Source organism: Sarcophilus harrisii, chromosome X, assembly GCF_902635505.1.
Source record: "Sarcophilus harrisii chromosome X, mSarHar1.11, whole genome shotgun sequence".
In the NCBI taxonomy this organism is placed as follows: domain Eukaryota; kingdom Metazoa; phylum Chordata; class Mammalia; order Dasyuromorphia; family Dasyuridae; genus Sarcophilus; species Sarcophilus harrisii.
The window spans coordinates 75,143,839-75,276,434 of record NC_045432.1 but is presented as its reverse complement, the minus strand read 5'-3'; the positions used below and the strand labels follow the sequence as shown (position 1 = coordinate 75,276,434).

The window sequence follows — 132,596 nt, the reverse complement described above, 5'->3', positions numbered from 1 at the left end:
CATCTAGGGCTCTTATCACAAGAATAAAAGCTAACTAATATAATGCAATACCTCATTTCATTCAGGCAATAAATATTTGTATGAGTGTGTATTTACGTATATACATATATGTATACAATATACACATATACAATTTCTAAATCTGCTTTAAAATTTACAATCACTTTGTGGACATTATCTCATTTGGTCCTTCTAACAACCTTGTGAGGTACTTTGGTTATTTCCATTTTACAAGATGAGGAAAATAAAAGTGAGAGAGGTTAAGTAACTTACTCAGAGTCATCAGCTAATAAATCTCTGTGAGAGGAGAAAAAAAGGATTCCCTGACAGAAGTTCATTAGGCATTATTGTCCCCAATTTACAAACCAGTTGAGTGATTAACCCATAAATACATGGATTAAATGGAAAAGGTCAGATTTGAACTGAGTCCAAAATTTAATTATACAAAACTATTAGCCTACACTAAATATTATTAGTGTGCTTATATGAAGATCCATCCCAATATGAGAGAAATAAGGTTAATAATATTACTGAGACAAAAGGCATAAATCCTTTTTATAATTAATAGCTATTTTCCATAATGGTTGGATAAACACACAGCTTTACCAGCAACATAGTGGTGTCCCAAACCCTTCCAATACTGATTATTTCTATATTTTAGAATTTTCACAGTAGGCTTGGAATTTGCATTTGTCATATTTATAAAACATATTTTCATTGTCTTTAAAAAAAAAACTACTACTACTTCCACTGCTATAATAGGATGAGGTACATGTCATGCATGTTGTCCTGTTAGCTACTGAAATTTTTGCTAAGGATGCTTTTAATGAACTTACAGTGGATGAGCTTATATTCCTATAATATTTTACTCAAATATAAAAAGCAGTTATTTTATCACATTTCTTCTCATGAAAATTATTTGTTCACTTACCTACTGACAAATTTAGTCTCATAGATATTTGGAAAATGACAACATTTTAACAAACAGGAAAGGATTGTAAAAATGTTGTTATCGTTTCCTAATCAGCTATTTGTAAATACTTAGACCATTAACTTTTTATAAAAAACTGATTATAAAAAAATCAAATGTAATAGCAAATAAGAGTAAATTTTAAAAATGATTTATAAGAAAAACAGCTCTAACTCAAACTATTTAAACAAATCCATTGACACTGAAAAATGATAAATGGATAAAAGAGCAGATATTGACAAACTATCACACTCAGTATTAATATCATACATCCTCAAAAATCCTCACCAGATGCATTTGGCACTATCATAGAGAATGGCTACTATTCAGTCCAAATGGAAGAGCTGCTCCCTTTTGATGTCAAGGTCACCCTGATCTCTTATCTATGTATGATATTGTAGTTATTATATCAGCCCAGAATAATTACAGAGCCTCATAAATAAGCAATAGACTCAGTCGAAAGAGTTTAGCTTGATTATTTACTATGCCTATTCCAAGAAAGGCTGCAAGGCATAGCACAAAGAATACTGATCTCTAAATTACAAAGACCTGGAATTCAAATATAGTCTGATACTTACTGGCCAGGTAATCATGGGCAAGTTCATAACCACTCTGGACTTAGGCAACTCTTTGGGTTTTGGGGGGATGTTTTATAATTCAATTTTATTTTATCTTCAGTTCTAAATGTTTTCCCTCCCCTACTCATTGAGAAGGCAAGGAAAATAAAACCCATTACAAATATGGATATGCAAAAGAAATTTCCATAAAGGTAAGACAATTTTCTAAATGCCTTTAGATATATGGGTTGCAATCTCTGTTGGTGGAAGGTGTTCTCTGTATCAGTGAAATCACAGATCCTTGTATATACTATTTTAAACCTCTCTAAGCTTCAATGTCCTCATTTATATCTGGGAAAGCAACCCTCCAATGGAATATAACATGATTCATTCATACTTATTTTGGGCAACTTATCAATTTCTTCCTATGTATATACTCTATAGCGAGTACAATGGGAGCCTTCCTTTATTTTTCCTTATGCATCTTCCTGTATTTGTAAGAAAAGTGCTTTGTAAATTTTAAAATTCTATTTAAGTGTAAGCTATTACACCACCAACCTGGTGGGACAGACAAGTCAGTTATCATCCCATTTTGTTTCATGAATCTTACGATCAGAGAGGCTGGGTGACTCACTCAAAATAACAATAGATCTCCATTCTACATGCTAATATTTCATTACTTATATCATCAGAAATCATTTCCTTATGTTTTCCCTGACTCCTTCCTCTTCTTTCTGAAAGAAAGCTATTTCATTATTACGAAATTCCTAGGCTTCTTACTAAGATTTGAAACTGGAAAAGAGCTTCAAGATCATCCAGTCCAACTTCATTCATGGTACAAATGAGGAAATGAAGGCCGATAGTGGAAAAGATCACATAGTTCTAAGTAGCAGAGCAAGGACTACTTACTACAAAACCAGTGCTCTCTTTTCTTATGTTACGATATAAAAATAGCAACCATTTCTCTAATACTTCAAGGCTTAGACCCTGACAATGACCCCAGGGTAGTTTCTATTATTATCCCAGTTTTGCACAAGAGGAAACTGAGGTTCAGAGTAGTTTAATGGTATGCCCAGAGTAATAAAACTAAAAAGTATTTGAGGTAAAATTTGAATCCAGGTTCTAATTCTAGCCCAGTCCTCTCACAATTCTTCTCAGTGCCAAATATGTATCAGAGGAGTTTTATTTCCATTGAGTTCCTTAGTATTTGGCATCATTTAAGATTCTGCGGTTTTTGGAGCAATAAAGTTTAGCCATCTTTTGACCATTACCGATAGGTGGCACAATATCCAGTTCCCTTTACCTTCCCTTAAAATTTATATTTTCTAACTATTTAGCTCTCTTTGTGACTTTTCATTGAAATTTCTTTACCTTTTTCTAGTCAACATGTACTATTTTGTCCAGTTCCCTCTTTCTAGCTAAGGAGCCCAGTACCAGCCACAGTAAGAGTGTACATGGAAAATGGGATAGTGACCACAGTTTTTTTTTTATCATGGATTCTGATTCAGCTTGTGTAAAAACTGAAATCTCAATGAAAATAAACTGTGGTAACCTTATTGGTTACTTCAGTAAAGACCGCTGACATTTATAGAATTTGGTTTTTGGCCAAAACTTGTTCTCTTGAAATAAAATTAAACAGTACTAAAATCATTTGGGATGAATGCCTCACCAGGATGCACAAAATAGAAGTATACAGCTTAAAGCCAAATCCTTGCTTCCAGAAATAAGGCCTCAGACTTGGACTATCTTGTGCAAGGCACAATCAGAAACTATTCCAATGGTATTTCTTAAGAATTAAATGTTTAGAGTGTGGGCAAGAACGCAGCCAGAATGGTGATGTGATTCTTGGCTGCCCCTTTCTTTTTATTTTTTGGCAGCACACAAAATGAGTGTCCTTACTTTGAGAATACTTCTTGCTTGGCCAGCAGAATTCAGTGGAGAAGTACACTACATTCCCGGGGATTCTGATCTATCAATATCTGGTGACATTATCTTCAATCAAAAAATGCCAGAATTGAGATTTTGCTTACTATTAGGCAATGACATGAGAACATGTTTTAAGGAGTTTACTTTTATTCTGAAGTTTTATACTGAGCCAAGTAAGGCACCAAATTCTGAATTTTATTCTAATTTAGCAAGCAAACATATTATTGGACTGCAGACCACTTATGTGATAGAGTTTCAGAAATGCTGATAAGTCATTGCATTAAGGTAATTCCACGGCATCAAGGTATAATCTCTAGAAATCCCCTGAAAAATGCCATTTTACTTGAGAAGGAAGGAACATAACCATTAAGGAGTACTAGCAGAGTAACTGGAGATAGGTCTCAAGATTGCAATATTCTGATAAGATTAAGGGAAGGGGTAAGAAAGGACTGGTGGTAAACGTTGCTACAAAGGTGGCCATATTTTAGGGCTCTCTTTGTCATTTTTGTAGGTTCGGGAAGGGTTAGGGATAACCTAGATGGAGCCCAGGAGCAACAACCTCAGAGCAGAGGTTGGCATGGCAATAAACCACTGGATACTAGGCTTTGAATTTTTCCAACTTTCCCCCTCAACCAGTGTGTTAGGGCAAGGGCTAAGAAAAATTAAACATAAGTGAGTGGGAGAGAGAATGATACTATGACTGAGAGATCAGGGAACTGGACAAAACAGACTAATAATATTAATTCTTAAGTGTCATATCAAATTCATTCACTTGCTCTCTCTGGGCACTCTGCCCTCACTATAGTACTCTATTAAGAGGATTGGATGAAATTACTTCTCAGGTGCTTTACCATCTCTGATGGTTGACTGATAATCCAATCAACCATATAGCCACACATCTTCCACAAAGTCACTATATATATTCTCTAAAAGAGAAGTGTCAAGTGTGGAGGAATCAGATTAAAATGTAACTAGGAAATGTTTATAAAAAGAAAATACGATATAATATTAATGTATTTTTTGAGTCAATATGAGGTGTGGAAGGATATATTTGAGTTTGATATCATTCCTCTAAAATGATATCATAGGGCTATAAAACTAGATATATCTTTTGATCCAGCAGCGCCACTACTGGGTCTGTATCCCAAAGAGATCATAAAAGAAAGAAATGGACCGACATATGCCAAAATGTGTGTAGCAGCTCTTTTTGTATCGTCAAGGAATTGGAAATTGAGTGGATGCCCATCAGTTGTGGAATGGCTGTTATGGTATGGAAAAATAATGGAATATTATTTTTCTCTGCAAAATGATGAGCAGGATGATTTCAGAAAAGCCTGGAAAGACCTGCATGAACTGATGCTAAGTGAAGTGAGCAGCAGAACCAAGAGAACATTGTGTAACAATAAGATTATGTGATAATCAACTGCAACCAACTCGGCTCTTCACAACAGTGTGGTGACTCAAGGTAATTCCAATAAACTTGGGATGGAAAATGCCAATCACATCCAAAGAGAGAACTATGCAGATTGAATGTGGATCAAAGAATAGTATTTTCATCTTTTTGTTTGTTTGTTTTTGTCTCTTGTGATTTTTTTCCCTTTTGATTTGATTTTTCTTGCACAGTACGACAAATATGGAAATATGTTTAAAAGGACTGCACATATTTAACCCGCATCAGATTGCTTGTTGTCTTGGGGAGGGATTAGATTAGGGTAGAGAGGTAGGGACAAAAAAAACTGGAACTCAAAATCTTACAAAACTGAATGTCAGAAATTATTTTTACATGAATTAAAAATAAAATACTATTAAGTGGGAAAAAATAAAGTAATATCAGAACTCAGCTCAGAAAAGTGATGATTGGCACATCTATTGACTAAAGGTAGAAAGAAGATAATATAAGATTTGGAAAAGAAAGGAAATTGGCAGGGGAGATAAAGCTAGATGAATAACAAAAGAGCAGCTTGCTCTAAAGTTGATTTGAAATTTGATCAATACAAAAATACTTACTTTACTCCCTCCTTGAGGTATACTACCTACTGGCCTGGAAATTATAAAATTTCCTTTATCTCTAGGTATACAGTAAGGGTCTCAGACCAAATTTCTTTATCATCCAGAGTCATCATATTTCTATCATATCCTTTTACTGATGGGAGTACATTCTCTACCGCTTTGTTCAAACAAGTAGACAAAACCAAGAAGAAAATTTTAGTCTAAAATCCAACATAATGCTACTATATAGTTAAGTCTTGAGATTAGGCAGAAGGAAAAGGAGTGTTCCAAAGCCCAAGAGAAAAAGGAGACAACTGGCTTCTCTTTAGTGATCCTCTCATCCTTACTGAGTTCTTTAAAAGAAATATAGAGAAAAATCTGGGAAGATTCATATGAATTGATACAAAGTGAAGGGAACAGAACTAGGAGAACACTGTATACAGTAATAGGAACATTGTAAAGCTAATCAACTGAAAGACTTAACTCTCATCAAGACAGTGACCAACAAGTCGAAAGGATTCATGATGAAACATGCTATCTACCTCACTCTCAGTGCAGAATGAAATGTATTTTCTTCTATTTCTTTTTCTTACTCGTTTCTCCCCTTGAAATATGGCTAACGTGGAAATTTATTTTGCATGTCTATATATATTTGCAATGGTTTTTATTTTTCTTGCCTTTTCAATGGGTGGAGAAAGTGGATATGAAGGAGAGAAGTGAAACTGAAAACAAAATAGAATAATTTTTCATTAAAATTTCTCATTTATTTAGGAATCTATCTGCCAAGAGAAAGTCAGGAACTATTTGAGGAAAACTACAAAACACTCTCCACACAAATAAGGTAAGATCTAAACAATTGGAAAAATATCAAATGCTCTTGGATAGGTTGAGCAAATATAATAAAGATGACAATACTCCCTAAACTAATCTATTTATTTAGTGCCATATCAATCAAACTCCCAAGAAACTATTTTACTGACCTAGAAAAAATAACAACAAAATCCATCTGGAAGAATAAAAGGTCAAGAATTTTAAGGGAACTAATGAAAAAAAATCAAATGAAGGTGGCTTAACTGTACCTTATCTAAAACTATATTATAAAGCAGCGGTTACCAAAACCATTTGGTATTGGCTAAGAAATAGACTAGTTGATCAGTGGAATAAGTTAGGTTCACAGAGAAAAAAATTGTCAATAACTATAGCAATCCAGTGTTTGACAAACCCAAAGACCCCAACTTTTGGGATAAGGATTCACTATTTGGTAATAACTGCTGGAAAAATTGGAAACTAGTATGGCAGAAAGTAGGCAATGACCCACACTTAACACCGTATACCAAGATAAGGTCAAAATGGGTTTGTGATCTAGGTATAAAGAATGAGATTATAAATAAATTAGAAAAACATAGTTTACCTCTCAGACCTGTGGAAGAGGAAGGAATTTGTGACCAAAGAAGAACTAGAGATCACTATTGATCACAAAATAGGTAATTTTGAGTTAATTAAGTTAAAAAGTTTTTGTACAAACAAAACTAATACAGACAAGAACAAAGGATGTGAACAGACAATTTTCAGATGAAGAACTGAAACTATTTCTAGTTATATGAAAATGTGCTCCAAATCACTGTTGATCAGAGAAATGCAAATTTAGACAACTCTGAGATACCATTATATACTTCTCAGATTGGCTAAGATGAGAGGAAAACATAACGACGAATGTTGGAGGGGATGTGAGAAAACTGGGACACTGAGACATCGTTGGTGGAATTGTGAATACATCCAGCCGTTTTGGAGAATGATTTGGAACAACGCTCAAAAAGTTATCAAACTGTGCATACTCTTTGATCCAGCAGTATTACTAGTGGGCTTATATCCCAAACAGATCCTAAAGGAGGGAAAGGGACCCACATGTGCAAAAATGTTTGTGGCAACCCAATTCATAGTGGCTAGAAACTGGAAACTGAAGTGGATGCCCACCTGTTGGGGAATAAGTTATGGTATATGAATGTTATGGAATATTATTGTTCAGTAATGAAGAGAGCCATCTATACCCAGGGAGAGGACTGTGGGAAGCGAGTGTGGACTACAACATAGCATTTTCACTTTTCTGATGTTGTTTGCTTCCATTTTTGTTTTCCTTCTCAGGTTTTTTTTTTTTTTTTTAGATTTTTCTTGTGCAGCAAGATAACTGTATGGATATGTATACATATATTGGATTTAACATACATTTTAACATGTATTGGAATACCTGCCATCTGGGGGGGGGGGGTAAGAAGGGGAAAAATTACCCATGTATATGTTCTGTAAATAAATATATATATATATATATACATATATATATATGTATATATGTATATAAAATTTCTCATTTACTGGTTTATATATACAACTAATGTAAACAATGTAGGTTCAAACTTCTTTTCTATGAAATTGTCAAGAAATTTGGTAAACAATATTTTTCCTAGGGAGGAGTTTAGGAAGATGGTAGAGTAGATTAGTAAAACCTCCTGTATTTCCTACACAAATAGAACAAATTTGTGCCTCACAGAGAACACAGACTGGTGAAAAATCAAGAAGATTTGGGGAAGAATAGGGGTCCTCCAGATACAAACAGAGAAGATCTGAAGAAAGAACCCTGGCTAGGATTAGCCTATCTGAAGTGCAAACACCTCCAGAGTAGCTCCTTAGATACATCAAGTGGTGACACCTCAGGCTAGCTGAGTGTAAATGGATTCTCAGCAGAAACCATAGACTTTCACCTCTGGACTCTTTGTCCAGGAAGACAGAATGAACCTCAGCTGACTGGGAATGATCCCTGAGCTGTGCTGCTGAGAAGCAGCCCTGGGAGAATAGGAACCAGAAGCCTGAGAGTACAGAGGCAGTGGGGCAGGGGCACTGCTGGCTGTGGGCACTTGCAGGAAGGTTTGGGGTTCCAGGTCATAGTGGAGAGCTTAAGGAAAACTTGAGGCACCATCTTCCCACCCCAAGAGTAGAAGTGCTTACACTAATAACTCTAATTCTAAAAAAAAATGAACCAGCAAAGAAAAAAGAATCCCACCATTGAAACATATTATGGGAACAGGAAAGACTGGGGTCATTTTCAGAGGAAGACACTTCAGTTAAAAAAAAAAAAAGCTCCTACCTCAAAGAGTAATGTAAAATGGCTCTCTGCCCAGAGAGAATTTATAAAAGAACTCAAAAAAGAATTCAAAAATCAAATGAGAGACAATGAGGAAAAACTAAAGAAAAAATTAAAACTATACAAGAAAAACAAGATTACAGGGGAAAAAGTTAGCCAGTTAGAAAAGGAGATATAGAGTCTCAAAGATGAAAATAACTCTTTGAAAATTAGAATTGGGCAAGGGGAAGCCAGTGAAACTACGAGAGATGAAGAAATAACAAAATAAACTATATAGAACAGAATGTGAAACATCTTATAAGAAAAATGACAGATCTGGAGAACAGATCAAGAAAAGAAAATGTAAGAATAATTGGACTGCCAGGAAGTTGTGACCAAAAAGTGATCCTTTAAAAAATGATGCAGGAAATAATCCTAGAAAATTTTCCTGAAGCAATAGAACATGAGGGGAAAGTAGAAATAGGAAAAATCCACCAATCACCACCTCAAAGAGATCCTTTGTGGAAAACACATAGGAATAATATTGTCAAATTTCAAAACCCCTACATCAAAGAGAAAATTTTGCAACAAGAAAAAAGCAATTCAAATACATTGGAGCTACAGTTAGAATTATATAAGATTTATCAGCAGCTACAGCAAAAGACTGCAGGTCTTGGAATCATATTTATAGACAAACAAAAGAACTAGCCCTGAGTCCAAAAATATCATATCCAGTAAAATTATGTATAATTTTGGATGAGAAAAAAAATGGACATTCAATGAACTTGCAGATTTTCAGGACTTTCTATCAATCAAACCTGAACTTAACAGAAAACTTAGCATATAAGAGCCAATATCAAAGATCAATTTTAAGGAACTCAACATGGACAAATTGTTTTTTTTTACATGGCAAAGATAAACTTTATGGTTAAGATTTACATCAACAACAGGGTAACTCAAAAAACAGATTGGCAGATTAAAGGTATGAATAATCATGTTATGCAAATGATGTGCAAAGGAAGAATAGACACACAGGCACTAGGAGGTGGGCTCGTAGTTCTGAAAAACTACTCATAGTGGGAGTGGGTTCAAAAGACAACAGTACATATATACTATGAAAGGTATAGCACCCTCCAAAATTTATAAAGAAATATGGAGGTAGGAATAGGTGGATGGGGAAGCAAAGGGTGAGGGAAGAAGACAAGGAGGGATGCCTGGGTAGCGGGAGGTTAAATAATAGTAAGCCAGGTTATGGAGCAGAATTTAATGAGAGTCAGCAGGGATAGGAAAGACATGTGTGTGTATCTGGGGTGGATATGCATGCAAGTGTGTATGTATATATATATCTACATATGTATATGGAAATATATCCTTTCTTAACTATAACCTGCTTGGAAGTGGTAGGGGGGATGAAAGGGGAAAAAAGAATAAAGTAAAAAAAGATGCGCAGCAGAGAATGAAAGAACAATTTACAAGGAAGTAAAGATGGAAAAAAAAAGTTTAAATTATGGATATATATGTGTATATATATACTTTCTTAAATTAATATTTGTTGTTATATATTTTGAATCCTCCCTGATGTTCCGCTCGCTGGGCACCTGACAATGATCTCTTTTGTTTTGTTTCTTATTGCTTTTATGTTTTTCTTTTTCTTATTCTATTTCTTCAAATAAAATAAATTTGGAAAAAAACGCGGTATTTTCCCATTTAAAAATATTTATCAAATGCTAATTTGTATACATTTGGTTGGATATCTAATGTATCTATTTTTTTCTATTGATTTTCCTCCATTTTTTTCCAGATTATTTTGATGAGGATTGCTTTATTAAAGATGCAAAATATGTCAGCTTTTCTTTTCATTTTGTCAGTATTTTTACCTAACTAGTTGTCCAAATAAATTTTATTAAAATGTTCCAAATTTTTAAAAAAATAAAAGTAGAATGAAGCAAGCTCTATAAGAATGAATTGAAGGGAAGGCGAACTGGTAATCACTTGACTAGCAAAGGAGTTTAGAAATTAGTTCTCCATTTCCAATTGCTTTTCTTTCTTTACAAAAGGCAAGGCTGTATCTGTTTTGACTTCATCATTCAGGTTTTCTCAATTATAAAATGAGGAAAGTAATTATAACTGTCTCATCATGCTCTTGTGAGAATCAAATGAGATAATGCAAATGCTATAAATATGTGAGCTATTAATATAATTGTTGTCCTAAGTAAATACACTGGCCCAAATAGCGTCTCCATTGAAAATTTTAACGTATGGTCAAAGGATTTGAACAGTTTTCACAGTAATCAAAGCTACTTATAGTCATTTGAAAAAAATGTTCTAAATCACTCTTGATTAGAAAAATGCAAATTAAAACATCTCTGTGCTATCATCCCGTGCTTATCAGATTGGCCATTATGACAGAAAAAAAAATATGACAAATGTTGAAGGGGAGTGGGAAAATTGAGACCCTAATGCACTGCTAGTAAAGCTATCTACTGATTCAAACATTCTGTGGAACTATTTGGAACTATGCCCGAAGAGCTATAAAACCATGCATACCTTTTGACCAACCAATATCACTAGTAGGTCTATAGACCAAAGAGATCAAACACAAACCCATATTTATAATTTAATACATAGAAACATTTATAGCAGCTTTTTATGTGGTAGCAAAGAACTAGAAATTGAGATGATGATCATTTGGGGAAAGGCTGAAAAAACTGTTGTAAGATTATGATAGAATATTTTTTGTCAGGCAAAACCATTTCATTTTCCTGAGCATGTGAAGATCACCAGTATTCCAAAAAGTAAAAATATTGATAGGTATCAGTTCTAATTATCAGGGAAATAGCTCACATTTTTATTTCCTTTAGTAAGCAATGTATCAGAGAGCTAAGAATCACATTATTATATAGGTCCAGAGATTTAAAGCAAGAAGAAAAATCATCCAGAACAACCCTCTTGTTTTAGACACGAGGAAACTGATTTACACAGAGGTTAAGTAACTTGTTAAGGATCACATAGATCATATTTGAGGCAGGATTCGAACACATCTTTCTAACTTCAAGTTCGGTATTCATCAATCAGCGTTCAATCAATCAGTAGGTATTTATTAAGTACTTCCTATGTGCTAGGTATTGGGGAATGAAACAATCCCTACTTTACTAAGCTTACGGTTTACTGGGGGAGGCAAGTACATTAAAATACATAAAGTATAAAGTTCATAATAAATATATACACATGCAAGGAATTAAATATAAACTAATCGCTCTGGAAAACAATTAAAAAGCTATTAAATGGTACATACTCACTGACCAAGAAATATTATGGGGAGAGAGGAGGGAGTATGGGAAGATTGAAGGATACATATGCACAAAAACATCTATAGCAGTTCTTTTTGTTGTAAACTGAGGAAAACCCATCATTTATGAAATGGCTGAATAAAATACAGTACATGAAGATGATAAAATACTGTTGTTCTGTAAGAAATGATGAAGGCGACGGTTTCAGAAAATCTGGGAAGACGTGTATGAACTGATGTAATGTGAAGTGAGAAGAACCAAAACAATTTATATAATCACAATAGTGTAACTCTGAAAGACTTGGGATTTCTGGTCAACACAAAGATCCACCACAATCCCAAAAGATTCACAATGAAGCTCCAGATAAAGAAATGATAGACTCAGCAAAATGAAGAATCTTTTCCTTTTTCCTTCCTTCTTTTTCTAAAATTACATGTAGTAATTTATTTCGATTATACATATTTGTAATGAGTTTTGACAGCTAAATGGCACCGTGGATAAAATTCTGGGCCCAGAGTCAGAAAAACCTGTTCAAATGCAGCTTCATATACTTGCTAGCTGTTATGACTGTGGCTAAGTCACTTAACCTTTGTTTACCTCAGTTTCCTCAACTGTAAAATGGGGGCAAAAATAAAGCCTACATTCCAGGGTTTTTCTGAGGATCAAGTGAGATCATATTTGTAAGGTGCTAAGCATAGTACCTGACACCTAATAGCCACTTAAGAAATGTTTGTTTCCTTCTTTTTTTCTTTCCCAATGGATATGGAGCAGGGGATTTTTTTTAAAAAAGAAATTAAATACAAGAATATTAAAGAGTTACTAGCAACAGGGAACAAATAAAGGTAATTGAGCTGCATGCATCTTAAAGGAAGAGACTCTATGAGGAAGAGGTAAGGAGGGGAAGGCATTCTAGGAGCGATGGCCAGGAGGAAATATTGTTGGAAGATAAAATGAATGTCGTTTGTGAGGAACAGAGAAAAGGCAGTTTGGCAGGACCACAGAGTGTGGAAGAGGGAATAATGTACAATGAAATAAGAAATTTGGAGTTAGGTTATATAGAAATTTAAAAGCTAAATAAAAGAGCTAATATCTTAACCAAAGAAGCTTTTATCTTAGGAGTCAGGAAATTTTTTTAAACTTAAAAACTCTATTTTAATTCTACTTTGCAATCATAAGTACTTTATTTTATGCATTTAAAAAAATTTTCTGAGAACAAGTCCAATTTGCCAATGGGTCCTAGGACTCGGTCCTATCACTGAGACTACAAGGTGGTAGGTAATATAGTGGATAGGACACTGAGCCTGGGGTTAAGATGTGAATTCAAATCCTGCCTCAAACATTTAGTAGCTTTGTGACTTTGGGGGCAAGTCATTTAAACTCTGTGTGCCTCAGTTTTCTACAAACTGATTTTTTTAACAGTTAAAACTGTTTTCTTAGAACTATTTCTCAGTAGTTAACACAGTATCTGGCACATAGTAGATGATATATGTTTGTTCCCTTCCTTTCTTCTTTTAAAGAAAATATGGCCCATCTTTATGAGCTGGCTATGAAATTTTGGGTTTAATGTAATGTTAAAAAAAAATGATGAGCGTATTCAGAGCCAGGGAAGTACACGTGTTATGAAAGATCTAACCTAACTGAGGAATTAAGACCAGCTTAAGGGGACAGAAGACATAGTCTCCACTTTCAAAGTGCTTGAAAGTCAGAACTAAGTGATCTCAGAGATCATTGGGTCTATCCACACACACAGCTGCACATTTTACAGAAAGGAAAAGAACCATGGGCCCAATAAAAAAATGACTTGCCAAAGATCAAGGCTAGGGATAAGGGCTGGATCACTGATTTTCTTGGTAAAAGAAACTCCCCTAACAATGTGAGTCAACACATTCTCTATAGATATGGTAACCGAAGCTCAAAGACGTAAATGTTTGTGGTAGTGTTCAAACTCCTGTCTTCCCAATCCCAAGTCCAGTGCTGTATCCACTACGCCATTTTGCTTTTCAAAATTAAGACAATCAAACAGAAATTCTAAGTTAAAACAACATCACTGAAATATATTCTTTAATAAATCAAATAAGATGTTTTCTTTTCATTTTAAACATAATGCTTATAGTAGGTTTTTTAGAGTTTATTGAATTTTTTATTACCCCAGATTTCAAACAGGATTGTAATTGCCCTTCTGTTTTCAAAATTGATAGTTTCCTTTTGTTTGGGGGAAATCTCATTTTGGTTTTTCCATATCACAAAGCTGGTACTACTATTTGTACTAATATAGTAAAAATCTTCATTATCTAGGATCTTAAATAAACAAATAAGAGTAGGGCTTTTAACTTGAGGGACAAGGCAAATAACAAGAAAGCTAACAATTCAATATTAAGTACCTTTTTTTGGAAAATAGTATGCTTTGATTTACATTCAGACTCCAAATCAGTTCTTTTTCTAGATGTAGATAGCATTGTTTTTCTTTTTTCTCAATAGTACTTTATTTTTCCAAATAGACATATAGTTTTCAAAATCCATTTTTGTAAGATTTTCTAATCCAAAGTTTTCCCTCCCCACCTACTTCCCTTTTCCCCAAGACAGCAAGCAATCTGATATTATATATCTTCTTTAAAAAAAATTAACAAAATCCATTTTACAAGATACTGGAGCACGTACAGATTCAGTCCAATATTCCATGTACAGTTTATTAGTATTTGTCTTCTGCAACTCTGAAGTTAAGTTGGCCATAAGAAATGAGTAATGTGGTAAAATATTATGACCTGAAGAACTATTGTGTAACATGCTAAGTTGGCTAAGCTTAAACTACTCTCCTGAACTCATTCATGAACTTACTTAATGAGTTCCAAATAAATGGAATTTGCCATGAATCACAATTTTTTTCAAGACTGCTTATCTACAACGTGACTCTTTTCAACACTTCCAAAGGTCTTGTAATGAAGAGAACCATCTGCACCCAGAGAAAGGGCTGTGGGGACTGAGTATGGATTAAAACATATTATTTTTACTCTTTTTGTTGTTGTTTGCTTGATTTTTGTTTTCTTTCCCATTTTTTCCCTTTTTGATCTGATTTTTCTTGTGCAACATGGCAACTTTGGAAATTTGTATATAAAAATTGCACATGTTTGACATATACTGACTGACATGTACTGACATATACGCCATCTGGGGAGGCGGGGAGGGGGAAAGAGGGAACAAATTTGGAACACAAGATTTTGCAAGGGTGAATATTGAAAATTACTTATGCATATATTTTGAAAATAAAAAGCTTTAATAAAAAAGACTGCTTACCTAAGCCATATATTTGAAAGTACATAGGTCTGGGCTTAACCATTTTTTTATAAAATAATTTTTGAATTACTAATATGTCCAAAAGCACTAACAACAGAGCAAGAGACTTGATGATGGGTAGTTTAAAAAGAATAGTCAATCAATACTTAAAATGGATCTGTGATCTCATTGACTCAGGGATATGACTGCAAACCATCCATGTCTGTTCATCTATAATGAATGAAATGAACATGTAAATGTTTACTGTGTGCTAAGCAGTGGAGATACAAACTGAAGAGCCAGGCAGTCACTGACCTCAAGAAATTCACATTGTAAAAGAGGGAGACAACATATACAGGTTTCATCCTTAAGAGTACAACAGCAAAGCATATGGTAATGACTTTTCTTTAGGGTCATTTCCATTAATAAAACCATATCCTTTTCTGTTATTGAGCCATGTGATAGTGGCAAGGACTTTGATGACAATTTTCTTTTCTGCATTGTCAGAAGCTGTGGCTGCTGAGGAAGCAGTTGCCAGGACATATATCTATGTGCTCTACTAAGGGCCTTTGGGCTTCCTTGCCCATCACTGGAAGTTGGTCAGCGATTGGTTTTGGCAGAGGAGAACAAATTCCTCCCCCTTGACGATGGCTCGTGGGACGCTTGTCCATATCCTTTTACATGTTCATCAGATAGGGTTCATCTGTTGGGGCCTTTCATCTCATTTTCCCAACATTGTAAAGTTACCAGCTGACCATTCTGGCTTATCAGCCATCCCTCAGTCTTGCCACGTGCTCAGTTCATCTTCTCTTTGTATCATTTAACTCCATGATGACATCTTTTACTTCTGTTCTTTGGAACTGGATATAATTATCCAGAAATGGGGAAAAGCATACCTTTAAAATACTTTGCAAAACCCTTGTGAATGGGCTGGCAATTGCTTCACTCACTCAACAAAACCTACTGAACAGCTACTATGTGCTTATCCTTGTGACTGACAATAAGGAAAATACAGAACTGATTGTGACTGTATCTCTCCCTCAGGGAGTTTCCAGTTAAGCTGGTAAATACATGAACAGAGCACAGTGTGTTTATATTGGCTAAATGCCAGTGAAATTCAGAGGAGATGAAGATCATTGTATACTGGAGTGGCTAGAAATAAATTTGCAGAAGAGGAGCGGCTTAGTGTGGATGAATGGAATCTGGATAGCCAGAGAAGGTGTTCACTCCCAATTTATATTGCCTTTGCCTAGTTTTAAAAGTTCCTCCATAATCTGGTCCAGCTTGATCTTCTTCCCCACTGATGGTCAACCATCTCTGTCTACTACAATTCCACAAACCTGCCTTGGTTATTCTTTGTTTATATAACTGTTCCCCTTTGGGGAGATCAAGTCAAAACCAAAGCACAAAGTACAATGGGAGAAGGGTATGGAACAAACATTTATCAAGTGTAGGCACTATGGAACACAGGATAGTTTACCTCTCAGACCTGTGGAAGGGGAAGGTCTTTATGACCAAAGAAGAACTAGAGATCATTACTGATCACAAAATAGAAAATTTCGATTATACCAAACTGAAAAGTTTTTTGCACAAACAAAACTAATGCAGACAAGATTAGAAGGGAAGCGATAAACTGGGAAAATATTTTTACAGTCAAAGGTTCTGATAAAGGCCTCATTTCCAAAATATATAGAGAATTAACTCTGATTTATAAAAAATCAAGCCATTCTCCAATTGAAAAATGGTCAAAGAATATGAACAGACAATTCTCAGATGAAGAAATTGAAACTATTTCTAGTCATATGAAAAGATGCTCCAAGTCATTATTAATGAGAGAAATGCAAATTAAGACAACTCTAAGATACCACTACCCCTGTCAGATTGGCTAAGATGACGCGAAAAAATAATGATGATTGTTGGAGGGGATGCGGGAAAACTGGGACATTGATGCATTGTTGGTGGAGTTGTGAACGAATCCAACCATTTTGGAGAGTAGTTTGGAACTATGCTCAAAAAGTTATCAAACTGTGCATACCCTTTGATCCAGCAGTGTTACTACTGGGATTATATCCCAAAGAGATTATAAAGAAGGGAAAGGGACCTGTATGTGCACGAATGTTTGTGGCAGCCCTTTTTGTAGTGGCTAAAAACTGGAAACTGAATGGATGTCCATCAGTTGGAGAATGGCTGAATAAATTGTGGTATATGAATATTATGGAATATTACTGTTCTGTAAGAAATGACCAACAGGATGATTTCAGAAAGGCCTGGAGAGACTTACACGAACTGATGCTGAGGGAAATGAGCAGGACCGGGAGGTCATTATATACTTCAACAACAATACTATATGATGACCAGTTCTGATGGACCAGGCCATCCTCAGCAATGAGATCAACCAAATCATTTCTAATGGAGCAGTAATGAACTGAACTAGCTATGCCCAGAAAAAGAACTCTGGGAGATGACTAAAAACCATTACATTGAATTCCCAATCCCTATATTTATGCACACCTGCATTTTTGATTTCCTTCACAAGCTAATTGTACAATATTTCAGAGTCTGATTCTTTTTGTACAGCAAAATAACGTTTTGGTCATGTATACTTATTGTGTATCTAATTTATATTTTAATATATTTAACATCTACTGGTCATCCTGCCATCTAGGGGAGGGGGTGGGGGGGGTAAGAGGTGAAAAATTGGAACAAGAGGTTTGGCAATTGTTAATGCTTTAAAGTTACCCATGCATATATCCTGTAAATAAAAGGCTATTAAATTTAAAAAAAATTGTAGGCACTATGCTAAGCACTTGACAAATAATCTAATTTTATCCTTGTATCAATCTGTGCTATTATCATCCCCATTTTACAGCTAAGGGTGCCTTGCCCAGGGTCACAAAACTGGTAACTAGCTGAAGCCAAATTTGAACTCAGATCTTTCTGATTTCAGGCCCAGTAGCCAAGTCACTGCACCACCTAGCTTCCCAAAACAACATATTCTAAAGGGTCCAGGAGGAAAATAGTAACCTTCTTGTACATGCTAGCCACAGGAAACCCAGAGCTCACAGCAAACGGTCCAGAAGAACACATATGCCCTCAATACAGTCGAAGAGGAGGAACAAGAGAAGAGGCAGAAGCCTAAAAAAGCTCTCAGAATCCAATCCAGACTCAAAGGCATGAACATTTGCATGAAGTCTGGAACAATTCAACAAAACATCCCGTGAAAAGTAATATCAGATGAAAATCTACGGGACACAAAGAATGTGTTGCTTACTTCTGGCATGAAAAGTTTTCTATGCATAATGAACTTCTAATTTATTATCTCATTTGGTTCTTAAAACTACATTTTTCTTCAGTTTAACTGGTTTTCCTCAAAACAATCTCAGAAGAAATACAAACCAAAGCAGATTGTTCCTCGTAGCATGGCACCAATGGACTTTTTTATTGGCAAGCCATATGTCAGACCCGGGGGGCCTTGCAAAAAGTTTCCATTAGGCCTGGAAACCTTTTTTGGCTTCTCCCACATATTTCAAAACCACCTGTGCCTCCTTTTATATCTCCCTAGAATGCTGAAATCGAAGCATCTGCCTTCTACAAACACATTAATCTCCTCCAAAGATGTTTGCTGGGAAGAAAAGCAAAAGGAATTAGAGAAAGGACAGCTATGGTAAATGTCTGATTAGGCGCAATGCCCACTTCTCCTCAGGCCAAAGCCAAGACTTATTTTCATGCCTGGATGACAGATGTGATACCATCATTTCTTGGAAAAGAGCCTAGGTCCCAGCTAGAAGCCATTTGTGAAGGCAATGAGACCTGCCATATTTTTATGTTCCCACATTTGTGCTAGGAGTAAACCATCCAGACTTGAATGGTTAACTTATCTGAGTAGGGCCACCATCACTCTCTCTCCCCTACTTCAATGAGACTACATTAACTCAGCTTATTAGAGGGTAGTGCACTATGGAGGGAAACTTCTAGACATACTAGAGAAAAGATCCTGATGTAAGAGTCAACCAACATGGAAGACATAGAATTAAGCAACAGAAGTTCATTCTTGTATCTCTACCTTTCCCTCTCAATTGCCTTTTGCTATCCCAGAACTTGACAGTTATTATCTTGGTCAAAAACACACTGAAAACTGATTTAAAAGGAAAAAAAGATGGTCAAGAGTTCACACTAAAAACTATCAAGGCTGCTCAGGATGAAAGATGTCACGACTCCCACAAGGAAAAGCAATACAGTATTTAGACGTGGTGGATCTTACACTAGTTCATTTGAAAAAACAAAAACCAAATCTGAACCTCTTCATCAGCTTTCTCCAGCAATCACCACTATCTTCTTATATATATTTTCAATATGTTCAATAGAAGTTTGTGGATTTTTAATCAAACTTTTATTCTCCAGTTCTAATAATATGAAAAATGGAAAATCGGGTCATTTTCAAAATGGATTACAAATCACAATTTGCAAGTAAATATGCTGATGAACCCTAAAAAAATAAAAATCCTATTCATTGGCACTAAAATGTATTTTCATTTGTAATCTGCTTTGGTTAAAGAATTGTTGGAAGGCACACACCATGATCATAATTTAAGAAAATTCTGAGGAACCCAAATTTTTCTTGGAAGTTGACTCTTAGCATACAGCCAGCTGTTCAGCCCCATTTTGTGGCTCATCTTCCCTTAGGGCTCATTTTAATTTTGCCTCTGGCACATAGAAGGTCTTATATAATGTCAACCACATGGAACTGGCCTCTAACCTGTGGGTGGTCAATGCTGAACAGAGCAGGCTAGAGACAGAAGAGTCAGTAATAAAACAAAAATCTAATTTCAAAGTGAGGGAAACAACTTGCAAGGACACATGTGTCAGGGAGCTGGGAGCACCGGAGGCAGTGGTGGAGATCTCATTATTTCTACCAATGGCTATACAGTGAACTGTAGCCCTGACAATGAAGGGTAACAGCAACAATGAGACAAGTCTGACTGATATTAGGCCTTCCTGACTGGAACTGGGGTACTTGTCCAGTCTCAGAGAATACCTGGTACTGGTCAACTACAAATAATTATATGATTTTGCCAGAGGGTAAGATTTTCCAGAGGGTGAATCAAACAATCGTTGTTACACCAAGCTCAAAGTACAACTTGCTAGTTGGGCCTTAGCTCTGGAAAACAAGTTATCTCCTAATATCTTGACATGAGATTACATTCAAATAAGACATTTCAGTAAAACTGTATATAACAAATAGCACATCTCTGACAGAAAACAGACATTCAAAAAAAAAAAAAAACATATGCCTCACAGATTCAGAACTGGAAGGTGGCCCTGAAGCCATCTACATCTAGTCCAATCATTATTTGAACAAAAATCACCTCAACTTGGAGCTGTGAATGGATCCAGGCATTCTGGAGAGCAATCTGGAATTATGTCCAAAAAGTTATCAAACTGTGCATACCCTTTGATCCAGCAGTGCTATTACTGGGCTTATATCCCAAAGAGATTTTAAAGAAGGGAAAGGGACCTGTATGTGCACAAATGTTTGTGGCAGCCCTGTTTGTAGTGGCAAGAAACTAAAATGAATGGATGCCCTTCAATTGGCGAATGGCTGGATAAATTGTGGCATATGAATGTTATGGAATATTATTGTTCTGTAAGAAATGACCAGCAGGATGATTTCAAAAAGGCCTGAAGAGACTTACATGAACTGATGCTGAGTGAAACGAGCAGAACCAGGAGATCATTATACACTTCAACAATAATACTATATGATGATCAATTCTGATGGACGTGGCTTTCTTCAATAATGAGATGAACCAAGTCTGTTCCATTTGTTCAAGAATGAATAGAACCAGCTACACTCAGGAGAAAGAACACTGGGAAATGAGTATGGATTATAATGTAACATTTCCACTCTTTCTGTTATTGTTTGCTTACATTTTTGTTTTTTCTTCTCAGGTTATTTTTATCTTCTTTCTAAATCTGATCTTTCTTGTGCAACAAGAGAACTATAAATATGTATATGTATGTATGTATATATATATATATATATATATATATATATATATATATATATAGTATTTAACATATACTTTAACATCTTCAACATGTATGGGACTACCTGCCATCTAGGGGAGGATGTGGAAGGGAGGGGAAAAGTTGAACCACAAGTTTTTTCAAGGGTCAATGTTGAAAAATTACCCATGTATATGTTTTGTATATAAAAAAATTAAGATACCTAAGTAACTATTTGCTTTCAAGGGTGGCTGTGAGAATCAAATATGATATTTATAAAAGGCACTTAGCAGAGGAGCTGGCATTATATGTTAAGGAGCATGCCAGGTGGCTCTTGTATAACAATTATATAAATACTTATTCCTTTCTCATCCATCTTCTGTTAGTCATGTCCTAAATCTGCTCCAATAATTGACTTTTCCTATGTCCACGTATATGTGCACGCGCACGTGTGTGTGTGTGTGTGTGTGTTTTACCAGTACAAAAATTCAAGTTGTTTAGTATCTTGGGCAATCAAGAAATTTGAATTATTTCAATTAGTGCCAACTTCTATATTCCTTGAAGTAATGTCAAAATATCTCCCTGAGACCAAGAAATTTCTACTCTTTCCCATCTACCTTTGTTCCTTTGGATTTATCAGTACCAAAGCTGACTACAAAAGCTAGAAAAATAAAAGAGGAAGCAAGAACTTAGAAGATCAGAGGAACTGATTGGAATCCTTCTGGTGTCTCTCTCTCTGTACATCAAGGTGTTAAATACCAAGCATCTTCAGCTTTTCATTATCTTTCTGTGAAACCAATGGATTGATGCCTTTAATTCTGAATTTAAATGAACAAATCTACTTATTTATTTTAATAAGTTTAATTTAATAAATGTTATTTTAATAACACACATTATTTAATAAATCTATTAAATCATTTTTCCTTTTTTCAATCAAACATTTTTTGGGGGAGGCTACGACCAACTTGGGGGGGTTGTCAATAAACAATATATGTCAAAAATAAGAATATGCCACATGGGATGGTACAGAGTAAAATGCAATTTTATCTTCTATGTTTGTGCATAGAAACTCACTTAGAAACTATTCTCCTTTTCAGAAAGGGAAAGGTCATCATCTGTAACCATGTGCACAGAGAAATGCTGGGATTCCTTCAAGAAAACGGAAAATCTCCCCCAGCCAATGTTCCTAACATGGACAAGATCTCAAAGCCTCATCGTTACCAACCTAGCTTTCTGATCATTGCTTCTCCATTTTTAAAATGAAGGAGGAGGCTAAAACAAAGAAAACATAATATAAATACCAATACTGTATAATATTTCAGGAACAGTGTTACATGTTATAATTCAGTGATAACTAGAGTATCTGGGGTCAGAGGAGGTTCAGTGTTTTGCACAGACTAGGCAGTTGATCAAATATACTGTATTTTAATTACGAAATTTCTTTGACTCTTATTTTTATGAACAGAAGTGATTATGGACACAACATAAGAATGCAGATTCAGGCTTGGACAACAAGCTGTCATTCAAACCAATGAAATTTCCATTACTTTGGCTAGATTACTGAGTGAGCAAGTTTCCCAAAATGTTCCAAATGGTTTGACAAGAAAACTTTTCTTCACCAGACAATAACAAATAGCTCATCTCATTTTATTCTATATACTTGAAGCAAAGAGAAAAAGGAGCTTTGATTTTAAATTCTAGTTTTAAACCATGTATTTCAAACTTAATGGCAAAAGGGAGCCCAACATGTATGGAATAATTCTTAGCAGCTTTTGGCTGACGAGTTCCCCCACTGACTTACAAGCCTAATTCTACTTCCCAGAGGTCCAGGAACATATCAAACTGTCATATCCTGACCAACTAATGACCAGGCAAATGCAATCACGGAGTAAAGTAACAGACTCAGATGATGTCACAGCTGGCGTCTTAGAGACCATTTGCAAAGCCCCTCCAAGTTTTACAGAGAAGGAAATGGAAGCCTGGAGAAATCTGCACTAAGGGCTTATTGTCAACAAATATCCCTGTACAAAGTATGGATTTCCTGCCTGAGATCCTGGGTCAGGAACATCAAAGTCTGAATCCATCCTGAGACATTTAATGAGCTCGACAATCACGGACAAATTTCTAATCTTTGCCTCAGTTTCCTCATCTGTAAAAGAGGAATAATAACAGCACCTACCTCACAGTGTTGTCGTGACAATAAATGAGTTAACACCTGTAAAGTTCTTTGCAAACTTTAAAATGCTATTTAAGCGCTAGCTATAATCATTATTAGGAATTATCCTATTCAAATCTAACAGCCATTTCATATATCTTTCGAATGTACCGATTTGCTAAGCAGTTTCTTGGTAATAACTTGCAGAAAAGAAAGCAGTACAATCTTTCTAAACGAACTTCACCACCTCCCTATCCCATTGTCCCCAGCAGCTCTTCCTAACTTCATCTCTCCTCAAACCTCCTTTGGCTCCCACTCTGTCCCAACTCCCTCTTCTGAGAACTGTGTCTCCTACTTTACTGAAAATACTGAGCTTTATTCGCCACAAACTCCTTCTCCTGCCCTCCCTTCCTCATCCCCTATCCCTCAGGTGCCATATGCCACTCTTCTTCTGCCACCCGTCTCAAATGATAAAGTGACTTTACTCCTGACCAAGGCCAAGTGCTCTACCTGCTCAAGAAATTCCATTCCAATCCATCTCCTCCAACACACTAGACTGCTCCCTCTGCCATCCCCACTCTTTTATTTATCTTTAAATGCTCCCTCTCTACAAGCTCATTTTCTACTGTCTGTAAGTACGTCCTCCTCCAGGGCAGCTAGGTGACTCAATGCATAGAGGCAGGGCCTAGAGACTCACCTTCCCGAGTTTAAATCTGACCTCAGATACTTCCTAGCTGTGTGACCCTGGAGAAAGCACTAAACCCTGTTTGCCTAGTTTCTCCATCTGCAAATGAGCTGGAAAAAGAAATGGGGAACCATGCCTGTATTTTTGCCAAGAAAACCCCAAAAAGGGCCGCAAAGAGCTGGATATGACTGAAAAATAACTGAACAACAATCATAAGAATGCCCAGATTTCCCCATCCTGAAAACAACTTTCATTTAATCCTTCTATTCATGGTATCTCCTTTAATTGGTCTGTCCTTTGTGGCTAAACTCCTGGAAAAGGCTGCTATCATTTTCTCTCCTCTCACTTCTTAACCTCAAAAGCTGGCTTCCAACTCCATCACTCCACCAAAACTGCTCTGTGTGATTATCAGTGATATCTTAGTTACCAAATCCAATGACCTATTCTCAAACCTCATTCTCCTTGAGTTTTCTGCAGCCTTTCATACTCTCCTCAATATTCTCTTCTCTCTTGGTTTCTTAGACACCACTCGCTTCTGGTTTTCATTCTGCCTCTCTGACTGTTCCTTCTGTCTCTATTACTGATTTTCCTCCAAATCACACTCCCTAACCCCTCTTAATTCCAAAGATTTTCCTCTGTTAACTATTTCCTATTTGTCCTATCTATATTTATTGGCATGGTGCATTGCTTTGCATTCAGTGTTCCCCCATTAAGGAGTGGCAATTTTTTTTGCCTCCTTCTGTATCCCTAGAGTTTAGCACAGGGCCTGCCATATGTAGTGGGAGTTTAATGAATGTTTAACTGATAGACTGACCAATTAATTCAGTTTTAGAATTTACTAGTTTTAAGACTCATTCTAAGGAAGGATTATCATTATTTCCTATTGATCTACCAAGTATTCATTCTAACTTACCTGAATACTTTAATGTAACTGATCCATACTCCATACTGGGAGTGCTCATCTCAACTTGTATTTACACAGGCAAGAAGGCTCCCCAGAGGGTAGCTAGCTGTATTCCCCCACCATGATTCTGGAGTTTTCTTTGCTTCCATCAGGTTCAGTCCCAATCCTGCTGTTTTCCCCTACTATCAGTCAACAGTACCAATTAATATGTTTCTCCTCATTATCATCAATACCAATAATTAGAGCCCTACTACTAATTTAACCAATTAATATCAATTTGTTTTTACAAAGGATATTTACCTGAAAACAGTACAAGGATCAAATATGTACCAAACTGCACCCCTTGAATGAGGTACACTTGCTCTGTACCCCTTCAGTCCCTAGAGATAAATAGCTTCCAATTTAATAGGGCTGTTACAAAGCAATCACCCAATGAAATTCACTTCCAAATGCATCACAGATGAACGAGGCTGTTCCTTTGCTGAAAGATAAAGTATCTCAGCTAACAGGCTGATCCATTAATGGGTTTGTAGATTGTTCCTTCTGGGCTACGCTTGCACTGCTCAGCGACCAATAAACTTTGGTAAGGACTCAAGTTCTTGGACTGCCCGGGCACTTTCTTCCAACACCTTGAAACTCACAAAGTCTTAGTTAAAGGCAATAATCCTTCACCTAAGAAAGAGAAAAAAAGACAGGAAAGAGAAAAAAGCCATACCATATGCTTGCTGTTGAGCTGGTACCCAAAATCCCAGGGGTCTTCTTTTTCCCAAAGCCCCCCCCCAGCAGCGTGCAACCTTTATTTGAAGGTAGCCACAGAGAAAGCTCTTTTTGGCTATTCGGAGCTTTTTGTATGCACGCTCAGTTCTGGCTCAGCAGCAAATCCAAAGGCTTCACGACTATGCACTAGCCCATACATGTAACACACTCCAAAGTGGAGAGCTGGGCCCCACCATCCCACAGCATCAGGAACCTCCAGGAGCAAGCTCACCAAAGGTGTATTCCAAGGATTGGATCCTCCTTGATCAGTTCTTGCTTATACTAATAATTTTCATGGTAATATATTCTATCTTGTTTAGAACTAGATTTAAACTTTATGAACTTTAAAATATATTTCATATGTGTATTAAAAATATATAACAACTCCCCAGAGCATTAAGCCATACCATTTGCAATTTTAGGAGAATATCAAAGTCCTTAAAAGTAGTAAGAAAACATTTTGAAATAGAAAAATTAGAGGGAAAAGTTGGCGAAATAGTTTATATGAAATTAATGCCCCAATTCCGAATGATATGACTTCAATTATCCATGTGGTGAAAGTGATCTGAAATTAGGCAATTATCATTTCAGGCAGCATTTGGAATTATGACATTTTTATTACAAATATCAGAGGGTTGTTTTTTAAAAGTCCAATATAAACATTTAAAAATCTAATTCCATGCACATGTTTTCATTTGCACACATACCCTACACACTTTTCATCCGGATGATGGACTTGATTAAAACACATTTATTCCCAACTAGAAATGACAAGGTTATCTCAATTATAAAAAGAGAAAGCAAGATTTTCATCAATACATTTTTTTTTGTATTACAAAACCAACAATGCACTCCATAAGAACCTTGGGCCTTTAGATTTTGATAAGAATGAAGAGTTCCCTCAAAGATTTCTCTCTTTGCACTGCACCAGCATAAATGACATACATTTTTGAACTCTTCTTTCCCACATGGGTGATCAGTATTAAACCGGCTATAGCAGATTTTACAAAGAAATGAAACACAGGTAGAAACTTTAAGATATAATAAGCCACAGTATTAACTTCAAATGTAGCTGTGAACAGATGATTAACTTGTAATTTCCTCAACTTAATTCATTTTGTAGCCCAAGACATTTCCAGAGGGTATTGGAAACGTTCGATGTTCTAGATGGAGAATAGGCCAAAGGCAACCCAGGCTCCAGGACTTTTCACCATGGGCCAGAGTTCCAGAACATCTTTTCCCCATTTGATACAAAAAGCTAGTTATTAAGCTACAAAAGCAAGGAATACAACTGGTGTACATTAAAATTCTGTCAACTTTTAGCATTCGTTTAATAAATATCAAATCTGTTCAGTAGCGCAGCTAGGTGGCATCATGGTGCACAGAGTACCAGGGCCGACATCAGGAAGACTCCTCTTCCTCAGTTCAAATATAGCCTCAGACACTTCCTAGTTGTATGACCCTGTCTAAGTCACTTCACTCTTTTTGTTTGTTATTCATCTGTAAAATGGACTGGAGAAGGAAATGGCAAGCCACTGTAGCATCTTTGCCAAGAAAATCCCAAATGGGATCACAAAGAATTAGACTAAACTGAACAAATTGAGCAACAACAATGACAAAAATTGTTCACCAGTTAAGCAATTTCCTAAATTTGAAACTGAAGATTAGGCTACTAAGTAACAGGATAAAGTGAAATAATTTCCCTGGACAACAATCCACTTTTTATCCAAAATTCGATTAAGATCATCTTAAAAGCTTGTGATCGATCCTGGAAATTAAATTCAAGTCAATAAACCTTTATTGGCCACACGGTATTCACAAAACACATTTGTAGGCAGTAGTGAAACAAGAATGAAACCAAGTCCTAGCTGTTGCCATCAAGGACCTTCCGGTCCAGGAAGGGAGGCAGTATGAGCAGAGATTTTTTGCTTTGAGTAGAATTATGTGAAAACAAAAAGGATGAAAGTTTTATTCCCTATCATGGGGTTAATCCAATCAAGTACCACGGACAAAAGTATTTAGGAAGCACTAAGGTTTAGGGACTGAACCTCTGACTACACCAGGCTGCTTCTTTTAATCAGCAAAGTCCATCAAAATTTATATCAGCTTTACTCTCCATGCATACGGAAGCCACTGTCAACCAATTGCATATTAGAATATATACAGTTAAATTCATTTTGTGTAAAAAGGTCTACTTATCATCAGGAATACAAAAGCAGTTTGAGCTGTTTTTTGAAATAACATACGAACATACACATATACAGACATTTGTCACTGAAATGCTTCTCGTGTGAATGCTTTCTGTGTGGTCAAAGTTATACATACACACCATGGGGGCACAGCTTTTAAACTTTCAACTACATGAAAAGAAATGGGGGTTCTGATATTAGAAAAAGAAAGATTAAAAAATGCTATCCCAGACTTTTATTCTTTCATTCCATTTTCTCCACCCACGATTGGCATAGGTAATTTACAATGAGCAGTTTAACAGATTCTCAATCCATATGAAAATGGATTATGGCAGAGCTAGGATCTAGTACACATTTCCGAAGCTTCCAAAAGACTCGAGTCGAAAAAAGGTCACTAACTTAACAGTATTTAAAGATAATGATTAACCAAATATTAATACATTTTTACTCTGTTTCCATTCTAACAAAGCTAACATTTACGCTTCCTTGTGCCACAAAGTCATCAAATCTTACAGAAGTAGCAATCTACTGTACTGTTATTTTAGGATGCATGAAAATATTTAAGCTCGATAATCTATCCCCCAGGTAACAGCAAATCCAATTTCTATAGTGTAAATAAATCATTCTTAATCCAGCAACTGCTGAAATAAATATATCGTAATAGAAAACATCACCAAAAACACCAACACCAAGTTTCAACAATGAAAATCTACTAAGAGAAATACATTGGAGCCTTGCTCTATTGCTATCCTAGGGAACTATGCCACAGGCCCATCTTCCAGGACAAAGTGCCTTGTGGTATATGCAGGTAATTACGTAAACCCCCATGGATTATGATGGGAAGCTCCCACCTCACAATGAATTCTGCCTTTCAACAAAGAATATTTTATCGAGGATCTAGCCTACTTTGTAAAGTAATAAATAATTACTCAGTCAATTATATGTAATAAGGTACTAGCCTAAATGTCTTCAGGGTGAATAACATTCCTGGGGTTCCACTGAAGTGTACTCATGTGGAACATAAAAATATTTGTCAAAATATTGTCATAACTGGATCACAAAGGGAATGATATGATAAAAGAGTTAAGACATTGCATTTTGGTGATACTAATACTGGAACACTGTCAAATTTCTGTTTTAAAAAAAACGGCTTCCTAGCCATTTCTTACACAAATTCATAGGTTGTCCAAGTACTTCACAAAGAAGGCAGTGATCGGTTACTTCACTGAGCTGTCTTCAAAGTAAACTTTGTTTAAAATTATTTCAAGATATTTTGAAAAATAAACTAAATAGAATTAATTCTTTAAATCTTACAGCCACCAGGAGACATACTTCCTGAAGAGCATCGATTTGCTACTGGAGAAATGTAAAGACTATCGTTTATCCTAAAGCCAAAATTCAATGATAAATGGCACGGCTACTCACCAAGTGGGGGAAAAAATCAGAACCGCTCCTGAATCAGCTCTTAGTACAACACTGTTTAGTTTCACAGGTTTTATCCATTTAGAGAATGAAACTTGGACGTCCTTTCCCCCCTTCACTTACCCCATCCTTTCTCCCACCAAACTTAGAACTCTTTGAAATACCCAGGCCAAAATTTTAAATCAAATTGCATATGTGTTAAGAGGTAACAAGTGCAAATAATAATAAGAAGGATAAGACAAAGTACTTGGCATGGTTACCTCAAAAGTAACCAGCCAGAGTTTTCTAGGGGGAAAAAGGCCAAACAAGGCAAATTTTTGAGCTCTCTCTGACTGCTGCCTCCTCAAAATCTACCACCTCTAAATCAAAGATTTTTTTACTCTAAACTCATGAGAGACTTCAAGCTGTGGATTTCCATATGGCCTACTGGCTGCAATGGCAACTATGGGACCCAGAAGCAGGCCATCTCTATAGCACAATGCGTGAACATGAATATGCCCAAAAGGTGGCTAAGCGAACTGCTGTCCTGTATTTTAAATTCTTTATGGAGATTGCTGCTGCTATGCAGATGTATCATGAAGCCAGGAAGGATGTGATTACAAGGGTGAAAGTGAAGATGTAAACCTGAGATTTTGGCAGCTGTATTAAAATATGCCTGATGATCAGTATTTCCTTAGTTCTCAAATACCTCAACTATTCTACATATCCTCGTTTCACTATAATATGAAATAAAATACAACTCAAGTAATCATACATTTTGAAAGATGATTAAGTTTCATAAAATTAAATAGTATAAATAAATCACACATATTATTTTTTGACAACATAAAAGAACTAAAAAAGAGTGTGCAATAAAACATCGTGAGGCACATTTCAATCCTCACCCATCACTGGCCTGACAGAAAACTAGGAAAATATCAGCAAAGTTCCAATGAACACATCCATACACAGAGAAATTCCAAAAAGGTTTTAAGACTCTAAGAGTCATCAATTACACAGGCACTTCCCATGTAAACAGTCTCCAGCACAACTGAAACTGTGTTGGCACCAACCTAGCAGACGAAAAGAATCGGATTTTTGCCGACTCTTTGTTCTGTGTAGGTATTTTACTCCCTAAAGACTGGAGAATTATATTTGAGTGTAATTAAGAACTCAAATATAAGACTATTTGGAATTAGTAGTAAAAATGGATTCATTTATCTGATATCTACCATTATGTTGAGCTTCAAAAATACGCAAGCCACGTTTTCGATTTACCAATAATCTAGTTTTTCCAAAAAAATAACCAAGCATTATTGACTGACTCAGTAAAAAGAATTTGAGTACATGAGAAACTTTGTAAATCTCATTTTGAAAGGAGCTTAATTACATAAGCTTTGATTTGACTTCAATGTTATCTACATAATAAAACAAAGACACTGTTCTAGACAAAAACTTTTTGATTGGCCATTCTCATTCAGAAAGCTGAGGTGCTTAAAATGAGTATAAATAAATAAAACTAGTATTTTTGCATAATTGCTTCCAGTCATGTCAAGCTGCTGACAGCTGAGATGCCTTAGTAGTGGGCAGCTCCAAGAGAGCCTGAACTGTGACACCAACTTTCACCAGGCCTCTTTCTTCCAAAATATGGTGCGGCAAGCAGAGTCTTTCCTGGAAAACAAAAAGGACAAGCCATGATTTCTAAGTGGTGGTTTTTGAGTAATACAGTAACTCGCCAAGAGAGCAGTACGAATTAATGAGTGATAGGTTGATTAAGAGAACATTTGTTAAAGATCCATTTACTTTTTCTGAAAAAAGTATACAAAAACAACAGACTCAGTGAAGAGTTTTGTCTATTATTAGGAAACTGGCTTTAATAAATGATGACAAGAAAGGATAAATGATGATCAACAAAACTTAACAAATGTGCATTGGGAAGTATTGGGCATGTTTACTCTTAAGTAACTTAAGTAATTCCTTTGCAAATCTTTGACTTTCATCAAAACCATTTGGTACTGGCTAAGAAATACAGAAGTGGATTGGTGGAATAGGTTAGGTTCCCTCTGACTATAGTCAATGACTACAGTAATCTAATTAGTTTGATAAACCCAAAGACCCCAGTTTCTGGGTAAGAATTCACTATTTGACAAAAATTGCTGGGAAAATTGGAAAACAGTATGGCAGAAACTAAGCACAGACCAACACCTAACATTCTATACCAAGATAAGGTCGAAATGGGTTCATGATTTAGACATGAAGGGTGATACTATAAGCAAATTAGGAGAACAAGAGCTAGGTAGTCTACCTCTCAGATCTATGGAAAAAGAAGGAATTTATGGTCAAAGAAGAACTAGAGAACATTATCAAATATAAAATGGATGACATTGTTTATATTAAATTTAAAAGGTTTTAAACAAAACCAATCCAGCCAAGATTAGGAGGGAAGAAGAAAACGGGGGAAACATTTTTATACCCAAGGTTTCTTTCTGATAAAGGCTTCATTTCTAAAACATATCAAGATTTGACTCAAATATATAAGAATACAAGCCATTTTCCAACTGATCGTGAAAAGATAAGAACAAAGAATTTTCAGATGAAGAAATTAAAGCCATTTCTAGGTGCATGAAAAAATACTCTAAATTACTATTGAAAAGAGAAATGAGAATTAAGACAACTCTGAGGTACCACTTTACAATTCTCAAATTAGCTAAAATGACAAAAAAGATGATAAATGTTGGAGGGGATGTGGGAAAACCGGGATACTAATACATTGTTGAGGGAGTTATGAAGTGATCCAACCATTCTGGAGAGCAATTTGGAACTATGCCCAATGAACTATAAAACTGTGTATGCCCTTTGATCTAGCAGTGTGTCTAGTAGGTCTGTATCCCAAAGAGGTCATAAAAAAGAGAAAAGGATCCACATGTGCAAAAATGTTTGTGGCAGCCCTTTTGTAGTGGCAAGGAACTGAAAACTGAGTAGATGCCCATCAAGTAGGGAATGGCTGAATAAGTCATGGCATATGAATGTAATGGAATGTTATCGTTCTATAAAAACCGATCAGCAGGATGATTTCAGAAAGGCCTGGAGAGATTTACATGAACTGATGCTAAGTGAAGTGAGTAGAATCAAAAGAACATTATACACAGCAACAACAAGATTATATGATGATCAACTCTGATGGACCTGGCCCTTTTCAACAACAAGGCAATTCAGATCAACCCCAAAAGACATGTGATGGAGAGGGCCATCTGCATCCAGAGAGAGGACTATGGCGACTGAATGCGGATCACAACACAGCATTTTCACCTTTTTTGTTTCATTGCTGTTTTCTTGCTTGTTTTTTTTTCCTCATTTTTTTCCTTTTTGAGCAGATTTTCTTGTGCAGCGTGATAAATGTGGAAATATGTTTAGAAGAATTGCACATATTTCACATATATTGGATTAAGTGTTATCAGATAGGGGAGGGAGAAGGAAGGGAGAAAAATATGGAAAATAAGGTTTTTCAAGGGTAAATGTTGAAAATTATCTTTGCATGAATTTTGAAAAATAAAAGGCTGTTATTTAAAAAAAAAAAACTTTGGCCTTGAAATATGAAACAAGAATTTACAAAAGGCATATTCCAGCCCAGCCCAACCCAGTTAAAAATATATCTTTGTCATTTAATATACTGAGAGTATTTTGTTAAATAAAATATACCATTTTCATGTTTTCTAATTAATTCTTTCAGTAAGAATCACTAAGGAAGAATCCAATGTTTTCAAAACAAACTGCATGGTCTTTGTTTTAAAATGAAAATGAAAGTATCAAAATAAAAATGGCAGAGAGGGCCAATGTAAAGAATAAAACAATGGGTTAGAAAAATGCTCTCAGTTTAGAAATTAGGAAATGCATCTTTAAAACAATATGAATCTTATACATAAACAGGGAGTAGGGTAATGAAGAGAAAAAACAAAAATTTCTTGCTAACACTGTTAGAATTTTAAGTTTATCATATATGGGACATATTAGAAAAAGATTTTAAAGTTAAAAAATTAAGAATAATTTAAAAACTGGGGAACAATACAGTTCTATGGAATATGTACTCAATCTGGGGCAAGAAGATCTGAGTACATAAATCCTTAACTTATGAAGTACTCTGTGATCTGGAGCAAGCAACTCTCTGGACCCGTGCTTCCCCATCTGTAAAATAAGGATATATCTCGAACCAGGCAGCCTCTGAAGTCCTCTCCAACTCTAGAACTATGATCCAATGATGCCATGATTCAATCTGTATTCAGACACAACAAGTTTCTTCTCTGGATATGGTTAGGATTTTTCATTATAAGTCCTTCAGAGTAGTCATAGATCATTGTACTGCTGAGAACAGCCAAGTCATTTATAGCTGGTCATTCCAGAATATCACTTTTATTTTGTATCTCAGTACATTTCACTTTGCTTGAGTTCATGGAAGACTTTTTTTTTCCAAGAGCATTCTGCTCATCACTTCCCACAGAACAATAATATTTCAGGACAATCATACACCACAATTTATTCAGTCATTACCCAAGTGATAAGCATCCCCTCAATTTCCAATCCTCTGCCCTGTGAAGAGAGCCATTATAAACATTTTTATACAAATAGACATGATGATAACTTAAATTTACATTTCTTTTCTTAGAAAAGGGGGATCTTTCCAATCCAATTTCATTGAAGACATAAAACTCAGAGCCAAGGCCCACATTTTCTATAACCTTCAATGGACAGACAGTTCGGCTTACTCACATCTACTAATAGCCTGCTGGTCCAGGCATACAGTCAGGCCTTTTCACACTCAGTCAATTACACCTGTGTTTACAAGATCAATTTGATATGGTCATATTTTAATTAAGTCTTAAATTCTTCATTTATGAGTAGTAAAGATACTGTGAAAAGTGAGCAGAATCACTGCTAATTGTAGAAAGTTAGACTGGTCCAGAAATAGTCACAAACTGCTACTAAAGTTTTCAAGAAATGAGGAAAATAAACTAGATAATATACTAGATAGGACTGTTCACACGGACTTGAATCTCCAGCCCAGACTTCATGGGCCTACAAAGGATTAGGAAACAAGGTCTCCCGATGAGAAAATGACAGGAGACCCAAGTGCTCATGGCTGTCCAGCTTATAAGAACAGTGGTCTATGTCACCAGGTATTTGGTCAAATCCACTGCAACTTAATAGCTTCTAAAATTGGTCAGAAAAAGCCTGATCACATTAACTTAAACAGCAGCCAAAATTCAACCTGGGAATCAAGAAAAGTTATCAAGACAAGGTACCTACACATAACCTTCAGGATTTCAAGAAGATGTGATTACCTTTCAATGACACAGACCACAAGCACTCTGAGCCTCAGCAGGACTGTCTTCAAAAGTTTTGTGGCCAAAATAAATAAATAAACGTGCTACCTTGTGGCCACTCTTTGATGAGGAATCTCTCCAGATTTAGCTGACTTACTCCTCAAATACAAAGTCCATTGCCAGGCCCTTCCAGTTTGATAGGATGCCCCATGCAAGGGATTACGATCTGCCTTTGAGTACCATGGGTACCTTTACACTGAGAAGAGGACTACAGTGAATGGGCATGAGAGGACTTTAGGGACAACATGTAAAACAACTTCTTATTACCTGTGAGACACCCAATTTTTTACAAGCATCAAGAAAGTTTTCTACATTTCTTCGACATTTTGCCATGCTTAGTTTAGGCTGTAAAGAGAAAAATTTCATGAGTCATCAAATTTTCCTTAGTTAGGGGGTCATTATCAACTTTATAACAGAAAAGAGTCTAACTAGAAACTTAATACATTAAAGCTTATTACTCCAGAGCAATGGACTTATAAATTTACAAGCTACTTGACAAAACTCATCTGTACATAAGGCACTTACCACTGCTGGTGATGGTACATGAATACTAGCTACAGAGCGTGGCCTTATATGATTGGCTAAATGGCAAAGAACTACTCCATCCATTAATGCTGCTCCAATATCATCAGGCAAAATTACTTTTAACCTCGATTCAAGATTCTAGTTTAAAAAAGAGACAGGATGTGAGTTGCAAATAGTTCATATCTTTAAAAGCAAGTGGTACTTATTCTACAATTCATTATACAATCAACGTATTGTGAGAGCACTCCTTTGAGAGACAAAATTAACCTCATTTTCCAATCAGCAATTGAAATCCAATTCCATTTCCGCACAGCAAATCAAAACTAGAAATTTAACTCACGTTACGAAGTTGTCGTATTTGCTCCCTCTCCTCCCTTAAATGCTCCATCTTTCTTCTCATTGTAAATCCAGGATCTGCTGTCCCATATTCCTGGCGAGATGAACGGCTGAAAGCTATGAAAACCAAATATTTGTTTACTTTTAACCTAGGTAGTGAAAATGGTGAAACAGAAGAACACCGACCAAACGCCAGTGAAAGAGGTATAATAAAGAGGAATCCGTGCAAAATTAAGTGACATGTGTGTTTCAGTTTCCTCACCACTACATCAAAACATGTTAAAACACACTCACACAACAGAGTAAAAACATACTCGTCTGCATAATTGAGAACAGAACTAGAGCAAGCATGCAAGTGTTTTTGGATCCCTGTGTATGTGAAAATAAGTTGTTAGAATTTTACTACCTAGCTTTAAAAAATGATGACTGAATATAATTCAGACTTTCATTCACTGTAGAGCAAAAGGAAATTATTATTCTTGAAGGTCAGTATACTTATTCAGGAACAAGGACTGTGATTTAATACCTTGCCAAGGCACCTGCATACATTTTCTTTTGGGCTTTCCAAATGCCAAAAAGATCTCTTTTTGAAAGCCGCCAAAATAGCATACTATCATTTTAGGCAGGTTTGGGTTTGCTGGCAGGAGTGGTCATGTTAAGAGCAGACCCAGTAAAATAGAAATAAGACTCCAGTACCATAAATACAAAAAACTGAAGTCTTTGGGAGCTTGATGGGGAAGAGTTGGAAGAAAGAAAAGGAGAATAGAAACTGGAAAGACAAATAATAATAACTAAAAAACTCTTTTGTAGGAAGGGAGAAAGAAACTACATATAGCTAACAGCTATGGACTGAGTGCCACTTCATTTGGAAACTCGAGTTTACATATAACCTCGGAGACATTAAATTTAGAGAACATATTTTACCTGATCTAGGCTTCAAGCCAAATGGACCGTGTGAATAACTGTCAGTTCTGTCATAATCCTATAAATGAGAACAAACCGATATAACCTATTGGCTTTCACAATCACCAAGCTAGTCGTTCACATCTGCACCCTTCTTTTGCCTTACTCATTCTCCCCCTAAGTAATTCCCTTCTATATGGGAGAGATTTGTGCTTCAAACAAAGTGGATAAATCATTTAACAATCACTATTTATTTTCTGACTTACTAGACACAAGTCTTTGTGTGTGTCTCATCACACTCAATTTGAAGAAAGGGCAGAAACGATAATCATAAAAGATAGGATTTGAGGAAATAATTAAAGACAAAAAAAATCAAGTGAGCTCTGCATTGAGACTCAACAACAACTCAACAGAAATATTAACTGGCCAGCAACATTTACTGATTACTAGGTGAAGAATTTATACTAGGGTGGCAGCTTATGCTCAGCAAATTTTCAAATTCTCACGAGTAGAGCCTGCAGGGCAAATCTGAATCCGTTCTCAGACCTATGGGTGAACTTCACATTTCAAAGCCCTTCTCTGCACATCTCATTTGATTATCGTAACAACTGCATCGGACAGGTAGAGCACATAAACGGTTCACGAAGCACTCAGAATTCTCCATTGACTCTCAAACGTTCAAGTCTCCTCCATTAGCTCAGATAATCAATGCTAAAGATGTTGATGCAGCAATAAATACAGAATCAATGAGTGGAATCCCAGACATGTTATGTCAGTGATCCAAATCTAAAAATTTTCTGAAAATTATGAGTATTACTTCTCCATATGTATTTACCAAATGATTTCCCCAATTGCATTGAAAATCTTTAGTAAAATATTAAGACATTAAATAATGAAGCAAATATAACAAAGAAAAAGGCTGCCTCTTTTAAGTTAAAAAAAACCCCACCCTCTCAGGCACACACATTTAAGTTAATATTCTCATTTACTGAAACAAGGCGAAGAAGGCATGAACCCTAATTCAGTGAATGATGGCTCATCTGGCCCATATGTGACTGCTCTAGAAAACTGAAGAATCAGAAATCTAGAACTTGATCTGGGAAAAAGCTCAGAGTCCAGCCAGTCCAAACTTCTCACTTAACAGAAGAATATACTGAAGCACAGAGAGAAAGGCCTTAGTCAAGCCACACAGAGATTAGCAGAGCTGGGACTTGAATCCAGTCCCTGACTTGAAGAGCAGCATTTTCCCCATGCTGTCCTACCTCCTGATCATCTCCTTACTCTATACATATGGTTGGGTACAGCTGTACAATGGTCATCCAAGTACAAGTGAGAAGTAACCATTAGGATATGAGTTTAAGGATGCTACTTTGTCCTTAAAATTCATTATTTATTTGCAAATAATGAAGAACTGGAAAAAGTCATTTAGGTGGTACGTTATTTTCTGTAGTAAATATGGATATAAGTTCTTTAATAATAACTCTCAATAATAATGCATGGATATAAAACTCAAAAACCGACCTCAGTAAAAGAGAATGTGCACAGAAAAGGTAGTGTCACTGACTTATAGTGTATAGTATCTATTACTTCCCATTGACCAATCCCCCCCCAAAAAAAATTAGTTTTAAGCAAGGAGAATATACAAAATATGATGATGGAGTGAAGATGTTAGGAACAGGAAGGGGAATGTGCACACACAAACACACACACACATACACACTTACACTCTCTCTCTCTCTCTCATACACTCACACACACAAAAACAGAACATGTACCTCAGATGATACTGGAGACTGTGGGGACACATTAGCATTATCACTGTCTTGCTAAAATAAGAGATAAAAAAATATGAAACAGAAGAAATTAAAACATGTGAACAATGATCTAGGGAGACATACAAGAAACTAAAAATTGCTTCAAACAAGTAAATATGACATTGACCTTTCTCTTCTAGTACAGGGCATGTGTGGGGGACCACTTATAAACACCACATATGAAAATGCTTTAAAATGTGTCTGTGGAAAAATAGTCATTGCTAGGATTACTTTCTGATGCCAGACAATGATGGAATATCACATTTGTCCTGGGATAGTTATGGCAGGCCAGCAGACATCCGAGCATATCCAATAACGGGCTTGTGCTGGCAGGATTACTCAGCAAGCAGTCGGCTAAAATGTTAACTTCCCTCTATTTTGGGCCAGTCTGACTTAGAACCAGTCAGTTCAGTATTGAAGTGAACCTCACTGCTAAGAACAGAAGGCCTGTCACACATGTAAAGCATGCATGTAAAACTCTGCAAAACATGGAGTTCTGCATCCCAGTGATGCTTTATTTCCCCACAGCCAGCTCAGGACCATTTTCCCAAAATCATGACAGGCTGCTTAGTGCGACATCATCCATTGTTTGTCCTGCTAAAAATTTTCCAGAGAGGTCGTGGGGAGTAATCGGGGGCCCAGGCTGGCAAAAGTAAAATCTGACTATTGGGCCAATTCCTGACTTCTCCCATCTGTGGTTCTACTTCCTAAACACAAGAGTTGGGGGCAGCAATTACAGCATTCCCAGTCACATGAACTATCTGTTTGTGTACCTCTCTCCTACTCCCAGTCACCACTTATGAATCCAAACCATTGATTATTCGAGTTTATTCTTAAGTCTGTCGCTTTGACTACATTGTGGTTCTAGCCAATGAGAACATGGGGAACAGTCCTACTTAAGTCTCAGGATTTATAAATCAGCTTCTTATCTTTTTGATTTATCAATGAGAATCTGAGATTTAAATTGTGGTTTAGAGGATAAAGGAATAGAAGGCTGAAATTCACAATTAACATATGAAGGAGACAAAAAACAAATGTTGCTCACACTATTGACAATATGATGGACTCTCCAGTTTGGGCTAATGTGTATTATGAAGTTACATGATAAAATAATCAGAGTGCCATCGATGTTAAAAATGTTTTTTTTTATGGATAAAAAGTCCACAGAGCCTGCCAATGCAGTGCAGTACCTAGAGACAGCTTTGTCAGTCTGACCCGGGTTCAAATGTTGCCAGAACATACTAGCTGTGTGACCATGGGAAAAATTCACTTCATCTTTCAGTGAAGGTGACTGCAGTTGAAGCCAAAGGTTCTTTACCTTTCTGATGCCATGTGCCTTTTAGGCAACCTGATGAAGCCTACAGACCTCAGCTCAGAATAATGGGTTTCCCACATAGTCAAAAGTGAAGGAAATGCTGAATTTCAGCAAAAAGTAAATGTAAATTCAAATGTAATTTTTTTTCCACCCAAGTATCAGGACCCCCTGAATCTATCTACAGACCAGGTTGAGATTCCCTATACTAAGTAATGGAAGAGGTGAAGGAAGTAATCATACCAGGAGTTTTCCACATCACAAATTTGCCCCCACAAGAAAAAAGGGGGTAGGGAAGAGGCCATAAGCATTAGAGAGATAAGAGACAGCAAGACTAAATAATTCCAATATTGGTAATTATCTTCTTACCTCCTCATGTTCATTTCCACTTGAATTCTTCCTTGAAGATTTATACTGCAAAACATTTAGAAAGCAAAAGTGATTTTTTCCTGTCTATCAGACCATTCAATTCAAATCAAATCCAATAAAATTTGAAGATTAAAGTACCGCAGAACTCATACTTCTTACCTTCTCCAGACTACTGAAATTTTATGACCAAGAGAATTATTTATATTTTGGTGCTTCCACAAAGTGCAAGCAGTCAAGTGTGGTGGGTTATAAAAATAGCTGTAACTCTGAAACTAATTTGTCAATGGCTACTTGTCTCCTAGGTTGTCTCCTAACCCTCCAACCCAATGCTTCCTTTGGCGACAATCATATCATCATTCTTCATTACCTAAGCTTGAGACCATGCACTCAATCACAACTCCTTTCTTTTCTTTATCTCTCAGGTCCAATTTCTGGTCTAAACCTGTCAATTCTTCTGGGAATTCTCTCTCAGATATGGATCTTCCCCTTCATTTACACTGCCATGATCCTATCTCAGAACCTCACTACAACAGGGCTGTAATATCCTTCTCTTAAGTGGTCTACCTAATTCCAGCTTTTCCCACGACCACTTCATTCTACAGTTCACTGGCAGGTTCTAGAGAGCTAGCATGGTGTAACAGAAGGCTAGACTCATAATAACGAAGACCTGGGGTCAAATCCTATTTGAGATGGTTACTGTGGTTGTAAACAAATCACTTAACTTCTCTGAGCCTTAGTTTCTTCCTCTGTAAAAATGTGGTTCATAATACCTGCAATATCAACCTCAATAAGTTGTTTTGAGGCTCAAATATAATATTGAAAATCTTAAAGCGCCACAGAATCTTCCACTTTTCTTTCTAGAAAATCAAATTCCTCCACAATTAATCATATTGTTCATTTTTCCCAGACTATGGACCTCTGCTCAAGCTGTGGCCTCCACCTTCCACGATCCATCAACTGTTCCAAACTAGGCTGCCTCTGCTCAGTGTTTCTCGTGTGCCCCTGCCAATGCTGCTCTCCCCTTTCCTTCTCTATGCGCTGTCCCCTACCTTGGGAGGAACTGAATACAGCCAATTTGGCAATATCATAGATAGGGCTTTGCATTGTTCTTTCTTTGTTTCAGGTTCTTTCCTTAAGAAGCCAAGGTCCTAAAAGGCAGCAAGAGTGACTCTACCAACAATTAGCAGAGTTCAGGACACAGGATGTGCTCCAAAAAACCCAATCTGAATGAATTGGCTAATATTAAAAATACAATAAAACCTTATTATCAAGACTTGAATAATCCAAAATATAGAATAATCTTCTACAAGATACAGGTTGAAGTTGACCTATGCCAAGCAGATCTCTTTTTCAGGAAAGGTACAAATTAAGCAGGACTGCAGGGAAAACATGGTCAAGATATTAAAAGCACAAACTATATGAAGAGAAGTAAGAGAACATCGTACATAGCAACAGCAAGATTTATGTGACAATCAGCTGTGATGGACATGGCTCTTTTCAACAATGAGGTGATTCAGGCCAATTCTAATGGACTTGTAAAGAAGAGAGCCACCTGCATCCAGAGAGACCATTATGGGAACTGAGTGTGTATCACAACAGAGTATCTTCACCTTTTTCTTGTTGTTGTTTGCTTGCTTGTTTTATTCTTTCTCATTTTTTCCCTTTTTGATCTGATTTTTCTCAAGCAGCATGATATTTGTGGAAATATGTATAGAAGTATATGCACGTGTTTAACTTTTATTAGGTTACCTGCCATCTAGGGGAGGGGGTGGGAGAAGGGAAAAAATATGGAATACAAAGTTTTGCAAGGGTAAATGTTGATAACTATCTTTGCATATATTTTGAAAATAAAGCTATTATAAAAAAAAAAAAAAAAACAACCTATCATCAGCTATCTTCTTAAGAAAGCACCAAAGAAGGACCCATTTACAATCCCAATTTGGCTACAAGCGCTGAAGTAATTGGACTCTTCCAAGAAACCAGATTTAATACATCTTTGTGGGTAAAATCATAGGTGAGAAATGCTAAAGGGACCAAAAAGATTCTCACACTGAAGTGTTCTCTCTAAAATAAAAAGGCTTCAGGGAGCTGGGAATGGCTTTCATATGCTAATCACTACCATCAAGGCTTGGAATTTCCTAACTGGTATGAAAATTCCTTTGAGGCACAGGTCTCAAATTCTAGCCTTTTGTTGTTGTGGTTGTTAATACAATTCTCTGGATATAAAAAAAAAAATAGGTAAACATGGGATGAATTTGCATTATAAAGTACTCTAGTGAAGAAAAGATGGTTCAGATCCTTTCTATTGAGTTCAAAATAAATGTTCAAAAGGAAAAAGATTTGGTTCCCTTATGAAAAGCTTTTTCAAAGGGACAGCTAGTAGCAAATAGGGGTTTATAAAATGTAAAGTTGTATTCAATAAGTGCTTTCTATGTCGGTTTTAAATGAGTTAGAAAGAAGGAACTGAGGAGAGGTAGATACATAATAACCCAGTTGGAAAGGTCCATATGATGAGCAGATTAACAATTTCCTAACTGGGAAAAAATCAGATGGTGATTAAGTACAGGGCTGTCATGTTCCTTTGAGGTTTGGGGTTCGGTTTTGGTCTATTGTAAGTAAGCCAGCTTCCCTGAGAAGCATCAAGGTAAGGTCAGTCACTTAACCAGAGGAAGAACAGGGAAAAATAAAAAAGTAAGTTTCTAATAAAGAAGTGGGGATTAGCAGAGGGAAGGAGGGAGGGAGAGAGAGAGGGGCAGTGGCCTTATTCATGAATCCCTACACATGCATGCAGACCTAGTGGTCCCCCAGATTTTGGATATATTTGTGAAAGTCTGGCCCAGGTGAGGTGGGGGTAGGGAAGTAAGATGAGAAGATCTGCTATTACTTTTCTTACTCTGTTATTTCATTAAAGTCTTTGCTTTGAAAACTGTCCTTTGTGTGGCTCTTTTCAAACAGGGAGATGATTCAGGCCAGTGACATTTTGTTTTCTTTCTCATTTTTTCCCCTTTTTGATCTGATTTTTCTTGTGCAGCATCATAATTGTAGAAATATGAACAGAAGAATTGCACAAGTTTAACCTATAGTGGATTACTTGCTGTCTGGTAGAGGGGAGTAAAGGAAGGAAAAAAATTTGGAAAACAAGGTTTCACAAGGATGAGTGCTGAAAATGATCTATGCTTATGTTTTGAAAATAAAAAACTTTATAAAAGAACACTGTCCTCTGATGACTAGGGGAGAAAACTGACTATCTGAGGAAGTGATGGTATTGACTGGAGGCATAGCCAGAGAGTACCATGAATTTGGAGCAGCTATTTTGAATGTCCCATAGATGAAGGGGCTATTATAACATTTTTATTTACAATTATAGGCATAAATGATTAATTCATCAGGTGACCAGAAAATTCAGTTAGAGAAAAGGAAAGGAATCAGTGCCTGGGTCTTCAAGGTTAGGTGTGTTTAATAGAGGAACTGATAAAAATTGGTCCCTGAGGCAGGCAGGGAGAAGGCTGCGATAGAGATCAGTACAGCTCCATGGTCCCACCCTCGAGGGAGGTAGCCCAGTCTGAAACCCAAGTCATGTGAAACTCCTGAGAGCTCCCTTGGGAGGCCTGGAGCAGTTTCACTTTGTCATGCTCTGTCAGAAATCCCATTCCCATTCCTGAGGTTACATTTTCCCTATATAAACTACTTATGTCTTTCTCTTCAGCCTCTCCCATGCCACATGGTATCTCCTCTAACTTCACTATGCTTCCCAACCCTTCTCCTTGTTACAGCTAACTAACTTTTTTAGTGGCTTTTAGGGTCCCTTTTGGGATTTAGCCTGCCAGTTGAGGGCATGGCCCAACCTCATGGGGGGGGGGGTTTCCTTTCCACTGGGTAATTGGAGGTTCCACTGAGGAACTTGTTTTTCGTATGCTCTCCCACTTCTACTTCATATTTACCATTCTCCCGGTGCTTATTGTATCCCTTCATTTTGTCTGTAACTTATGCCCCTAAATAAATCTACCTTTTGCCAAGGAGAATGGTCATTGTGAACTCTTCACATGACCAAACCCCAACTTTGGTGGCTGCCATCATTTGGGGCCAAACTCCATCACAGATCAATCACATCAGAAAACACTGGATTTTAGGTGTGAAACTGAGTTAGTTCACAATTTTTGCCAACCACCTTGATTTGCTCAAGCTCCCCTAATCTTCAGAAGAGGCCAGACTGTCTTGGAAATCAGAATCAGCCAAGCAGGAGACACACAGCATTTCCTCAAGCTGGACATGTCAGAAATTCCTTGCAGTGTTCGCTTGCTGACCTGGAATTCCCCTGCTGTGCTAGAAAGCCAACTCAGATGGACTTGTGTAGACGCCACCCCAAGGTACAAACTTGATATGGCCAGGATATGCCTCCTGACCAGAAACAATCTGATCGGACCACTAGATGATCACACCCCACCTCGTACTTTTTGTCTCTATAACCCCTGCCTCTCATGCGCACTCTGAGCTCAGTTCTAACTGTGCTGCCAAGGATCCATATGTACATGTCAGCTTTCTTCCAAAGAATAAACCCCCAGATACATCTTTTTTTTTTTCTCAGATCAAACTTTGGATAATACAGACATAAGTCAGAGGTCCTAAGTTCCCAAACCACCTCTGTCATTTATGAATTGAGTACCCTCAGGCACATCACTGAATCTCACAGACCTTCCAATTCCTCATCTTTAAATAGAGGGGAGGGTATTGAACTAGACCCCTAGTCTAGTTCAAGGTGCTTTCTGGCTCTTAATCTCTGATTAGGTCATTCTCCTAATAATGTCACCTCCATTCCAGCAATTATCATGCTAATTATGAATTATACATTCGAGCTAGTAAATATTTCATGCCTGAAAATCAATAAAAGGCTCTAAAATATTAAGATGAGATAGAAGTTAATGTTTTAAAATCTAAATCAGACATTTCAATAATTCTAGGTTCACACACTACCTAGTATAAAATGGTGAACTTTTGGTTTTGTGGACTCAGGGGTTACAAAAAAATGTAGGTTGTCAGATAGACAGTCAGCTTAAGCCTACATTAATGTATAAGAAAGGAACTAAATGGGACCTACATTAACTAGTTTGAAAACGTAAATTTTCTTCCAAAAGAGTGCAAGCACCTTGAGGAAAAGCACTAGAGTGCTTGTGGGAGTTGGGTGCCACTTGGGGTATTTTTGTAATCTCTTTTGAGATTCAGTTTTCATTTTGAATTTCAAATTCTCTTCCCCCTTTGTCCCTCCCCATCCACTGAGAAGGCAAGAAATATGATAGCCATTATACATGTGAAGTCATGCAAAATATACTTCCCCATTAGGCAGGTTGTACCAAAAAAGGCAAGAAGAAGAAAGTTTAATAAAAGGGATGTGGAGAAAGCGAAGGCAGAAAAGGCTTCACTTTAAGAGGCACCTGACGAAGTTGGCTTATTTGAACCGCAGTGCTGAAAAGCAGCATCATTCTGATAAAAATGAAATGCATTTTGGAGTTTTCATTACACCACAGTCTATTGGAATAGTGATAGGAACCAGAGCTTCCAGAACCATTTGCACAATCTGACCAATTCCTTACAAAGAAGTCACAAGATCAAAGAATTAGAGCTTCAAGGATTCTAACTTTCTCATTTGAGAGACGATGAACAGAAAGATGAGAAACTTGCCTGAAAACCCAGCATACCAAGTAGATGTATAAATTTGAACTCAGATCCTCTGAGTATAAGTCTACCATTCTTTCCACTGTAACACAGGAAGATTGCTCTCAAGTTCTATCACACACACACACACACACACACACAGTCATCGGAGTGATCAGCACCAAGTAGCAAATATTACCAGCAAAAAGGATCAGCAGATTCGGCTGACATCCTGACATTAAATAATTTCCTGGATTACATTTTAAAAGAAAATGAACCCCTTCATACTTGAAGTTGAATCCAATTGTTCTGATCACTACAGGATGCCACTAAATGCACTGAGGCACAATTAGGCTCGGTGGTCTTGAAAAACACTAAGAAGTCACCCCCAAACACATAAAGCAGTGCCAGGAGAGCCGATTTCCTCACCTAATGTAGCATTATTTGATGGCAACTTCATTGCTTCCGAACTCCTTTGAAAAAGTTTATCCATCGCTTGCCCACAAAACTGGCAGATTCAGTCACTTACTGAAAACTCCCTTAGAAGAATGACTTTATTAACACTTGCTTGCTTACAGATTGGAAAACCATAAAGCTCTCGTGGTCTATCAGTATTTAAGTTGATCAGACAAAAAGAAGCTTCCAGATACATTTCATAAAGTTACAGCAATAAAATAACTCCAACCGATGTGTTACTACTCAGCATGTTAAATGATGCTTCTCTTAGATCCAAATTTTCTCTTTAGAGAACCAAAACTCACTGTTTAAAGAAATTCAAGTTCAAATTAAGTTCAATAACAGATCCTGTGAAATCTTCTTAATTCTCAGGCAACTGAAGAAGAAAGAGAACGTCTATCTTTTTTCTTTTCTTTGACAGAAAAGCAATGAATAACTACAAAGCATTTCAACTATGAAAAAGTATCAGTTCTGAATAACAGTCCTGAATTAATTTAGAGTAAAAGCTGTGAATTCCAGGGCCGTCTGTGAAATGTGCTCACAGTGACATCTTGTGCCTAGGAAGAAACATTGCAAATTTCTCTGCTAACCAACTAAAACACAATCAAACCTCTCTACATTTGGTCTCCATTCACTGGGAATTTGTGATAATGTGAGTGTAATCCTATAAAGTAAAAAAGGGGAGGGGCTGTAAAAGAAAAACAGATTTTCCAACATTTTTGACGAAAAGACAAGAAAAGGATAGGAACTTTGAAATATCAACACAGGAATTAAGAGAAGGGTTAATTTACTTGAGTTATTAAAGGAGACTGCGTGATTTTGTAGTGTTAAGATTGGAGGAGGAAGGGAGGAGAAGAGAATAAGGGTCCTTACAGGACCTTAATGACCTCAAAGGGTACTAAGGGAGTTAAATAAGATAAATAGAAGTAACTGTGTCTCTTCTGAGGATTTTTAATGGGGAAAAGAAGGAAGAGCCAAATGAATACACTAACGTAGAAAGGAAGGAGGGAGTAGAACTTGCTACTTCTCAAATTAAGGCTGTTAAAAAGAACATACAAACATGAAGGAAAGGGACCAGAAAAGCTAGATGAACTTCAATCTTAACCAATCTTGACATACATATTCGTGTGTTTGTACTCCCAATTTTTCTTGTAGAAATAGGCCAAACTCAACAAGCAAGACTGGAGGGTGGTAGTACATTAAGAGAAAGGATAATAGCATGAAGGGAATAGCTATAAGCAAAACAAATTTCGTGATCCAGAAGAAATTAAAAAGAAAAGAATCAAAATCTCAAGGAGCTATCCACTAATTAGGAAACGATCAAACAGTAATATGTGAATATCACTAAATATTTTTGCATTTTAAGAAATGATAAAAGAGACTATTGCAGAGAATCCTGGATGTTCTGAACTGACTGAATCTTTAAAAAAATGTTCCAGCAGAACAATTTATACACGGTTAACACAAATATTAAAAAAAAAAACCTATCAAAAACCAGCTTTTAAAGAAATCCTTATGTGTTGTCTTCAACAAAATCACCAGCCACATTTACAATGAAATCTTTATCTGAGCAGAAAAGTGATGGGCTTAAGATACAAAAAAAAATATATTTTTTTAGATGTGACCACTGTGGGAATTGTGACAACGTTTCTGTGTACAAGTATTTCTCCTCACTCTCTCTGCTCACATTTGGCCTCCATTCACTGGGAATTTGTGATAATGTGAGTGTAATCCTATAAAGTAAAAAAGGGGAGGGGCTGTAAAAGAAAAACAGATTTTCCAACATTTTTGACAAAAAGACAAGAAAAGGATACTGGGTTTACAATCAAAAATCTATTGAAGGTAAATATCACTTAGTGAAGTTTTCAAGAGTTTGAAAGCACAGAGTACGAAAGGAGCCTTTAATCTTCCCCCTCCTAGCCTAAGTACTTCAATTTTAAATTAGTCTCCTTTCAATGTGAAATCATATGCATGCCCTCCTCCTATCATCTCACTGTATCTTTATGCTCTCTCTCCGTGACCATTTGGTAGCCATAAAACTGAACAAAGTTCCTTTACTCTGTTCCTGAAGCCTTTTTCTTCTTCCTATATTCCTATATGTCTCAGAGTACTTTGAAGCTTGAATATCTTTAAAATACCCTAAGACTTTTAGAAAGCCCTATATAATGGCAGGAAATTCTATCCAGAGCTCATGTACCTGATGATGGAAGGCTATTAATCAAGTGATCTCTCCACCTTAGCTTATAACAATAAAGACCCTCAATCTGAGCTGTTCCTAAAGTTTGCAAACTGTGGTTCTCTTAACATGACATGACTGATTTTCAAATTACTTTCTCTTATCAGACATTACTAGATCACCTATCAATACTACATGTTCTAACATTTAATTTGGTCAATATGTTCTATTGTAAAACAATGACATTTACAATAAAAGTAACAAAATGAACAAGAACATAGCACATTAAAAAAAAAACTAGATACCTTGAAATATTCTTTTCTAATTTGCTTGCTTCGCCTCCTTTCTTCATTCTGCCAGATTACAGGTTGAGTTTCAGGCCACTGCTGTTCATCAACTGGATCCTTTTGATTTCCTAAAGGCTGTAATAAAATAATGTCTTTTAACTATGCAAATTAGTGCACAGTGAGGAACGTAATAGCAATTTAATTTCATCTTTACCTGCCACATGAAGGGTGACAATGCGGAATTTACTTCATCTGCCAAGACACTAAAAAATTAAACATATCTTGATTTGTTAAAATCCTTGGAAAGATCTTTAAGTGTACATTTAGTTAAAAAGCATGTTTCATTATTAAGACACCATTTTTATAATAGGAATTCTCTTTTGTTAAATAAATTCTTTGATAAATTTACTAGGGCCTACCCTTTTATTTCACTTCCTAAAATCTGTATTACCATAAAACCTCAAGAGTTCGAAATAAATATGCTCTACAGAAACCAGCCCATTGTGTAGGAGCATTTACAAAGTAAGAGCTCTCTGAAGTGACAGACAGAGGCAAAGCAGAGAAAGAACCAGGCAGGAAGAACTGGATACAAATTCCTCCACCAATTAGCTTGAGCAGCACTAAATTAAGTAACCCTGGACAGATCCCAGACAGATGCTGGACTATGGGCTCAAGCTCTCAGTTCCTTGAGCAACTTTTGAAGTCGAAACTTACACAGAGACTGTAAACTTGCAGCAATGACATCACAGGACCATTCTGACCAGACCACTCAGAAAAAGCCCCATATGCCAAGCATTACTCTAGGCACCTGAGAGCTGGAGACAGAAGTTCAAATACTTCTAACCCCAGGAAAATATTCTTTTATGGAAAAAAAGTGGTAAAGACTCACAATGAAAGACAAGAGATCATTTCAGCTCTGTTTTCATGACACTGAAATAATTAAAAAGTCTTAAATCGATCAATCATTAAACTGCTCTACATATCAATTTAGCTGAATGACTGCTTTTCTATTGCATTTCTGAAGTGTTTTGGTTTTAGCCAAGGCCACATTTCCTAATATTTATATTGTGTCACAATGTCTACACAGGTTAAAACAAATTCTTCAAGGGGAAAAAACATTTGTGTGTTGAAGGGGAGGGCTTAAGAGGGATTTTTTTGGAGGGGGAGTTCCAGGAAAAGGAGAGTATCTTGTGCATTTGAGAAGAGGTGAAGTTTGGAAGAAAGGATAGACTTTGAAAAAATATGGAAAAGAGAGAAGGGAAGGGAAAAAATGTGGCTGCTGCTTATGCAGTATTTTGAAAGAAAGGGTGTAACTGACTGTGCTAAAGTCTAAATGCTACTAAAATAAAAAAATTAAAAAAAAATTAAAAACCCAACAAATTACATTCTGGGGCTTTAGGCCCTCAAGTGAAAATCTAGGAAAGGAGGGAATCTCTTCTCCCTTTTTAAAGAAAGAAAATTAAAATAGCTTCAATATCTTTGTAAGATAGTGTTTTAAGTGGAGTTTTATAGGTCTCTGATATAGTTAGATGACACTGGACAAGTCACTCCACCTGTTGACCTTATCTTTCTCATCTGTAAAATGAAAATTATAATAGTGCCCACCTACCTCTCCTGGCTGTGTGACAATCAAATGAGATAACATTTGTGCAGTGCTTATTTAGCATAGGATCTAGCACATAGTAGGTACTATATAAATGCTAGCTATTTTTATTACTACTTAAAATAGGAGGTTGCCTAACAAACAGGTCCAAGTTGTGTGAAAGTTTCTTGAAGCACACCTTGTGTGCAGTAACAACACACCCACCTCTTGCTCTTTGAATATCAATGTTTGTAACTCATAACTGGGCATGCACAGCTACTATGGTGGTACAAACTCTCAGGTACCAAAGGGGGGACAATGGAGAATCACTGAGTAAAGGGAGAAAAGTCTCACTGGACACTCATTTATTAATAAACTGGCTTCACCAAGGCATCTACTACTGTCTCACTGTAAACTCAATTTGGTAAACTTGAGCATCAAACCCAAAAGCACTCACAAGGGCTAAACTTTCATAGTGACCAAAGCCACATTAAAACAAATGGTGGCAAAGATCTTGGCCGGATATCATACTGATTTGCATTCTGAAAATTCAAGGTAAAATAAAATTAATTTTTATTACCTAATAAATTATAATAACTATGTAAATGTTTACTTCTCCTCACCTACAACAGGAGTTCTTTAACTAGGGTCCAGGAATTTTTTCTAAGTATTTTAATAACTGTATTTCAGTATAATTTCTTTCTTTTCATGTTCTTGATTTTATTCACATAAAAATATTCTGAAAAGAATTCCAAAGGCTTCATCAGACTAACAAAGAAGTCCAGGACACACACACACACACACACACACACACACACACACACAAGTGTTCTATATACAAACTATCAAAAATATCGAATAAAAAAAATTCTCATGTATTTTCATTGATGAACATAATTTTCAAAATTCTCAAAGAGCACAAATCTTGTTTTATTTACTTACTTTCACCAATATTCATAAAGAATTCTTTCCTTCCATTGTTACCATTAAGGAAAAGAGATCTGAAAGTTGCAAGTGCCCTTAAAAGTTACCATATTCAGCAGATAGAGTGGAAAGAGTGCAGGCTCTGGAGACAGAAAATTACTTCAATTACCTAAAGATTGGACTAGCTGCCTCTTAAGGACCTTTCAGCTTTGGATTCTGGGACCTATGAGCCTATGAAATCCTAGCCCTTTCTTTTACTGAGAAGGCAAAGATCAAGTGATTTTTGTCTTATAATAAACAAACCCCAAAAGTTTTGCATCCAGTATACAATGCTGTAATTATGGAGACATACTATACAAATTGAAAATTATTCTATGAGTGAAAATAAGAAAATGTAAATTAATTTTGTGGTGAGTCCAAAATAAGTCTGGGAGACTTCCAAAGATCGGTTTGTGTTCTTTGTGATGATTTTTGTGTGATGATTTTGGGGGGACATCTATCCTTTCTTTCTAAGTGACTCTTTTCTATGAGGCAGATTCTGGACTCAGAATGTTCTCCACCCTCACATTCATCTCCATGGCTTTTCATCTTCTCTCCCTTCAGTAGTTTTGACTCCCTAATTTCTACCAGTCAGGACAATAAATTACATACCCTGAGGCCAAACCCTCAGGGTCCCAGCTTTCATGCGTCTTCTAGGCTTCATCTGCATTGTGCCCATAGTCACTGAGACCACATGTGCGGACAAAGGGACTCAGCAAAACTATTTTAAAAGGACAGAGGTGCTGAGTGTTGAACTCCAAGTCGGGAAGACTGAAGTTCCAGAGACTATCTAGATACGTGACCCTGAGGAAATCATTTGGCCTCTCCCAATCTCAGTTTCCTCATCCGTAAAACAAGAAAAATAACACAGGATTTCTGAGAGTAACGTGAGATAAAATATATAAAATGCTTTGTGACTGCAAGAGATATCAAAATGCTAGCCATTCTTACTATCCAGATCTACATGCAACTATAAGAATGAACATAGCTTACAAGGAGGAAAACTGATACTGTCTACTTGAAATTATCATTTATCTAGTCAAAAGGCAAATATGAACCCAGCTGGAGAACAAATCAAGTGTCCTTTTGTTTGTTTTGCTCCACCACAAAGCATTTTTATCGACTACATGCCATGTTTGCTTTTTCTTCTTCATCTGCTGGACCAGTCTGCGAACCATTTATAGGGAAGCAAGCAAGTCACATAAGAGCCAACCAAGAGGTCACTACTCCCAGGATCTGCGAGTGTCCTGGAGGTGGCTCCCCCTACCGGTGCTTTGGAGCCAGGCTGTGACCAAAAAAGACTATCTCTTGGCAGAGGGTCTGCAAACAAACTTCCCTGCATTTAAGCTTGCCCTTGAGTGACAGGCAACCAGGAAAAAAAGTCACCATAAACAAAGAAGCACTGACATGGTTACATATCTTTGTATACCTTTTTTCAAATTCCACAGTTTGCTTAGGTCTGTTTCTTGGGTTTACTGAAGATGAATGATTAAGAAGCCTAGAAACAAAACAAATCGAAATCAACATTTATTTGTAATAACTAGAGTACAAACTCATCAATAATATCTTTAAGTTACAGTGAAGTCAAAAAGAAAATTGCTGGGAAACAAGTTGGGGAAAAACCATTTAGAACAGTGGCTTCTAATGAAAGTGGCAACTTTTAATAGGAATGGAGCTCACGGAGCCTTTCAACCCCCTCTGCAGAAACAAGGCTCTTCTTTTAAGCCTGAGGCATCTCCTAGTCATTATGCTCATGTATACCTACCAATTCCAGCTGAGAAAGCCAATTTTTCCAAGACAGAAAAAAAGAGAGGAAAACATGTTTTAGGTGCTAGCATGACTGATTTAGAATGTATTTTAATATAAAGGAAAGCACAGTATATGCATCTGACAACCAAAAGAGACCATAAACACAGTCAAAAACGCTGACAGCAAACTAATAAGCCCTTCCATCTATGGCAGCTTTACCACACTCAAGCTTAATTCTCAACACTAATTTATACACTTTAAATTTTTCAAAGAATATGATAGGATAGAGTTCAAAGAAGAAAATGATAATCCCACAATCTTTACTCTCACTTGGAAAATCCTTTTTGGATTCCCAGCAGTCTCTACCTGGAGCTTAGTGCTTGAATCCTTGACTCTAAAGCTGTTACCTTCAATTGTTCCAGTACCAATATGGTTAGTAAAACAGCAAGGATGTGCAGAAATTTGACGCTTAAATCTCTGAGAGTTCAGAAAAGTAAAATGAACAAAACCAACTGCAATTTGGGGGCTGTGTCCCATGATCTAAAAACGGGGAGGGCATGACGATGAGCCTTAGAGGGCACAAAGTCACATAAGACTCTGAATGTAGCTGCCAGTTGGGAGAGGAATGTCAGGGAAATTATTTCCCAGCAAGATCATTTTCAAGTGCAACCCCTTCACCAACATTCCCAAGTTTTTACTGGATGACATCAGAGTGATTTCATAGATGGCAAAATAACCGGATAAAGGTCATTTAGTTAAACATTAATTTTAAGGGCCCTTGAAATTCCTTAATTAGAATTTCTCTAAAATGGTACTCTATTTCTAGAACAAACTAGATTATAAGCAATCCAATAACTAATCCACATGGTGGACATCCCTTTGATATAACCCCACAGAGGAAAGCCCATTCAGGCAATTTAGAATAGCCAAATGCTAGTGCTATCAAATATCACTTAACCCCCTCGTTTTACACACTGCGAAACTGAGGCCCAGAATGAAGGCTAGTGGTAGAACCAGCTCAAGACTAAGCACACAATTTCTCCTAATTCTTAGTTCAGAGTTCTTTCTGTCATCAAGAAAATGGGGAAACAGCTGCCTCCCTTCTCCCCTTCATGAAGAAACATGGGTTCACTTTCTGCTTATGCTCCTTTTGTAATTTTGGAGGATAAGGATCAGGTCGTGAGCAAGTAGCTAAGGGTGAATGGGCAATATTGTCCCACTACTAAGTGACAACATGCAGAGAATCAAGGTTCTGTTACCCACTGCCATCTACCCAAATGAGACCCAACCATAGCTAGGAGAGGTTATGCTTGGGATATGGAAGCTAAACATCTGGCTGTCTAGGCATATCCACATAAGTCTGACTACATTCCCGAGATAAACAATAACATATGTGACATGTTTGTTGGCTATATATTAGGTCTTAGGCATACCTCTGTTCTCTTCTAGAAATGTATAATTTAAAGCTGACTGCTCATGCAATAGCAATGCAATCAGGCTGTGACATTTGGCGATGTCAATAAAGAAATGTAAAAATAGTGAACTCTCGAAATTTCTCAGGAAAACATAACTCACTCTGTTTAACATTCTAAGTGCCTTGATAATGTCATCTTTAGAAACCTGTGGCACCACACGCTGATAAACTGCTATGATCTTATGCCACTCACTAAAAATGTCACTAATCCAGACACAATTAATAGCAGTGTTCCAAGCTAAAGTGTACTTCCAAAAGTTTTTACAATCAGTTGTGTGAAAATGGCCCTTTAATACTTCACCAACTTGAGATACCTTGATGCACGTCCTGCTGCTCTGGTCCTCTGGAAGAGTTTTTCACTGAATGATGTTCTATAACTTAAAGGTCTCCGTCTGTATTCACATTTCCCGCACATCAACCAAACCCAAAGATGGAAGAAGTAAGGAGATATTGATGGGAGAGGACAGGGAAGTCATTAGTACAGCAAGGAAAGAAGAATGGAGAGATTTCAAGAGTAGAAAGAACTGAGCGATTCGTTATACAAGGCAGAAGTTAATCTGATGACCCTCGAATTGAAGTTTTCACAAGGGTTTTTCAAAGCCACATAAAATAGCTATGCACATCACCACTCTAACCCCAAATCAAAAACAATATTGCTTAGTCAATTTAAACAGTGAGTGAAGTTCAATCGGGGATTGATCTCTGTGACTCCCGATTGCTGTTATGAGTTATTTTACACAATACTTAGTACCACCTCCTTTTCTAAACAGGTCAAAACTTTCACGTTGTCTAAAAGCAAATAAAAAGATGGCAAAAAGAGACATATAAAAGAATTACTATGCTATTGAATAAATTGACATGACTGAAAATGCTCTGGAATAAGGCCGGCCAAGTGAAATGATGCAATGCACAGACCCAAATGTATGAGAAGCATTCCTTTAAAACAGGCAAATGAAATGCAACAAGTCTACATGCTAGGAGCATCAAATCAATTAAGGAGACTGGTGGCATGCTTTAAAAAAACACAAAAAGACAAGCAGCAACTATTACTATCATTTCCACTTTTGCTGATGATCCTCGGATAATACATCACTTGTCTTATAATGGTAAGTGGGAGTAAGGTGGGGGAATTTCTGATAGGTTGTTTAAAATATCTGCAAACTAAATAATTTTTTAATAAAGGCTGAAAATTTTCTTATAAAGGTTGCACTTTATCATCCCAATTATTCTCAAGGAAAAAATCAATATTTTTAAAATGATTGTTTCAAATACATGCAAGAACAAGGTTTAAATGGACAGCAATATGATCAAATGGAGATGTAATAATTTAGAATAGGCAGAGAATTTTTAAAAAGGGATTAGACAATGTATATTTTTAGAAGAAAAATGTGCCTAAGTAGGCAATAGAACATAAAATCAATCCATGAAGAAAATTCAGAAACTATTTTATGCTTCTTGGGTTTGCGATGGGCTGGGGTGGAAGGGAAGGGAAGGGAAATGTTCAGATTTTGATTACCTAAAATCTTTTCCTACTAATATTCAGTTACAAAACGACTACTCGATGGTTTATCTAATGAAAAAATGTTGATTGTTTGCCAGAATCTCCATGTCAGTCAAGACCCTTTTGGATGCCTTCAGGAATCAACTAGGTGGTGAATGCTCAGAGAATCAAAGAAAAATAATTTCCAAATATTTTGTTATTGTTCAGTCGTGTTTAATTCTTCATAAGCTCATCTGAGCTTTTCTAGGCAAAGAGATTGAAGTAATTTGCCATTTCCTTCTCCATCTCATTTTACAGAAAAGAAAACTGAGATACACAGGGCTAGGTTATTTACCCAGGGTTACAATGTACGATGCTGAATCTGAACTCATGAAGATGACTCTTCCTAACTCCAGGGCCAGGACTATGTCCACTGCACCACCTAACTGTCCAATTATTTTTCTTAGTCAATTGGGGTTAAGTGACTTGCCCAGGGTCATACAGATAGGACGTATCGTCTGAGGCCACATTTGACCTCAGGTCCTACTGACCTCAGGGCCAATACTCTATCCACTGTGCTGCTTCTGTCTAATTTTAAAATGCACTCTGAACAAAATGGTTTCTGGAAGAAAATTGTCTATGATATCTTCTTCAATACCAACATCTTTGGCATTCTGTGCTCTTTGGAATTAGCTTCATCAATATCCCCTTCACTAGTAAATTGACAGTATGTCTTGATTTTCCCTATTAACTAAGCAAGTGGTAAGTGAATAGTTAAGTAATTATTCAAGGCAACCAACATTAAAAGTAAAGACAGCTAATGCACTCTGGTAGTCAAGGATAACCTCTAGGAGGAAAGATTTTTTCTAATCAAATACAAAGATGACAAAAACAAATGGGACAAATACAATGAGATCTGAAAAGAAAAACAGCTTGGGAAGTCATTAAGATCATTTCTGCTGTAAAAAAAATAACTCTGCACCCATAGAGGGGAAAGCTGGAAGGTAAAAGAGAAATTCTAGAGGGTATGATGAGAGAGGGCGGAGACTATACCAATGTCTCTGCAGAACAATCTGTTCTTAATAATCATACTCAATTTAAGCTTCTGCAATTACATCCAACTGTCAAAAAGAAGCCAAGAATATGAGCATCCACCAGAAATTTTAAGCAGAGCTGAATACTGGAAGCAGAGGAAAGCAATCTGGTCAACAAAGCACCAGAATCCAAATATATGATCTCCTGAACTCTGCCTCAACATTGGCTAAGAACAAGTATCAGGACAATTTAACTTACTTTTTTTTGGAAGGAGAAGAGAGGGGCCTGTGATTTCACTGGTACAAAAAACTTCCTCAGCCACTGGGGATCCCTACATCTCTACAACTTATATCCACGCAGAGCTGTTGAGCAGCATGTCAGTGACTTACCAGGGTCATATGGCTAGTGAGTCAGACTAGGGCTTCCTAATTGATTAGAGAGGTCTCTGGCTACTCCACCTCACTGCCTCTCTTAAAAGTCTATTTAACCTTCTAAATACATTGTAAATGGTGGAAAATTAGCCAGCTTTCTCACTTATCTCACTAAGTTGTTGAGTTTTTTGCCTGTCAGTGCCTTTAAATATTTTGAATTTTGTTAGAAAATACTATAATTAACTTTCAACATTTAGTAAAAGACCCGAAAAGATCTTATAATTGAATGTTTTATAGGGGATAAGGAAATTTAATAAGAGAAATATCCAAGAAAAAAATCAACTTTTTCAGTCATCTTGCAAAGAGCCCAAGTCATTTCTTTTAAATAGCTATTTGCCAAATAAAGGTTACTTTCAGATAAGGAGGTCTATAAACTTTGATTTATTTTCCAATTAACTGAGCATATGCTGATTGTCTGCCCCATGTAAGGTCCCTTCCCAAGTGTTGGTTTTATATTAACTTTCAGACAAAAATTACTATAAAATTGCCATACAGTCCCTGTACAATACCTACAATATTAAAAACAGTTCATGTGAGGAGAAAGAGATAAATGATCAATTAACAGATACGGTGCTTAAAAAAGATTCACTATGGACATTTCTATTGTAAAACTCAAATACTTAATGGGGATGCCCAAAGTATCTCACAGCATATTGAGCTTTTTAGCGTTGCTTGGGAAATTGCTCCTCAAATGCATTCAGGCAACTGGACACAGCCCTTGCCACGGGGCCTCCTTAACCGGCTCCGATTCTCACCTTCCCCCATTCTTGAGTCCCTTAGTTTAAAAAAAAACAAGCAAATAAAACTGTCTTGCCACTAGATGATAAACTAGGAACCAAACTACTTTAAGCCCAGGGAGTAGTCAAATTAGGCAAAACTGGGCTGACCTCCTCCATCTTCATCTCTGAAATTAAGAAAAAAGCTAACAGGTGGCCAGCGTACAGAAAGCCCAATGGAGAGTAATCACGGGATTCAAGATGGAGAAATAAAGGCATCCCAGAAAATGGAGACACGAATGATACAAAAGACATAAATCATTAGGAAAGAAGGCACATCAGACATGGAGAAAGAGCACGGGCCAGTTATTATGCTGCTATTCTAAGGTTAGGAGTCTAATAAGTTTCTTAATATTTTAGTCCAGGCCTTTTCATAGAAGAAAACTAAAGGATATTTTGTATATCGGCATGCCATTCACTGACTATCCAAGAAAAAATTTTTTAAACAGCCTACCTGCAAATAAAAGATCACAATGACCTCTGAAAAGTGCACACATGATAACATAAAGCCTGGGACACCAGTTGCACCATTCCAAAAAGATGGTAACATTTTGGGGATTGGACTTGTGATTTCATTGGCAAAGAGAATTCTATCAATGCACACTGACACCTCAAAAATTTACAATCTTGAAGAGTTTCCTAAGGAAGAAATTATCTAAAGAGATTGTTTTGCTCAGGGTCACACAGCTGGTATTTGGCAAGGGTCAAACTTGAAGCCTTCTGACTTCAATGCTGGATCTCTGTCCACTAGGCAACACTGCCTCTCTTATGTTAATAAAAACAAACAAAAAAGACCTGTTGCTTTGAGAGTTCCTGTGCTACACTCCCGTGAGGATACAAGAGCCCAATAATCATGACTACTCCACATCTGCACCATTAAAAATCTTAAGATATCAGCAATTTCACTGCTATGTTGCCATCTAAAGCATGTAATTTCTTTGAATAAAGAGATGCTACATGAGCCTAACCTTGGTAAGGAAGGGAATTTCACTCCTTTTTTTGCCAATAATTAGGAAAGCTTTGCACTGATTCACATTCCCAGGACCTCAGGGCTGCCCGTGGCTGGGCATATGCAATACAGATCATGAAAAAAAGCAACAGGAGCCTATCAGCTTGAATTCTTTAGCACAAAGTTTTAGCCAATCTCTATCAGCTATATGATTCAAGGTGCCCCAAAGAGTTTTAATATTCATTTTAGAATCTTTTAAAGGCACATGATAATTATTCAAATATTTATTTTAAGCATACACAAAACTATTAAATGTTTCTTATCTAATATTCAAACATGCATGCAAACAAGATGTTTATGTGTATATGTGCACATACAAATATATACATATACAGGTGTGTTATAATGTTATATACACACACTCACAGAGGCTGTTCCAAGTCTTCATGCAGGTTGAAGCTTTAATAGCTTCAGAAGAATAAATGCTACAGGTCCAAAAAAAATATTTGAAGTTAGTTATTTCAGTGTTTGAAATACTCCTTGGTTTCTTATTAGACTCCAACTTTGAGCAATATGTTGCTTTAGTTGATTTTCAAACTTTGAACTTCCTCTACAGATTCACTGATCTCAGAAAATGTTAAAAATTGTCACAGTTACGATGCACAATGGCAAGGCGTTCCTTCTTATTATAATTAAAATTTTATCATTCAACATTCACAAAACTAAGTAAGTGTAAATAACACTTAAATACTTAAGCTTTCAAATGATGTTTTGGGTAAGTTTGTAGCATTTATGCTTCCAAAAATAATCAACGCTTAAAACTGCACTGGACATTGTATATTTGTACAAACACATACAAACACACACACACACACATACACACAACAAAAAATGTGTATATATTAAAATAAATTTATCACTTAGGGAGAAGTCACCCTAGAAATCTGAAATAAACTAAAGATTATTTTAAAAATTCCTGCCTTAGAAAGATTTTCTCTAAAATATATTCACATTTCTAAGCTATAATCACATACACACACATCAGCATACATTTGCCTAAATATTTCCCATTACATTTTCAGTAGTTATGCCCTTGAAAATCCTCCAAAGAGGGTCCAATGTTTACTATAAATCTAATATACTTTAAATAATGTGCTTAACATAAGCTTCCTATTTCAATCTGATGACTTCATTAAATACCTGTTCTTCTGCTCCTGCTGCAATAACTGAGCAGCTATTTTCCTTAAATCAGTAACTTCCTTCAAATCACCATCCTCTTCTTCTGCAAGGAATTGCTCTTTCTGAATCCTAAAAGGAGAGACAAATGCTGTTATGCCCCAGTGGATAGAGAGGTTAAAACAGGCCAAAAAGAGGTCATTCTACCCACTTTGGGAAATAAATACCATTTTAATTCTCCTTTAAACAATGTCTGCACTCTGAACACTAACCTGGATGGGCTCTCATAGAGCTGACAGTTTAGTGGGCCTTCATTTGAAATGTGACCTGCTGGCTATTTAAAGACAGTCTTGGCTAGCAACTCAATAGTCTATTGTGTTGCAGCTTCCACACGCATGTAATAAATGAAGGGCCACAGGAATTAGGCAGGAGTCAGTCACAGACATTTCCAAAGCCCTCACTCCAACTCTGGTAAGAAACACTGAGAATTTCCATATTAAGCAACTGAAATAGCTCAAGCACTATAAACATTCCCACTTGACAGAAGAAAAATTTCACACATCGACTACTTACTTCTGTTTTCTGACAAGAAAAAATGGCAACCAAAATATAAAAAGGTTTCAAAACTATACAAAATGCCAAATATAACTTTCAAATAAGATCAGCAAAACTTTCAAGAAAAGTAACATCAAATCAAAAAGCCATTGATATTATTCATAAAGGATAAATACCCAGGCAAAAAAAGATGCCTCTCTCCTTCCTTTTCCAGCTATGACGACCACAGCAAAACTCATCCAAGAACCAGTTAGTAATACCTTAAAAACCTTGAGAGTAGATGAAATTACAACATGAGAAGACCTGTTTAACTGTCTCTTCTATACCTTTCAAGTCACTATTGGTTCCCTCTGGAATCTAAGGCTGAGACAGTAAATCCAAAAGATACAGAAAAAGTAAAATCAGAAAAAGTAAAATCAGCCGGCTATTGTATTTAATTGCAAATGGGCAATGACAAAGACAGTGAAAAGTCTTGGTGCCAAGGAGAATGGTAATACGTTCCACAGAAAAAGAAGTGTGGAAAGAGAAAGAAATAGGTCCTGTTTTTCAATAATAATAAATAAATATTTTATAATGAATGTTGTCTGGATACACAATTAATAAATGTCAGTGCTAATGAGAAGGATTAATATATAATAAAATATTTATAATTAATAAAATGATGAATAAATATTATAATTGTAATGATGGATTCTAATATAGTAGAACTAATACATTATTATTATGAATAATAATCACTGTGATTGAATATGATTAATAATATGCCATCAGTCATTAAAATCATAAATGCATAAGATAAAAAAACATAACAATTGGTGTTATTAGCAATACTAGCATTTATATAGCACTTTCAAGTTTACAAAGGGAAAGGCCTCCTACAGAAGGTGATCTTTCTACTGAGTCTGAAAGAAAGCCAGAGATTCTAAAAGATGGAGGGGAAGAGGAAGACCATTCCAAGCACTGGGGACAGTAAGCCTATGCAAAAGCAGAGTCAGGATTTGGGATATGAGAACATGAAGCTTAGTCACGTAAAAAAAGAACGGAAAGATAGGTGTGCAGCCAGTTGTGAAGAATTTGAAATGGAAACTATTGGAGTCACTATGGGACCCCAAAGGTAAAAGGGAAACCCTGGAGTTTCTCGAGTTCAGAGATGGTGTCATCCAACCCACATATTTTCAGCCAGAACAGGAAGAGACTTGCAGCCGGCCAACAATAAGGAATCTGTTGTACAGCTGGATAGGAACTAGGCTGATGATTGTATGACTGGAGGGCATTGTGATAACGTGGAAAAAGAAATGAGGTGAGCTGGCAACATCCTGGGAGTGTGGGAAGAAGTGAGTAAGGAGTTGAGGGTGACTCGCAAACCAGGGAGACTGAAATAGGAACTTCAGAAGGCAGTGGCTTTGGGAGGAAAAAGACGATGATTTTTGTTTTGACCAGACCAGATTTGAAATAAATAATAATCAGAAGAACATTAATATAGTGCTTTAAGGTTTGCAAAAAGCCTTATAAATATCTCATTTGGGGGCAGCTAGATGGTGCAGGGGATAGCATGCTGGCCCTGAAGTCAAGGGGACTCGAGTTCAAATCAGACCTCAGACATTTTTAATGTCTTAGCTATATGACCCCGGTCAAGTCACTTAACCCCAATTGCCTCAACAAAAAACGAAAAACAAAACACACACACACACACACACCTACCTCATTTTGTCCTCACAATAATCCTGGAAGTAAGTGCTATTATCATCTGCATTTTACAGATAAGGAAACTGAAGCAGGCCGAGGTCAACTGAATTGTTTAGTGTTATATGCTACTGTATAAGAAAGCATCTGAACTTCTCATTTCTATGTCCAATCACTGTACTCAGAGTTGTCTCAGGCTCTTTTCAGGACATCCAAATAGACAGTGATGTTACAGATTGGGGATGAATATATAGAACTGAAGAGAGGTCATTGAACTCATAGGAGTTGATGAGAGAAGAGGATGCAGGCCAGAGCCTCAGAGGACACAGGAAATGGCATGAGAGACACTGTAGAGGGCCCAAACTCTGCAGAAGTATACCTGAAACAAGGATACTTACAACAAGGTATTTACTCAGTGTGATTGATGAGATGATGGTTCTCTAGTTTATAAATACTTAGCACTTAGCATGGTGATGTAATAATTGGCTAGTTCCCACATACTCTGTGTGCTAGAATGATGTAACCATATGAAGGTATCTAAGGGCTGAGAGGACTGGAAATAGGAACATTCCATCTTTGACCATCCTCCCGGTGGCTCTCCTGCCTCCTGCGCTCCTCCACTAAGATCAAGACTAGGCCAGACTGTGACAGAGACAGACTGTGAAGGAGACAGACTGAGAGAATAAAGACTTTAGACTCTATTCCTGACTATCCTCGTGGTGACTATCCTGCTGAGACCAAGGCCCATCCGGAGGACCTCAAGAAAGCTAGCCCAGACATTATAAGACACGAAAATCTAACAAAGGAGGTTGAGAAGGATCAGTCTAGAAAAGTAGGAGAATACCTAGCAAGCAGTCACAAAAACCCACAAAGGAGAAGGATCCAGAAGGAAATGGTGGTCAACGGTATCAAATAATGCAAAGAGATCAGAAGGCTGAGGAATGAGAACATGTCCATTACAAGCTCATTGGTAACTTTAAAGAGGGCAAGATGGGGGAGGGCAGGGACCTGTAAAGAGAACAGAAAGAAGAGACCTGGAGGCACCAAGTATAAATAACTTAGATTGCTATTCGGCACTAAGGCTTACAAAGTAATTTTCTTACAGCATCAATAAACACTTGGTGGATGAGCATCACATGGAGAACACAGAGAGTGGAGCTTAGAGAAATGAAGTGATTTGCTCACAGTCACAATCAATGAGTTAGAGATGAGATGCAAAATCCCATCTCTCAAGACTCCAAGCTCATCAGCATTTGCCTATGCCAAGAATATATAAGGTATAATATGTTAAGAGGTGTATTATCATGTTTCAAAAAGAAATGCAGACGGGCAAGGCTTTCCCTTTTCTTGTCTAGGCCCGGTCTCCATTGCCCTTCCCAACCACATCCACATCGCTGGGTGCAGATCTTGAGCCTTCCATCTCCTGCACTTATATTGTCTTCCTCCAGTAGAATGTAAGCTCTGTCCCCATTACTTAGCACAGTGCCTGCAACCTGGCAGGCATTCAATAAATGCTCTGTTCTCTGTCCAGATAGCAGCTTACGATGTGTTTTCAGTAATTTCCAATATGACTATGTCCCACAAGTATGTGAAGTAATAAAAAGCCAAGTTTAATCAAAAAAGGACACACAGATGAAATACAGAGCAAATAATTACACCTCAATTCTTTCAAATAAATATTTCAATTAGAATATCTGACAAATAACTACCATATAATTATTTTTTGAATTATATAGGTATCACGTGCTTACCTTTTCTCATCTCCCCATTCTTCATTCTTCTGAGATTTCTCAGAATATTTTTCTCGCCCCTTAAGTAAAAGAAATACAATTTTTATATGTGTTGTTAGGCCAAACTCAGATATTCAGTCCATTTTTGTGAGATCAAAGGAAAAATTCATTCACAGTAATGCAAAAATGAGATTCCTACCTTCAGAAAAGAGACAAATGATCCAATATGCACATCTCCTTGCTCAGGAACCGCTACATCTTCTGGGTTGGGGTCAATGTAATCATACACCTCCTGGTCTAGTACAGGTTTACATATATTAGAAAATAAGAATTTTATACTATCATTCTGCTTTACATCCATCATAATACGGAATACAGGCAGTCATTACATTTAAACCTGGCTTTTGAGCCCAGATCAACGCTAAGGAGTCGGCACCCAAAATAGGAAATACCCCATCAATGAACTACCTTTATGAGAATCAACTTTGCTTCCCATCAAGTGATTGTCATTTCTTAGAGTCTGGTCTCTGGTTGATTCTGATACTTGAGAGTGAAGGCTGATAGTATCATCATCTGATGGCTATGAGAAATAAGAGAGTAACAACATTGGGAATACAGCACAAAAATTAAGTTGCAACATATTTTAGTTAAATTGCATCTTTACTAACAAAATAAATATCAGAATATTTGTTATGTCCAGTTTTTGACAAAAAGTATAATTCTGAAAGATGCATTAGTCTACTTTTAAAATTGTAAATAAATTTAACCTGTTGAAATCCTATACCAAATTAGTACTGACATCCTTTTTTTAAAAAAATGAAATGATTCATGGTTAGGCAGACCCAATACAATAAAAATAACAGTTTTATTTACCTATTTAATTCAATATCATCCTAATTAAATTACCCAAAAATGATTTTACTAAGCTGGAAAGTATAATTAACAAAATACATCTAGAAGAACAAAGGGATCAAAAATATTAAAATAATTTAATGGAACAAAAATATAAATGCAGGTTTAGCATTATATTAAAAATGACGCTATAAAGTAGTAATTACCAAAACAATCTGGTAACTGGTTAAGGAGACTACAATACACAATAGCAAATGATTATATTAACCTTGATTTAAACTTTTGGGATAAGAATTCATTATTTAGTAAAAAGTTGTTTGGAAATCTGGAAAGTTGTCTGCAAGAAATTGGGCATGAAACAATACCTTTTACCATTTATCAATATAAGGTCAAAATGGATACGTGGCCTATATATAAATGGAGATATCACCTGAAAACCAGGAGAACAAGGAACACGTTATCTATCAGACTTATGAATGAGAACAATTTATGAATCAATAATAGTTGAAGACCATTGTGACATATAAAATGGATAATTTTGATTACATTAAATAAAAAAGGTTTTTGTACAAATAAAACCAATAAAGCTAAGATTAGAAAGAAAAAAGAAAATTGGGAGAAATTTTTTATATTCTGTTTCTTAAAGGTCTCATATCTCAAATATATAAAGAACTTCATCAAATTTATAAGAATATAAATCATTCCCCAATTGACAAATGGTCAAAGAATATGAATGGACAATTTTTCAATGAAGAAATCATATTAAAAATCACTACTGAATAGGGAAATGAAAATTAAAACAACTCTGAAATGACATCTCAGATCTCTCAGATTGGCTAAAATGATACAAGGAGAAAATGACAAATGTTGGAAGAAATGTGGAAAAATTGGGACATTACTACACTCTTAGGGGAACTGTGAACTGATCCCATTTTGGAGAACAATCTCAAATAATGCCCGAAGAACCAGTAATACCACTATTAGGCATTTTCCCCAAGGTGATTGGGAGAAAAGGAAAAGAGCCTACTATTTTAAAATGTTTGCAGTATTTCTCTTTGTGATGGCGAAAGAATTGAAAATTGAGGGGATACTTGTCAGTTGAGTAATGGCTAAACAAGTTGTGGTAAAAGATTGTGAATACTACTGTGCTATAAGAAATGATGAGCAGGTTGATTTTAGAAAAACATGGAAAGACTTGATTGAAATGAGAACTAAAAAACTGTACAAAGTACAAAGTAACAGCAATATTTTTTAAGAACAACTAAGTCATTTTGAGTATTATAATTACTCAAATCAACTACAAAGGATCTATCAAAGGAAGATGCTATCCACCTCCAGAGAAAGAAGTGATAAATAGAAAAATGTATAATATTTTACACACACACCAATTATTTTGCAAAAGTGAATATTGAAGACTATCTTTGCATATATTTGGAAAAATAAAAATCTGTTATAAAAAAAGTAGTGAGGGAGGGAGAAAAAAAAATAAAAAGGGCCCAGTTGAGAACAAAAGAAAACATAGAAGGAAGAACAGGACAGCGGGGTAGTTCCAAAAATGATGTGTAGTATTTATTACATAGTTTTTTTTTTCAAAAAAAAATCAAGTATGAAATGGAAAATCATAGTTTTATATTGAATCCTCTTTTAAGAACATTTAAGTTCAAAATGAATAAAAGTTTGTAAAAATAAATTAAATGAAAGAAAAATCCAAGCATATACATACCTCTTGTCATGTGCTTATTTCAAACTCTAAGGACAATTTTAAAATACATTTTCTCAGAAGAAAAAACAAGGCTTACTTCAGTTGTAGATAATCTTTTCTCTCCATTATCACTTCCAATACCAGAGTCAGGACCGTGGTTTTTATTTGGATAGAAATCTTCCATGCTATAAAAATATGAATTTAATGTTTTAAAGCCCAATTAGAGCATTTTTCCTCAACGTATAATTATATCTGCCACATCTAAAACAAAAAGAAAAAATATTTCCCCAGTAACATACCCTTCTTTTCTGAAAAAGCCCCAAATCCCCTGAATTTCAAAAAGGAAAAAACTGTGCTTCTTCTCACCAAACCTTTTCCTAAGCCCTATGTTAACACCTTTCTTTCCTTTTGTGTGCATAAGGAACCCCAGCCCTCGATACTCCATAGGCACTCCATAAATGCTTGCTGAACTGCACCTACCACCCAATTTCACAAAGCACAAAGCACAACAGGATGGGTTTTGGATACAAGACTTGTTCTCAACATTCCTTCAAGTAGTTATACTGAAAATATCAGTTAGGATTCATAATAGAGTTTTCAAATTAAGAAAATTATATACATATTTAAAGTTTAAATATTGCACAGTCCTGCCACTATTGATACCAACTTACCTGTCTGTGAGAGGCTGGGATGGAATTCTTTTACTTAATGAAGGAAGATCCAAGGAGTCTGGCTTTTTCTCTATTCTGCAACATGCTCGGATATTTAAGAATTTAAATATGTGTACTTTACCCTTTAAACATATCTGTCAGGGAACACAAGAGATAATGGATCTAACTCCAGAGTCCCAAGGGGAACCAACACTTCCCAGAGTTTTTATAAATTTGTTTTGTTTTCCTTCTAAAATCACACGGGCATATCAGTGTATCAAAATAGATTTTTTTGTATATTTCAACATTTTGTACTTTATTATCATAAATGAAATTTTGATTCCCTTAGCACAACCAACTGTTAAGTTTTATTGATACCTCCTGTTTTTGGAGAAAAGAAAACAAAAGCTTAACCATTTTCCCATCTGTTTCACTAAATTTTCTTCTTGAAATAACAGAGCCACAAGAATTTAAAACCATGGAAACATTTGGGGATTCAAAAACACTACCTATACTATTACGATAAAGGGGAAGATTGTTTTTTAAAAATCCTTTAAAATTCAACATGAATATGCTGAAAAATCTAGAGATAAAATAGTCTTACTTCTACCATCCACTGGAAGGTTTATGCCTTACTTCACAATCACCAAAACCAACTCTAGGATCTCGAACTCTGAAATTTCATTCTATGATCACGACCTCTCCCCCTCCTAGATTCTTCCTTCATTTGTTTTTTACCCCCCTTAATACCCTGCTTTATCTCTCCTTTCCTGTTCTTGATTCACAGCCTTCTACTCTTTGTGGTCTTGACCTGATGGCTAGACATTTCAACATGGCTCTCCTTTACCCTTGTGTCCTTTTTGGTCAGCGTTCCACCACTGGATAACCCCGATTCTCTACATCCACTGCAAACTGATAGTACCTAAGTTCAAATGGGCCCCTCCTTACAAAATCACGATCCTTTCTAGCTTAATGATTTCCTATCACATTCCTCACAACACATGACCTTGACTCCTGTTTCCCTGAGATGGTCTTCTGATGTGAAGCTACTTCCCTCCTGGCCATAGCTACGCTTCTCATTTGTTCCTCTGATCCATCCCTTCTAATCTCCTCCAAAATGCTATTCCATCTTCAATCTCTCCTTCTCTGTAGACAAAGAGGAAGAAAACAGTAAACTTATTCTCTCCCCGTTTTTCAAAACAAAATCCAACCTTCCAGGGCCCCTATTGTATCCCCAAGCTATTGTCCTATTTTTGTCTTCTACTTATAAACTTTTAGAAAGAGAAGTTTACACTTACAACCTCTATTACTTTACCACCCTAATCATACCCCAAGTCACTATAAATTTGATTTGTCTTCATTCTACTTAAAATTATCATCTCCAAACATCTTTCTTTCTTTCTTGTTTGCTGAGGCAACTAGGGTTAAATGACTTGCCCAGAGTCACAAAGCCAAGAAGTGTTGAGTGTCTGAGGTCAGATGTGAACTTAGGTCTTCCAGACTTCAGGGCTGGTGCTCTACCCACTGAGCCATCTGGCTGCCCCTCCAATGATCTCTTAATTGCCAAATCCAAGGATCTTTTTTCAACTTATCTAGTGGCTCCTTATCTGTTGTCTACAAAAAGAGAGCCTTCTCTTATTGAATACTCACGGTAATGCTGAATTTTCTGCTATTCCCTGACTTCTGTGAGCCTATTCAAGACATTATCTAGATCCTCTCCAGACTCTTCCTCTTCCTTTTTACCTCCAACACTGCCACCCCTGACATACCTTGGCCTACAACTAGTCCCTCTCACTGGTGACTTTTTCCTGTAGCCACCATTTCATCTCGATCTTGCTTGGACTCTCCTTCAGCCTACTCCTTCTCCAAGTCTGCCTCATCTTACAGGTTTCCCTCCCATAAACACCCTGCTTTCCAACACACCTGCACTTATTTTCTTCCTCCTTTAGGGTAGACACTGTCTTGACTGCCTATATTTGTATTGTCTGTACTTAAGGCAGTGCCCACTCTAGAAAACAGTGCTTAATCAAGGGTTTATGTATCCTCTCCTAAGCCTCTTGCTAGTTCCTTAATAGAGCCTTTCCATACAGCTTCCTCTTCTTCCTCCCACCTAAACTTGCTCTTCCCCTTTCATGCCCACACTACCTACCTTGAAAACTCACCTACCCCTTTGTCTTCAATTTTAACTCCCACCAATATGAGATGAGGTGACAATGGACATAAGGTTCGTAAGAATCCTCAAAAACCGTACAACAGAATCTCTGATATGAATCTATAGACAAGTCAACAAATATTTATTAAGCACCTGCTATGTGCCACGCACTGAAGATACAAAGAAAGCACCAACCCTCAAAGAGTTCAGTCTAATGAAAAAGAAAGAAAAGGCAAAGAGATAATTACAGACCATTGAATTCTATATGTCATGAGTTATATTAGCTCTCTAAGGAGTGCTTGGTGGCCTGGTAATGCAAAGTCAAATCCTCAGGTGTCACAAGCTCATGGATACAGTGGCAAAAAGGACCCAAAGACAAGAGAGTACAAAAGTGACCTTGCCCAAGATCCTATAGGTAATAGTCATTTAGTCTTTTATTATTATTTAGCAGTTATTATTTGCTGAACACATATGCCAAAATCTGGGAATACAAACCCTGACTTTAAGGAGCTCACTCTCTAATGAGGGACACAATATGCAAGCAACCATTTACATACAGATATACATCTTGATATTTACTGGTAGGTACAAAGGCAAATGGAACAACAGTAGTAGCACAGTGACTATAAATTGCAGAGAAGGTGCCAACTCATAGTGATGGGGGGAATTTCCTCACCCGGAAGTTCCCTATAACAATGAAATTGCAGGTCTAATGATTATCCCTATCCCTATAGTAAACAGGAAAGGGGGAAATGAAAGGACAAAAACCTTCTAGAACAGAATTCTATGTGGAAATTGTAGTTTGGCACACATCATTCTAAACCATATCGTATGAGTCTTTCTAGGTTTCTCTGAATCCATCCTTTTTTTTTATCACTTCTTAAGGTAGAATAATAGTCTAATACATTCACATACCACAATTTATTCAGTGGTTTCTCAGTTTTTTTGTTTCCCTCCATAATCTACCCTTTGAAGGCAAAATTTGCTTTGGTTGAGTGTCTCTCTTGCTCTTAACCTTTCCTTTCATGAGCCTTTTCCTTACTCAAATTAATGCATTTCTTCATTATTTAATTATTTTTTAACATTATCTGTTTTACATTTTGAGGAATAACTCTTTATTTTTAAAAAATCCAACTCACTTTTACACTCAGTATATATTTTAAAAATGAGACCTTTATTAGACAAACTTTCTGTGATTTTTAAAAATATTTTTCATTGTCCATGGTATCTTTTAGCAAAATGTAATTACACTGATTATTCCTTTTAATTAGTTCTATTTTGGCTCTTGCTTTATCTGAGATTATGATTGCAATCCCAGCCTTTTTATTTCAGCTGAAGCATACTGGATTCAGATCCAGGTTTTTATTTTAACTCTTTGTCCCTTTCCCTTTCAAATATCTCTTGTAAACAACATATTGTTGGATTCTGTTTTCCAATCCATTCTGTTATCTGCTAATATTTTATGGATGAGCTCATCCAACTCACATTTACAGTTATGATTACTGTTTATTTCCCTCCATCCCATTTTCTTCTGTTTCCTCCTCTCTTTTTATCCCATCTCTCCTCAAAAGCCTACTTTGCTTTTAAGCACTGCCTCCTTTAATCTTTCTTTTCTTACATCATCCCCCTGCACTTTCTTTTTCCACCCTCTTCATGATTTCCCTATTGGATAAGTTACATTTCTATACATAACTCAATGCATACACATATGTGTGTATCTACTTGCATACAATTGTAAAGGACAGGAACTTTGGAAAATATACTTAAGGCTTAGTATGATTGATTTAAACAAGCTGTTAACTCAGTGAAATTGATAAGACAATGGTTATCTAGTTTAGCATGTGAGTTCTCTAGTTCAGTATGATTGATTTAATCTTACAACAAATAATGGTTCCCTAGTGTTATAATGATTGGTGTATACTCAGTATACTGTAATTATATAATCGTAATAGAGTTTATAAACTGGGACAAACTCAGCCAGAGACAGACTTCAAGATAGAGACCTTTGTGGTGGCTCTCCTGCCTCCTGCACTGAAACCAAGACCCATTCTGAGGGCCTCCAGAAAGCTAGCCAGCCTCAGGCAAAGGAGACAGACTGTGAAGGAGACAATAAAGACTTTTGGACTTTATCCCTGATTATTCTCTTGGTGATTATTCTGATGAAAACAAGGCTGGTCCTAAGACCTCCAGAAAGCTAATCAGAACCTTACATACAATATATAAATTTTGTATATAGATAGATAGAGATAGAGATATATATCTAGACACAGACACATAAACATAATTACATCCTCCTTTGGATTAATTCTGATGAGAGTGAGGTTAAAACCATCATGTCCCCCTTCCATTTTCCTCTCCATTGTAAAAGCTCTTCCTTATATAGCTCTTTTTATATGACAAAATTTACCTCATTCTTCCTCTCCCTTTTTCCTTCTCCCAATGCATCTCTTTTTTACTTTTTTTTGGGATGAATCCAACATAATCAACTCACACTCATGCCACCTGTCTTTATAAACTTTTAACTGCCCTAATAATGATAAAGTCCTTAGGAGTTATATGTATCACCTTGCCAAAAAGGAATGTAAACAGTTCGACTTTATTGAGTGCTTCTCTTGAGTCTTCTGTTTGAATGTTAAATTTTCTATTTAGCTTTGCTCTTTTCATCAGGAATGTCTGAAAGTCCTTGGTTTCATTAATTTTTTTCCCTTTAGGATTATACTCAGTTCTGCTGGATAGGTGATTCTTCATTATAACTCTAGATTCTCTGCCATCCGGACTATCTTATTCATAATTTTTATTTGTATGATGAGTGTTTTGTAATTGTGTGTATATAGTTCCTGTGTCTTGGCAGGTAGACTTCCAAGTATTTACACTGTCTATAGGTATTTTAAATAGAATTTATCTCTTCCTGCTGGATGCTATTGGTAATGTACAGAAATGCAGATGATTTCTGTGGATCTATTTTATATTCTGTAACTTTGCTGAAGTTGTTAATTGTTTTGACTAGCTTTTTAGCTGATTCTGTAGGGTTCTCTAAATATATGATATTATCATTTGCCAAAAGTAATACTATAGTTTCCTACTTCCCTATGCTTATTCTTTTAATTTCCTTTTCTTGTTTCATTGCTACAACTAGCATTTCTAGTACAAACCGAAAGACAATGATTATAATGGAAATCCCTGGCTCACTCCGATCTTATTGGAAAGGCCTTCATCTTATCCCTCTTACATGTAATGCTTATGCTTGGGCTTTAGAAAAATATTACTTACCACTTTAAGAAAAGTTCCATTTATACCAATGCTTTTATTGTTTTTAATAGGAATGGCTGTGGTAGTTTATTAAAAAAAATTACATCTATTGAAATAGTCATATAATCTTTTGCTGTTTTTTATAGCTATGTTCAATAATACATAGGATTATTAACATTGAACCAGCTCTACATTCTTGGTGTAAGTCCATCCTGGTTCATGGTACAGGATTTTTATGATATATTGTTATAATCTCCTTGATATGTTTTGTTTAAAAATTGTGCATCAAACATTCATCTGAGAAACTGATCTATAGCTTTCTTTCTCTGGTTTTGTTCTAACTGATGTAGGTATGAAAACCATATCTGGATCATAGGAGGAATTTGGTAGGACTCCTTTACCTATTTTTTTTTTCAAATGCTTTATACAGTATTAGAACGAATTGTTCTTTAAATGTTTGGTACAGTTTATTTGTAAATTCCTCTGGTCCTGCATATTTTTCTTAGCGAGTGCATTTAAATCTTGCTCAATGTCTTTTTTCTAAGATAGGGTTATTTAAGTATTTAATTTCCTCTTCTGTTGATCTAAGTAAATTATATTTTTATAAATATTATTCCATTTCAGATAGATTGTCAGCTTTATTGGCATATAGTTAGGCAAAATAGGACCTAATAATTTTGTTTTGCTATCATTTGCTGTGCCTTTACACATTTACTTTTTTGAATCTGTTAATTTGGTTTTCTTCTTTCTCTTCTTCATCAAATTAATCAATTCTTTAGCAATTTTACTGGATTTTTTAATAAAACTAACTCAAGTTTATTTATCTAGCAAGTAGATAGAACTGCTTCATTTTTAATAATCTCTCTTTTGATTTTCAGCATTTCTACTGTGGTGGTTAATTGAGGGGTTTTTATTTTGTCCTATTTCTAGTTTTTTCTATACTTACATGTCTAATATGTTGATCTGTTCTCTCTCTTTGGTTGATACAAGTGTTTAGAAATATAAAATTTCCCTTAATTACTACTTTAGCTATACTCTACAAATTTTAGAATGTTGTTTCAATGTTGTTGTTATCTTTAATTACATTATTGAAAGTTTCTAAGATTTGTTCTTAGACCCACTCATTCTTTAAAATTAGATATGTAATTAATTTTTAATCTATGCTTCAAAGGTCCTTTATTGAATATTATTTTTATTATATGATGTTCCCAAAAGGATACAGTTAATAGTTCCACTTTTCTGTTTTTGTTTGTGAACTTTTTAAGCCCTAAAACATGGTTTGTTTTTGCAAAAGTGCTATGCATACCTGAAAAAGGAATATCCTCTTTTCTCTTCTAATTCTTTTCTGAAGTCTATCATATCTAACTTTACTAAAATTCTATCTATCACTTTAATTTCTTTCTTGTTTATTATATTATCAGATTTATATAGAATCTGAGAAGTAACTGAGGTTACTTCAATATTATACTTCTACTATCTACTTCCTCACATAACTTTTTTCCTTCTAGAATTTAGATGCTATACCAAAAGCAAATTACTTTTAATATTCTGTCATTTTCTATGCTATCATTTAGCAGAAGGTAATTTTTCTGAATATATCTTTTAATTACATCTTGAAGAGATCTAATTGTGAGATAATTGGAGCAATTTTCAGTGATCCTATTTACACCTAACTGATACTGTCCTTTTACTACCTAAGTCAAGATTCTTTGTCTCTTAACGTAGTGCAGAAATTCAGATGGAGTTAAGTTTAGAAAAACAGTTTTCCTGCTAAATGATGTTCTATTCTTGTCTCCTGGAAATCTGCTATGCTTGAAGAATGCAAGGGGACACACCAGGGAGTTTGATCTACTATCTTTATACCACCAAGCTATCAAGGATTTCTGGTTTGCTAGCCAAAGAAATCTGATCTACTATCTTTAACTTTGCAGATGGACTCAAACAATGAATATTTATTAGTCACAGGAGGGAAAGACAAAGTTATTGCTAACCCTTCATTTCCAACTTCCAGCAAATCATACATAAATTCCCCACACCTCATCTACATAATCAATATGATTCATAATCCCCATAATGTTACCAACCTATAAGCAAGTTTCATACTACCTCACCTACCCTATTCTGTTCTTTGTTCAATGCTTATAAAAAAGGAGCTGAGTTCCTATTTAAGGTCTGTGGTTATAGTGTCCTTGTTAATAAAAATGTTATTTTGCTAGGAGAGAATATGCCTCAGTCTACCTTTTGTTGAATTTTACTCAAGATCATCTATTTTCTCTTTTGAGATCATAACTGTTAGGCTTGTCTTTTCTACCTTAGCTGAAGCACAACAAATTCAGAGTTCTGCCTGTCTTGGATGCTTCTTCTAGGCAAGGGGACTGAGTACCAAACCTTCTATTAAATAATCCAGTGGTGAGAGGAGGGAGTTCAATGTGATGGCCGGAATGGGAAGATGGAAAGAGCTCCATGGCACTGACTTTCCCAAAGGAGAGGAGAGAACAGGACTTCAATAGAAGTCAATCTTTCTTTTATAAAACCTGCTGGCAATATTATCTGGGAATTTCACTGAGTCCTAAACCTTGAAGTTCCACAATTCTCTCCCACCACTTCTATTTCCTTCCCAAACTTCAAGCACTTTGTGATTCAAATCTCCTCCTTTCTTCTCCTCCATCTTCTGTGTCTGTCTCTCCCTGTTTCTCTGTCTTTGTCTGTCTCTCGTCTATATCCCTCCCTTCCTCCACTTCAATCTTTTTTTATATACTGGCTCCTTCCTTACACTCTACAAATGCATGTGGGTCAAGCTTATCCTCACAAAATCTTCTCTTTAATTTATTACAATGACCAGTCTTGCTCCAAAGGACAAATAATTACACTCATTTCCATCCTCTCCAAAGAGAAAGTGGGGGACAACAGATGTGGCAAGTGAATAATTAGTGCAGCTATAAATCAGTTAAGCCACTTTGAAAAGCAATCTGTAATTATGTGAATAAAGTGAATAAAATGTTCATACAACCCAGAGATTCCATTCCTAAACAGGAGCCTAAGGAGGCCATTAATAATGAAATCCCCATATACACCAAAATATTAATTGTGTTTAATACATAAAAACCTGTCTCCCTATGTATTCAGGGTCCAGACTTAAACTGAGGAAGTCTGGTCCCAGTTTACTGGGTAACTGGCATGTATTGCTAAATAAAATGAAATGCTCAGAAGCTCAAACCTTTGTTTTCTCAGTCATTTCATCTTTCACCCACAACATAAGATCACACAGAACTCTCCTAAGTATTTACTAATTTCCTAAACTTGTAATGTGATGTCAGATCATAGGATTAAAAGCTAAAAGGGGTGGCAAATGTCATCTAATTAGCCCTCATTTACAAATAAGGAACCTGAGCGTTCTTTACATCAGGCCTAAATCTCTCTGTCTCCAACATTCACCTTTTCTGTGATTCTGAGACACTCAAAATGGTTGAGCAGCATTCCTGAGGATGCAACAACGAGCAGCCAAGCTAGAACTGAGCAGATTCAGAAACAGAAAACTTCAGAATTACAAAGGACAAAGCTGGAAACATCCAATCTCTGTCTGAAAGTGATATCTGCATATACCGACATGGACAAGCAGGCATCCAGGTTTTGCTAGAGGATGTGCAGTGAAAGAAAACAACTATCTAGAGGCAACTGGGTAGACACAGTGTGAGCCTTGGAGTCAGGAAAGCCTCTGTGCTTCTAGGTAAGTCATTTAACCTCTGCCCACTTCAGCTTTCTCCTTCCCTCCCTTCCCTCTCAGGATTATTGGGAAAATCAAACAAGTGCTAAAAAAGTACTATTTTAAAAAACTAGCTCTTAGGAAATGACCAGCAGGATGAATACAGAGAGGCTTGGAGAGACTTACATGAACTGATGCTAAGTGACATGAGCAGAACCAGGAGATCATTATACACTTCAACAATGATACTGTACGATGATGTATTCTGACAGAAGTGGATTTCTTCGACAAAGAGAAGATCTAACTCAGTTTCAATTGATCAATGATGGACAGAAGCAGCTACACCCAGAGAAGGAACACTGGGAAATGAATGTAAACCGTTTGCATTTTTGTTTTTCTTCCTGGGTTATTACCTTCTCAATACAATTCTCCCTGTGCAACAAGAGAACTGTTCGGTCCTGCACACATATATTGTATCTAGGATATACTGTCACCTATTTAACATGTACAGGACTGCTTGCCATCTGGGGAGGGGGTAGAGGGAGGGAGGGAAAAAGTTGGAACAGAAGTGAGTGCAAGGGATAATGTTGTAAAGAAATTTTTTTCAAAATAAAAAAAGAAAGAAAAAAAAAACTAGCTCTTGAGTCAGTCCCTTCTCATGATTAGAAAATTTCCCCCTAATATCCAGCCTAAATTGTCATCTCTCTAAATTCTACTGATTCATTGCTTCTGGCCCTGCCCTCCAGGGTCAAGCAAAAAACAAGTGCAATCTCTCTTCAATACCTGAAAAGAGCTCTCAGGTGTACCCTGCATAGGCTCTTACCCAAGTGACACAAGGAAGTTCTGGAGAAAGTGAGTCAGATGCCCTCAGTCGGGATCCCAGCTTTGCCATGCACAATGGCCTGGATGAGCTTGAGCAGGTCACTTCGTGACTCCTGGAAGTTCACTAAAACCTAGCCCTTGAGATTTTTCAGACAAGATGTCCTCTTGCCCTGCCTTCCTCCTACCTCTTGATGAATCCAAGTATCAGACATTTCTCCTCTTTAGGTACATTTTCTAATGTTTGGTCCAATGGTCTAGTGCATCGAGATCTCTTTTGGATCCTGATTCCATTACCTGACAAAATTGTCCCTCCCAGATTTGCATCTCAGCAAATTTTATAAGCACATCATATAATATGAAATTGAATATAAGTAAAATAACTTTTTAACAGAAGCCCTAATCCCACAACTGGCATGTCAAGGTAAGCCATTCTTAGCAATCATTATTAGATAGTCACAATTCACTATTAGTTTTTACATTAAGTTGATAAATCTTTCCCTCAGCCTCTTCCCCCCAAAATTACTTTCTTTACTTTGTATATACTTAAGTGTCTCCCAAGAGAACATATACTCCAGCATAAAGCATAGTATCTGGAACATGTCAGGGACTTCATAAAGGCTTGTGATTAATTTATCTACAATGTTCTCTGTATCAGTGATAAAAATATTCAACAGTACAGAACTTTCTGGTCTACATGTGTCACGTGCTAGCTGGGTCTGCCTTACCTTCCCTACTAGATCATAAGCTTCTTGACAGCAAGGTCTGTGCTCTTTTTCATCTCTGTATCCCCAGTGCCCGAGAGAGTACATATATATATTAGCTATTTTTTAAAATATGTGTGATCTAGTATAGGAAAAATCCTCAGTAGGAGAAAATGCTAACTACAATAGCAATCTCAAAAGGCTTCCCAATAAGTACTTGTTGATTTTTCCACTTAAGAGTTCAAGGAAATATCTGAAACCTAGCTACCAGTGTTCAGATGCTGCGTTTCTATAGAAACACCATGTATGGTACTAATCTACACAGAAAGTGACTACATGAAAGAAAAATATCAAGTGAAAAAGGAAGAAATTCCCTCTCCGCCCCAATTATACCACAGGATGCTGGATCTAATTGATCACTGCACTGAGAAACTAGATGCATTTGGGAGGGAAATGAAATGAAAATGAAAGCCTTTGGGTTAATAATAAATAATGACAACAATAACAATACATAACATTTATATAATGCTTACTATATTTCAGACACTGCTAAATGCTTTACAATTATCCCATGGAAGACAATATTGGAATACTAATTAGTAAATTAGTGATTACAATGCATGGAAGAACCCTGCTTCCCAATACCAATTTCATGGACAAGTGAAGGACAAGCCTCTACCTGGGTACCTGACCTGGGGTTTCTTTATAAAGCCAACAATTTCTATCCCAGGCAAAGAAGGAAACCAATTATGTTTAGATACAGATACACAACAAATCTGGCTCCCATTCAGTTGTTTCTTAAGAATTAAGAGAGAGAGAAGCAACTGGATATGGGAGGCCAGAAAGAAAGAATAAGTTTCTGATACAAACCTGTGCCGGCGGTATCTGCATTGGATTGTTATCCAAAATTATCACTTGTAAATGACGGAGTTTCCTATAACAAACTGGAATTTCTGTCACTTTGTTACAAGAAAAATCCAGCTTAACTAAGGGAAGATCTCCCAATTCTGTCAAGAGAGAAAAACAGTTAAATTTTAAACCTCTTTAATCTGTTGTTCATGTTAAGTAAAGAACGGTGAGCTTCTTACCATCTGGCAATATATGAAGATTGTTTCTTCTTATATTTAGTTCTCTAAGTGAATGTAATTTGCCTATTTGTTGGGGAAGGACTTGAATTTCATTGCAGCTAATATCCTACATGAAAGACATAAAACAAAATTAGTAATTTTATCAAATTGGGAAATATCACAACTAATTTGTTCACATAGCACCTGGTTACTTACCCAGAAAAAATTATATCCTGATAATGTGATTTCTCTAAAAGAAAATCTATTATCTGTTACCATATCATGTTGCTTGACCAAAAAGCTCTTCATAGAAAAGTTCTTGTTTTAACCTAATATCACTCAACAAACTGTCCTGCTTAAAAACTTCAATTGAAAATTCACTTTTAGAAAATGATCAATACCCAAAATACAGTTGCTGCTTAGCTAGAAGTAAAAGAAAATAATAAACACTGGGTACCTTTAAGTCCCTAATGATAGCTATGGTGGGGTACTTACTAAAGGCAGGCAGAAAAATTGAGGGCACAAAGAAGACTAGGAGAAAAGGGGAAAGTGGAGAAAAAGTTTGAGTAGCTTGTGTAATGCAAAGAGGACAGGCTTGGGGATCACATGACCTGGGTTTGGATATTGGCAAGTCAATTATCCTTTCTCTACTTCAGTTTCCATATCTTTAAAATGGGTGAGGTGGGCTACACGACTTCTACATGTCCGTTCCATCTCTATATCTATGACCCTATTAATAGGAAGGTGATACATCTCTTTCTGTCCAAAAGGAGTGACTATGTTAGAAATTAGAGGATGTTCGATTTGAGGGTTCACATCTCCAGCCTGCTCTTCCAAGGCGCTAACCTGGAAATTTCTCTAAGCTTAGCTAGTGACCACATATAACTTACTATACATGGCTTTACCATAACAGCTGAATAAAGAAAAGGGCTTAGCTAGCTCTCTCCTTCCTACTTACATATAATTTACCTATTAATAAAGAGTCATGAAAAGATTAAAACATATGTCAAGCTAATTATCGATATTTAACAGCATTTAACAAGAACTGATTAAGTGGCTCCTATGTGTCCAGTACTGTGCTAGACAATACAGATAAAGACAAATGAAAACGGTTCTTGTTGTCCAAGAACAGATGTTCTACTTGAGGGAACTGACATGTCACAGCTAAGTTCATCAAAAGCAATGTAATAAATAAATAAATGGTGGAGAAGCATTAACACTTAAGGCAATAAAAGAAAGTGTGATCATGTAGGAGGTGGCACGTCAGCTACATCCAAAGTAGAGCTAAGAATTCCAAGAGGCAGAGCTGAGGAAGGAGAATAATCCCCTTCCAGGGGACAGTCTGTGCAAAGGCCTGGAGGTAAGAAATGGAATGGAACCATAAGACAATCAGTAATGATACTAACAAGAGTTTTTTTCACGTTTACCTTCCTAACCTTGTCCCATACAACACGCCTAATACTTGCCTAAAAATGATTATCAAAAAAACTAAGAGTTTAACATTCACATGTGTTTAAAATTCGAAGTATAGAGCTCAGTGGAGGTGACTTTATACTGCTCACATACACAAAAAAAACCAACTGGGACGTTTAGCATAAGGAAGAAAATTGTGTGTGTGTGTGTGTGTGTGTGTGGAATGAGACAGGATGAAGTTTGTCTTCCAATATCTGCAAGGCAGTCATATCTAAGAAGAATGTGACCTGTAAAGTCGAAGCCAGAACACATAATGAGAAGCAGCAGGTAAAAATGACAAGGAAACAGCACAAAGCACTTCAGGAGCTACATCTACCCCAAAACCAATCCAAAGGATGGAGGCCACATAATAACATGGGCAGAATGCCTCCTTTCCTCCCACCTAGGCCTTGTCTCCTCTTTAAGTGAAACACAGGCCATTCACCAAGAACCCCCCTCTTCTGCCACCTCCTCCTCATCTCTCATGCCTGATATAGATCTTCCTCTACTATCTCCTCCTTCCTAAAGCCTCTGATGTGAAAGTGGCCGTTGCTCACCAATCCCTGTACAAGCGATGGAGATACCACCCCCTCCTGTCTTCTCCAACATGCTTTCACCATCACCCCCATTGTCTCTTTAATCTTCAGCCTCTCCCCTATATACTAGCTCTTTCTCTGATGCTTACAAACATACTCCAGTCTCCCACACTTAGATTCTCCCAAGCTTTCCAGCTAATGTCTTATACCTCTCCTCAGCTTCTTAAATTTGAAAAAGTCATCAATGTCACCAGTTTGTCTTCTAAACTTTCCCAAATTAACTTCCAATCTCATTCAATTGAAATTGCACTCTTCAATAAGCTCATCTTTGCCCAATCAAATGACCTCTTCTCGGTCCTCATCCTTCTTGACCTTTCTGTAGCACCCAACATTTTTATCTGAAAAATACCTTTTTCTCCTACATACCAAATTCTCTTTGAATTTTCATGATTGCTCCCTTGGTTCTTCTGCTTGTTTTGGTCACTCCTGATGGATCTTCATTTAGATTAGTCTCTTGTGTATGTTTCCCAAGGCTCTACCCTCTTCCTCTTGTCTTTTCCCTCTGTACTCTTGCTTGCTAATGTCATTCCCTCCCACAGATGGTACCCAGATCTCCTTATATAGCCTTAGTCTATCTCCTGAACTCTAAGCTCACATCAACAATGGCTTGTTGGACATTTCCAACTCAATGTTCCACAGAAATCCAAAATCAACTCATACTCACTGTTCAAAACAAAACTAATCTTTCCCCACCAAATCCCTTCTCCTGAACTTCTACCAACTTCAAGGGGACCACCATCACCCAAGGCACCAAGATTCATGATCTCAATGTCCTCCTCAACTCCTCACACTCCTTCCACTGCACATATCCAATCTGCTGTTAAAGCTTATTCCTTTCTCTACAATAGCACAAGGGTCCCCTCTTCTCTTGACACAGACACTATCCTAGTCCACGTTTTTATTATCATTCACCTCAGCTATTTCAGTAGTCATCTAACTGGTTTCCTTTATTCCAGTCTCTCCCCACTCCAAGCCATACTCCACTTAGCAGCCAAAGTATTTTGCTGACAACACATCATTTCATCCTTCCCACTCCCATAAACTCCAGTGGCTCCCTATTACCTCCAGAGCCAAGTAGAAATGCACTGGCCCATTCCTACCTTTCCAACCTTTTTACATGGTCCAAGCTCCTATGTACTCCAAGGTCCAGCCTCACAAAAACACCACTTTCCCCATACTTAGTTAATGTTCCCCATATTTAGGATGTTCTCTTTCTTAACCTCTAGCTCTCGTAATATCTGGTTTCCTTTAAGAATCAGACCAAAAGCCAACTCTGCCAAAAGCCTTTGCCTGGTTTCCCTAGCTACTAGTTCCATCGCCTCTGGGCGATCCAACTATTATGATTTCTGCTGTCTCTCCTATTAGAATATAAGTTCCTTGAAGGAAGAGACTTTTTTTTGCTTAGTATAATCCCTGGCACACAATAAGTACTTAATAAACGTACACTGATTGGATGTTATTTTTTAAATAGGCCTTTATTTCTGGGAGATGTTTGGAGTCACTGAAGAAGTTTTGCAATATTCTGAAGGCAATCTACCTTATGAACCTCCTGCAGTTTCATGCTGGGACTAACTTGTTTATTTTCATTAACTACTGAAGACAATATACTAATGAATTCTGTGTCATCTAAGCACATATAATGTTGATAATTATTCAGCTATTTAGTTTTTCCTGTGTAGATAGTCACACCCAACTCTTAGAAGATTATTTACATCTCTTCTAAGAGGCTTAGCACTGTTCCAAAAGGATGCAAAGAAAACCATTTCATCCACATAAAAGAAGCATCTGAAGGACCTGGCCAGCCACAGCAAATCTTCCTTCAAACTGGACTTTATGTTAGATTTCTTCCATGGTGATGGTAAACACATCAATCATCTCCCAAACACATGCTTCAATTCAAATTTATGCGCAGTGCAAAGAATAAGGTTACCTCTGTTATTTTATCTTTCAAGGAACCTTAAAATATTTCAATATATGGATAAGAGCCCCATTGTTGAAAGAGCACCTACAAGGTGGCATTTTACTTGAGCAAATCAAGTGCTATTTTATAAATAACAATAAATATAGCTGATCTTGTATTCTTTGCAACTTTCATCAGCTCCACAATTTTAAAGATACAACCTACTAGGGAATATAACTTGGAAATTCTGCTGGATCTCTACTATTACCTTCCCTGAGGGTATCTGCAATGCACATGAAGATGATTCTCAGGAAAATTTCATATTTTTTAGTACCAACAAGATCCAATACCTTTTCCATACTTTTCATATCTTCCCTTCCTGCACATAACTTTGTGAATCAACAACTGTATATGAGGTTCTGCAAAGATCTTGGACAGACAGAAGGGTGAGCTGATGACTCAGAAGTCAAAGAGAGTGAACCAAATCATATGATAAGCATAAGTTTACAAAAGAATGACAAACTTCTAAATATAATATGGAAGACTACTTCTGAATCGCCATTAACAAGAGAATTCCAAACCAAAGTAACTCAGAGATTTTAGCTCATATCCCTCAAAGGAATAAAGATAATAAAAAATGGAAAAGATGGAAAGAGTAAATACTGAGGGAAATATAGGCTCATAGACAGACTAATACATAGCTGGTGGATCTGTAAATTAATATAACCATTCTGGAAAACAATCTGGAATTATGTGAGGAAACTGACTAAAATGTCCATATCTTTGATTCTACCGCTATACATATACCACAAGAAAGTCACTGACAAAAAGAAAGGCCCCTGTAAGCAAAGAAATATTTATATCTTCACTTTTTATGGGAGCAATAAACTGGAAACAAATTCAATGTCCAACAACTGAGGAAAGCAAAGGGGTACAGTGGATAAAGTACTGAGATTGGAATCATGAAGATCTCAAGTCCAACCTCAAATGTTTATTAACTGTGACTCCAGGGAAATCACCTAACCTCCTCTGCCTCAATTTCCTTAACTGTAAAATGGGTAATAATAATAGCAACTAATTCACAAGGTTGATGTGAGGATCAAATAAGATCATATAAGATAATATTTAGCACATGATAGGCACTTATTAAATAATTATTCTCTCTCCTCTCTAACTTCAAAACAATCAAAACTAGATGCTATAAAAGTACAATGACCAAACTTGTTCACAAGGAGGAGATATAAGAAGGCACTTCCTTCTACTTCACTGCAAAAGGAGGGGAACATGAATATAAAACATCATCAGATCTTTATGACATACAGGTTGGTTTTGCTCAACTCTTTTCTCTTTATTGATTATTCTCTATTACAAAAGATGATCATGTGGAAGCAGGAGGGTGAAGTATAAAGTATGAAATGTAGGTGCTGAAAAAACAAAATAAAGGGAATGACCCACCCTCAATTGCCTCTCTCTTGTGGACTGCAAATAATGCAAGTCCTCTTTGATACTTTCACTGAAAGGGTAGGGACAAGGGCTGGTTACAGTTCTTTCCCCTGACAACAGATCCTACATGGCAGCCAGAGCAAGACCTCCATTAAAAAGGCTTGAGGGCTCTGGCTACTCCTTCTATTTTGTGTTTCTTTGCCGGGTCACAGATGACTGAACCGTAATAGATCCTAAAATGGATGTGTCCAGTCTGGGAGACAACCTCAAGAGTTGATGGTGAGAGCTTAATGGTAGCAAGGAATATTTCTGGATCAGGGAAGATGATCACTCAATGGCATATAGTACGTACTTAATAAACACTTGTTGACCTAACACTCAGAATAGTATAAGCCCAAGCCCTGGCCTAGCATGAAAGAAGTCATGGACCTGGAGTTGTCTGGACAGTGGAGAGCTAAAGTGAATGTATAAATGCCTATTCAGCAGTTCTGCAAATTGCTTCATGTTGCTATGACTAACTTTCAACTTCCCACTATAATAATAGTTCTTACAGCCATTTGTTTAGTTTAGGTTTCTATCAATACACAAAGAGTAAGTTACTGAATCCTGGGGTCTTGTTTTTTTTTTTAAATGAAGATCTGTTAGGTTTTGTTTTTTCATTTATAATCTGTCCTTCCCATGATCCTTCTATCCCACTGTAAAAAACAAACAACTCATGATAAACATATATAATCCAACAAAACAAATTCCCACATTGGATATACCTAAAAATCTATGCTCATGGAGAATGCTATGGGGAGTAGCTAAATAAGTTATGGTATTGGATAACCAATCAAAATGGATTACTATTGTTCTATAAGAAATGATGAGTGGACTGGTTTCAGAAAAGACTGGAAAGAACTTACATGAACTGATGCTGACTGAAATGAGAAGAAGCAAGAGAACACTGTACTCAGTAACAGCAACATTATTTAGTGAATGACTTAGTTTTTCTCAGCAGTGCAATGATACAAGACAATTCTAATAGACTTGGGATGGAAAAGAGAGAGAGAGAGAACAATGGAGACTGAATGTGGATCAAAGCATAACTATTTTCACCTTTTGGAGGAAATTGATTTGTTCTTTCTTGTGGGTTTTTCCCTTTACTTCTGAGTTTTCTTTTACAACATGACTAATATGGAAATATGTTTAAAATGATTTTAACATGTATAACTGATATCAGATTGATTGCTGTCTTAAGGAGGGGGAGGGAAAGGGAAGGAGGCAGAAAAAAATTTTTGGAACCCAAAATCTTACAATAATGAATGCTAGAAACTATCTTTATATGTTATTGGAAAAATAAAATATTATGAAATTAAAAGAAAAAAGAAAATCTATGCTCATCTTGGCATTTTTAATTCCTTACATCCCCAGCAGGAGGTAAGTGGTAAGTTTTATTTCAGTCCTCTGGACTCCTGTTTTATCACTGCACTGATCAAAGTTCTCATGTCTTTCAATTTTATTTTCCTCTATAATTTTGTTGTAGTAAAGATTGTTCTCCCAGTTCTGCTCACTTTGCCCAACATCATTTCATAGTTTCATATAAAACTGTTCATTTTCCCCACTCATTATGGTAAAATGATATTCCATTGCATTCAAGTACTAGAATCTATTTAGCCATTTACAAAGAGAACACCTCCATAATTTCCAATTTTTGACTGCTATGAAAAAAAAAACTGCAATGTTTTTGTACATGAAATAGGTCTTTTTCTTCTTTCTCTACCATAGGTCTAGTTGTGGAATTGCTAGATCATAATTGGTTAACTTTCTAAGCAGAGTTTCAAACTGCTTTCTAGAATGACTGCACCAATCCACAGGTCCACCAACAAGGGTGCTTTTTTTCCTCCAATTCCTTCAACATATTCCATTTTCAATTTGTTGGGTATTATCACCAGTATGAAAAGTATGTAAGATGAAATTTCATTTGTTTTCACTGTTCTAATTTTTTCTAATAGTTATTAGAGCTCTAGAGGATCTTTCACATATGGTTTTATTCTTTATAGACTTTTTCCCTTTAAAAACTACCTAGTCCACTTTTCAAAAGAAAAAAATCGAAGCTATTTATACTCAAATGAAAAAATGTTCTAAATTCCTACTGATTAGAGAAATGCACATTAAAACAGAGACAGCCAGGGGCTTACAGCGGATAAAAATGCAGGCCCTGGAATTAGGAAGACCAGATTTCAAATCCAGTCTCAGGAACTAGCTGAATATCCCTGGATAAGTCATTTCCCCATGTCTGCCTTAGTTTCCTCATCTGTAAAATGAGTGGAGGGAAGGAAAAGCCAAACACTCCAATATCTAAACAGGGTCACAAAGAGTAAGATACAACTAATGAACAAAAATAAATAAAACAACTCTTAAGTGCCACCTCATACCTATGGGATTGGCTAAGGTGACAGAAAAGGAAAATGACAGATGTTGGAAGCAAAGTGGAAAAAACAGAACACTAAAACAGTCTAATAAAAGATCTAGAGCAGTTCTTTGTGATAGCAAAGAATTGGAAATTGAGGGGATGCCCCTCAATTGGGGAATAGTTGAACAAGTTGTAATATATGAACATAATGGAATACTATTATGCCATAACAAATGATGAATAGGCAGATTTCAGAAAAACCTGGACTTACATGAACTGATACAAAGTGAAGTGAGCAGAACCAGAAGAACACTGTACACAGTAAAAGCAACATTATTCAGTGATCAACTATGAATGACTGAGCTCTTTTCAGCAATGCAGTGATGCAAGACAAGACCCAAGTCTGATACACTTGGGATGGAAAATGCCATTCTCATCTAAAATATTAAATATTTGACTTTGTTTTTCTTGGGGTTTTTTTTTGTCTGTATTCTCTTTTACAACATGGCTGATGTGAAACTGTTTTGCATGAATGCACATGTATAATCTATATATTAAAGGAGAAGGAACTGGAAGAAGAGAGGGAATCTGGAACTCAAAAATTACAAAAAAATTGATGTTAAAAATTATTTTTTAATTTTCATAATTGAGAAAAATAAAATAAAAACCTTCTTTTAAAAAAAGCAAACAAAAACCCTGCCTATCCATCTCCTTTGACCATTTATCTATATGGGCAAGTTTTTAGTTTTATAAATTTGAATCAGTTCCTTAAATATTTTGCACATGAAACCTTTGCCAGAGAAACTTACTATAAAGATTTTTCACATTTGTTCGACTGATACTGCTGCAACTCCTCCAGGATGCAAGGACCACAAAGCTAATAAACTGATAGACTGGGTATTATTTTCAGCTTCTTGCTTAACTGGTACATTTAAGGTTAAATTCCCCACTTCTGTGTCCCTCCATGCTCACTCCTTATTAGGCAGTTTAGAAAATACTTTCAACTTTGGGGGTTTGAGAGGGATAACAATAAGGGAACAATTAGTGGGGGAAAGAGAACAGGGTTTAAGCAATGACAGCCAAGGGTCTGGAGTCACTACATGTTATGGAAAACAGCTCCAAATAGCCTGCAAACAGCCCCAAAGCTTGAAAGAGGAGTGAAGAATTGAGAACTAGGGACAGAGTTACTTCCTTTTTAAAGGTCCACTGAGTCAGTTGTTCAGCCAACAGTGGATTACTTGGTCATCATTGTCCCCCGAGGTGCCAAGCTTCTCAGCTTTTGCCATTTGGGCACATGTGAGTTGGCTAGAAGCCCAAAGGGCAGCTTTTGTGCATGCTCTGGCCAACTTATGCTACATCTCAGCATCCTCATCTAGTCTCACCTTTGTACTCACTCAAGTCGCCAAGTATCAAGATGTATGTTAATTTAATTTGGAGAGTCTTATCAAATTCTTCACAGAATTTCTCCATCTTGTCATCCTTTGGTAGAAATTTTGGTGCATAAGCTGAAATTATTTTCAAGATAGTCTTTTTGTAAATACTTATCACGAATACTAAATATGGGATAATCAACTTTCCGATGATATAATGTTTCCTTGTTACCTTTTAGGTGCACAATAAAACCAAGTTCACCACTTCCTTTCTTTGCTTCTTCAAGGATGAACCTGTGAGCCATCTTGCCAATTAGCTACAGCTAGCTTCTTTTTTCTAGTTTTGTTCATTGACAGAATGTTAAGAATAAAACAACTCAGATCATCTTGCAGCATGTTCACTCTTTGGTCACTATATGACAAGGATCTCATGCTTAGAGTAACAACAACTAAGTTCAAGTTTCCACAGAAGATATAAAAATGGTGATTCTAACACCCTCAAACCTATTCTCTACCATTCTACCCCCACCATCACAGAAACAGAAAGGGAACACACTAGCCAGAGGGAAACTACTTTCTTTGCTTTATGAATTTTGATTATCAACATACTGATGAGTGTCTCATACTTGGGCTGATCCTCAGAAATCAGACTCAGTCCATTACCACATTTTAAGTCTTCTCAAAATGAGAGAACTTGCCAGAGCTTGTGTTTCATAAGTATAACTTTCAAGAACTCAAAGTCATGTCCATCCCACAATGAAGTAATGAAATAGCATCCTGTGGAGCATAGCTTGAATGAAAAAGGAAAAATTTATGACTAATGTTCAAAATAAAAAGTAAAAATGTTACTTGTATCATGATGGTTGTTATGTGAGTGAGGTAGTGATACAGAAAGATATATCAAGAGGAAATTGTTGAGTAGTACTGGATTTGTACTTGGAAGACTTGGAACTTTACTTACCTGTAGGATCTTAGACAAGGCACAACTTCCCTGGGACTCTGGTTTCCTCCTCTAACAAAAACTTCTTAGGTTCCTCCTACCCTAAATCCTGATGCATCTGAGATTTGACTTTTTTCACCCCTCCAAACTTCCTTACAGTTTTCAATTTTAAAAGCCCAGGAAATTGTTTTAACTTACGTTATACCTATCTTGCATACCTTAAAGTAAAATTAAAAACCATACAAGGAAAAGGAAGCTCTGCTCTTCCTACTACCTTCAGGCCTCTTATTCTCTTCTTTTTACTCTTCTTGTACTTCTATTCTCATAGCTATCAAACAAAACCTTACTTAACCCTCCTATTCCTTATCCATGTCCTTTGTTTATAAAATAGGAAAAATGTTTACAGGTTTGGGAAGCATCTTTATAACATTTGATAGCATCTTAGGTCTTTTCATAAGCCTTCTCACTTTAAAAGTCAGTTTGAGGTTATTAAAGGAGAGTGATTTATTATCAGATTTCTTCCAAGTTTGGTGATTATTAGATACCAGGAAAAGCCAATCTTAAAATGCCACTAAAATAATCATATGTCAAGGCAATTTTGTTAAAAATTGCATTGAGATCCTGTCTAGGCCTTAACAAGTGATAACTATATAACTGATAGACTACATTGTTCATATGAAATATAATTAGCAATTATTTACTCACCAATTCCATCAAGTCTTTTAATTTCCCTATTTCTTCAGGAATGGAGACCAGTTTATTATTACTGACAACCAAAACTTTTAGCGGTAGATCAAACAGATATTTTGGCAATGTTGATAAAAGATTTCGACTGAAAAAAAAAACAGAAAAATTGTCAGAAATGTCTCTGAAACAATACATGAGGTTGCCAAGGAAAAAGCATTTCACTGTAAAAGTCAAGAGCATAATTCTGACAAAGAAGATGAACCTATCTACTGATTCTCAAATACCTAACATGAGTCTCCCAAGCTAGGTATCAAAAGCCATTATATTTTTTTCCATAAGATATTTAAGCAAGACAAAAATAAATAAGGCAACAAAAATAATATCAGTACACCTTCCCCAGTGCAAAAAGTATCGTCCACTCTCAATGTCTATGAATAACAGCCTGAGAAATGAATTCATCCAAAAAACTAATGGCGTTGTCAGAGCTTTGTCTTTTCCTCTCTGCATCACAACTACCATGGCAGGTAAGGAGTGAGGAGTCTGAAACTTTCAAAGCAGACAACCTCAGTATCATTGTTTGAAAAACTGTTGGTATCTGCTGTCCCCTATTCTTGGCTTGTCAAGCTGTTCTTGATCTCATTGGAAGTACTAGTTTGGATTTCAGAAGGCAATAGACTCAGCACCTTTAGCAATCTTGGTGCAGCCTGCCCATCTTTTCTCTCTGTAAATGTCAAAACCCTAGCAGAAAGCTCTGTTAAACTTCCTTCTTCTTAGGAGGAGCAACGATTTCCTTCTATCTATTTCACAAAAGGAAAGGCAATATTTTTTTTCTCTCTTCCTCATCTTCTTTTGATATGATCTGACTACATTAATTACTTTCTATAAATTTTCAGACTATTGAAAATCTACATGTGGTATATAAAAACTTATACAAAGATGAACAGATTAAATCTGTAAGCCACATAATAAATAAAATATGAGTGCCAACACTCCAGTCATGTTCCATTCTAATGATTTATCAAGCCCTTTCTCTTTGTAACAAATCATAAAATCTAGGATCATTAGCCTCCTTTACTAAAGTTGCCTATACACGGAAAATATATTTGACCACTTCTTTTCACTGTATACTTGGAAAATTGGTAAAAAAAAAAAAAAAAAAAAAAAAAAACAAAAGAAAAAACCACATCAGAACTAGATGACATTCTTTAATATAATATGTTCCAAAAATCTAAAATGAAAACCAGATCAAGTTTTAGAAATTTAAAGAAATATTTGGTAGAGACTTACTAGTCAACTATTTAGTTTCTACAATGGTTATAAATAATACATCTTAAGAAATATAAAAAAAACCTGAATAAAATACTAGTTACGAGACTACAACAATATTGTACAACATGATCAAGTGGGATTTATACTGGGAAAGCAAAGATGGTATAAGGAAAACTATTAACATAACTGGATTATATCAATAACAAAAATAATAAAAATCATACGATTACATCAGTAGATGCAGAAATAGCTTTTGATAAAATACAACACTCATTTCTATTAAAAACATTTGAAATCATAGATGTGAATTGATTTTTCCTTAAAATGATAATAAGCATCTACCTAAAACCACTAGCAAACATTATTTGTAATGAAGATAAACTAAAAGCTTTCCCAATAAGAGCAATAGTGAAACAAGAATGCCCATTATCATCAATATTATTCATACTAGCAAAAGCAATAAGAAAAAAAATGAAGGAATCGGAATGGGCAATGAGGTAATAAAACTATCTCTTTTTGCTGATATGATGATATCCTTGTAACATCCTAGAGGTCCAACTAGTTAGTTTGAAACAATAATTTTAGCAGAGTATCAGGATATAAAATAATGCCACATAAATCAGCAGCATTTTTATCTATTACCAACAGAATCCTACAAGAAGAAATAGTAAGAGATATACCATTTAAAATAACTATAGACAATATAAAACATTTGGGAGTATAGTTACCAAAACAAAGTCAGGAACTACATGAACATAATTATAAAACACTTAATACAAATAAAGTTAGATTTAAATAATTTGAGAAATATTAATTGTTCATGAGAAGGCAAAGCCAATATAATAAAAATGTCAGTTTTACCTAAACTAATGTATTCAATGCCTTTTCAATTAAATTACCAAAAAATTATTTTATTGAACTAAAACAAAATAATAACACATTCATTCGGAAGAACAAAAGATCAAGAATATCAAAGGAATGAATGAAAACATGTAAAGAAAGAAGGTTTAGGAGTACCAGATCTTAAAAGTACGCTACATGGCAATAATTATCAAAACTATCTGGTATTGGCTAAGAAAGTGAAAAGTGGATCAGTGGAACAAATTAGACCAACAATACAGCGTAGCAAATGATTATAGTAACTCTGTGCTTGACAAATGTAAAGATTTAAGATTTGGGGGACTAAAATGCATTATTTGGTTAAAAAAAGGTTAGGAAGGCTGGAAAGCAGTCTGAAACTGGACATAGACAAATATCTTACACAATTAATCAAGACAAGTGGATATATGATCTCGATATAAAAGGAGATTGTTATAAGAAAATTAGAACATGTTACCTAGCAGACTTATAGGTAGGAGAATAATTTATGAATAAATAAAAGATAAAGACCATTGTGAGGTTTAAACTGGATAATTTTGATTATATTATTTAAAAAAATGTACAAATAAACCAACATAGCCAAGATTATATTAATATTTATAGCATTACTCTTTGTAGTGACAAAGAACAAGAAATTGAAGGAGTACTCATCAGTTGTAGAATGGCTGAACAAGCTGTGACACATGATTAGGATGGAATACTGTTATGTTAAGAAATGATGAGCTGGTTGATTTTAGAAAAACATGGAAAGACTTGCAGGAAGTACTGAAGAGTGAAATGAACAGAACCAAGGGAACATTGTACACAGTAACAACAACACTGCTCTTAAAACAACTTTGAACTAAGTCCTTTTGATTATCCCAACTACTAAAAAAAGCTAGAAAGAACCAATAAAGTATGACACTATCCACCTTCAGAGAAAAACCATAAATAGATATATAGTATGGTTTAACATATAGACATATGTACGTCTAATGGTAGCCTTCTATAGGGTAGGGTGGGGAGGGACAGAGAGGGAAAAAGTGTCCAGCAAAAAAAACAAAAGAAAACTTAGAAGGAAGCACAGAACAGGGTGGCTCTGAAAACAATGTATGCTATTTATTACACAGTTTAAAAAAAAAGTAAACAGTATGAAATGGGAGAGAGGGGAGAACCAAATATATCTAAATTTCACAATTTGTGGTGGAGTAGCAATACTGAAAAGAACTGCCATGAAAGCCATAAAGACCTAGATTCAAGTACTGTCTCTGACAAATACAGGCTGTGTGACCATGGACAAATCACTTAAACTTTCGTGCTCTAAAACAGCAGTGCCATACTCAGAGAAATAGATCTCTGCTGGCAGCATACTGACTAAAGAAACCACAAGTTAACATTATCCACATTTTGTTGTATTTTGATTTATTTTGTTAAACATTTCCCAATTATATTTAATCTGGCTCCCTTAGACTCTGAGGGTCCAAGAGGTTTGACACTTCTAAAGCTGGAAATTCTTTAGGGCTAAATAGCAGTGAAGATACCAAATTTTCTCAGCACAGGTAGCTCCGTACCATGATGAAATCACAGGTCCTGTTTCCATCTTATCTGAAAAACTCTGATTCTTAAAATTACTGGCATATGGGTGTCAACAGCAATAAGGAAACTGCTGGGAAGGAAATGGAGCTTTTAAGAGGGGTTTTCAGTTGGGGTTCGTAACCATGTAAAGAGACCAAAAAGACTGATAATATTCTAGATGGTCCCTAATACCCCAGAGAGCCCAGAAAGAAGATATCCAAGCAGTAACTAATGAATGATCTTCCCAGAGACGTAGATGCCGTGTAGGTGAAGTTCTTCACCATTACCCTGTTCAACTCCAGGAAGACCTCAGTCCTGCCTTCTTTCCTGAGAGAGAAGATTGTAGGTTGACTTCATTTTCTAGGTACTTTATAAGTTATTTCAAGATATATTATTTAATTGCCTTGATGCTATTCAATGAATACTAGATTTATAGTCAAGGAGCTAGGTTCAAATCCTGGCTCCTATACCTCCTAGCTCTGTGATCTTGAACAAGTCATTAAAGTCCTTACAATTTGAACCTAAGGCCCAAGAGTATCAACATTACAGGGCCCATAGGCAATACAAACTAAAATTTCCAACATAAAATGTATACAATTTAATATGTCCAAACTACTACCACTCTGATGGGGAAAGTTCTCCTTGGAAGTTTCTTTTACTCAAAAAAAAGTAGAAAAAAGAGTTCTGCCAATCCAAATGATGAAAAGATCCCATCTTATAACCAGAAAGCTTTAAATATTAAGCTTCCCTTTCCTTAAATAAATCTTAGATCCAGAGTAGAAACTGAATTAATATTCTAAATTCAAAAAACCATAAAGATTCCCTCAGAATTTACTGCCCAACATGACCTATATTGTGTGGAATGGAAAAAGAGACAAAGAAGTTAATGAGGATTAAAGACCAAAACTCTTAAGATTCTCCACTTTGGACTGTCTAATCATGTAATATGAGGTTCAAGTACAAAACTCAGGCATCAGCTGCTACATTCACTCTTGGAGTTTTTTTTTTTTTTTTTTGTTTTTTTTTTGTTATTTTGCTTTTGTGAGCATTACTTTCTTGTTCAAAAACACAGCAAAGGATAATTCATTCAAAAATACTTCTGAGTGAGAACTTGTATATAATAACTGAGAGATGACACTAAAAGGAAAAATGGTATTGATCACATTGCCTGAATTCCAGCTAAATAAATGTAATAATTAGAAGAAAAATGGCTATCCCAAACTTAAATGAACCCAACAAGAAATAAATTCTAAGAGGTAATTCACACTAGAACCATTAAATGATAGCAGCAATGTGATTTATTTTCCTTGGATAGGTTCGGGATTAACCCATTAGGGTTTGTCAAATTACCACCCTCCAATTCCCAACTCGATCCTTCTTTCATCATTATTAATAAGGAAAACCAGAAAAAATGCATAGAAAATAAGCAAAATTCTGTGTCAACTGGAACCAAACATTCCCTAGCTAGTAGAATGGATATCAATCTGAGAACCATGGGGGGAAAAAGGTGTGCTTACCTAATGTTAAGGTACGTTAACATCTGCAGGTTTTTTATGGTTTCAGGAATAGCTTTGATGCAATTATGATATAAATTTAAGGTCTCGAGTGGTGCAAATAACCAGACATCTGAAGGAATCTCTGTAAATCGATTTCTTGAAAGATCTGAAAATAAAAGTTTGTCTTTATTTGAATGTTAGAACCAAGAACCTATAGCTTTGGTAATCAACAGTACCGTTTTCATATATAATGAGTCATGTAGAATTAAAATGTTCAAAGTTATTCAAAAACACATGAAATATAAAACACTCCACTGTGACCTAGAAGACAAGAAAAAACATAACTTTCCAAACCACACTCAGGAGAGGAATTTTTATTGACATTCTGGATTTGATATGAGTATTACATTTCAGCATGCGTCAAATAAATAAGATAGATGAAACGTTCTTGCTTTTGCTACGTGCTTATTATGTACAAAGTACTGAATGTGCTAGGTAACGGGAACAAAAAAGTTTGAATAGGACAGAACACGCTTTCAGATTGTAACGGAAAGGGACAATTATTTAAATAACGATGATGAAGAAGACAAAGAAAAAATGCAAAGAGCCAGGCCAAGTGGAAATATGCAAAATGGAAGCTCATTTTTGGGTGGAGAAAGGAGGGGACAGTCAAGGCAGAGATATCTCATTTGGTACTACTTGAACAGCCAGCATCCATGAATAAAGAAAGAAAAGGACTCCAAATCCAATGAAATGGGATCAATTTCCTTCAAAGTGTCTCCAAGATCCACCCTATAGACTTGTTCAATTTCTTTTTCTAAAATGGGACTATTTAAGTAATTCACCTCCTCTTCTGTTAATCTGGGCAATCTATATTTTTGTAAGTATTCATCAATTTCATTTAGATTAGCAGATTTATTGGCATACAGTTGGGCAAAATAGCTCCTAATCATTGCTGTAATTTCCTCTTCATTGTCCATCCTTCAGTCTCCACTCTTACTGCTATATTCCTCTTTCAGACTTTCCTCTCAACCCTGATTTATTTCAACGGCTTCTCAAGCTGAATCCTCCATCTATATTCCTTTTGCTCCTCGTCACTACTTTGAACATAAACTATCCCTCCTGGAAAACCGATTTGGAGTTGAAGGGTCATTGGTGACCATCATTTCAAAAATGAAGAATCTGAGGTCCAAAGAGGCAGTGCCTGATTCAAGGTCATAAACTCTTCTAACTCAACATCCCAGATTCCATCCACTAAACTAGGTCATCAGTCAAAGCTAAGTTCCTTTGCTGCGGAGTCCTCCTTAATCTGAGTCATCCCATTTTCAAATATATGCCCACACAAGTAGGAAGGAGACTTCAGTTGCTTCATCTATAATCCAAATATAATCCAAGGGGATTGGACTGAGGTCCCTTTCATATATAAATTTCTGAGGCAATTGTTCAGGAATAGAAGAAAGAGGCAAGAATTCAAGTCCAGTTTCAGACTTACTGGCTGTGTGACCCTGGTTAAGTCCCTTCATCCTGTTTGCCTCAGTTTCCTCGCCTGTAAAATCAATTGGAGAAGAAAGTGGCAAACCATTACAGTACCTTTGCCAAGAAAACCCCAATGGGGTCAGAGAGTAGGACATGACTGAAAAATATTGAATAACAAAAACCTTAAAATCACTACCTAAAAAGCTCTTGTTATTCTTATTACAATTTTACAATGATATTATTACAATGATTATTGTAATATTACAATGATATTGACAGCTGGGAAGTGGAAGTATGCTAAAACAACACTGGCCGATATTTTCATTCCAGATTGTAAAGGGAGTCAGTGAACATGACATGAAATGGGCAAATGAATGTGGTATACTGTACAAGGCTATGACCACAGGAGAGGGAACTCCTGGTCAGGAAACTCCTTCTGCTCTATAACTGAGTCTTTGAGAACTGCTGAGGGCGGGGGGGGGGAGGGTGTTGAAATACTGGGAGGGGGGAAACGTGTGTTTCAGAGGACCTGAAGATAGATCTTCCACATGCTGAGCTCAGCAGACTCACCAGTTTTAGAACAGCAAACAAATATTTTTATAACCTACACATTTTAATTTACTTTGTTATTAACTTAAACACGAACATGGATATTTTAATAAATAAAAAAGCATCGTTTATGAAAATATCAACTTTTGTCAGTGAGTTAGCATTTGGAAGTATAAAGAGAATGGTCTTCAGAACCAGGAAGACTTACCTTTAAGTGCTACCTCTGACACATATATACATACACACATATATGCACAGTACACACATACAAATATACATTATGATAAACAAACTACACTGTATATACACTATGCACGTGGACATATGCCACATACTTGCACGTACACATGTCTGCATGTATGTCCATAAACAGTAAGTACATACATAAACATAGAGGCTATAGGCTATGTGACCCTCTGAGCAAGTCACTTCCCCTGTCAGTACCTAGGCAATATTCCAAGGCTGTCAGTGGCACAAAAGGTCTGCCCCCTTCACTGTCCTACACTGAAGGAGGATGAAAAGCCCAAGCAAGTCCTTATCCCTCTCTCTAACAGCCATTTCCCCTCAACAAAAAGAGCATTTCATTATCTCATCCAAAAGAATTTTGCAACTTCCTTCAGGTTTTGATGCTTCCAGGCTTTGCCAGGCCACCTAATGAATGTGCTCAACCAAATTCTACAGGAGGTTTTCTATTCACTTTGTAAACATGACTTCAAAATTGTAGAATTAGTCTAATTTAGTGGAGCCAAAGAAGATAATACATACTATAGTCAAAATAAAAATACTAGCTAATTATCAACCCTCTAATTAACAAAGTCTACTTCCAATTTTCCTCAGATTTTGAAAGAGCAAAAACATCCTTTGTGGAGGTTTAACAAACAGCACAACTAAATCTGCTAAAAGAAGAGCAAGAAAGTAGATCCACAGAATAAGGGGAGGTGAGAAAGCAGCAAATAGACTTATTGGCTCACATTCTTGAAATATTTCACAATACTGTCACCTTATGCCCCCCAACTTTGTTCTCCCTCCCAAAAAAACCCTCAATAATAAACTTTTATAGGTTCTTCTACCAAAGCTGCCTTCCTCATTGCTCTGGGGAGGTGAGCCTAAATTTTCAAAGGCTGCCACAGTGGACTGCAAACTAAAAAGATTTTATGCATAGTCTCAGCAACCAAATATATCTGAATGAAGAAGAATTAAGAAGAAATCTCTTGATAAGAATAAAAGAGGAGTGTAAAAGCTGGCTTGAAATTTGAAATTAAAAAAAACCTAAGATTTTGATATCTAGCTGGACCATGACCACATTAAAGTGGGTACTATGTATAAGACTGCTTTTCATGCAGGAGGAGATGCTCAAGAAAACCACATTTTTCCAAGAGCTTGGACTGAGGATTAATGAATTAATCTTTGCAACATTCCTTAAATTTTTAATTTCATTGTACTTTCTGAGTAGTAAAAGCTATCTCCATGACTCCATCAGAAATAATGCTTCTTCCTTAACATAGCAATACTAAAAAAAAGAAAGAAATCTTCATAAATCATTAGAAACAACGTGAGCAGTGGATTGACAAGAAATATATTGCTATCTACTTTTTCTTCCAAAAACTGGGTCTGACTCCCATGTGCAATAATGTTTGTGGCAGCCCTTTTTGTAGTGGCAAGAAACTGGAAACTGAGTGGATGCCCATCAGTTGGGGAATCACTGAATAAATTATGGTATATGAAGGTTATGAAATATTAGTGTTTTATAAGAAACAAGCAGCAGGATGATTTCAGAGAAGCCTAAAGAGACTTACATGAATTGATGCTAAGTGAAATGAGCAGAACCAGGAGATCATCGTACACGGCAGCAAAAAAGATTATAAGATGATCAATTCTGATGGACACGGCTCTTTTCAACAGTGAGATGATTCAAGACACTTCCAATGGTCTTGTGATGAAGAGAACTAACTGCACCCAGAGAGAGGGCTGTGGGGACTGAGTATGATTCACAACATAGCACTTTCACTCTTTTTGTTATTATTTGCTTGCTTTTAGTTTTCTTTCTTATTTTTTCCTTTTTGATCTGATTTTTCCTGTGCAGCAAGATATTTATGGAAATATGTATAGAAGCATTGTACATGTTTAACATATATTAGATTACTTGCCATCTAGGGGAAGGAAAAAATTTTAGAACACAAGATTTTGTAAGGGTGGCTGAAAATTATTCATGCATATATTTGGAAAATAAATAAAAAAGAGACAGATTTAAAAAAATAAAATAAAAAGTGTGTGAAACTGCTGAAAGCTTGCTTGGATTGATAATATATTAATAACTTAAAACAATTTGATATAAGTTTTGCTTTACACCACTTGGAGCTTCAAAAGCTAGAAAATGAAAAAGATGTCAACAAGAAGAACAACGTGTGGCATGAGTCAGATACAGACCATCTGTTGAAGTGCAAGTCCTCACCACTATCACCTGGCCTACTGTCATGACATCCTAATAAGTGTCTCCTCACTCTAATCTATCTGGCATACAGCCGTCAAAGGGAGTTTCCCTAATTGCTGATATGACCACAGCAGCTCTCTATACACTAAACTCCAGTGTATCCCTACTGCCTCTGGGATAGAATATAAACTCACATAATCCCTCTTCTTTATATAATTAGATGTTATCTCCCCCAATAGAACGCAAGCACCTTGACAATAGAGCTCATTTTCTTTTCTGTATCTGGATTCCCAGGACCAGCTTCTGGCACAAGAAAGGCATTTAATACTTACTAATTGATTGCTAAAAGCTGTGGTACAGACAGACTTTTATCTCAAGGCATTATGGGTTCCTTCTATTAATTAAGTTGATATTATGGTGAATATCTTGTTTTCTATCATATTCAATTTTATTTAATTAGGATTTAATTAAATATTTAGCCATATTTATTTGTATCTCTTTTTGTGTTTCTGTAGAATTAACTGCTATGCTTCCTGGATTATCTTTATATCTTACAATAAAGTTCCAAGTTTGCTAGAAGAACCATATTTTGCAATTCTAAAGGAACAAAAAATCAGTTTTTGTAACTAACATTCTTTATCACAAATAAAACCATGTTAATATTATTATGATCCAAATGTATGATTTCACTGGTATAGGGCTATCTTGGTAGGCAAACTCCCTCAACCACTCATCTCTGCCTTCACTTCTACATACCTGCTGCTGAACAAAAATGGAGAAAAAGTTACAAATTACTGCTGATTGGGTCCACTACAAATCTGTGTTACACAAGCTCAAGTGGGCCCTCAATGCTCCAAGGTAATCCTTTTTATGCCATCCTAATTAATTCACTAGCCCATTAACCACAGAAACTTTTCTAAAACTTTTCATCCCTCCTCAAACCTCCCATATTTTCAGCTAGGAAACTCGTCTCACATTTCATTGAAAACAACTGAGGGCCCTTAGCTGGGGGCTCCCTCTTCTCCCTTCCTCATCTTACACTCCCTGTTTCACATAATGAGGTAGACCATCTCCTTGCCAGGACAAACTCCTTCACATGCACAAATGATCTCATTCCATTCCTCTCTTCACCAATAGATTTTTCCCCTCTTATCATTTCCACTCATCTTCAGTCTTTCCCTGTCTAATGGCTGCTTCTCTGCTGCCTACAAATGTGCCCATGTGTCCCCCATCTTTTAAAAAAAAAAACCTCACTGATCCATCCACTCCTCATTAGCTATCATTCCATATTTCTCCTCTTTAGATTAAACTCCTCAAGAAGATCATCTACAATGGAATCTCTTAATTCTTTTCCTCTCACTCTTCTTTTTCTTTTTTTTCTTTCCTTTCCTTTTTTTTTTTTTTGGGGGGGGAGTGCGGCAATTGGGGTTAAGTGACTTGCTCAGGGTCACACAGTTAGGAAGTGTTAAGTCTCTGAGGCCACATTTGAACTCAGGTCCTCCTGATTCCGGACTGGTGCTCTATCCACTGCCCCAGATAGCTGCCCCACCTTTCAGTCTTCTTAACTCTTTTTTCTAATGTCATCATTCAACTGGCTCTGCTCTCTCCAAAGGTACCGAAGATTTTTAACATCACTGTACTATCTTCATGCTTCCTAACCTCTGTAGGCTTTGACACTGTCAATCAGCCTCTTCTCCCTGATATTCTTGTCTCTAGTCTTTCTACACACTCCTCTAGCCTGGGTTCGCTTCCTATCTGACTGCTTCTCAGCCTCCTTTGCTGGACTTTATCTAGTCCAGCTTCCTAAATTCTGGGATGCAACCCCATATGGGGTCCCACAAGTGAATGTGGAGGTCCCAAAACTAAAATTTATTCTCAGTAAAAGTGTGATCTATATGCCTATTTTATATACTTATATATCCAGGGTGATATACAAATTTGTCAGGCAGAAATGGGTTGTGAGAGGAGAAAGTTTATGAATCCCTGGTCCAGATCATTTCAATTAATGGTAGGACAGGATTCTGTCCTACTTCCTCTCTTTTCTTCCCCCACATTATTTCACCTGGTAATCTCATCCCCTCCCATAGATTCAATTATTTTTCTACTCATGATTCTCAGAGCTATTTATTCAGCCCTGACCTATGTCCTGATGTACAGTCTTGCATTTTCAATCGCCTAATAGATATCTCGAACTGATATTCCAGAGACATCTCTCAACATGCCCAAAACGGAATTCATTATCTTTTCTCCAAAACCCTCTTCCTAATTTCTCTCTCAATCAAGGACATCACCATCCTCCCAATTACCCAGGCTCACAATGTAGGTGGGATTCCTGCTTCTTCATTCTCATAAGGCACATCCAAATACTTCTATTCATTTTACCTTTGTAACATCTTTCACATATACTCCTCACCTATGACAACACTGCTGCCATCCTTGGGGAGGTCCTTATCATGTTACAACTGGACTACTCCAATAGTCTGCTGGTGGGTCTACCTGCCTCTCTTCCCACTGCAATCCATTCTCCACTCAGGTATCAGATTATTCCTCACAAAGTACAGATGTGATGATATTTCCTGCCCCCCCCCAATAAATTTCAGTGGCTCCTCATCACCTCCAGGATTAAATATAAAGTCTGTCGTTTGGTGTTTAAACCCTTTCTCCGCTGGCCCCCTCATACCTTATCAGTCTCCTTATACCTCACTCCCTCCCGCTGACCATATCAATGCTTCTGGTTCCATGAACAAGACATTCTGATCTCTCATACAGGACTGGAATGGTCTCTCTCCTCATCTCTGCCTTCGGATTTCCTTCAAGTCCCAGGTAAAACCCCACATTCTACAAGAAACTTTTCCTGATTCCCTACTTAATGCTAGTGTCTTTCCCCTATCGATTGTTTAATTGATGCTGAATATCACAAAAATAATATGTAGTTAAGGAAGATTATATGTAATTAATGATAGTATGCAGTAAGGAAGAGAAAAATTAAGCCATTACATGGTTTAGTATTGTGATCAACAACTATCCTTCAACAAATCCTTGAGATCTACAATTTGCTGATCTGACTCAAGAAAGATATGCAATCTGACCCAGAGATTGGATTGTAAACTCCCAAAAAAAACCTTCCTGTTTTGATACATTTCGAGACTAGAATGTACATAAGTGAATTCTAATTCCAGGAAAAACTCCTCAAGTGTCACTCCCAAATTTCCCAAGACCTTGTGCCTGTCTTTCCAATTCTAGAGTAACCCCAGTTTCTGCCCCTCCTTAGTACCCCAACCTAGATGAATCACACCAACAAAAGGGGGAGAAAAAAGTTTGAAAAACAAAGCCATTGAGTACATACATGGCTCTAGCGACATTCTAAGATTAGTTAATATTTTTTATCTAGCAATTAAACAACTTATCAAGAGAATGGCATTTTCAACACTCTCTTCTCATGGGCCTGTTTCCAAAAGTTCTTAGGTATTGGCTGATAACATTTGGGAAATTCTGGCCTAGCAGATGAAGCATTGAACTATATACTTATTCCCAATTTTGTCTCCGTAGCTAGTTATTAAATCTTGAACATGTCATGATTATTACCATCCTCTCTATTCTCACTAATACCATTCTAGGATGTTGGAAACTAGCTATGAAACATTCTGAACTTTGTACCAGGAAAAAACATAACAACAATCCAAGAAATGCATCATCACCACATGCATAATTTTAAAAAATGCTAGAAAAAGGTATGCTTGGTTCTTATGACAAAGACAATGTTTTTGTTAAACAGGACTGTATACAGTATGGTCTTGTGTATGTATCATTAGAACTTTATATAAATTCTATAAAATATTTAAGAAAAGACCTAACTTAGCCCTCAGCACATGTTCAGCTCTTCAGTGTCAAAATAGATAAGAAAACAGTCTTATGTTCCTTATGAATTTGACAATATAAAGCAGTTACCGTACTAATTAATATCCTTTCAAGTCTTACTTCCTTCTATATTTTCCCATCTAAAAGAACTGTCAAGAGGAACAGCAAAGAGGAGGCAGTAGCTAGAGCTATGGATACTGCAGTTGAGATTATCTTTGAAGGAATGAAGACTGGTGCTGGAGCCTGATGGGAAATGACTATCTCATGGCTTTGGCATCTGCTTTCAAAGGATGCCCTATACGGACAGGTGACTTCTGAACTAAGTACTCTCAAGAAATCATTATGCTATCAATCAGGACAAATTAATAAAGTCAGTCCATGACACTGAAGGCTCATAGGGATGAATAAAATACCTGGTCACTAAATTTCTAAGCTGCTCCCAAAGAACTTAATCAATGATGGAGACATCATGGAGTAAAGAAACTTTCCCATTGCACACTGAAATAAGTGGTACAACTATCAATTATGGAAAGCAACAGCAAAAAGACTTCTCTGAATTGTAGCAATGGATGATGGGGTGCCCACTTTGAGAAAACAAAAACAGCCTGAGAAGCAAAAAATAAAATAAAATTAAAACACAAACTGACATTAAAAGCAAAAGGCCCAACTTTGAACGTAGATGACGAGGATTATCTAGCAGTGTGAATGGCCCCGTAACCATCAGGCAGGCTCAAAGGAGGGATCTTTACATTGAGGAAAAAAGAAGCAGAACTCAATTGTCCAAAGCCTGGCAGTTGTCTGTCAGCAATTTTGGCAGCTTTTCCTTTCCACCTCAAAACCCTAAGAAATCAGCTCAGAGCACTGACAGACACGCTCATCATCCACAAAGCAAACTCACCTTTCTGTGGTGGGAGCTCTTCCTACTGCTAAGGCTGGGGAAGGGACAGATAGGTCATGTGACAAGATCATATACTAGATGGACTTAGGTTTCAGAGGACGTAGGTCAACCGTTGGGTCTCTGCTGCCTTGACTTGCAGGTTGATCAAATGCATACATGACCCACATATATAGAAGTGAGCCAACACGCATAGGAAAAAAACACTGGCTTGCTTTTTTTAGGTTTTTAACAAGAAAATATGTAGTTGATGAAGGTCTACAACAAGGTTGAGACTAAAAAGTAGAAAAATATGGAAATGCTTTAAGGAGCCTGAGGTGACACCAAGAGAGCATTTGGGAGCACTGCATAGAATAGCTTAGGACCCCAAACTCTACAACTGTTTTCTATTAAGGGTTCTTAACTTTCTGTGTGTCAGAGATGCCCTTGGCAGGCTGGCAAAGCCTAGTGAATCTTTCTCAGAATATTTTAAATGCATAAAACAAACTACAAAGAATTATACAAAATTATACTGAAGTTTAGTTATTCACAATGTTTTTTAAAACAAATTTGCTAAATCCCAGGGTAGGATTCCCCCTCCCCAGTTGACATGTTCTTTTCTTGAACACCTCACCACCACGCTGCCCAGTGTCTTGTTGAACATCTCCAAATACAATTCATTATCTTCCCCTCAGCCCCATTTCCCCATCAGAGTATCCCTAACTCTACTGAGAGTGCGACTATCCTTTTAGTCACCAAAGGAGACAACCTTAAAGGTACCCTTCAATCTTTCCTGTCCCCCACCCACATATCAAAACAGTTGCAGTTTTGTTAAACATACCTCCACAGTATCTCTTGCACCCATGCCCTTCTCTCTGATCAAAGGGCCATCGCTAAGTTTGGGCCATTATGATGCCTGGCTTATACTATTACAAGGGATTCCTAACTGGACTGGATGCCAGCACAGCTGCCAAATTGATTGTTCCTGAAGCACAAGTCTGACCATATCACTTCCCTGTTTAAGAGCCATCACTGGTTTCTTACCGCCTCTAAAAGAAAACGAAAACTTTTCAGCTTCCCTTTTGAAGCCCTTTCTGATCTGGTCCAGCCAATCTTTCCAGACTTAGCCCACACAAATTATTTTCCTTCAAACACTCGATGCTCTGGCCAAATCTGCCTACTAGTTAGCTATTCCCTAGATGCAGCATTCCTTCTCCCGTCTGGGTGTGGCCTCAATGCATGCTTACATTGCACTCCTCATTTCCACCTCTTCCTAGCATAAAGTCATTACGTGTCTTTTCTGACCCGTTCTGTCCCACTCTTAAATTGTGTTGATATATATATATATATATATATATATATATATATATATATTTACCTTCCTAAGACAATGGTTCTTGTTCTTAACCTTTTTGGTGTCGGGGATCTCTTTAGCAATCAAGTAAAACTTAGGGACTCCCAAAAGTGGCCAGGTCCATTCCAGAAGCATCTGTCTGAGGGCAGGAAGACTGGGATCACATGCAATCCAGCAGAAGGGCTAACAACTACAGTGATTACAGCATTAGGAGATATGTATTACAACTATAATGCAATATGAAAATACCTGTCACTTCAACTGGCGACATAATCAATGACTACTGTCAATTCTCCTGTGGTTTATTGATGCTATTCATCACTGACAGTATTGCTAAATTTTAGTTAGAAATGAATAAAAATAAAGAGGTCACTTTTTTCTGATTCAAGTTCATGGAGCCCTTAAAATCTATTCATGGCTATCAGGCCAAGAGTTTTTGCCCTAGGAGAGTATAAGTTCTTTGAGGGAAGGAGCTATACTGTGTTTTGTTTTGGTATCCCCAGCATTTAGCATAATACCCTTGACCATAGTAATAAGCACTTAATAAATGCTTGCTGGATGAGTCTGGATGTGAGGTCAATAAATCAGCACAGGATAATGACCAGATGCATAAGACTGCTTTCTAGGACATTTGGCTGAAGGCGGTCCAAAAGACACCTTTCCAAAAGGATTAAGCAATCTTTCAGAAATTGGTGTGGTGCCAATTTGTTGCTTCCTGTTCTTCTGTCCTAGTGGGGAAGGGAAGAGTGCAGGGCAAAGGCAAGGGGCACAAATGTGAAACCCTTTCAATCACATAATCGGACTTCCCTTTTCTGTCACTCAGTGGAGGACATGGAAGTTATGACTGGGGAACATGAAGAAGGCACGTTTGGATGAAGGATGATGATAAAGAATTCTGGAAAACTGGAGGCGGATCCAGGAGAAAACAAAAGAAGAAAGGGAATAAGGGCACAGGAAAGCAAAAAGACTTCAAGATCTCATTATTCTGTCTGAAACGAGCAATCACATACCCCGGAACAGTTATTTACATTGAAATAACTTTGCCTTGCATGCCATGAGCTGCTGATACTTCCCCTTAACTTAAAGGTGAAGCGTTTGGAGTGCTATTCAGAAGCACCATACACACATGTGCACATATGAATATACATAGGTGTGTACATGCATTCTTATTATACATATGTATGTTATACATTATAATAGATAATAATCATGTGTATGAATATTTGGGAAAACAAATTGCATTCCTATAGAGTCCTCAAAATATTTTAAAAAAACAAATGCAAGGATAACAGACCAAGAATTCCTGCTACCAGGAAGCCCCTTTTGTAAGTGTTCCTGACTCAAGTTAGGATGGACTGGAGTTTGCTGAGGGGGGGATAGGGATGGGGTTGGTGGGGGATAGGAAGTTGATAGCTCAGTTAGGGTCATGAAAGCCAGGCTCCTGAGGGGGAACTCTAGGGGAGTCTTCTCTGCTTAGTTCTGTAGCACCAGTTAGGAATGATGTTTAACATACTCAGTGCATACTACTGGTTGTTTAAGTCGTCTGACTTTCTGTGCTTCCATTTGGAGACATTTTACAAATAGGAAAACTGAATATACCAATCAATTTAGCCTCTGCTTGATGACTCTCAATAATTCTAAACTCTGATTACCATGTTGTGATGCCCTATTGGAGGGATGTAAAACTGGCTAATTGTATGCAAAGTGACCCCAAAGAAGTAAGACTGAGGCCTTTTATCAGGAGCTTGTTTTGGAACTTCTAGGCCTCTCCCAACAGCTGGCATTGCTTTATGGTGCTGGAGGACCTCTCTCTAGCAACTACTTGCTCTCTTAACATATTCTTTCTAATAAGATGAATGTAAGGACAGGGAAGGAAAAGAGGCAGGATTTATTTGTTAAGTACTTACTATTTGCTACGCATGGTGCTAAGCACTTTATAAATATCATGTCACCTGATCCTCATCATAACCCTAGAAGGTAAGTGCTATTCTTATCCCCATTTCACAGTTGAGAAAGCTGAAGCAAACAGAGATTAAGCAATTTACTTGATCTCACACACAGTTTGTAGGCATCAAGGGCCAAAGTTAGAGTCTGGGGCCAAATGTGAATTCATGTCTTTCTTCCTAAGTCTAAGTCTAACATTTTATTTCCTGTGCCTACTGGCTGCCTCTAGCTGGGAGACCAAATAACTAAGTTCCCTGAATTAGAGAACTCTAATCTAACTAAATAAAATAGCAAACATTAAGAAATTATTTTCGTTGCAATATACGGGAGATGCCAGAATGGCTGACAACTGGAATACCATTAAAATAAGTTAACCAGAACTGACAGAAGCAGCCAATTGTCTGGGCCCTCTGGGGAAGAAAAATGAGTATCAAAAATCATTCCCAGATTTCAGACTTGGGAGGACAGTACAAGGATCACACCATCCAAAACGATGGGAATGCAGCAAGAAGGTACAGCAAGAAGACAAAATGTTCTAAGTCACACTCAATTTGGAAGGGTTAGGGAATACATTCAACTAGAAAGATCCTAAAATGGCTAGAAGGGGGATCATAGATTTAAAGCTAGAAGCGACTGTAGAGGACATCAAAGTCGATGCCCTCATTTTACAGATGAGAAAACGCAGGTTGATAGGGATTCTGTGATTTGCTCACGTCAGCCAGCTTGATAAGTCTAAAGCGGGATTTGAACTTAGATCTTCCTAACTCACTATCGACTATGCCACCCAGGTGCCAAGCAGGAGTCAGGCAGACTCAGGAATTGTAAACTGTCCCTTGGAGAGAGCCTCATCTCAGTCCTTTACCCTTGCTCCAAGGAGGCTGTGCAACCCAGAGGGACAAAGTAAGCTACCTGAGTGGGAAAATGAGGCCAGATTCATAGTCCACTGTTCTTGCTGCTGGAGAACATAAATACTCTGCACAAAGGCACCCCTAGTCATTTATGTAGTACTCCTTTTCTCAAATAACTGCTAACAACTATCATTTCACGTTGTGTTTTTAAAAACTATACAATTATTTATGAAAAAATGGTAAAATTCTGAAGGTTATCAGTCTCAAGGAAAATTCTCTCTGAATTATTCATTCACATAAACCATTCTTCAAGGGATGGGAAACAGATCGTGTCCCCAAATTGGCACTAAGCTGTCCAACAACTTCTAGTGACATTCTTTCCCAGCAAGGCCATCAGGTGGATGGAAAGGATCAAAAAGAGATGCCTATTTGTGTCAGTGAACATCCAAATCTAGACAACTGTAGTCACTCAAGTGAGGGAATAAAATTAGTTGTACAAACAAAGAGGGACCTCGATTTCCATCTGCCCGGTGGCAGAAACCTTCCCCATGTGTTAACATGAATTCCTTGAAAGCCGGGACTGGCAGACTTCTGTTTGTAGCCCCAGTTCTTAGCACAGTGATTTCTAAACAGAGAAAATGTTTAATAAATGTTTTATCATTCATTCATGTCGGACTGGTTCACTAAGTCATATGGTTACTTGACTGTCTGATTCCCACCCCACCCCCCCCGCCCCGGAAAAGTCCTCCTTTGGTGAGTTGGAAGGAGGAGAGATCTAGGCCCTTAGCATCTTCACACTACTGATTATTTCAAATTTATCCTATCTGTAGCTTATTTGCACTTATTGTTTTGAAAGCTGTCTCCCTTAGTAAGACCAAGTTCCTTGAGGACAAGACTTTCTCTTCCCTTTCTTTCTATGCCCAGCACTTACTTAGCACAGTGTCTGAAATGTTTACTGACTGGCTGACATCTTATTTTTTTCTTTTATATAGAGGAGGGGTCAGCAAAATATGTCCAGATACCACCTGTTTTTGTTCGTCTCTAGAGGTAAAGAGTTTTTACATTTTAAACTCAAGTTTTATTATAAAAAATGTAAAAACTATTCTTAGTCACCAAAAGTTGTTGCCACATGTTTTTGGCCCTCTGGTCACAGCTTGAAGGTTCCAATTGGTCAACACCCCACTCCTACCCCCACCCCTAAAATAGAACATGAATTTGATTTCTGATCCTGATCACATAAACTTCCTGTCATCCTGATCACTCTACATGTCAAAGGCATATATACACACAAAATTAAGGCCAAGGAAAGAATTGAACAAGTAACAATTGGTTCTTTAAAGTGTTTATACATACACAAAAGAAGTCAAAAGCCATTTTTTTTAACAAAAATTCTTTTGCATTGACAACATACAAATAAAAAAAATCTTCAAGAGTATATTTTGGTCATCATCACAACCATTGTTAACAAAGTAGACATCAAATAAAATTCAATTAATTTCTATACCCTGGAACAAAAACTATAGAAAACTGAAAAAAAAAGAATGAATCTCTCACATGAACTAACTATAAATATATATATATATATATATATATATATATATATATATATGTATGCTACCAAAGTCAGCAAATGCAAAAAGAACATGTATCTTAAAACAGTCAAATTGTATACAGATGATATCTGTCAAAAGCTTTACAAAATGCTGTAATTGTTAGCTATTCTTATTAAATATATACATGTTATATGCTGACGTACATTCTCAATTTTTTTATCCTCAAAGGAGAAATGAGATGTGTGCATGTATGTGTGTGGGTGGGTGTTAAGTATGTATGTGTAGATAAGTAGACAGACAGATAGACAGACATAGATATATAGCTGTAGTAACTAAAGATGAAATATTAATCAGCCATGTGAATCAGCCAGAAATGTTCATTTCACCCTAAAGAGTTTTTCTTTTTTTCTGGACCTCTGATTTAGGTGTAGGAACTTCCTGGTGAGGAATCTCCCCCTACCAATACAGATTGCTATCTGTTCTGCAATTTGTAGTCACAAGAGAGTAGTCTTCAGCAAAGAAAGGTGAAGTGACATGCCCAGCATCACACAGTCTGTAGTGTCAAAGGCAGGACTTACAAGCCACGTTTTAAGAGGGACGCTGACAAGCTGAAACATATCCTGAGAAAAGCCAGGAGGATGGTTAAGGTGACTCAAAACCATTTCATATCAGACATTGCTGAAGTAACAGGATGCACATGCACTGTGAGAGAGACTAACCAGTCTATCACCAACTTCCAGCTCTATGAATCACTTACTTTCAATGTGTTTCAGTTTCTTAATTTGTCAAATGGGAATAATAAAATTTGTATTATCTAATCTCACAAGGCTGTTATGAAGATCAAATGAAATAAAGCGTGCAAATGCATGCACTATTCAAACATTAGTTACTATTATTGTTCCATTTATACAAACAAGGAAAGTTGAAAGGGGATGTGATAGTGTCTTCACGTAGGGGAAGTGCTGTCAAGTGAATAGGATTCGGTTTACCCAATGGGATCAGTGTGAAAAAGTTACAGGGAGGTAGATTTTGGCTCAATATAAGAAGTGAGCAAGTTGCCTTGTAAGGTAATAGGTCACCCCATCATTTGTAATGGATGGGAGAAAGAGGGAAGAGAGCATTTGTTAGGTATGTTGTAAAGGGAATTTATCAGTTGAGGGGAGAGGAGAATTATAATTCACAGGTAAACTGACATGCTTCAATTCAAGTCAAAAATATCTAAGGCCCTACTCTGTGCCCTACATTAATATTATTTTGAAAAAAGATCAGAAAACATGGCCTACATACAATTACATTTCATTGGCTGATAAGTCCCCACTACAAAGACGGTTGTTAAACTGGAAGGATGAAAGGTGCAATGGTCAGAATTGCCCGTGTTTAGCCAGAATGACATTGCAATGAGTACCTTTGCTGCTGCAATATTATTCCTCCTTGGGGGAGAACAGGGGATGTGGGTGGAGGGATTACAGAGATTACTAAAAGAAAGAATTGCAAAAATTCCAAATTGAAAACAGCTCCAATAATTTAGACAGATGGCCTACAAAAAGGCACATAAGCTAAAAGAACAAAGTAAAAAATAGTAGAGTTGAATAAAAATAAATTAAAGGCAACACAACTGAGGTAAGCTTAAGTATATCATAAAAGAGTTGGGGGGGGGGGGGGAGTAACAGGAAACCACAACTTAAAACCTAAGCCAAGGAGATCTGGGCAGGATTTTGACATTCTATCAAAATCATTCTTCCTTCCTTATCTTTAGCATTGATTTCAGTTGTTTTATTACCTCATTCAATTAACACTTTGGTATGCATATCTTTAGAACAAGTGGTCTAAGAGAAGACTGATGGATTTGAAAACAAGTCCTATAAAAACAGCTTAAAAAGTCAGATGTATTTATTCTCAAGGCAAATTGTGGAGCAAAATAACTATAGTCAAATATATGAAGGCTATAAATGACTTGCGCAGGATGTGTGCACACCCAAACTAGAGAAAACAGTTTTAAATTATAGCAAAAAAAGTTGGACACAAGGCAGAACTACTTGAGAATATAATACACAAAAAAATTACAGAAAACTGAAGTAGATTTTTAAATCTTATCTGAGAATTTTTTATAGAGTAGTATAACAGAGGATTAGATCCGAATCAGGAAAGGTCTGATCTCAAATTCTACCTTTTGACAACCATTAATGCTGTGAGACCCTAAAGCACTTTGCCTCTAAGCCTGAGTTCTTTGTCTGTAAAATGGAGAGAATACCTCCATCACAGAGTTGTTTTGAGGATTAAATGAGATAATATATGTAGAACATTTTAAAGTCCAACCCTAATACTAATAATTCAGTAGGGTCACCAGACTGCTTAAGTAGGGGCAAACCTAGTCAAGTTAGAAAAAAACAGTAGGTCAAAGATGATGAGTTCTAGAATTAGGTCTATCAATGGGAAAGGAAGGAGCGAGAGAAGGAGGAAGGGAAGAAGGAAAAGAAAAAGAAAAGGAAGGAGAGAAGGAGGATAAGAGGGAAGAAGGGAAAGAGGAAGGAGGGAGGAAGGAAGGAAAAAGGGAAGGAAGGAAAGGCAGAAGGGCGAAAGGAAGGAAAGAAGGAAGGAAGGAAGGAGGGAGGGAAGGAAAGGGAACAAAGGAGGGGAGGGAAGGAAAGGGAACAAAGGAGGGAAGGGAAGAGAAGGGAAGGAAGAAGGGAGGGAGGGAGGAAAGAAGGAAGGAAGGAAGGAAAAAAAGGAAGGAAGGAAGGAAGGAAGGAAGGAAGGAAGGAAGGAAGGAAGGAAGGAAGGAAGGAAGGAAGGAAGGAAAAAAGGAAAGAAGGGCCTTCTCAATTGGTTGGGGAGGAGAGTAGGTAAGAATTCAGAACTGAAAAAAATAAAACAAAACTGAATGAAATCTAAGGGAGGAGATAAGAGATATACAAAGCAGCACAATTCAAGGCAATGTAACAGCTTTGAAAATCTGAAAATGGGAAGATCCAATTCAGTTGAGATAAGGGAAGGCTTGAGAAAGAGATCCTAACTTGGGCCTTGAAGGAAGCTTATTTTCTAGGCAAGGAAGCAGAAAGCATATGTTCAAGGTATGGGGAATGGCCATCCCTAAAGACAAGATCACATAATGGCTAAAACACAAGAAAAGATCTAGTATGAAAGTAAGCTGGAAGGTTATAGCAGAATAAATTTGTGAAGGGCATTAAAAGGCAGGCTGAGTTTGTATTTTATTCATCCGAGCCGTGAAAGGGAATCACAGAAGTGTATGGGGCAGCTGAGTGTTATGGTCTGATTTGTGCACTTACTAGCATGATTTTGGTAGTTATGTTAAGGATGATTTAGAGCAAGAAGACAGCTGAAGAAAGGGGAAAGAGGTCTGAAATGGGACTAGAAACTACGGATATAGGTGGAAAGCAGGGGGATGGGAGAGAAATTGGGGAGAAAGAATAGACAGTCAAATAATCCCAGGATGCAGGACATGAAGGAAAGAGTTGGAGATGATCCAGAGACTTGAAACAGAGGTGGCAGGAAGGATGGGACAGCAGCTATCAAGAGAAATTAGGAAGATGAAAGGAAGGAGTAGTTTTAGGGGAAAAGAATGTTTTGGATGTGTTTGAAGCAGGCAGGTGAAAATGTGGGAGTGGACGTTCAGGTTAAAGTTCAGGCTGGAATTTGGGATCCATGTAAATAGTGTGGTAATCAAAGTCCCGGGCATAGATGGAAGTGCAATGGGAGACAATGTAGGGAGAGAAGAGCTGGAGGGTGAGGAATCTAGGATGAAACTTAGGACACTCGTGTTTAGTAGTAGCAGCAGCAGCAACAATAACAACAATAATAATAAGTAACATTTATATAGCACTTTACATGTATCTCACTGAGTCTTACGATAACCTTGGGATGGCTAGAAACTGGAAACTGAATGGATGCCCATCAGTTGGAGAATGGCTGAATAAATTGTGGCATATGACTATTATGGAATATTATTGTTCTGTAAGAAATGACCAACAGGAAGATTTCAGAAAGGCCTGGAGAGACTTACACGAACTGATGCTGAGTGAAACGAGCAGGACCAGGAGATCATTATATACTTCAACAACAATACTAGATGATGACCAGTTCTGATGGACCAGGCCATCCTCAGCAACGAGATCAACCAAATCATTTCCAATGGAACAGTAATGAACTGAACCAGCTACGCCCAGAGAAAGAACTCTGGGAGATGACTAAAAACCATGACATTGAATTCCCAATCCCTATATTTATGCCCACCTGCATTTTTGATTTCCTTCACAAGCTAATTGTACAATATTTCAGAGTCCGATTCTTTTCGTACAGCAAAATAACAGTTTGGTCATGTAGACTTATTGTGTATCTAATTTATATTTTAATATATTTAACATCTACTGGTCATCCTGCCATCTGGGGGAGGGGTGGGGGGGTAAGAGGTGAAAAATTGGAACAAGAGGTTTGGCAATTGTTAATGCTGTAAAGTTACCCATGCATATAACCTGTAAATAAAAGGCTATTAAATAAAAAAAAAAAAAAAAGAAAATCCAGCAAAAAAAAAAAAAAAAAAAAAAAAAACAAATAGAAAGTTATTTTGACTGTAACTTTTGATGGTCTTTCGCAATTGTGACTGACTGATAGAAATCTCAAAATATCCATTAAATTGATCATGCTGCCATATAGATGAACTCCATGGGTTAACTACCTCTCTTGGACATAGAAAGGACACAATGATAGTATTAATATACCTCATTGTCCACATCATAAACATGCTGATGGGATATTATTCATCTTCATCTTCAAAAAGAAATGCTTTGTAAAATGTTATTTTTATGAGAAGAATGTGACATAAAATAAAGTTAACTTCAATCATGTATTATAAAAAAAAACAATAACCTTGGGAGGTAAGTCTTGTTATTATCTCCATTCTGATGAGGAAACTGAGGCAAAAAGGGGTTAAATGATTTTCCTGGGTCACAAAAGCCCAGTGTCTTGAGACCAGACAGCTAAGAGAACCAGAGAGAGCAGCAGCTCAAGGGGATAGGCAACAGTCTAAATTTTTTAGAAAGTTCAAGAGAGAAGAAAAATATCAGCAACAAAATATTTCCTGTGTAATATTAAAGATTTACACTAACCAAAATTTAAAAGCAAATTAACGAAGAGAAGAATTTCAGAGGATTTCTGCCCTTAGACCTCATCTGTGCAGTTTGGGGATACCACAGTTTAAGAAAGATATCAAAAAGTTAGAGAACGTCCAGAAGAAGGGATGGCTGGAGAGAAAACTTGTAAACCCTCAGAGCTGTTCCTAAGTATCTTTTGAAAGAGAATCTGTTTCCCCTTCCACAGGGGTCTTCAAGCAGAAGCAAAATGACCTTGTATTAGATACTTCAGAGTGGCAAATAGCTTTCAAGGATGGATTGGACTAGAGTTAGAGTTTACTATCCCTCATTTTGACTTTTTAAATTCTCTAATAAATCTAGGGAAATGACTACCTGGAAAGGAGTCCACAACATCTTGGACGCTCCTCAATTTGAAATAGTAAACTGGTTTCCTAAATGTATGTATAACTCCAGGAATTCCTAAATGAACACACGTCAGGCCAATCATTGCATAAATATTTATCTACTACCTATTGTGAGCAAAGGACAGCACTAGGTTCTGGGCAAGGGGGGAATATCATGTGGAAGATTAAGTACCTTTCAGGGACTAGGCAACCTAGTCAAGGGAAACAAACACAAAAGCCAATATTAGCTGATCTCTGAGTTCTCTTCTAGATCTAAAAGACCTCACTTCTGTGACTTTATGTAAAAGCAAAAAGCAAAAGAGGAAGATAGTACAAATACCAAAAATGTAGTATATAAAACAATACAAGAGACCAAAAGAGGAAAAGTTCACTATGGGCTAGAATGCTCAAGAATGATTTCACAAACAAAACGAGCTAAATTTGGTCAAATGTGTGTACAAATGAGGTACATGGACAACAGGGAGGAACAGAAAACGGTATAATTTTCTAGAGAGGATCAATGAGTGTGGCTGGAACAGTATTGGAAAAGGGGAGGCACAATTAAGGAAGATAAGCCTGCAATGTCCAGACAATGGAGCTCCATGATAAGCAGGCTAAGTTTGACTTTTATCATATAGGTAAATGGGGAACCACTGAAAGTTAATCAAGAATAAATATTTCAATTCTGTGTAACCAAGCAGTACAGAACAATCCCTTCCACAAACATTCTCAGAGAGAAGCAAATACAAAGAAAGTCCTGACAAAAAAGTTACTTCAATATCTGTTTGTGGTGTTGGCGATATAGTTATTGTGAGAGAAAGAACATGTGGCAACCTTCACGAAGTCCATATTCATCCCTAAATAGCAATTTACCAACAAACATTTTTTGAAGGCCGATTCCCTGATTACCCCCTTTGAAAGTATCTTTTGTTATCTGAGCTCAAAGGACTTTTTCTTTTCCTTATGTACCTCTAATCAATCCAATCTGTATTCTATCTGTGTACATATCTTCTGATATCCATTAGGTTTTACAATCATTGAGGGCTGGAACCATAACTTAGGATGTATTGCACAGGGGGACCCTTAAATCACAAATGTTTGTTCCAAGAATGAATTCAAAGTAGCCTGTACTTGAAAGGAGATTAATCACTAATTAAAGGGCTAAAAGGGAAAAAAATAGATCACTTCTGCCTTGTTTTCTCTCCATGATGACCACTTCTGCACCATGGAGCAGCAATAGCTGTGGATTTGAACTCAAAAGTTGTTAAGTCATTTTGGGGACCCCTTTGGGAGGTGGGGGTTTCTTGGCGGAGATACTGGAGTGGTTTGCCATTTCCTGCTCCAACTCATTCACAGATGAAGAAACTGATTCCAACAGGGTGAAGTGACATACCCAGGGTCACATGGCCTGTATGTGTCTGAGGCAGGTCTTTCTGACTTCAGGCCCCACACTCTATCCACAGATCTCTATTCAAATCCTAACAGCCACATGAATTTGGACAAATAAGGCTTCTGGGCCTCTGTAAAATCAGGGAAATGGCTCTCTTGCCATCTATCTTAAAGGGCTGTCGGGAAGACAAAATGTAAAGGCAAGAGAAAGCAAGCTAATATCACACTTTGGTTTTGGTTTTTGCCGGAAATTTAACATGCTGAAATCTTGCTCTACATCTAAATGGTCTTTTATTCTCTCTCATTAACAGCAAATTCACAGCGAAGCCTAAAAGCTTTAGAATCACCATATCTATTTCAAAACAATTAAAGCAATTTCATCTGTGATTTAACAACACGTAGAAAATGGAAGAGAGCACGGAGTTAAAGAAGGAGCAAAGTGACCTTTTCATCACACATTCAAAAATAATCAACCCTAGCTGGGAAGAAAGAAGGGGGGGAAAGGGATGTGTTCATAAGAGAAAATGCAAAACAGCACAGAGGTTAGCAGAAAATAAGTATTTGATGAATTCGCAGAACACTGGGTGGGCCCTGCTAAATGGGAACAACATAATGGCCACTTTCTCAGTCAAAGCGATCATAACATACCTAATATTTAGAGCCTCACTTTGAGGTCGGGAAAACAATTAACAAGGGGCCTGGCACACAGTGGGCACTCACTTAAACGATGTTACCTGAGAGACTTAACATCCTATTTGTAATTTGATCCCGGAGTAACTTTTTTTTTTTGGGGGGGGGAGCAGTTTTTTCCCTTTAGAAATTTTGCCACGTTTTGTTTGTTTAATCGTAAGGTTCCGGTTTAACCTCAAATAAGCAGGTTCCCCGGGCTCCGACCTCGTAGTCCCGCCGGCTCCCAGCACCTCCTCCGCTCCCGGGACAATGAGGAAAGCGTCCCCCCCCCCATCCCGGGATAACGCGAAATGCGGGGCAACTTGCGAAAAGCAAAGGGCCGTGCCACGGCCGGGGAAGGGCACCTGCGGGTCCCGGGCACAGAGGGGAAGGGGACGGCAGGAGCGGACTTTGGCACCTAGTGCCAGCCTGGGGACCCCCTCCCCGAATCCACGGCCGCGCCACGCCCAGGGCGCCAGCCGCCTCTCCGCCCCCGGCCCGGCCCCTGGCACCTGCTTGCGTGGTGTCCGTGAGGTCGTAGCCGCAGCCCGGGAAGTCGCGGAGCTTGCGGCCGCTGAGGCTCAGGATGCCCGAAGTGCCCGCCTCCTCCAGGGCCCGGTCCAGGCTTCGGCCGGCGGCCGGCGGGGGCTGCAGGCTCCCCGGGGGCCACTGCGGCCCGCCCGAGAAGGGCTGGCTGAAGAGCGTCGGGCCCGGGCCCGGGCCCGCCCCCGGGCCCGCCCCCGACCCCGCGGGCCCCGGAGCCGGACTACCCCCGCCGCCGCTGCCGCTGCCGCTGCCGCCGCCGCCGCCGCCGCTGCCCTGACTCGCCGCCATGTTCCTGGGAGCGAGCGGGCGAGTGTCGCCCGTGTGTGTGCGTGCCCGTGTGGGGGGAGTGGGGAGGGACCGAGAGAACGAGAGCGAGAGAGCGAGGGAGAAAAGAAAGAGACAGACGGACGGACGGACAGGAGAGAAAGAAAAGAAAGAGAGAACCAGAGAGAGACGGAGCGACAGCGACAAGACCCCGCTACAATACTCCTGGCCGAGCGGGGGCTGTGGGGTGTGGAGCGCGGGGGGTGCGCATGCGCCGAATGGGAGCCGGCGGGCGGGGGGCGCGAGGGGCGGGGCGGAGCGCAGCAGGAGAGAGGCCGAGGGGAGGGGGCCGTGGGGAGCGGGGCTGAGGGGGGCGGGGCAGTTCCTGCCGCCTGGCACGGGAGGGGAAGAGGAGGGTGCCCCGGAGCAGGTCGGGGCTCCTGCGGGAAAAGGATTCGAGTGCTGGCCAGCGACCCCCATCAGGCAGAGGGAGCGGCGGCGGGTTCCCGGCCGCGGGTGGGAGCCACTTCTGGCCAGCTGGGGGCCGCTGGTAGCGGGGGAAGAACGAGGGGGAGACCCGGGCGGGAAAGGCAAATGACAGCTGTGAGCCGGAGGGCACTCACTGGGAGCTCGCCGGGCCAAAGCAGGGGCGGGGGCTCGGGGAAGGGGAGCCCCGCGAGAACGGAAAGGCGAAAAGCGCAGCGCGGCCAGAAAAGCCCCGATCGCCGCGGCCAACTCAGCCGCTCGCCCCCTCCCGGGCCGCCTTCTCTCCTCTCTCAAACTGCTCGGGTCGCTCGTCCGGCCCATGAGAGCAGGAGATCGCTGCCAAGCGTGGGGGCCCGCCACCTGCTGCCCCCTGGCACCGTCTGCTCGACGGCCCCGAGAAAGAAAGGCGTCTGGCTCCTCCCGCCCCAGCCACCCCCCCCCCCAGCTGCGCTCGCACGGAAAGTTCCGAGTCCCGGGTCCGCACCCCCACCCACCCCGAGCACGGCTTGGACCGGGATCGGCCTGGATCCCAGCGAGTCGTTTTCCGTCGTGGGCACAGAGGTGCCGTCTGTGGCAAGAGCCGCGGAGGACAGAGTCCCCGTTAGAAACGGGCTGTTGGCAACGGCACGGAGCCTGGCACATAGCAGACGGATGTGCCCGTTCCCTTCCTTTTGTAATCCCCCCCTCCCCTCCCCTCTCCTCCCCTCCCCTCCCCTTCTCTCCCCTTTTACTGAGGCTACTCTGAATCCCATTATCCCTCCCTCCCTCCCTCCTTCCTGAGCCAATTAATCAAGCAGCACGCGGCACGTTTAAAGGGAAAGTGCCGGCGGAGGCCTTTGGGTACCCGGGAGAGAGGCCCGGCCTTCCGGAGGAGAGGACTTCGGGTGCGACCTTAGCCAAATTCTTAGCAAAGACGTTAAATCTCGGCGCTTGTGTTTCCCCCCTGTAACATATAGGAGGAGGACTAACAGACACTCACTGAAGTCCTTTCTACCTCTGCTCCTCCAATTTAGCTGGAAACTATATGGAGAGAAGGGGAGGAGGAAGGGGAGGAGGGGGGGATAGTAGAGAGAGACCTCTCCAAAGTGTTAAGAAGCCGGTGGCCAAAACCCCTGCGAATGAATATGCAAATAGATCCACAATTTGGGCCGCTCTCCCGTCCTGCAGACGTGCTGAAATCCTGAGGGCAAAAGCAGAAGTCTTGAAAAAAATGATGTGAAATGAAGTGGGGCAAGCCAGATTTGGCGAATTGCTTTTTATAGCCCTCGGGCCGGCAGTGAGGACGTCTGGCAGCTGTCTGCCGCTTCCCTCCAGCATCTGGGGGGCTTTTCCTGGAGTGAGGAAAACATAATAGTCTCGGTCAATGGAAGTGAAATTCGGAGCCAGTGACCTAAATCTATAGACTGTTGTGGAGCTGGCGAGATGAAACGCCATGGGGAAGTGCCTTTTGCTAGATTACATACATTTAATGGGATGCTACCCACCAAGAGCCCGAGCCACGAAGGCAGGGGGGACTTTTCCTCCGTCCTTGGGCTCTTGGAAGCCCTTCCAAGCTTTGTCCCAAGTTCACATGAATCCAAGTGAACAGAACGAGGGCTGGAAGGCGTCCTGGCCCTTCCTTGGGCCAAGCGGTGTGTTTAATAAATAGATCATCTTTAATATACTAGGACTTGTGCAGGAATAGCTAGAAAATGGCCAAATATCAGAGGTGACTGTCAGGGTCTCAGAAACGCCGCCACAGGCAGATAGCCGAGGGAACCCTGAGTCACCGACCTTAAGGAACAAGTCGCCTGGGCCCAGTGAATCAATAGTGTCCAAATAATCCAGACTAGGACTCCAATAGACACGGCTGCTGTAGCATATTATTAGCCGGGGCAAATGAAATCCACCAAAAAGGGGCCAGAGCAAGGCAGCCAGCAAGATCTCTCTTCCCTGAGCAGTCACAGAGGTCCCAGTGAAGCGAGGTCCGGGCAGAAGTGGCCGATATCTCTATGTTAGGGTTGGGGGGGTTGTTTTTCACAGACCACCTTAACCGTTTTCTTACCTGATCGGTTTCCCATAGTCACATTGGCAGGTAAATGGAAGGAGACTGGGCAAGGGCATACATCCTGGGCAGGAGAATTGCCCACAAAAAGACAGAGTCAGGAGATAGAACAGCAAGGAAGTCAGCAAGAATATGTGGGGGGAAAGAGGGAGTACAGAGGTGTAAGTGGAGGAAGGGGCTAGGTTAGAAAGGGCATTAAAAGCCAAAGGACTTTAGATTTAGGGGAGCTAGGTGGCACAGTGGGTAGAGCCCCCCCCCTCCCGGCTTGGAGTTAGGAAGACCCTGTATTCAAATTTGGCCTCAGATACTTACTAGTTATTTCACTCTAGGCAAATCACTTAATGGCTATTTGCCTCAGTTTCCTCATTTGGAAAATGGGTATGATAGGATCACCTACCTCCCAGGTAGTTGTTGTGAGGTACCAATGAAATTAGCTTTGTAAAGCACTTAGCGTTGTGCTTGGCACACAGAAGGTGCCGCATAAATGTTAGCTGTGGTCATTTGATCTTGGAAGCAGAGGGAGCCATTGGAGTGGAGGGGAGGGTGACATGGTGGAATCTGTGCTTTAGGAAATTCACTTTGGCCACTAAGTGGAGGATGGTTTGGACTGGGGAGAGACTTGAGTCAGGCAGACCTCTCCAGCAGCTATTGCAATAGTCCATGAGAGAGGTGAAGACGACCAGCGCCAGGATGGGGACGATGTCGGAAGAGAAAAGGGGGGAGCATTTGAGAGATAGTGCAAAGGTCAAATCGGTAGACTTTGGTAACCAGTTGGACGTGGAGGGGGAGAGATAGTGAGGAGTCCAGAATAATACCCAGAGTATGAATCTGAGGGACCGGGAGGGTGGTGATGCTCTCAAGAGTAATGGAGGGAGGAATTCTAACTTAGTTTTGTATATATAATGAGTTTGAGATGTCTGTAGGACATCCAGATCGAAATATCCCATCAGCCGGAGGGGATTAGTGATTGGGAGAAAGACTAAGACTAAATATGTATCACAGAGATAATAAACTAATGTGAGAGCTGAAGTCTGCATGTGAAACAAGCATAGAGAGGGAAGAAGAAAAGGTCCAGGGATGGGGATGGGGGAGGGAGGCCTTACAGTTAGGCAGGACAAAACTCACACATACACTACAGGTGAATCTTGCTTTAAGAAAACCTGATCCGGCACCGGAAGATCAGCACTTACAAAACCAACCAATTAGGAAATATTTTCATTGTACAATAATTCTTGCTTCATAAATCAATTTACCCGAGAGTCCCTTTAATGAGTTTCCCTAGTGTTTTTAAGATGCGTTTCCTTTTGCCCCCCCCCCCCCCCCCCCAAAAAAAATCAAGTCATTTTTAAGGCATATGTCTTTTGTGTAAAATGAGACGTCTCCAAAGCAGAACCTCTTCATCTTTTTGTGTGTTGTGTGGGACCCTTTGGGAAGGCAGCCTGGGGAAGCCGGGGACCCTTTCTCAGAATAATGTTTTTAAATGCATAAAATACATGATTCTGAAGAATATCAATGATACTGAAATGTACTTATTAAAATATTAAAACTACCCATTTTCAGGACCCGAGTTAACTGCTCCCTACAGTTCTTTGACAGTTCAAAGGATCTGTGATCTCAATCCCGCAGTCCAGAAATATGTTGGCATTTTTTAAATGTATAAGTTTATAAAATTGCTTAGCATCTCACTGAATGAGGAAGGGGAAGAGGAAGACAATTTAGTTTTCAAGACTTTAAAAAATGAATATTCAAAATTGGTTTTAGATATAATTGGAAAAATATTATTCAAGAATCTTTTTAAAATTTAGTGAACTCCATAGAAGATCTAACCAGAGTGTTTAATTATTCTAACAGCTCATGCACAGCTCACTCTTTGCGAAACTCTTGGGGAGTATCCACAGAGAAACAGGGACACAACTTCCACTAAATAAGAAAAAGTAGATGAGTGATAGCTAGCAGTAATGGACTTGACTCTTTTTTTTTTTTTTTTTTTTGCTGAAGCAGTTGGGATTAAGTGATTTGCCTAGGGTCACACAACTAGGAAGTGTTAAGTATTTGAGGTAAGATTTGAATTCAGGGTCCTCCTCACTTCAGGGTTGGTGCTCTAGCCACTGCACCACCTACCTAGCTGCCCTGATTTGACTCTTTTCAACAAGGAGATGACTCAAGGCAATTCTAATGGACATGGGCTGGCAAACGCCATCCACATCCAGAGAAAGGACCTATGGAGACTGAATGTAGATGAAAGCATGGTGTTTCACCTTTTTGTTGTTTTTGTTTGCTTGATTTTTTGTCTTTCTTGTTTTCTTTCCTACCTTTTGATATGATTTTTTTTGTGTGTGCAGCTGGTGAATACGGAAATATGTTTCGAAGAATTGGACATCTTTAACCTATATTAGATTACTTGCTATCTAGAGGGAGGGAGAAAAAATTGGAACCTAAAATTTTGAAAAGGTGAATGTCGAAAACTAGCTTTGCATGTATTTGGAAAAATAAGAAGCTATTATGAAAAGAACAAATGTGATCCCCAGGTCCCTGAAGTTCTGAACTATGGGTACAACAGTTGGGCCAGCCATTGATTAGCCCCCACATTTGCTACAGGATTGGGACACACTGCTTTGATGGATTCGTGATCTCACAGATCTCAGCCCATTAATGCTATTTTCTCCTTTGTCATTCTTGTCCATGGCCTTCCATAAACACAAGGTAGCAGTGTAGCACTTCAATCTATCATGCCTTGCTGCAATTTATGAGTGAATGAGTGGAAAAACCCCACTTATTAAATGCTTATTATATGCCAAGCACTGGAAATACAATAGAAAAAATAGAACAATCCTTGCTCTTGAGCAATTCACATTCTACTTGGGGGAGATAACATATAAAAGAGAGTTCTGCTGCAGAGAGGGGGAATGATAAAATCTCGAAGCGTTAGATTGAAAGGTCCAAGGGATCCTTAGCTTATGCTTTTGGGTCAGATGACAGTGCCGGGGATCTGAAGGGCATGGAGACAATTTGGGAAGGCCCGGAGGACTTTGGGAGGCAGTGATGGGGTAAATGCTAAGGCCTGGTGGCCATTCATCTCACAGGAAGGGCTAGTAAATCCTCTCTCATCCAAACCACACGAGCAGCCACAGCAGGAAAAAAGGACAAAGGAGGTGGGAGGTATAAAGAGGGCAGGACCATATGTGACCCCTCTCCTCTTGCAGTCACGCTTGTCCCTGATGATAGCTTTCTCACGACTTATACGCATCATTACTATTAAGGGATACAGTCTATTTAAGCTCACTTTGCCCTTCTCTAGTGCCCGTTGGGTTATTTCTAATGTTGATTTTTCAGAGATCCTGACATTCTATGATTGTCAGTCATATAATATCCCCGAGAGAATACTGGTGTTAAAAAATAACTTCTAATAGCCGGGAGTAACTTGCCATCACTAAATTTCCCAAATGCTATAGAGCCCACCTTCCATTCATTTAACTCAAATTCAACGTTTAGTAGACATACACTATAGGCAGGGCCTTATAGTAAATACAGGACATACAAAGTTACAAACAAAGCAGTTCCTGATCTGAAAGAACACGTTCATTTGCCTCTTCCTCTTCAGCTGAGAAACCAGCTCCCTGGGTATATGTGGTACTTGTCTAAAATACATCATCTGATTGAATGGACAATCCATTCAGTTTTGCGTCCTAATCTGGGGTATGAATGTTCTATATCGATTTTTTCTGTATAGAAAGTTAGTTCTGAATGAATATGAAAATCACCGAGATGATCCAACAGGAATGGTGGGAGAGGGTGGGGGTCAATGCAATTTTCACAATATGTACAGAATCCATAAACAAGAACATCTGGAGGCTCTAACTACCCACAGGGAATGAAATAAACCCCATGAAGTCAACTGACCCACAAACAACAACACATAGAGAGAAATGAGTAAATCTTGTACTATCCAAGGATGTCTGCTAATACATCAAGTTAAATGGCCTAGTGATTTTCCAGAATCTGGCTAAAGAGCTCACAAAGCAGGTTTAATAGCAGGATGGAGACTTATCAGGTGGGAGTTCTGCCTGAGACCATTTTTTTCTATGTTTATACCTTGGGGAAATTTTTTTTTTGTTCCATGACATTAGAATTTATTATTACTTTTTGATTCTTCTCACATGAGCTTGGTACTTGAGAAACTTGACAATCATCTCAAAGTTTCCATTATTACCAAACAGCAGCTTGTTGCTTAAAGGACTAGCTATGTGTACCACAATACGGCCTGTTCATATATTTATTTCTAGCCAAACTCCAAAGCAATGATTGAGTTCTAGAGACCAACCATACCGATGACAGTAATACTTAAAATGTCAGTGTGGCAATGACGTGCAAACCAAATTCTTGCATCACTGTAATGCCAGTAAACAAATTCAGAGCATTTTTCTTGAAGGTCAAGGGCAGAGGCTGGATAACTGATCGTTAGGGATATTGTAGAGATGTCTTTTCAGCGATCAACCCTTTCAGCCTTAAATAGGCTTCTTTGAGGTTTTTCCCAACTCTTTTTTTTCATTTTTTAAGTTTTCAACATTTATAAGATTTTGATTTCCATTTTCCCTTCCTCCCCTTATCCCTTACCCCAGAGAACAAGCAATCTTAAATAAGTTAGACATGTACAATTATATTAAACATAGTTCCACATTAGTCATGTTGTGAAAGAAAAATCAGAACAAAAGGGAAAAACCACAAGGAAAAAAACACACAAAAAAGTGAAAATAGTCTGCTTCAATCTACATTCAGACTCCATAGTTCTTCTCTGGATGTGGATAGCATTTCCATCATGGGTCTTTTGAAATTGTCTTGGCTGAGAAGAGCTGAGTCTATCAAAGTCGATCATCACACAATCTTTCTGTTACTGTGTACAACATTCTCCTGATTCTGCTCACTTCATATAACATCAGTTCATGTAAGTCTTTCCATGGGTTTTTTTTCCTGAAATCCATTTCTTATAGAACAATAGTATTATTGCTCTATAAATAAAATGGAACAAACGCACAATTTGTTCAGCCATTTTTAGGCATCCCCCCAATTTCCAATCCTTTGCCACCATGAAAAGAGCTCTTATAAACATTTTTGTGCATATGGATCCTTTTCCTTTTTTATGAACTCTTTGGGACACAGATCAAGTGGTTTTGCTTAATCAAATGGTATGCACAGTTTTATAGCCCTGCAGGGATGGTTCCAAATTGCTCTCCAGAATGGTTGAACCAGTTCACAATTTCACCAACAGTGCATTAGTGTTGTGATTTTTCCCACATCCCACCTTTATCATTTTCCTTTTCTGTCATATTAGCCAATCTGAAAGATGTGAGGAGGTTTGAATTTGTTTTAATTTGCATTTCCCTAATCAAAAGTTATTTTGAATGCTTATTCTTCAGCCTATAGATAGCTTTGATTTCTTTATTTGAAAACTTGACCATTTATCAATTGGGGAATGACTTGTATTCTTATACATTTGACTCATTTCTCCATATATTTTGGAAAGGAGGCCTTTATCAGAAACCTCACTCTCTCCTCTGGAGCCCTCCAACTACAGTGGCAAGATATAGAGCACAACAATTAGAGATGGCCGGCTCTCCCCCTCCTATTTCCCTATTAAAGGAACTCTGCGTGTGTCTATGTATTCTTCCTTTTACCAATTCAGATGAGTATGAGGTTCAAGTATCAGCTCCTCCCCTTGATTCCTGATTCCTTTTTTGTCTAACTTTCTACTTGCACACCTCAATTATGTGAAACAATCTTCCCTTTCCATTTTTCTTTTAAGATAATCATGGCATAACAGAAGCACTCCCAAAGTTTCAGTCTAATTAAGCTCCTTCCATGATCCCTATTGATAAGAGACATCAGGGAGGTTCACATGTATCATCTATTTGAATGTAAGCATTTTATCCTTGCTTAGTCCCTCATTATTATTGTTCTTTCTTTTTAGCTTTTCTTTTCTTTTCTTTTTTTTTAAAACATCTCTTAGCTTCTGTGCTTGAACTTCAAAGTTCCTACATAGTTCTGGTCTTTTCTTTAGGAACGTTTGGAGGGCCTTCATTTCATTAAAATCCATTTTTTGACCTATAGCATTATACTTAGTTTTTCTGCTTAAATTATTCTTAGCTGTAAACCTATATTCTTTGTGTTCTGGAATATCCTATCCCAGTGGTTCTCAAACTTTGGTTTTCAGTATCTTTATCCTATTAAAAATGATTGAGGAGCTCTCCCAAGCGTTTTTGTTTTATCTGAATTCTATTTATAGACATTTACCATATTGGAAATAAAAACTACTTTTGAATTTGTAGACCCTCTAAAAGGGTTTCAGAGATCCCCAGGATTCTCTACATCATACTTTGAGAACTACTGTCCTATCCCAAGCTCTTTGCTTCTTTATAGCGATGACTGCTAAATTGAATGTGATCCTGACTGTGGCTCCTTGATACTTCAAACCTGGAAGTTCTGGATTTTGGCTATGATGTTACTGAGCATTTTTATTTGGGGTTGTTTTTTCCCCCCAGGAGCTGCTTAATGAATTCTTTTTCTTTCCACTTTGCCTCCTTTTCTATTCTCTCCACTAGCAATCTCATTTTACTTATAAAACCATTGAACTGATGCTAAGTGAAGTGAGTAGAACCAAGAGAATATCGTAGACGGCAACAGCAAGATTCTGTGATGATCGACTCTGATGGACGTGGCTCTTTTCAACAACAAGGTGATTCAAACCAGTTCCAATAGACTGGGGATGGAGAGAGCCTTCTGTGGGGGACAGAATGTGGATCACAGAATAGTATTTTACCTTTGTTATTGTTGTTTGCTTGCTTTTTGTTTTCTTTCTTTTTTTCCCCTTTTTTGATCTGATTTTTCATGTGCAGCATGATAATTGTGGAAAAATAAAGAATTGCACATGATTAAACTATATTGGATTACTTGCCATTTAATACAGGGGGTGACAGGGAGGGAGGGAGAAAAAAATTTGGAACACAAAATTTGGAAAACTCTGCATGTGTTTTGAAAATCAAAAGTATTAAAAATGAATTAAAAAGGTTTAAATGACAAAAAAAAGAAAAGATCAATTGAGAATTGTCAGGGTCAGTAACTGGAAAAAAAAGAACTAAAGAAAATTAAAGATAATTAACACTGATACAGTAAAGACTAAAGTTCTATTACAAGGCAATAAGTATATGGAGGTTCTCTTAAAAGTAAAAAAAAATGCAACTCTATATACCCTAGAGCCCTGATGAATGACTTCAGTCTCTGATTCCACAAGAGCAAGAAAATAGTGGTATTTTTTTCACTTAAATGAGGACTTTTTTTGCTAACTTATAATCTCCAGCAAAAAGCAATTCAGAAAGAGAGGAGACAGAGACAGAGACAGAGGGACAGAGAGAGACAGAGACAGACGCATAGCCAGAGACAAAGACAGAGACACACAAAGACAGAGAGGCGGAAAGATAAACAGAGGCAGAGACAGACATAGAGAAAGAGAACTAGATGGACAAAGAGAGAAAAAAAGAGAAGGAGGAGGAAGAAGAGGAGAAAGAAGAGACAGCGATGGAAGTGTAAGGAACTTTTTAACACCATTGAAATAAACAGAAAAGTAGCAAGCTGAGAAAAGATTGCCCTGCCTGCAATACTGTGAAATTGTATTTGGGAAAATATTTATTTCCTCTTCAGAGAATTGGAGTTGGTTTTTGCTAATGATTTCCAAAGTTAACTTCACAGATTCTGCTATCCTTGTGGATGTCAAAAAATAGCAAGAATCATGGAGCTGTCTTTAATCATGAGGCAACTAGTGGATAGGGGACTGGCCCTGGAGTCTGACTTGAAATCTAGCCTCAGATATTTCCTAGTTATGTGACCCTAGACAAGTCACTTCCTCTCTCCCTCAGTTTTCTCAACTGTAAAATGGCACCTACCTTCCAAGATGGATAATGTATGTAAAATGGCACAGTGCTTGGCATGTAATAGGCGCCTAATAAATGCTTATTCCCTCCAAATTTACACTGGGCTTGATAAATTCATTGGGGGACAATTATTTTTCCTTGCCTATTTGATCTGTGCCCTGTGTAGTAATTGCTGGTTGCCACCCTTTTGTAACTAAGAATAAAAACTGAAATCTACTCTAAAATGGCTTCTGAACACAACTGGTGTAGAATGCCCAAATTGGTAGCTGAATTAGAATTTTGTTTTCACGTAGCTGATCTGGAGAAGCACTCAACTGGATTCCTGTTATTTGAATGCCAGTAAGTGTTCTTGTAAGTCCCTGAGGTTGTTTTATGTTCGTGTGATTTATAAGTTTCAACAAGGTGATTCTGGGAAATCACTGGCTAGAAGTGTGGTTGACGTGAGAAGGGTGCCTAGAATGTCATTCCTTGGCAGCGGTTGTCGGTGACACTTGGAAGTTCCATCCTCCTTGATCAGAATTCTGTTTTAGGAATTAGGACTATTATATAGTCCCAAGGTTTCCTCAGCTCTTCCAGAAGTTAATGACTATATCAAGTATTCCACTGTGGATTCTGTGGATTTGGCAAAGTGTCCATTTAAATTTGGTCAACAGCGGCGCGGACTTGAGGAAGTTGGAAAAGCTATCAAATCTTAGAAAAACCAAACAACTGCCTTGACCCGGTCAAATGATCCTCATCTTCCCTTGGGGATGGTTAAACATTTACCAGAGGATGTCTGTAAGGGATCCAATATAGCCTCTTGCAATTGTCTACAGACACCGTTCTCCCCCATCTCCCACTTCTCAGCCCTGCCATGCTCTTGATCTTTCAGCCCCTTCCTTCTCACTTGTTCACTGGTTTTCCAAGAGTAAAAAGCAAAGTCAGAACTCCCGGTGAAGAATAAACTTGGGAATCTTTGTGTTTTCACAGACTGAATAAAAGGAGAGGGATTTTTCAGAAGTATAATCTCAGAACGTCTTGGGAATGACCCGGTCATTGTAAAAATGGTATTGGTTATTGTTTTAGATTATCGAGGAGGAGAAGGGGCTAGCACACGCCTGCTGAGAGAGGGGCCCTGCACGGGGCCAGGGATCCTGTTGGCTGTATGTACTTACTGGAGATGAGTCCCTGGTCCCAGTTTCAAGGCAGAAAGACCAGCTAGAGTTTGCAGCCATCAGGGAGACCCAATGGAACAAGAGCATTTGCAAGAGCATGGCAGGTGGGATTTAGAGAAGGGGGAGTAGGAGTCGAGAAGAGAGTCCAAGGTAAGATAGACCCCAGAAAGCAACAGTAAGGAGGACCTGAGGCTTGGGGCATCATTCCCCAAACTTCAGGACTAGAACTTGATTGCATTAATAGCTGCTAAAAACAAAATCGAACCAAAAATAAAAATAGAAAGCAGAGAAGAAAGAACTCAACCATAGATAGCTACTATGGGAATAGAGAAGATCTGTGTTTATATTCAGAGGAAGATAATGAGCTTAAGATGGACATTTAACAAAGTGAAAGACTCTCAGGTATTTGTGACAAAAAACAGTGGAACTTAAAGGAAATATTCTGGAGAAAAATAAGGTAAACATTAAGGACCCAATAAGATCAACTTATTTACTTCTTATATATAAAAATATTATTAGTTCTTTTATGACTGTCATTTTCATTTGGTTAGTTTGAAAGAAAGGCTTGGGCTGATCTGAGTAAAATGAGATGGTTTTAAAAAAATAAAACTGCATATATTAAAAAGGAATAAATTATTTCATACAAAGGGAGCATGAAAGGAAGTATCGATACAGAAAAAGTAAGTAAGGGGGAAGAGCAGGAATTGCTAGAACCTTATTCTCATTAGAAATGGATTAAAAAGGGAACCACATATACATCTAAGTGTATAAAAGTCTTCAAGATTTAGAAAGAAATGAAAATAGAAAAGAAAATGTAAAATATCTACTTGGGAAAACAACTGACCTGGAAAGTAGATCTAGGAGAGACAATCTAGGGAAAGAAACAAGAGAGCTAGGAGACAGAATGAGAGGACTTTTAGAAAGGTGGATAGATTAAGAATGAGGAGGGAGGAAGGGGATACGGGAGAAACTCTTAGAAAGATAGGTAGATTAATATGGACAGTGTTGGAGAGGATAAGGGAAGGAGGACTCTTACAGGGAGAGGTAGATTAAGAAACGGGAAGGAAAGGTATCCTAGATGAGTGAGGAGGGATAAGGTAAATAAAGTTAGAAGAAAAATGAAAAATAGGAAGGAAGAAAATGTGCAAATAATTATAGTTTAGAATGGGAATGGGATGAATTTGCTCATGAAATGGAAAATGATAGCAGATGAAAATTTGGAACTCAACAATATGTTGCTTTTAGGAAATGCTAAAAAATGAGAGACACACACCGAAGATAAAATAAGGGGCAGGGGTAGAATTTATTATGCCAAAAAATCCCTAACCCTAAATGCAAAAACACAAAATCTCACCAAAGTAAAATCTAAAATAGATTTAATTAAAAGACAATCAGGGAAACTACACGGCCAGCAATAGTATTCAATGTGGTTTTAGATCATTTAAAATACTTAAACAGCATAAAATATCTGAGAGTATACTTGCCAAAACAGACACAGGAACTATATAAACATAAAGTACTTTTTATACAAATAAAATCACATCTAAATAATGTAAGTACTATTTATTGTTCACTGGTAGGTAAAGTCAAAATAATAAAAAAGTGAAAATTTTACTTAATTAATTTATTTATATAATGTCATCATTAAATGACTAAAAATTATTTTACTGAGTTAGAAAAAATAAGAAGAAAATTCATTTTGAAGAACAAAAGATCAGGAACTTCAAAGTAACCTGGGAAAAAAAGATATAAAGTAAGCAGATTCAGCAGTAGTGGACCTTTTTATGAGGCAAGAGAACTGATGAAGTGTCAAATGGATAATTTTGATTATTTTCAATTATGATTTTTTGTATAAATAAAACCTATGCAGCCAAGAGCAGAAGCAATACTGAAAATTGGGGGTGGATTTTTAGAGACAATCTCTCATATAGAATAAGAGTGAGTTGGAATATTGCTGTGGTATAGGAAATGAGCTGTTTAATTTAGAAACACAAGGAAAGGGGCAGCTAGATGGCACTGAATAGAACACCAGCCCTGAAGTCAGGGGCACCTGAGTTCCAATCTGGCCTCAGACACTTAACACTTCCTAGCTGTGTGACTTTAGGCAAGTCACTTAACCCCAATTGCCTCAGGAGGAAAAAAAGGAAAGACTTGGACTTATCAAGGAATCTTATCCACCTTCAGAGAAACAGATGAACAAATGGAAATAAGTATAATATAGTCTTGCATATATGTGTGTGTATATCTATATATTTATATTTATAGATATTTATTACAGATACTATAATAAATATATTATAGATATTATATTATATTATATTACAATATAATATATTATAGATATAGATATATAGATATCTCAGCACTTAATTATAGCCTCCTTAGAGAGGGAGGAAGGGACAGGGGGAGCCAGTAAACAACAGAGAACAAAAGAGAATCTACAAGGAAGCAAAGAAAGCTCTGAAAATAATGTGTGGTATTTATTATATAAGTTTTCTTTAAATGGAAATGTATCGTTTTATCTTGAATCCTCTCTCCCGTTCTGCTGTATACATGGCGATTTTTTTCATTTTCTTATTTTGCATTTAAATTTACAATAAACTTTGAAATTTACCAAAAAAGATTAAATATTAACACTAGGATAAAACATCTGGGAAGTGTGCATGCTAGTGTACAAAATGTCTGGGTTTATTTTATAAATTGTTATCACCAGTGACCATACCTGCCCATAACTGACCAGAATCTCCCTTGCATTTTGTGAAGTAACAACTATAGCCATGCTTCCTAATATCCGTGATATGGGGCTTTCTTGGCAGGGATACTGGAGTGATTGGTCATTTCCTTCTCCGGCTCATTTTACAGAT

At 37.4% G+C, this 132,596-nt stretch overlaps 1 protein-coding gene across 5 annotated transcripts; it reads right to left on the bottom strand.

The window, feature by feature from the left end:
• Positions 1-27,171: 27,171 nt before the first annotated feature.
• LRCH2 (leucine rich repeats and calponin homology domain containing 2) lies at positions 27,172-118,398 on the bottom strand. Of its 5 annotated transcripts, XM_031944939.1 has the most exons (22): positions 117,829-118,397; positions 94,902-95,046; positions 89,701-89,827; positions 78,921-79,026; positions 78,703-78,839; positions 67,227-67,360; positions 66,653-66,740; positions 64,470-64,581; positions 64,201-64,298; positions 64,023-64,081; positions 60,058-60,165; positions 54,501-54,578; positions 52,393-52,461; positions 48,633-48,681; positions 48,437-48,553; positions 39,851-39,895; positions 38,131-38,181; positions 36,377-36,434; positions 35,457-35,569; positions 35,117-35,254; positions 34,859-34,936; positions 27,172-30,884 (listed from the first exon to the last, which is right to left on the bottom strand). In XM_031944939.1, exons 1-22 carry the CDS (start codon positions 118,148-118,150, stop codon positions 30,765-30,767), a joined length of 2,352 nt encoding a protein of 783 aa, XP_031800799.1. In that variant the 5' UTR covers positions 118,151-118,397; the 3' UTR covers positions 27,172-30,764. The 5 variants fall into 5 exon arrangements, 4 of the variants coding, with proteins under 4 accessions (XP_031800799.1, XP_031800800.1, XP_031800801.1 ...); XM_031944940.1 differs by lacking the exon at positions 38,131-38,181; XM_031944941.1 differs by lacking the exon at positions 54,501-54,578.
• Between the last annotated feature and the right edge of the window lie 14,198 nt (positions 118,399-132,596).

Bases quoted from the DNA above. Each gene is read 5' to 3' on its own strand.
- LRCH2 (XM_031944939.1), bottom strand. From the start codon at position 118,150: ATGGCGGCGAGTCAGGGCAGCGGCGGCGGCGGCGGCGGCAGCGGCAGC. The intron at 48,682-52,392 runs GTATACAAAGAT...TTAATTTTTTAG, and splicing joins ACTGTGGAATTTGAAAAAAG to TGTCTTGGCAGATGAAGTAA. The intron at 34,937-35,116 runs GTAAGTGCCTTA...TTCTCTTTACAG, and splicing joins ATGTACCATCACCAGCAGTG to CCTAAACTAAGCATGGCAAA.